The sequence below is a fragment of the Nicotiana tabacum genome, chromosome 21 (genome assembly GCF_000715075.1).
Source record: "Nicotiana tabacum cultivar K326 chromosome 21, ASM71507v2, whole genome shotgun sequence".
Taxonomy (NCBI): Eukaryota; Viridiplantae; Streptophyta; class Magnoliopsida; order Solanales; family Solanaceae; genus Nicotiana; species Nicotiana tabacum.
In genome coordinates, this window is record NC_134100.1 from 89832670 (window position 1) to 89976848 (window position 144179).

The 144179-nt window shown below is 37.9% G+C and overlaps 6 protein-coding genes and 1 pseudogene across 10 annotated transcripts in view; 4 read left to right on the forward strand and 3 right to left on the reverse strand.

Annotated features, from left to right (window-relative positions):
* The first annotated feature begins 10449 nt into the window (after positions 1-10449).
* LOC107789689 (putative inactive receptor kinase At2g26730) lies at positions 10450-15358 on the forward strand. The gene is made up of 2 exons (XM_016611543.2): positions 10450-11979; positions 14393-15358. The coding sequence occupies exons 1-2, from the start codon at positions 10674-10676 to the stop codon at positions 15064-15066; spliced, it is 1980 nt and encodes a 659-aa protein (XP_016467029.1). The 5' UTR covers positions 10450-10673; the 3' UTR covers positions 15067-15358.
* A 3964-nt stretch (positions 15359-19322) lies between these two features.
* On the reverse strand, positions 19323-25400 carry LOC107789690 (U-box domain-containing protein 34-like). 4 transcript variants are annotated; one of them, XM_016611546.2, is made up of 10 exons: positions 24975-25400; positions 23901-24022; positions 23715-23830; positions 23293-23414; positions 22933-23171; positions 22677-22778; positions 21977-22405; positions 20479-21225; positions 20200-20373; positions 19323-19719 (listed from the first exon to the last, which is right to left on the reverse strand). In XM_016611546.2, exons 1-10 carry the CDS (start codon positions 25300-25302, stop codon positions 19714-19716), a joined length of 2385 nt encoding a protein of 794 aa, XP_016467032.1. In that variant the 5' UTR covers positions 25303-25400; the 3' UTR covers positions 19323-19713. The 4 variants fall into 4 exon arrangements, with proteins under 4 accessions (XP_016467032.1, XP_075098351.1, XP_016467030.1 ...); XM_075242250.1 differs by having other exon boundaries at positions 23901-24019; positions 24975-25263; XM_016611544.2 differs by lacking the exon at positions 19323-19719 and having other exon boundaries at positions 19808-20373; positions 24975-25398.
* A 6264-nt stretch (positions 25401-31664) lies between these two features.
* Positions 31665-37203, reverse strand: LOC107789691 (lycopene epsilon cyclase, chloroplastic; the record flags this gene model as incomplete). Its single annotated transcript, NM_001325477.1, is given in 12 exon segments — positions 31665-31813; positions 31871-32041; positions 32728-32860; positions 32950-33075; positions 33157-33253; positions 33531-33638; positions 33711-33854; positions 34218-34320; positions 34411-34521; positions 34634-34769; positions 35288-35462; positions 36760-37203. Coding segments are annotated over 11 exon segments (1575 nt in total). The 5' UTR covers positions 37036-37203.
* Positions 37204-39756: 2553 nt separating this feature from the next.
* Positions 39757-48928, forward strand: LOC107789688 (eukaryotic initiation factor 4A-9-like; annotated as a pseudogene).
* Positions 48929-50528: 1600 nt separating this feature from the next.
* Positions 50529-58784, forward strand: LOC107789692 (diacylglycerol O-acyltransferase 1). 2 transcript variants are annotated; one of them, XM_016611549.2, is made up of 16 exons: positions 50529-51151; positions 51571-51651; positions 51854-51927; positions 52013-52088; positions 52321-52388; positions 53132-53255; positions 53427-53513; positions 54293-54394; positions 54478-54614; positions 55592-55673; positions 55781-55801; positions 57143-57205; positions 57761-57808; positions 57908-57970; positions 58118-58171; positions 58294-58784. In XM_016611549.2, the coding sequence occupies exons 1-16, from the start codon at positions 50804-50806 to the stop codon at positions 58396-58398; spliced, it is 1533 nt and encodes a 510-aa protein (XP_016467035.1). In that variant the 5' UTR covers positions 50529-50803; the 3' UTR covers positions 58399-58784. The 2 variants fall into 2 exon arrangements, with proteins under 2 accessions (XP_016467035.1, XP_016467036.1); XM_016611550.2 differs by lacking the exon at positions 55781-55801.
* Positions 58785-61604: 2820 nt separating this feature from the next.
* LOC107789694 (IQ domain-containing protein IQM1) lies at positions 61605-65595 on the reverse strand. Its single transcript, XM_016611551.2, has 8 exons — positions 65457-65595; positions 64317-64702; positions 63849-64029; positions 63645-63733; positions 63433-63520; positions 62910-63140; positions 62525-62626; positions 61605-62412 (listed from the first exon to the last, which is right to left on the reverse strand). Exons 2-8 carry the CDS (start codon positions 64664-64666, stop codon positions 61957-61959), a joined length of 1497 nt encoding a protein of 498 aa, XP_016467037.1. The 5' UTR covers positions 64667-64702; positions 65457-65595; the 3' UTR covers positions 61605-61956.
* Positions 65596-144033: 78438 nt separating this feature from the next.
* The window catches only part of LOC107801713 (uncharacterized), a 4610-nt gene continuing 4464 nt past the window's right edge, over positions 144034-144179 (forward strand). Inside the window, exon 1 of the mRNA XM_016625085.2 lies at positions 144034-144179. This exon is cut by the window's right edge and continues 33 nt beyond it. Coding sequence (XP_016480571.1) covers positions 144170-144179 — 10 coding nt within the window. The 5' untranslated portion in view covers positions 144034-144169.

Sequence of the window (144179 nt, forward strand, 5' to 3'; positions counted from 1 at the left end):
AGGACCCAAATCATAAAATACTTGTCATGTTTGCACTCTACTTGTTAATTAAATTGCCTAAAACATATTGGAACTCGATAAAAGGATTGCAAAAGACCAAATTTCACTTACTTGAGTTTTGGCAGGTTACTAGACCGTTAATAGAAATTGTGCTTCTTTGTGTATTAGCCTCATAATAACTTTTAAACCGGATGTTCATAAAGTATTCTCTCTTCTTGTGGAGCGGTCCGAACACCTCAGCAGTAGATAGATGTATTTGTGGATCGTGTCGTACGCCCCGCGACAGTGTACACATTATTCTGGATCGGGTCGTACGACCCTGGCATAATCGTGCGTGATAATACTTGTATTTTACATTTTTATATTTGATGTTATTTTGTGGTTTGAGAGGTTGAAATAATATCAGACAGAAAGTTATTTGAGATTTATCATGTGTAAAAGAATTATTTATTTCCTGGTTGTTATTGAATTGTTGTACTTGTATGCATAAACCATGCTTATTTAGAGCTTATTTATTTATTTATTTATTATTGTTGACCCATAGCAAGTGTCGATGTCGACCTCTCGTCACTACTTCTTCGAGGTTAGACTTGATACTTACTGGGTACATGTTATTTATGTACTCACGCTACACTTCTGCACTGACCATGCAGGATCTGAAGAAGGTGCATCTGGCGACCATACCGGCGTGCATCCCCGTTATCCGGAGGCCTAGTGGTGAGCTGCTTCCTGAGCTGTTCTGCAGCACCTAGAGTCTCTCCTTTGCATTTATTTATGTCTATTCTCATTTCGCATGGTATCTAGAGTTTTGTATAATCTATTAGTGCTCATACACTTGTGACACCAGGTCTTGGCACACACACTAGCAGACATATGGTTTTGGATTATCCTATTGTTATGATTGCCCTCAGCTGCTTTTGTTTATTTATTTAGAATTTGATGTTTCTTAACCCTTTAGTTAATGGAATTTAATTACTTGAAAACTTATTAAAAAGAGTAATCACGTGGTTAGTTCGCGGTTGGCTTGCCTAGCGGAGGAGCTGGGCGCCATCATGGCCTATAAGGGAATATGGTCGTGATATTTTTCACGAATGAGGTTGCAGATCACGCGATTAATGTGTGATACGTGTTTTATATCTTTTGTCATAGGTATAATTGTCATATTATTACGGTTTTTTTATCAGCTGGCTATCAAATTAATAATTTTTAAAAATAAAGTACAGGTTAAAAGGTGGCACAAATATAGGGTACGACTGCAAATCCCAAAAAAACAAATAGGGACACAAGCCTTATTATCTATAAGCCTACAACAGCAGAGTCGACCTTTTATACTTCTCTCACGATTTGTGCCAAATTTTACTCTCCCAAGATTTTAATTTGAGCACGGCTGGCGCTATTGCCTTAAACGTCCAGAGTGCAAGATGGGGTTTAATTTCGGCAAAATTACTAATTTAAGGAAATTATTGAAAAATTAAACATATAGTAACTTTTTGGCACGCCTACACCCATGTGAAAATAGTACGGGCTAGCCAGTTTTCGAACTGCTAATTGAAAAAAAAACCAGCGTTTATAAAGTCATTAAAAAATAGTCATTATTTTGTTGTAACACGAAAAGTTCCAACATAATATACTGAAGATTGGTGCACCTGTGTATGAACGTCCAGCATATTATGCTAGAACTCCAGCATACGGAAAGTTCCAGCATAATATACTGGAGATTGGAGCACCTGTGTGTGAACTTCCAGCATATTATGCTGAAACTCCAGTATATTATGCTGGAACTCCAATATATTATGCTAGAATTTCACATGTAAAAAATTCAAACTTCAGTATATTATGCTGGAATATTTTTTGGATTTTGAATAGTATTTTCGTTCAGATTTATCTTTACATGAAAAGTGGCTAAATTTCGATTATTTTTGAAATTATGGCTATTTTTCAAAAACTACTTGTAAATGTGGATATTTTTTAATTTTGCCCTAAAATAGCACTGGCTAGCCAGTTTTCGGACTGATAATTAAAAAATAGCCAGGGTTTACAAAGTCATTGAAAAATAGCCACTATTTTGCTGCAACACGGAAAGTTCCAGCATAATATACTGGAAATTGGTGCACTTGTGTAAGAACTTCTAGCATATTATGCTGGAACTCCAACATACGGAAAGTTCCAGCATAATATACTAGAGATTGGAGCACCTGCATATGAACTTCCAGTATATTATGTTGGACCAGTATATTATACTGGAACTCAAGTATATTATGTTGGAACTTCAGTATATTATGCTGGAAGTTCAGTATATTATATTGGAACTCCAGTATTGTCACGACCCAAAACTCACATGTCGTGATGGCGCCTATCGCAATACTAGACAAACCGACAATCACAATAAATAACGCATCTTTAATCTTGGAAAACATAGTAATATAAGTTCAAGAGAAAAATCTCATAAATATTTATAAGAAAATACCATGACTCAATATTATTTTTTCTAAAATCCGAGTGTCACTGAGTACATGAGCATATATACAATAACATGGTCTGACTGCTGAAAACATTATCTAGGAAGGTAGAACAGTTTAAATAAACTAAAATAAAAATGAGGAGAGTCAAGGTCTGCGGACGCCAAAGCAGCTACCTCGATAACCTCTGAACTGGTAAAGCTCCAAAAATCAGCAATCACCGTACCCGAAAATACCTGGATCTGCACACGAAGTGCAAAGTATATTATGAGTACAACCGACTAATGTACTCAATAAGTAACAAGACTAACCTTGAGTTGAAAGCAGTAACGAGCTCAACCAATACAGTACATATATAGAGTCTTTTAAACAATACAAATAAGATGGGAAATATGACAATAATATCTCAGAGAAACTCAGAATCTATTGGTACACAGTACAAAAATGTAGACATACTTTCAGCTTTAACAGTTAATCTCAATACATATAAAATATGCCAAGTATGACTCATATGAGGAATGTTACATCTCTATATCTACATGTCAATGTGCCTGTCACATGTGATGCAACACAATGAAACCTCACGTACTCACACTCTCAAAGTACTCAATCTGACTGTCTCAATTCTCGCTCATCACATTCAATCACTCAGAATTGTACGTTACATGTGCTCACTACTGGTATGTCAGACTCCGGAGGGCCGGATCCTGCCCAAGTGCTAATAATAAGCCAATCTGGACTGATGCGACGTGCAATCCGATCCCATAATAATAAAGCCTAAAAGACCTGCTGCGGCGTGTAGCCCGATCAATACAATAATATATATAAAGCCATAAGGCATGCTGCGGCGTGCAACCCAATCCACAAATCTCACTCACAACACGATTCTCAGGCCCCAAATCAGTCGTCAATCTCTCCAGTCTCTCGGACTCACAAATCTCAAGCCAATCAGCCCGAACAATGATACATAACACAATAATAAATGGTAACAGAGACTGAGATATGATATGCAAATGATGGATGTGACTGAGTACAAAATTACCATCTAAGCAAATAATTCAACAGTAGAGATGACCCCAGTGGGTCACAACCGGATAAGCATATAGTCTAACATGATTTCTAATATGAATTGCAGTACTCTAACACGTAGAGATCACATGAATAGCAACAAGGTTTGATGACTACACTGTACCATGGAATCGACCGAATCATAATTACTACAGTGCAAGCCCACACGCCCGTCACCTAGCATGTGCGTCATCTCAACACCAATCACATAACACGTAATTCAGGGATTCATACCCTTAAAACTAAGTTTAGAAGTGTTACTTACCTCAAACCGTGCAAATCTCTACTCCAATAAACCCTTGCCTCGTGAATCGGCCTGCGAAAGCCTCGAATCTAGCCACAAACAACTCGATAAAATTAACTCAAGCTATAGGAATCAATTCCATATGAAAAAGCTAAGTTCTTTAACAAAAGGCAAAAAGTCAACCCCGGGCCCACGTCTTGAAATCCAACAAAAGTTATAAAATCCAAACATCCATTCAACCACGAGTCCAGCTATACCAAATTTATCAAATTCCGACACCGAATCGTCACTCAAATATCCAAATCTTACTCTCCAATCATGGGTCAAAATTCCCCAAATTCCAACTTAGATTCATGATAAATAGGTGAAATAATCAATGGGTAATCAAAATGCATGGATAAAAATGATAAAAATTCACTTACCTTTCAATCTAGGTGAAGATCTCTCCAAAGATCGCCTAAGTCCGCACCCCAAAACTCTCAAAATGAAAAGAAGACTCAAACCCTCGATTTTTAAATCTCTCCCCAACCCTTTTCTCTCATGCGGACTCACCTGCCGCACCTGCAGAGAAAAGCCTGCTTCTGCGGAAATCACTTAAGCACCGACCTGCCGCACCTGCGGCCCAAACTTCGCACATGCAGAACTGCTTCTGCGGTTCTAGCTCCGCTTCTACGACCTTAGCTTTTTCTACCAAAATCCGCATATGTGGAAATCCTTCTGCACCCCCCCCCCCCCCTCCAGACTTCGCACATGTGCCTCTACTCTCCACATCTGCGATCTCACAGGTGAGGCCAATACCTCGCACCTGCACTTCCTCACATCCCCAGCTAAAATCGCTTTTGCGGTCGCTCACCTGCGACCAAATCCTTCGCAGTTGCGATCACACCAGACCAGAACTCCTCAGCTATTTCCTAAGTTCAATTTTGATCCGTTAACCATCTGAAATCTACCCGAGGCCCCCGGGACCTCAACCAAATATACCAACAAGTTCTAAAATACGATACAAACTTAGTCGAGGCCTCAAATTACATCTAAAACGTGAATCGCTCCCCAATTCAAGACTATTGAAATTAATGAATTTCCAACTTTTATAATTGATGCCGAAACCTATCCAACCAACTGCGATTGACCTCAAATTTTGCACACAAGTCATAAATGACACAACACACCTATTCCAACTTCCGAATCCAAAATCTGAGCCGAGTAACCACAAAGTCAACTCTCGGTCAAACTTCACAACTCTCCAAACTTCTATTTTTTCAACTTTCGCCAATTCAAACCAAAATCATCTACGGGCCTCCAAATCAATATCTGAATACACTCCTAAGTACAAAATTACCCCACGGAGCTATCAGAACCATTAAAATTCCATTCCGGAGCCATTTACATACAAGTCAATATTCGGTTAACTCTTTCAACTTAGGCTTCTAACTTTTGGACTAAGTATCCTAACTCACTCCAAAACATCCCCGGAATCAAACCAACCACCCTGGCAAGTCACATAATAATAAATGAGCACAATATAAGCAATAAATGGGGTAACAGGGCTACAACGATCAAACGACTGGCCGGGTTGTTACAAGTATATTATGCTGGGCTCCAGTATATTATGCTAGAAGTCTTGTATATTATACTGGAACTGCAATATATTATGCTGGAATATTTTTCGAATTTTGAATAGTATTTTCGTTCAGATTTATCTTTACATGAAAAGTGGCTAAATTTCGATAACTTTTGAAATTGTGACTATTTTTCAATTACTTGTAAGTTTGGCTATTTTTGAATTTCACACTAGAAAATATTTAGATAAGACTATCACTTGGCCCGTAGATCTTGACATAGGGCTTGAATTCAGGAAAAAATAAAAAATTGCCAGATTTACAACTCGTAATTGAAAAATAATCACAGTTTCAAAAGTAATCGAAATTTAACTATTTTTTCATGTAAAGATAAAATCTGAAAAAAAAAAAACACCCTTAAAAATCTAGAAATGTTCCAACATAATATTTTGGAGTTCGAATTTTTTACATATGAGCTTCCAGCATAATGTGCTGGAATTTCATAATGTGCTAGAGTTCCAACATAATATGCGGAAAATTTGTATGCACGAGCTCCATAATCAAGCATATTATGCTGGTACTTTTCATGTGCTGGAGTTCCAACATAATATGCTGGAACTTTTCGTGTGTTGGAGTTCCAACATAATATGCTGGAAGTTTATAAGCAGGAGCTCCATAATCCCGCATATTATATTGGAACTTTCCGTGTTTCAGCAAATTAGTGATTATTTTTCAATGACTTTACAAATACTGGCTATTTTTTAATTACCAATCATAAAACTGGCTCGTACTGTTTTCACCAAAAGCAGGGGTAGAGCTATAAGTCCGTATGCGGGTTCGATCGAACCTAATAACTTTTGCTCAAATATTGTATTTGTGTGCAGGAATTCATTAAGTATGTACACATATTGAATTTAATTAGAACATTGTTATTAGCACTTGAAGTTATCGTTTTAACATTTATAACTCATAAAGTTAAAATTCTGACTCCTTCAACCAAAAGCCAACTAGAGTATAGTGAAGTTTCTTTGGGTCTTTCTGTCCATATGCAGATACTCATTTTTCCCGCGACTTTCGTTCCCATCAAATTTTCGACCATTTTCATGAAGCGCACCACTAAGTTCAGCTAAAAATGGTGTGCATCTAATGCATCAAGATCAATTAGTATGGCAATGTCAATGTGTCCTTAGGAGTAACTCCTTTTTTCAGTTATTCTCAGTTGTTTAGATGGACAAATTAAATTTAGCTACATATACACAAGTTGCTACTTTCTGCTTAACCTTACTGAAACCCAGGATATATTTCAGACTCGTCACGTATGTTACATTTTCTATAGATTTTCCTACCACCATGTCCAGGAGCTACACAATGCTTAAAAAGACTGCAGTTGCTAATGTACACTTGGGCAATGTACATATGCAGAAGATGGGTGCACTATTGTAAAGAGGTGGATCTAGAATTTATACTTGACGAGTTTAACTTTAGTCTCTTACCATGAACCCACTACACTTTTGAAATTACAGGTTCAAAATTATATTTTTTTTAAAATTTTACTCCATATGTTCTAATTTATGTGAACATGTTTGACTGGGCACAAAGCTTAATAAAAAATGAAGACTTTTGGAATTTGTGATCCTAAACAAGTCAAAAAGAGGCCAGAGTATTTGTGTGGTTATAAAAACTTCTCATTAAGGGTAGAATTGTAAGTTTAAGCTAAATTGTTTCCAAATTTAGAAAGGGATCATTCTTTTTGGAACGGACCAAAAAGGAAATAGGCTCACATAAACTGGAACGGAGGGAGTAAGAAGTTTCACATATATATATCTATACTCCGTACCGAAAACAAGACCGTTTGGAGTGGGATTTGAATTGTCAATGTCACTTGTAGAGGTGCACCCAATAATAATTGCATCATATGAGTCTTTGAGCATGGGTGCATACACATATATTTAAATAATTTTGAAGAAATATGACATTGTTATACATGGTTAAAGGAGAGGAGTATGAGTTTACGTGAACCAATACCCCTTAACCTAGATACGCATGTGTATATCCGAACATAACGCACTTGACTTTGTTCTAAATGCATTTGTACTTTTATAAAAGAGTCCTAGGTATTACAATCCCGACCACGAATAGTGCACTTACATGTCTTCGCCGACGTTATTTTTTTTACCGAAAGGCCGAGAGCTAACTCTCGGGAAGTTGGACTATCCGGACACATACTTCATGATGTCATCCAACCCAAAGAGAAAGATATTATCTTAGACTATTGGATGTCGCTACACCTTTGTTATGATTATAAATAGTGACGGAGGCAAGATCTTCGTGAAGGGGTTCAAAAAAAAATAAAAATAAAAAAGGATTATAACTAGTGGGAATTGAACATATGACCTTACAAAGGTTTTGAACCTTCTTAATCACTAAGCTACACATTTGGGCTATATCAAGGGGATTCAAAACTTAAAATATAGAGGTAAAAATATATTTTATTTTATATACAATGTAATTTTTCGGCGAAGGGAATTCGGGTGAACCCTTTCGCCCCTAAATCCGCCCCTGATTATAAATTATAATTATAGTAATCCATATATTGAATAGGTACAATATATAGGACTGAAAGACTAAGAATACTAGCTACCCATCTATGGAATAGTAGTATAATTTAACCGAGTCCAATGTGGAGCCCAAGTTTATAATAATATTATCTCTTTGTTATCATAATATATTACTATCAATACCAAATATTGCAGTAAAGAGGCTAAGAATGCTAGCATCCCCAACTGTAGTCCAATCATTTGTGGTCCATCAAAGTTATGGGTCTTTATTAAACAATAAGCTCGTAAACGGATTCAGAATTTAGAGTTTATGTATTTTAGATTTTAAAAAAGGTAATTTGTTGGTTTTTGGATAAATTATTTATATATATTTAATAAATTTTTTAATATAAATATAAAATTTAGACCAAAATTACTGATTTTGCCCAACCAATAGCTATAACTCTAGCTCCGTCTCTGAATTAACTTGAATTAATTGGCTCTTCCTGTGGAGAGTGGAAGGAGTCAATATATTCTTTGAGCATATGTGCCAAAAGGATTCTTTTCCCATGTCATTATCGTACTAAACTCATAATATCTCAAGTTGAAATGTGTTCCTAAAGCAAACTATTAATTAACTGTAAGAAACTAAGTTCTGATATATGTTCTACACCAAAAGGAGAAAATAGAAGTAATTGACACTATATTGACATAATAAATTCATTTAGTTTGTTACTCATCATGGAGTTCAACTTAAGAAATTTTAGTGCTGTAGTTTTCTTTCCTTCTAAGCTCAGTATCTATGAAAATGAGGACCAATTTGAATTACCTGCGGCATCCGAAAACGAATGAAAACTTTTTATATTTAATGATAGTTTAACTTTAAAATATTCATTTACCTTTAATAAGATAATTTATAAACTCCACAAATATTTATGACCTATTTTAGATGACAAACTTCAAAAATGTTTCTTACTTTCTTAAACTTTTAGCCTAATCAAATATCGTTACATAAATTGGGAGAGGGAGGGTACTAACCTTTTTTGGTGCTTTGTTTGGGGAAAGAAAGTATTGTTGTAAAAATATTCAGTCTCTTGAGTTTGTCGTATGTTTTTGTAAACGGCAAGGGCCAAATATACCCCTCTACTTTCAAAAATGGTCTAAGAATACCTCTCGTTATACTATTGGGTTATCTATACCCTTGCAGTCATACTTTGGGTTCAAATATACCCCTCATTTAAATGGAGGAACACGTGTCATCGTCCTATTGGTCAATTCTAAATATCTCCTAATTAATTAAAAAGACTCATTATCCATACCCGAAAAATAATTTTTTTTTTTATAAAAACTGGAAAAAGCTAAAAAAAAATTACTAAAAACTGAAAAAAAACGAAAATATTTTTTTCCCCAGTTTTTACAAAAAACTGCTATAAAAAAACTGAAAAATATTTTCTAAAACAATATTTTTGCAAAAACTAAAAAATAAAAACTGAAAAGCAATTTTCTAAAGCAATTAAAAACTGAAAAAAAATATTTGTTTTTTCAGTTTTTACAAAAACACTGCTTTAGAAATTTGTTTTTAGTTTTTTTTTCAGTTTTTACAAAAATATTGTATTAGAAAATTAATTTTCAGCTCTTTTTTTCAATTTTTTCAAAAAAATTATTTTAGAAAATATTTTTCAGTTTTTTCTAAAGCAGTTTTTTTGTAAAAACTGAAAAAATAATTATTTTTTTTTCAGTTTTTAGTAAAAATAATTTCAGTTTTTTCCAGTTTTTACAAAAAAAAAAAGTTGCTTTAAAAAATTATTTTTCGGGTATGATTAATGTGTCTTTTTAATTAATTAGAAGATATTTAGAATTGACCAACAGGACGATGACACGTGTCCCTCCATTTAAATGAGGGGTATATTTGAACCCAAAGTATGATTGCAGGGGTATAGATAACCCAATAATATAACGAAGAATATTCTTAGATCATTTTCGAAAGTAGAGGAATATATTTGGTCCTTTGCCGTTTTGTAAATGCATATGAGATTATTACAGTTTCTTTTTGGCTTTCGTGTGGGTAGAGATAGAGAAATTATATTGGGACCAAAAAGAATAGCATTGGAGTGATAAGTACTCCATTATATATCTAGGTTCGAACTTTGGGTATAAAGTTGGATTGATTTATCCCTAATATGAAATTTCTGACAAATTTAAATTTAATCTGATCCAAATGTGGACCCTTGAGGCAACGGTAAAGCTGTCTTTATGTGACCTATAGATCAGGAGTTCAAGTCGTGAAAGAAACCGATATTACTTGCATTAAGTTAGAAGGTCTATATAATACTCTTAACGTGCTACCCTTCCTCGAACCCGCGTAAAATCCACAAAAAAATAAATTAAAAATACGTATATTGAATTGACGACAAGAAGCATCTTCCCACTCATAAAGGTGCATTATGTGGTCCTTTGCTGGTATACCCAATCCGTCCTCCTCAAGCCAATTGAGAAAGGAAAAAGTCGAAAAGGAAAGAAAAATAAAACAAAAACATATTTAACAAAAAAATAACAAAAAGAAAAATGCCAAATATTGGGTTAATACAGAAAAAGTGAAAGGACTGTAAATTTAAAAGATGTTCACATGTCTTACTAATAACTCCCTTACATAAAGCGTTTCCTTTTGCCCTTTTTCACACTCTCTTCCTCTTCTGTTTTTTCTCTCTCTACATTTTCAATATGCCTTCTTCTCACCGGAAACCACCACTATTTACAAAGCAGTACTGATTATATTCAATTGGATTACATTCTTGTTTCTATTTCAATGGCGGTGTTTTCAAATTCAAGGTTTGTTTTTTGTGCTTTGTTTTTTGCTTCAATTTTGAGTCAATACCAAGTAGTATCGGAACCTAAAGAGGAAAAGCAAGCTCTCCTTGCTTTCCTTTCTCAAATCCCACACGCTAATCGTGTTCAATGGAACTCTTCATCTTCTGCTTGCAATTGGTTCGGTGTTGAATGCGATCCTACAAATTCTTCTGTTTATTCACTCCGGCTTCCTGCTGTTGGTCTTGTTGGTCAAATTCCTGCTAATACTTTAGGTCGACTGAGTCAACTACGAGTTCTTAGTCTTCACGCTAATCGTCTATCTGGTTCTATCCCTTCGGATTTTTCTAATCTCGAGCTTCTTCGCAGTCTGTATCTGCAAAATAATCGGTTTTCTGGTGGGTTTCCGGAGAGCCTAATCGGGTTAACCCGGTTGAACAGGTTGGACATTTCATCGAATAACTTTACCGGCAATATCCCCTTCTCCATTAACAATCTCACCCATTTAACGGGTCTTTTGTTGAATAACAATGGCTTCAGTGGGAATCTTCCTAGTATTAATCCAACCGGCCTTGTGAATTTCAACGTGTCGAATAATCAACTCAATGGGTCAGTTCCGACGACTCTCTCTAAATTCCCAGCTTCTTCTTTCTCTGGTAACATTGATTTGTGTGGTGGCCCATTGCCGCCTTGTACTCCATTCTTTCCTTCTCCGTCATCTTCTCCGTCACCTTCTTCTGTGGAACCAAAATTCAAGAGATCGAAGAAGCTGTCAACCGCTGCCATTGTTGGAATAGCTGTCGGTTCAGGACTTGGGCTTTTACTACTATTGCTATTCCTTTTCCTATGTTTGCGTCGAAAACTAACAAGTAAAGAGTCAACAATAAAGACACAGAAGCCGCCAACGACGACAGCAGCAGCATTCACAGGAGCGGGAGAGGCAGGAACATCATCGTCAAAAGACGATTTAACAGTTGAAGGGGAGAGGAATAAACTTGTTTTTTTCAATGGGAGAGGAGGCTATAGTTTTGATCTTGAAGATTTGTTGAGAGCTTCAGCTGAAGTGTTAGGAAAAGGAAGTGTTGGTACAAGTTACAAAGCTGTTCTAGAGGAAGGTACTACAGTTGTTGTGAAAAGGCTTAAGGATGTTGTGGTTACCAGAAAAGAGTTTGAGCAACAAATGGATGTTTTGGGGAAGATGAAACATGAGAATGTGCTTCCCTTAAGAGCATTTTACTACTCTAAAGATGAGAAATTGTTGGTCTCTGATTATATTCCTGCTGGAAGTTTGTCTTCTCTTCTTCACGGTATGCTTCTCTTCCTTAGCTTCAATTATGTTACGGATTTGGTCCAACTCGGTACCGTAAAAACAGCAGGTCGTGCAATGCTGCGTAGAATCTCTTTGTGGTCCGACTCATTCCGATTCCCGTGCATTGCGGGAGATTAATGCATGAACGTAACCTTTTTATTTGGTTGAACTCTCTTCAAATCCTGGCTCAATCTATAATTCCTCGGTTCTTTTTTTTTTTTTCCTTTTGTGAATTCAATTTTGCCCTTTTCAAAGTGTTTTCCTATATATTTCTGCATTCTTGCTGCTGTTTTCTGAATTTTTTTGTTAAAGATGAAGATTCAGCATTTCAAATTTAGTATAGCGTTTTGTTGGTTTTGCTCTGATTTTCGTTACAAATCATTCTGGTATTTTTGGAAAGTAACAGCTTAAAGAAATGAATTTACGACCCCTTTGTCTATAGTTTTATTTCCGGATTTTTTTTATAAAAAAAAAATATTTTTGTCCATGAATTTTGCAAGTTTTTTGAGATTTTTTAAAAATGAGTTTTTCAAAAAATCACATTTTCGCTCACTATATTTCAATATTTTTTCAAATGAAATGCAGGTGCAAACATAATTTTAAATTTCAAATATTATTTTCTAACTTAACTCTAACTATTACTAAGTCAAATATTAAATTTTAACAACATTTATTTCATATGTTACTCCCTCTTTTCTAATTTACGTGTATTTATTTATTTTTTTGGTCCGTTCCAAAAAGAATAATCCCTTTCTAAATTTGGAAACAATTTACCCTAAACTTACAATTCTACCCTTAACGACAAATTTTTATAACCACACAAATTCTCTAAACCCCTTTTTGACTTATTTAAGATTATAAATTCTAAAAAAATTTATTTTTTCTTAAACTTCGTGTCCAATCAAACACTTTTAAGATAAGTGTTAACGAAATGAGTATATTCAAAATCCTTGCTAGATTTTAGGGACTTCTTATTCTTGAAAAATGTTTGTCTCAGCTTTGGGTGGGTTACAGCTATGAAAAAGATTAAATTTTTTATTTGTTTTTTTAAAGAATATTATGTGCCTTAAATCTATACACGTGCAGATCTTGTACACATTCACATCGTAACCATAGTTTAAAGCGCTTCTGAACTGGAATTGCTCTTCTTTTTTGTTTCTCTCAATTATTTAAGTTTGGTGCCTACTTATTTTAGTATTTTGCTAGTTGTTAACCAATAATTGTAGAATAAACTATTCACCTTTTTATAGTTCCGCATTTTGTTCAGATATTCCTTAACCTATAGTTACATTCTTTGAGAATAATTGTACAGTGGCATTTCGTATTGGTTACGTTTTGTACAATTATTTTTTTTATGAAACCAACGTTACATACCAACAGACCTCCATGATTCTCTACCGACATACCGTCCCTTATAAAATGATACCCTAATTTATAGGTTACCCGGAAACAACTTTACCGTTGCTCCAATTTTTCCTTCATATAAAATAATGAAATTAATAAAAATATTAGAAAATAAGACTCCTTTCTTGTCAAAGATTTACTTTTTACTTTGCTACATTGCTAGTGCCTATGCTCCAAAATATATGTTTTTCCCTAATTGCCCAAATTTATATTACTCAGACTCTCCAAAAGATGTCGGATTTTACAAAAGTAGTATTTTTTTCAACTATTCTGAGCAATTTTGTTCAACAAACTCTTTCTTCTAAAATCCAATGATTATTTAAAATCAACCACAAAGCATTTGGTTTTCAAACCCCACAAATTTCAAGTCATAATGTTAGTAGTAATTGCTTTAGTGAAAACATTACTTGTAGACTTAAAAGGCTTACATTACTTTGGCTTTAAGCAATTTGGTGGTTATATTATTCCATTGCTTTTCTTTATTGTCCATTGATTCTTGTTGTCCCCCATTTCTCCTTTTGGTGAAAATATAAAGTAGAAAAGAAAAGCTAATTATAGACTCTGTTTTCTTGATTAACTCAACTTATTTGACTGAAAAGTCCAAGAAGACAATTAAATTGCATTGGCACTGCAAATTTGTTTTTAGTTTATGTCTTTTTTATAAGAATTTTAATTTTTTTAGACAACAGATATCTGAAAATAATACAAAAATAACACAACAGAAATCTGAAAAGGTCAATATTTTTTATTTACATTGTAAGTGATCATAAGAGACTATTTCTGTTCGTTGAGCCGGGGTCTATCGGAAACAACATTTTTACCTTCACAAGGTAAGGATAAGATCTGCGTCCACTCTACCCTCCCCGAATCTCATTACGTGGGATTACACTGTATTTGTTGTTGTTGCTTCATAAGAGACCATTTCTGCATTGGCATTGTTTCTACATTTCTACATTGGCATTGTTGTTGCTGCATAATTAAAGTGTTTACTTTGGTTATTTTTGTAGGTAGTAGAGGATCAGGGCGTACACCACTTGATTGGGATAGTAGAATGAGAATAGTGTTAAGTGCAGCAAGAGGCATTTCATACCTTCATATTTCAGGAAAAATTGTACATGGAAACATCAAGGCTTCAAATGTTCTCCTCAAACAAGAAAATAACCAAGATTATGCTTGTGTATCCGATTATGGATTGAACCCTCTTTTCTCCACCACCGCGACACCAGTCAACAACCACCGTGTTGCAGGATATCGTGCACCGGAGGTTCTTGAAACACGAAAGGTCACGTTTAAATCCGATGTGTATAGCTTCGGAGTATTGATTTTGGAGCTCTTAACGGGGAAAGCTCCGAACCAAGCTTCGCTTGGTGAAGAGGGAATTGATTTGCCTAGATGGGTTCAGAGCGTCGTAAGGGAAGAATGGACCGCAGAAGTGTTCGACGTTGAGCTAATGCGGTACCATAATGTGGAAGAAGAGATGGTACAACTACTTCAGATCGGAATGGCTTGTGTTGCTATTGTGCCTGATCAACGACCTTCAATGGCGGAGGTGGTAAGGATGATTGAAGAAATGAATAGAGATGATGGTCTTCGACAATCTTCCGATGATCCATCCAAAGGTTCCGAAGGACAAACACCACCTCAGGAGTCTAGAGACTCGCCTCGTGGTGTTACACCATAGAAGTGTTAGGATCGAGATAATCAGACTGTAAACATACAAAAATGGATGGCGTGATTTAATTTGTCAAAAATTCTCAGTAAACGTAAGTAAATTGTATTAAATGATACTTAGGGGGTTGGAGCAGGCAGTATTTGGAGGTTTGGGATTGGGGACCCGTTATGTTTCTTTTTTTTATTTTTTTCTTGAAATTATTTTAAGAAAATTTGTGCAATGATTTTTATAGGATGGTAGTTGAGAAATTTGAATATTTCCATGAAGCGATTTGGGAAACTGGAATTGACCGTTTGTATTATCTCATTCTTTTTCGTTGGGTAGCCTAGTGGTGAAGTATATAAAGTTGTTTAGCACTTGGCCTTTTTATTAACTCTTGATTTAAACGTCCATTAATTAAATATTTGTTCTTTAATTTATAGAAGATTGGGTGGATTTGGTCTAACTCCAGGGTGTTAAATTACATGGGATTGGACTTTATATTAGTAAAAAAAATTATTTTTTTGCGATGGACTGTCAATTGTCATTGTTCCATTTTTAGTAGTCTTTAGTGTTAATATCAACGAGGTCAGGTTGATAAATCATAAAAGTGCTTACAAAGAGAAGAATAATTAAATTGGGTGAGAGTTAAGTTTGGGGATCCACCATTGGGAGCTGCATGTGAGAGTCTTTTTTCAATTGGTTTTGTTGGGGCCTTCTCTTTTTGGTTTTTCCTTCGGTCTTCGGTAGGGTTGCTTATCGCGCGAATAATACGTCTAACGATTCAACTTATCGATTATCAGTTTTTAAATGTTCTAATCCGTTAGTCAACTAATAAGATAGCAGGCAATTTGATATCGGATTAACAATTATCGGTTAAATCTAAAACTAAGTGACAATGAAAATTAAAATTACATGTAGTCCAACTTCAACGGTCGAAATTAAAATAACAGCTTCTAGTATGAAAGTCATGCTCGTATCTGTACCGTAAGACATCATTCTTATTTAAAATTACCTGTTTTTGAATTTAATAGGATAATCATTTTGCGAGACCATCTTATTTCATTTTTTTTTAATTGTATTGTTTGAAATTTGGACATATCTAAAACTAAAAATTGTACCATACATTGTCAGCTAAAATAAAATATATTTGGAGAATCAAAAGAGGCTAATGTTAGCCTCGTTTCGGATCATAATGCATATCCTTTGGTGGGTAAAATATATGCAAGATTCATTATTATGCTTTGAATTGCAATTATATAGACCTTACTTGTTTTTCAAAGGCATTTTTCAATGAGGTTAAATCTTGTAACGTAGAAAAAAATTTAATTACTTTTCACAATATGCTGTAAAACTTTATTTAATAAGAATCAAGAATAAGTGGGAAATAGTATAGCGAGAAATACCCTCCACAAATGCACGACAAGACACACTAGGCTGATGTGTTAACACATGTATACAAAAAAATTAAATGATTCTTAATGGGTTAACGGTTTATTATCCGATAAGAAAATTAAGTAATCCGCCTCCAAACCGTTAAGCCGTTAATTATAAAATCTCAATCTGATCACTATCCATTACCCCGATACCAATAAGCTGATAAGTCATCGATTCGGTTTGGTTAATGGTTACGGTTCGATTTTGAACACCACTGGTCTTCGGTACTCATATTGAAGCCGAACTAAATTCAAATTTATGTCGGAAAGTCTTATATCGAAGACAAAGTGATCGTTAACAAAAATAATTTCATATTCAGAGTTCGAACCGGAGGTACGGATTAAAGATAAATGAATACTTATTACTTTAACGAATTTTTTATTGTTAAGGTAGAGAGTGAGAATAATTGGGCATGGGAAGGTGTGGGGACAGTGATTGGTAGGAAACAGGCTGGCCAGCTCTTTGGGGCTTTGAATTTTGGGGGAAATGAGTGATATTATCTCTCTCCTTTTTCTAATTTGACAAGTGGAGCACAGTGTTTGACCTGTGCCATGTCAATGCCGCTTGGAATATTCCTAGCCGTTTATGTTGTTCGGACTTTTCAACAATATTGTTTTATTCATATCAAAATTTTCAAATATACAATATTATTGGGGAATTCAAGACTCATTCGACTATATTTTTAAAGAATTCAAGCAACATAACTGTCGCTTGTCGGAGCAGGGGATGCACCAGCTTTGCTAATGTTGCCTATAGATAAGCATTTTAATTGGATGATGATGAGAATTGAAGTAATACCTTGTCAAACATTAGAAGAACAGATGAATTGATTATGGATAACAGGATAAGTTAGAGTGATATCCATCTTCTTCTTTTCCTTTTATTTTATTTTATCTTTAATTAAGTGATCCAACACTATAGGACAAACCTATTTCAAGATGATTGCCATATAGCTTATATTCAAACTTTAACTAATCTGTCAAATAACTTGCAAAAAAGTCAAGATAATCTTGCTAAAAAAAAAAAAAGAACTGGAGCAAAATAGTTCAAGAAAAATGTTTATTTAAAATTTGGATTATGAAAGCAGTGAGTGATGTAGCTGAAATTAGGAGCTAGACATCAACACTTAGGACTCATTTGGCCATAGATTTTGTTAATTTTTTGTCAAATTATTTTTGGCAAATACATGTTTGTTCATAATTTTTATCCATATTTTGGCAAATTTCCAAAACCCAAAACCCAAATCCCTTTTGGCCCAAAATATTACTATTATATTTTTTAAAAATTTCTCCAAACTTTTGTATTTTATAAAAGAGCCCACCATTTATTATTTTGTAACGATGATGCTTCGTTTCTCGGTCATCTGATAGTGTATTATGTAGTTCATTATAAAAATGATAATTTTGTACTAAATTTATTTATGTTCAGGGCTATGATTTGTGATAATGATAATGAATGTTATTGATGAAGGTACTGTTGGGTATTTGTGATAGTTTTTAGAACTTATAGGTATAAGTCATGTTTCATGTTTTTTCAAAAAAAAAGTGAAATATGTTTTGAAAACTGATGTCCAAACACATTACACATTTTAATCTTCAAACCTAACTTCACCCAAATCAATTTTTTCAAAACAAATTTGAGAATATATGACCAAACGCTAGCTTAGTCATATCTTTAGACAAATTTAGAAGAATATTAGAATCCTAATATTAAAATTCCTACGAGCAAAGTTGCCACTTTAGAAATACTGCATGCATTAATTTGCAGTTATAGTTAGAATCTTGTTATTGGATTGTTTAGTGTTAACCATACATTAAGGACCCGTTTGGTCATGAGTTTTGCCAAAATAAATTTAGGATTTATTTGGCAAACACATGTTTGGCCATAGATTTTGCTCATATTTTGGTAAAATTCCAAATCCAAAATCCCAAAATCACCTCAATTGCTGATTTTGGGCCAAAACATGACCGTTACATTTTTAATTTTTTTTAAATATTACTCCAAACCTTTATAATTTGTAAAAGAGCCCACATTTATTACAACCAACTAAATATTTGATGAATATGCTCCCTTATCAGCTCAATCCTTTGTGCATCTTACTTTTGCTTCTGATTTGTAGGCTAAATGGCTTTCTGAACACTCATATCAGTTAACTTTTTCTTCTTAATTAGGAGCCGTAATTCTCTAATGGGATTTCACTGTAATTAATGATTTATATAGTTCATTATAAAAATGATAATTTTGTATCAAACTTATTTATGTTCAGGGCTATGGTTTGTGATAATGATACTATTGGGTATTTGTTATAGTTTTTAGAACTTGTGGGTATAAGTCATATTTCATGTTTTTTCAAATAAAAAGTAAAATATGTTTTGAAAAATCATGTCCAAACACATTTTTATCTCCAAACCAAATTTCACCCAAATCAGATTTTTCAAAATAAATTTGGGAATTTATGGCCAAACGCTAACTAAATTTCAAGTTTATTCTGGTGGTTAATTTATTTTTCGTTTTTCAAATGTGAGCATGAGATGTACGACCCTGCTTGGAGGGGGTAGGGAGACAGTCTGACAGACAGCAAGATTGATTGACTATAAAGGTGGATCCCAAAGTTCAGAGGCTAGGCCACGATTTAAAGGTTATGGATATGGATTCTAATCCTTTAAATTATGGGTTCCAAATTAATAGTTATACATATTAATAAAAAATTTAAGACAAATACAAGATTTAAGTTACTGGGTTCAGCGGAATTCTTAGCCAACACTCTAGCTCCGCACCTGCTTCAAGTGATTCACCATTTATAAGAAGCCACGACTACAATATTCCCAACCCTTTGTGAGAGAAAATGACAAGAACATCCTCAGACTGAAGTGCTTTTTTGTTGTTGTTGTTATTTTGAATTTGTACGGTATCATGCATGGTTTGCTATTCAACAACTTTAGAATGTAAATGTTGGGGGCCATATCCATATACTAGTCCTAATCATAGAAATTGTGAGTTGAGGATCTCCTACTCTAAAATACATCAAGTCTAGAAGTTTGTCATCCTATTCTGCATTGTAATAACCTCCTTGGACATCTCAGCGGCGGGATTTGATACCTGCATCCGATCGAAGTTGCATTTTAGTGCTCCCCTAACATAAAGGGGAGATTTTTCTAAGTGGGTCGCTTCGCGCAAGACATTGCTTAGGACCAACGGGTCACACGACAGGTGCACGATCTACTTTGCACGTTCCATCCTTCAGCCCTGCATTAATGTCAAATTCATATTCACTTTCTTCAACAATCTAGTGCTTCAAAATCAATAAGTATGGTAATGTCAAATTGCCAATATGTCCCCAAGACTAATTTTTTCCCTTGCTTCCAAATGAACAATACAGTATGTTGAGAAAAACAAATTTAGCTACATACAACTTTCAGCTACTCCTTGTTGAAAGCAAGGATATAATTCAGACTCTTCCACTGGAAGAAAATCAATCAAAATGTATTATGTTACATTTTCTATAGGTTTTCCCTACCATCAGGAGCTATACAATACTTTAAAAAACTACAGTTGATAATGTACACTAGAATGATGTATATGAACATAACACACTTGACTTTGTTCTAAAGTCACTTGTGAATAAAAGAGACCTATTAATAATCTTTTCTTTTCCCAATTCTCCTTTTGGCTTGATATCATGCACTTTGTGACCCTGTTTCATGGTCTGGTTCTGAACGACGTTACCTGTGATCGCCACTCTTGTATAGCTAGTCGCAATGTGCGATTTGGTGTGACCAGCTGGTGCTGCAGTAACTGTTTTGTCACTGGTGATACACTATGTCTGGTGAGCCATAACTTTATTGCTCTATGCTCATATGTAAAACCATCAGCTGCTATCTGTGGATCTTCCATTACTTCCTGCAAAGATGTTGCATGATACAAGAGCAGAAAGCAGAATGAGATGCATGCACAAAAACTACACTAGAAATGACTATGTCATCCTCTGGAATTTCCAGTTCTCACCTGAACGATTGGGCATAAGTACGGACTAGGTGCCTGTATAAGGTTCTTCTCCACCTTGGTAAGCATGTCAGCAAATTCAGAAAGTCTCTTCAAAAGTGGAAGAACTTCAGTCTCGAGGTCTGGTCTATCTCGACATCTAAGGTTACAGCATTTTAGCGCCATCCTAGCAAGCTCCTCTGCTTCAATTAATGGCCAGTCAGGAACTGACTTATCAAGTATATCAACCAATGAATTACTATTTATAGCATCTTCAAACATCATTATAAGGCCATTAGGACGACAAGCAGCCAGTAATTGGAGTGTTATTATTCCAAAAGCATAAAGATCAGACTTTGGCCTGAGTGTGCCAGTTCTTTGATACTCTGGATCCATGTAACCAAGGGTGCCAGCGAGAACAGAGTTCCTATATTCTGTAACACTTTCTGGGACAATATCTGATATAATTTTTGCTAGACCTACATCTCCTATTTTGCTCACGAAATTTTTGTCCAGCAATATATTTCCTGGTTTTAGATCTCGATGAACAATAGGCTCAGGCTTTGAGTTGTGCAAGAATGCAAGAGCGCATGCCACTTCAAAAAGTATCCTGAATCGAAAAAACCAAGGAAATAGTTTGCTGTTCCGTTCCAAAATGCAATCTTCCAGGCTTCCGTTCTCCATATACTCATAAACAAGACAACCATTTTCAGGACAGGCTCCAAGCAGTAAAACAATGTGTGGATGATGTAACTGGCTAAGAACCTCCACCTACAAATGATCTACTATTATATCAACAGAAGTTGAAAGAATCTGCTATAAGTGACTACAATTAGACTTGGGACCAACTATATCTAGTAAACAGTCCATATATTCATGAAACAAATAATTGTGCACAAGACAAAATACATGATGAATTGCTGTGTAATGTTTCTAAGAATGCTTGTCAATAAACATATTATTTAACGTGAAGAGAATTAGCAGGACAAATGGTATAACATGCCCCAATGTGATGGTACGGCATCAAAAAGTAAGATCGAAAACCATGTCTAATGTTAATGGAATTTTGAGCTTATCTGATTTTTATTTATAACCGGGAAAAAACAATTAGTGGGGTGACGTTGATATGCATTGTGAACAACTCCCGTTGCCAGAGCAGGGAATATAGATACTTAAAAGGGTCTTGGATTGGTGATTTCTCAGGAAAAGGGCAAGGAATGTAAGGTGTGAAGTTGGAACTCTTGTTCTGTGCTGATAATAGTACTATAAAAGGTGTTTCAGACTATAAACTAAGGCACTTACAAATGCAAGCAAGGATTGTGCCTTTCTTTTTAATTGATATGGTAAACCCCAACCCCACCCAAGAGTCAATAGTGGCTCTTTTTTCACTTTAACTCCAATCTCTTGGTTGAAGGTGGGGGGTATTTTCCCTATGTTACGTGTAACTTTTCAGCGCAAGGAGGCATGCTTAAGATTGCGTAACTCAAAATGAAAGAGAAAACAGAAAAGCTTGAAGAAACACCTCTCTTAGAAATTCCTCTTTCTTTTCGGATGCGTCAGAACAAAGAACTTTGATGGCAACAGGAGTATGATCAAGATCGCCTTTGTAAACTTTCCCATATGCCCCTTCACCAATTATCTTGGACTCGGAAAAGTTATCAGTTGCAACCGCAATTTCTTCCCTAGTCAACCTTCTGTACCGGTCATCAGATGATAATAGTGCATCGACAGTTTTCTTTTTCTCTAAGGACTGTTGCAGTGCCTTCAACTCTGCTATCTGCCTCTCATAAGTCTCTTCTGAAAGCAATTTTCTTGCTGTCTCAACCTCCTTCTCAGCTTCAATATGCTTCTCCTTCTCTTCAGCAGCAATTTTCCTTAGGTTTTCTTCTCTTTTCTTGGCGGCATTCACTTTTCCAGACTCTTCAAGGTATTGCGAAGAAAATAACTGGACCTGAAAGACAGTGTGCAATGTAATGTCAGAGCTTGCTGGTAGAAGTGCACAAGTCTATGGTGGGGACATCAGTATCTTGCCTAGTCAATTTACCAACTTATCCTGTACCTCATGAATGTTGTAAAGCCATCAACTAAAATGGATCTCAACTAGATTATGGAGAGCATGATTCTGGATCAGCAGCAAAAATAATTGTTGTTTCCGGTATGAAAGATGAGCACTTCAAGATTACCAAATGAGTTTAGGTAAAGTAAACTGATAAAAAGCTTACTTTGTTTCGGGTATGGATCAGGTCTTCGCATGTTTGATTGTACATTGCTAAAGTAGTCTGTAATTCTAGGCGCACCCTCTCCACTTCCTCTTGAATGTCCAACTGTAAATAGACAGAAATGTCATAATAAAAGTACCACATCAATCTATATAGATGTTATTGTACTAAATAACATTAATACTATAAAATGACATTTGGAATATAAAAAGCATGCACGTTTTAAGAGGAATTCTTGGAGAAAAGCTGTCAAAGTTACCTGCTCTGAGTAAGTGGAAGAATGACATCCCTTCACTGCCTCCAGACCTGTGGTCACATTTTCCAGATTTCGATTAGGTCTGTGTTGAGGAGTGACATAATTAGAAGAGTTCCCATCGACAAATGCTGGAAAATTCAGATGGCTCGATGCAAGGGATGATGATCTACTGTGAGAGACACCATCTATAGAGGCAGAAGATGCACTGGATTTTTGTTTATTGATTGTAGGAAGATCACCTTCTGTTTCACAGTATACAAGCACTTTTATTAGAAGTCAGAAACTGCTATTCCTGAATGGCAGAAAAGAGAGAACTTCAGAGAGCAAGATAAAAGATTGAGAGTCCAAAAGATCTCCACGTACCAGTAGCCAATAAGGGATTTAACGAATTTGTCATTAGCTTATTTGAGGACACCACATAAACATCACAACATTCTGGAGCATGCTTGAGGATAATTGAAGGCACGCTTGATCCCTTCAGCTTCCTAGTAAAAATTGATCAGATTTAGCACAAGCAGCGATTGGGAATCAAACATCTCCACTAAAAATCATCACGGGAAAAGGTCGTGTTGCAGCATTAGAGAAGCTAGTATTGTCAAAAGAAAACAAGATTTCTAAACCACCATTAAGCTACATTAAGACAATGGACTATAATTTGGGTAATTCATGAAGGAAATTTAATATTAGATTAATAAGCCATTGATATTATTACCAGTGTTAAACTCCACCAGCAAATATAATGAGTGATAAACCCAAACCCAAGACATCTTGACCCTATGCCATACCTGGAAAAGTAATTGGGAGAGTAAGAGCCCAAGACTAAACTTTTAATCCCAGAGTCATTTACATATTTTAGTAGCACAGTCGCAGGATTATTCCCTTCCAGCACCAAAGTCTCAACCTACAGGAAGTTCAGTCACAAAATACTACACAAAGGAGGAGAACTTGGTACTAAAAAGAAAGAAGCTTACATTTTTTCTTTTGCACAAAATCTTAAATGGGATAAAGATTTCTTCACATTGAGCCCTCTTATCCTCCATATACAGTTTCACGACATTGGCCTCAAGCTCATTAACAAGAGTGCTCTCTCCTGCTATAATATTGATCAGCCATAGACATTACCAAACAGATAATACTCAAAACTAAAAAGATAGCAACTTGCCAATAGCTATCAGATATGATACCACCTTTAAATAAATTTAGAAATTGTTCATTCAAACATAAAGTAGTAACGGTAAAGAGGAAATCAACCTCAACTACCTCATTCAAATTCAATCAGCCAGCAAACTTTCCATGAAAATAAAGCAATTCAAAGGTAACATCTTTCATCCTGAAGAATTAAGCATTTCCAACATAAAATAATCAATTAACCAAACAATCAACTAACCCTCAATCCACATCTAGTTACGGTCGGCTACATGAATACTACTCCATCCATCTCATTTTATGTGGCGTTTTTTGACTAAGACTTTTGAAACTTGTGGTCTAAAACACATAGACATTTGTGCGGCTATAAATCAACTCACTAAGGATAAAGTTAGAATTTTAAAGTTAAATTTTTCTAAATAACAGTGCTTGTAGTCTAAAAAAAAGCCATGGACATTTGTGCAACTATAAAATCTAAAGGTAAAATGAGAATTTTAAAGTTAAATTATTTCTTAATATAGAAAAATGAACTAATAAGGAAAGGATGCCACATAAATTGCGCGAGAGTGAGTATATTTATTCTGCTCTTTTCGAGCCAATGCCCCATACTAATATGGATAAGAGTTTAAGTTCTATGCACAGATGGCGTAAAACATTATTTACACAATCAGGTTAATTAAAATCTAATTGCAAGTAACTCCATTTAACAGCATTGGTCGGTAACCTAGAACAAATAGTAAGTCAGGTTAATTAAAATCACTCCATTTAACAGCATTGGTCGGTAACCTAGAACAAATAGTAAATAACATGCTATAACGGGTTAAATTTCACTGATGCCGCAAAATAATTATATAACGTCAGTGTATATAACTTAAATCCTACTGATAAAGAAAATTTACATGGAGTTGGAATTGTGGTGATTGTGGGCATAACATGAATGAGTACAAATCGATGAGCTTTAGCCAACAGCTTCTCCACTGCCCATTTCACCGCGCGTTGACTACTTTTCCCTTCCGCACTCTTAACTGCCACCGCCACGGTGACCGTCTCCGTCGTTGACGACGGAGAACCACCAGTATCTCCGTCAACGTTCACTTTCATTTTCGAAACAGAGAAGGAATATGCCACTACGTGATCAACCAAAAGAGAGAAGAAAATATTATGGAGAATATTGTACATTTGACGTGTAATTTGGGGGTCAATTTGCAGTTTTTTAAAAGTTGACATTGGGCCATAAGAGGACCGGGTCAGTTTGACGGCCCAGACGTGCAATGGGCGTTTAGATAAATTATTCTGGGCCGGGCCCACTTGGTCCAGATTCGACGTGGTTTAGTAGTTCCTTTCTATTTCTTTATTACTTTTTTAAGTTTTGACTTCAACTTTAGAGGAGTGTTAGCATAAAAAATTGGGAGGAAAATCAAGGGAGATCTGCTCATTTCACACTCAACCAATAAAAAAAAATGTATAAATCCATAAAGTTGGAATAAATATTATAGTAGAAACCATCTGATATTTGTATTAGTTGAAGAATGAAGTGCTCGATGAATAATTAATGTTCGTATGAATTAGCTGGACCTCCACTGTTTTAAAAAGGAAAAAATACAAAATTGATCGTTCAGCCTAAACTAATTACATTCGCTAGCCAAAAAATATATAAAACATATATATATTATATGTATAAAGGAGAGCCTTGGCGTAACTAGCAAAATTGTTGTCATGTGATCAAGGGGTCACAGTGTTCGAGCCTTGGAAACACCTCTTGCAGAAATGCAGGGTAAGGCCGCGTACAATAGACCCTTATGGTCTGACCCTTTCCTGGATCCCGCGCATAATGGGAGCTTAGTGCACCGGGCTGTCAATGTATATTATATGTATATAATAAATATATATACAAAAAATATATATTTTATCGGCTATTATTTTTGGGAGCGGTTAAAACTATGCATTGTTCTTTTAAAAAATATATTGTTCTAACTCAAGTAGTTGTTTGATGGGTATGATGTATTAGGGAAAATAATATATGTATTAGTTGGTATTATTAATTCTTATTGGGTAGTATTTTTCAACCTATGTATACATGTATTAGTTATACACTCTATTAAGTACTATTCTTATACATATACCATAATTTTTAATATATGGATAAGCATGTATAAAGATAGAATTGCACTTTCAAAATCTTTTTCAAAGATATGGAGGGTATTTTTGTAAATAAATAATTTTAAAAAAATTATGCAATGCATATTATTTTTAATGCACCAAACCAAGCAATTGATAGAAAATAACTCAACATAACTAATACCAACATAAACATACTATTTTTATATGCCCTAGTAAACGACCCTAAGAGTAACTCCTAATATATATATCCACCACACAAATACAAGATAATGAACTGACAAGTTAAGACATATAAAAAAAAATAGTAAAAAGTAAAATGTTTTTCCCTTATATTTCTCATTATTGAAACATAACTTTTCTTGAAACTAATACTTTTCCAAAAGATAGATAGTTTCATAGTTGATCCTTAGTTGACAATACGCATATCCGTTTGTTTACAATTAACAAATATTTTTCTTTTCCTAAAGATAGATAATGTCCAAGTTGATTCTTAGGGTGTGTCTTGTATATGGAGAAAAATATTTTCTGACTAATATTTTCTCTTCTTTTTAAAAAAAAAAAAAACTTGGTTGGTCAAAAACATTTCTCTAAGAAAAGTTTCAGGGTAGGAGGGAAGATCAAAAGAATGATTCATTCGGATCCACGAACTTTTTCGACCCAAAAATTAAGAATCAATGAAATATCTATCTATCCATGAACATTTATTCTATCTGTATATCTAAGGAATCTCTATATTCCTTAAAAATCACACAATAATTTGTTGCTTCACACCTTAGCAACTGGAAGATGAGCACGTTTTGCTATTCTTCACCCAAAAAAAAAAAAATGTCCCCCCTAAATCACATATACGTTTGGAATAATTCAATTACACTAAATCAAAGTCAAGAAAAGATCTCAGAGTACTCTAGCATATTCTTACACTGAACTATTATATTTTGGAAGACTAATTCATGCCATGTATATATCTCTCTATTCGTTGCACATGTGAAGATGAGAGTACTCTGATGTAATGTAATGAATAAGTCTGTATTTATGTCTTCACTTGGTATAATCAGAGGCGGAGCTAAGATTTTAAGTTTATGGGTTCGGAATTCTAATTGGTTTATATAAATTACTGGTTTCTAAATTAATAATTTATATACATATTCAATGAATTTTTTAAGACAAATATATGACTCGAACCAAAGCTATTGAGTTCGACCAAACCTGCTCCTGATACTCTAGCTCTAACCCTATGTATAATCATGGATAACGGAATATATGATAGTTCAGATGCATTAATGCTTAAGTCACACTGCCGATCATTCATTGTTCATACGTTTGCTAAATTAAATAAGATCTATAATTATAAAGCACTAAAATAAGTTTATACTACTAGCTGGTTACACAAAAACTAATTACAGGTATGAGGTATGAAAATAGTAACACTAAATATAAGTTAGATAAACTGCTACAGGTTAAAATACCTATAGTGGACTTAGGGAGGAGGGGTTGAAGTGTGACGGATAGAGAGCGAGCACGCAGATCTTCAAGCGTGGAATTTCGCAAGAACCATGTGTGCTCACTCTCTTCTGTCACTCTTCCTAACTTGTCGCGTTACCTGTAAACAAAACTGTAACTTGTTGTGAGACATGATACATCCAGCAGATAGTTATCTCTACAATTTAGTAACGGATAACCCAATGCACTAAATTCCCCTTATACATAAGGTTCGAAAAAAATTACACCATAATAGGTTTGTCTTATACAGTCTTACCTCCAATTTCTTCTAGAAGTTGTTTCACGAGTTGAACCTATGACCCTAATCACAATCGCATGAACTCTATTACCATTGTGCCAAAATTCTCTTCTTTCTTTGCAACCTATTAGGGCAACAAAATAAGAGGATATTTACTAGAACACTAAGCTCTTTCTTGCTTCTATAATAAATGATGTGGTCGTCCATCTAATTGGATTTTTATAGAAGGCTAAAAGTGGTTCTTCCTCTTCTTTTCATATTCTTTTCCCTCCTTTATCCATTTGTTGATTAATTAAATATTAGAATGTATTAAAACAGCCAATTAGGATTATGCATTGGTTTAGTTATCCGACATGTGTATGTTTAGCTTTTGTTTTATCTTTTTAACACTCCAATCATACTAATCTAGAATCAAGGAAGCAGTAGTGACGAACTAGAATTAATACTTCAGTATTCTTTAATCACTTTCTCTAATGCAATTAAAACTTCCTATGATTTTTTAATCCTTTTATCCCTTCTCCTTTTAACAGCATTAGCGACTTTGGAATCACTTGATGTTTCCGCTTCAAAAGCTTCAAATTAATGCGGCTGCTGGCCAATCTAATTACGTGGTATTAATTTATGATGATTAATTTAGATGTTTTCATCTATTCGGTCTCCTAAATATATCTGCTCTAAAATAATTGTCGTTTTAGAAAATCAAAGTATAATTAATGTATTGTTTTTCATTTTACCTTTAGTATTAAATGTTCTTGAAAGTAAAAACATTGATTATATAGCACACAAAACTTAATGGTGAAGAGTATTATTAAATAAGGGCATAGTTAGTTAAAAAACACTCTTATTAATAGTTTCTTAAGGACGGTATAAAAGAGAAATACGACAACTAATATGGACCGGAAGGAGTAATAACTACATGATGTAACCGTCTATAAAAGGTGTAATTAGTGAAAATAAGGCAAATTACATTCTATAACATTAAAAATTAATACACTAGTCGTCAATATATATAAGTTAAGTCCTTTTAAGAATTTAAATTTCCTCGACTTCATCAAGGTTGGCCTAGAAATAAAAATGTAGTAAGAACTAACTCAAAAAAAGAAAACTTTTTTTTATAGGATTAATATATCTTGTTCAATATTATTCTCTTCCAGTGTACGTTTATCACTATGAGATGACTGAAAGTACAAGAGGGGGAGGGGGAGGGTTAATTGTCGATTTTTCTTTTTATATCCTAAATAGTTGACTAGTTTACCAAATAGTTGACTGAAAGTAAAGGCAGAATAAAAAGACAGAAGTAAATACCCAGAATCTTTATATTGGTTCGGATTCAATGTGAATCCTACTCTAGTCCCTTTAGGTTGCAAGGGTGTTCTCTCTTCAAAGCTCCTTGAAAACTTCGTACAATTGTGTTGATGTTATCTCCGAACACCAACTCACTCTTGGTTCTAAGTACACTCATAATAATTGATACAATGTCTCACCAAAGTTTTTCTTCTCTCTATTAATTACACAGTAAACTACACTTAGATTACAATGCTTATTTAGAGTAGAACAAAGAGCATAGAGTTGGTTTGATCAAAGTATATGATTCTTCCTTGATAATCTGCAATATTTACTCGAACTTTGGCTTGACTAATTTCAGCAGATCGTTGAGAGATTTGCGATCCCAAGGGAATTGATCCTTGGAGTTGAATATGTTATGATTCATTATAAGAATAAGTGTAGAGCTTCCTTAGTTTGGTTCTTGATTGCCGGTCATTTTTTTTTTTGAAATAGAATCTCCTTGTGTGAATGGTCCTTAGATTGTTCCTTGATCTAAGGGATTGATAGCTTTCCTTTGCAACGCATATCTTTAGTAATCTGAGCAGATGTAATTTCGGCAACCTAGATCTCCTCAAATCTTGGTCCTTCCTTCTTTATACTCTATCATCCGGGTTGTCGTATCTTTTACAAATCTCTTTATTCTTGGACTTTCCTTTCTTGTTTCTATTGACAGATCTTTGCATTCTTCCTTTCTTGTCTTCTTTCGCACATTATTGGCAGACTTGCTCGCATCTTCCTTTGCGTTTTGAATGATCCTGCAAACAAAGATATGTTATTTTTTATCATTAAAATCTAGATATAACAATGACCAATTACACATTTTTCATTTGTGTTCACTATCAACAACTTACAATGGAGTTTAAAGAACAACTGATAACTAAGAGTAAGTTCTTCTCCTTAATATATGGAAGATACAAGATTTCAACTTTATGGGTGATTGAGTTGTAGATTTTAGAACGACGATTTCAAGTGCTTATAATTGAGTTCTAAATTTAATATGTGTACATATTTAATTAATTTCTTAAGAAAAATACACTATTTGAGCAAAAACTACTTGAATTTTGAGCTTCTAGCTTTGGCCCCGGAAGACAATTCAACCAATAGAAGTTCGACAGACATATATGAAAAACAACCAATAAAAGATCGACAGACATTCAACGGTATTATGTTCCAAAACTCAAAGACTTTCACTAATTAATTAGCACTTATGCTAGCTTTTGCGTTAAACAAAACTACTTTTACAAGAACCATTAATTCTGAGAATATTAACCTACTGGAGAGCATTATCATTATGACCTCATGCCTTTACAACATCTCTGATCCTATAATATAGCACTACTGTATTTTGCCACTGTGTTTGTGTTGCTAGATCGTAGATCGTATTCTTGGGAATGTTATTCGGCTCAAAATTAGGCTTATCCAAAAAGGAAAAAGCCATATCCAAGAATGCAAGCGTCCCATAATATAACATTCAATCATTGGTACTTTAATTTCATGCAAACATCAATTGGCTCAGTAAGTGTGATTCTTTCATGTTGCCATAACTTTTAGCTAGCATTTGGATATAGATTTGATTGAAATTTGAAAAATAAGTTTTTGAAGTTGTCTTTAAAAGTAATTTTTGGAAGTTGAAATTGTATTTGGACATGCATTTTATTTGAAAAAAAAGTTGTGATGTTGTGTGTTGGAAGAAAATTTTCACCCAAACACTGCCGAAAACCAGCTTTTGAGAATTTAAAAAAAAAATTCTCAAAAACTGATCATATTCTATGAACAAATATTGTTTTCAATTGTTTTTCATAACCACCTACCAAATCTATAGCCAAACGGGGGCTTAAACTTTCTTTTGATTGTCTCTGTCTTTGGATTATATCGTGAGACAAGTACTCGAGTTGCTAGATATGTTTGGGTACTAGTCAAAGTAGGGACGTTATAGTTATAGGCAAAAGCTCTTCTATATTAAATAATAATAATATGAAACGTCTCATCTGAAAAAGACAAAAAGGGCATCCTAGTGCACAAAGCATCCCGCGTTCATGCATGATCCGGGAAAGAGCTGTATCCCGAAGGGTGTGATGTAGACAGCCTACCCCAACACAAACATTTGAGCCTTATCTCAAAGATTGATTTATTTCATTATAAGTCTATAACGCGTCTTTCTCGTATACATGTTAAATATATAATTAAGCAAAAAAAAATATGCTAACAGTTTAAGCTTTTAAATGATATGGTCACATACTTCAACATGGTATCAGAGCAGGCAAAGGTCCTGGGTTCGAATCTCACCGCCAACCAATATCAGAAACAATTTCCACGTACTTGGCTCATCAAAAAGATCAAACCCACACATAGGGGGGTGTTGAAGGCATAATTAAGTAAATAGAAGTGTGTTCTCTCTAACAGCCATTTATTGAAGCTAATAGAGTGCAATGAATCATTACATCTGGACAAAGAAGCAGATACAAAATGAAATTGGCTAATTTATTTAACCATATTAACCTAGTCAAGATGTTATATACAAAGCCTCGAGAGGCGGCGGATTCTATTATGAATCTGAAATGATGAGGCATCTGTTCTAGAGAACAGATTCAAGAACTAATGTAGAAGGAACTACTCTAAAATGTAAGATAAGTTCTTATCATGGTTGCACCAGTTGGATCAGATAACAAATGTCTGATTAGGCCTTTTCTCATGTCATTTGGTGCAATAATAAACATGTAGAAGGCAAATAACATGAGGTCTGCTGATGAAAGACTAGAGCCAAGAAATCCTTGCCACATCCTGCAATAAGTACACTCCTCATTAGTACTGTTGAAACTAGAAGTTTCTTTTTGTATTCGGGAAGGACTTAACTTATATACACTGACAGTTTAAGAAATTTACGCTTTTGGGATTCTTATGTCAGTTGGAAACATAGAAAACTTGTACGTACTTTTCGTTTTGATTTTTGTTTCGTATAATGTTGACTTGAGAAGAATTTAAATAGGGAATATGGTCATTGAGGATTCATATAGCTGCCAGAGGCGGAGCCAAGATTTCAAGTTTATGGGTTCGGAATTCTACTCGTTTTAAGGTATTAGGTTGTAAATTAATAATTTATATATATTCAATGAATTTTTTAAGACAAATAGAGGGTTCGAACCAAAACTATTGGGTTCGGCAGAACCTGCTCGGGGCACTCTAGCTCCGCCCCTGATAGCCGCTCCAACTTGTTTGGTACTGAGGGCATAGTTGTTGTTGTTGTTGTTGGTATTAATGTTCTTAACCTGTTGTATCATGTTGAACTGCCTTATTTTGTGCATTATTAATTTCACTTATTATAAACAGTTACATGTACTTATTTGTTTTTTGATCATCTTGTAGTATAAATATTATTTATATTGTAAGTGTATAGAAGTTAAATTGATTTGGAATACGATGCTACATCATCGAAGATAACGGGGTGATGGAGCAAGATCAAACCATACCATTTTGGCACACGGAAGAATGCGCGGAAAAATGACCTAATCCCCTCAATATCCAACTGCAATATGAGTGCCAATCCAAATAGGAAAAACGATCGTTGCCTTTTTCGTTCTTGTGGCCAAAGGGTGTTCCAAGCTGAAGAAAATATGAGCAACTTGCTGAGTCTATAAAGGTCAGGACACTACAAATGCAGTCAAAAACTAGTATAATTGGATAACAAGTACCTTGAGTTGAGATACTTGTGGTACTTGAACTGGTTAGCATGTTCTTGACATGATTTTGTCGTAAAATATTAGCAAGTACGGAGGCGCATTTTGGTGCCTCGGACAGTGATCTGACAACTGAATAACCTGTTAATGCAGTAGAGGAAGTTTCAGAAGCATTGCATTTAAAGAACACAGTAATAGTAATGTATTTTCTTCTCTTATTACCTGTAGCTGGATGAACCATGCTAGCAGCAGCACCAAATGCAAGTGTTTTTTGCTCGGTATTTGGTAAAGATCCACCAACTGGTATGTATGACCATTCCTGCGTAAAATTTTGTTATCGTCATTTTTCAGTCATTCTCTAGTGTGTTCACGGGGAGTCTTGGCATAACTGGTAAAGTTGTTGCCATGCGACCAGGAAGTCACGGGGTTCGAGCCGTGGAAATAGTCTCTTGCAGAAATGCAGGGTAAGGTTGCGTGCAATAGACCCTTGTGATCTGGCCCTTCCCCACACCCCGCGCATAGCGGGTGCTTAATACACTGGGCATCCCTTTTTTCTCTAGCAAAAATTGCACGTAACTAAAGGCAGAGTGGATTACCTCCTCGTAGATTTGCTTAATTCTTACACCCAGTGTGTTCAATCGTAACATCAGTTTTTTCTTTAACAAATCAAATGGCATTGCATCTTTTGAAGCCAAACAAGTTTCCTACAGATAGATACTTTTATCTGTCACATATAGCCAAGTCGTAAAGTGTGAGGCATAATATCAAAAACTAACCTCGAAAAAGACTCTTGTTTTAGTCATGGGCATGGCATAAAGAAATGTTGGATATTTAGCTTCTAAAGATTGAGCGTCGTGTCTGACATAGTCTCTATAATCCATGAAAACCATCAGGCTTGGATCATACGGATTGTTATCGACCTAATATATAGGGAAAAAAGAAGAAGAATGATCATATAATTGCAGAATTAGCCAAGTTAGGTGCCATAACTGATAATTGGGAAATGCAGATAGCAGTTTCTTGAATGTGCATAACATTATAGTAGTTTCCTTTTATCTGATGAATAGGAAGTCCCATTCTACGTTTACAATAGAAACAGAATCGTCAAATTGAATACATATTCTCCGAGACGAGCAGTGTAAGGATAAGCCAAAAAAAGGAATAATGCAACAATTTGTTCATATAAGCTCGTAAACGATAGCTAGAGATAACAGTTTAATGTTCTTCGAGTGTATAACATGAAAAAACTTCAGAGTTACTTATGTTTGATGATCTTTCTCTACCTCAACTTCCACTCCATAAGCTGTTTGAACAGAAACCCGAGGACCTCCCAACTCATACTGCAAGAATTTCCCTGAGGCAGCACCAGATGCAACAGTGACAAACCTGTTATCATAAGTTAGAAGCGTCAGAACAAGGATGCAGTTAAGTTTCTAACGTGAACAGCGACAATTTGAAGTAGCGGTCCAACTATACCTGCAAGGAATGACAATGTCGCCCTCGCACTCTACAAGACTGTGGCCACTTGTGGACTCAACGATCCTATCCACTTTCGAGTTAAGATATAAAACACCTGCCTCCACACACCTAAGAAGATTAATGTGAATTGCAACTTTTAAGGAAAATAAAATGATGAAACAATTGAAAAGAATAAATTAACAACTTGTATTACATAAGGAACAAGTTCAGTGAATTTAACCTTTTGAGTAACTCCTCGTGCAGTAAATGGCGACTAACTCTTCCATAAGCACGACCGATAAGAATTGGATCGGCATCGTCAAGATATACTATGGTATCCCTCCAAACATGTTCAATGCACGCTTGAAGCCCAAGATCTGAAAAAAGAAAGTATTAAGCATATGAAGTTTGGAGAGTAATTTTAGCCTGGAATATCATATCCTAAACATCAATTTTGCAGTGAAAAACCAAGTTGAGTATCAAAAACCTCAAAACCAATAATGACAGATCCAGTGCTCATGCATATATCTATCGGAAACAGTCTATTTACCTGCACAATGTAGGAGTAAGGTTACGTACTCACTACCTTCCCCAGAACCCACTTATGAGATTACACGATGTTGTTGTTGTTGCCGGTGCTCATGCATATAACTAAAGTAAAGTGATTACTTCAAGTATCAGTTTATGTCTGTGAAATTAACTATCTCTTGGATCTCAAGTTGACAAATTGCTAAAAGGGTGAATGTAACAAGTCCTATGAATCTAGCATTTGATAAAAGGAAATACAATGTGCTTTTTAGCTAATTGTTTCAAGAAAGTAAAACAAAGTGTCCTGTTTCTTGAAAGGATAGGGAGACAAACTAGTTCTTGATAAAAGCCAAATAAAGATTACGACCTTTGAACTCATCCTCCCAAACACCATAGTTATTTGTGAAAGGAAGATCAGGACCAACGAGCCCAACGTTCAATCCGAGTTTAGCAGACTCCGCAGCAAGAGCAAGACCAGCAGGACCACAGCCTATGACCACCAAATCCAGTATAGTTTGTCCAGCTGATGATATTTGTCGCAACTGCAAGCTGAGATAGTATGATGAACAAAGCAATATAGTTGCTAGATATGAGAACTAATAGTTGCTACAGTATTAGAGACCAAAGCAATGTAGTTGCTACCATATTACAGAATTTACACTAACATTGTAAATATTTTCCCAAGCTAACTACATATTGCTTTCAATACTATGTGGGAGATGGTAATATAGGTAAGTAACATATTACAACCGGTTAAATAGTATTAAGAGCCCGTTTGGACATAAGAAAATTTTTCCTTTTTTCCAAAAACATTTCACTTTTTTTTTGAAATGAGCGTTTGTTCATAAAATTTCCAATTTTCACTCGAAGATGCATTTTGAAAATTTTCAAAAATTTGAAAAACTCCAAAAAGTTATTTTTCAAAATTTTCACACAAATCATTCACAAAACTTCAAAAACAACCCAAAATTATATTCATGTCCAAATACAACTCTAAATTTCAAATACCATTTTCGCTTGAAAAAATTTTCCCCCTATTTTGGAATTTTACAATTCTTATGTCCAAACGCCGACTAAAACTACAAAAAGATTCCTACACTATAAGCTTATTAAACTACACAATAGTCTAAACATTTTTTACTACAACAACAAACCCGGTGTAATCCCACAAATAGGGTCTAGGGAGGGAAGTGTGTACGCAGACCTTACCCCTACCTGGTGAAGGTAGAGAGGCTACTTTCGATAGATCATTGGTTCAAGAAAGGTGAAAGGAAGCATTAGCAACAAACAATAATAACAAGAGGATCTAAACATTTTTTACACAGTCAGTATATATGTTAATCCCTTTTTAAAGAGTTTAACTTATATAAACACTGATAGGCTAAAAGAATCTCTATACTATCAACTCGTGCCTAAGAGATAACTATAGTAACCATCCATAATAAGTGGAATTAGCGACCTGGAAAATAAGACACGTAACGTGCTACAACAATTTTAAAATCCACTAAAAATGTAAAATTTGTTACCTTGTCAATGCATACTTACACAATCAGGTTACTTATAAATTAATTACATGCAAATATGTATGATAAACATTAATTTATAACCTAGTAAAGAGTTTACCTACTATCACATCTTAAACTAGGGGCGGAGCTAGGTGGGCGGGAGGGGTTCAGCCGAACCCATTTCGCGAAGAATTACATTATCAGTGTGTATATATATTCTTTTTCTATTTCTTGAAACTTTTCGGTGAAAATACTGCTTCCGTCACTGTATTAAACTACACTGATAATGTAAAATATCTTTTATACTTATTAAAAATGGGATCAAGAAAATCACCTTATCAGAAAGCTTAGACTGCAGATCCATGTCTTTATTCTGCTGCATTTGAACAAAAACAAGTTCTGAACCACCAGCTTTTATATAATCCTCTTCATCGGCAAAATCTTCTTTAACTACTACACAACTCTCATTTCCACTACACTTCACTTGCATATGTATAGGCCAAATTGGTTGCTTTTTTCTTGGCATAATTCTCCTTCTTCCTAATGATTTGAATCTCGGACACGTAAAAACCGCCATTGTAGCAAAATTTCGAGCTCCAATACAATCCATTTTTGAGTATATATTATCTCAATGTAAATATATATTCTTTATCTGACTTCTCTGTTTTTATTTTTCTTTTCTCGAGATTTTTCAAAATATGAGATTTTCATTCATTCTTTTGGTTTAATGGGGTTTTGAAAATTGAAAATGCATGAAAAATTAGCAAGAATTGAAGCTGAAATCAGAATGGAGTTTTGTGAGTCTTTGCTGGTTTTTTGGATGGACAGAGAGCGAAGTTATGGATAGGAAGGAGGGAAGCTTTTTGCTGATGTGTTATTGTCATTTCTCAAAAATGACACGTGGATAGATTTGATTTGCTGGAGTTATTTCGTTCTGAAAATGTTGAGAAGCTTTTTTTGAAGGTCAGTCCATAAATAATTTTCACCAACTAGTCCAAAATAATTTATCTATCAAAATAGCCCAAATATCATTTTGTAACACATCTAGTAGGCGTTTGGACAAAAAAAAAAAAAAAAAAAAATAGTATTTGGAGTTAGAAATTATGTTTAGACATGCATTTCACTTGAAAAAATATTGCAATTTTGTTAGTGGAAAATAATTTTATGAAAATTATGAAAAAGTGGTCAAAATCACTTTTTGATTTTTGAAAAACTCATTTTCAAAAAATTTTCAAAAACTTGCAAAATTTCATGAATACCTTAACTCGATTTAGAAACCACTATTAAACATTAGTTTGTTGGATTGGGTGAAGGATTAAACTGAAAACGTCATGGACAACTATTGAAGCTTGCTTAAGCTTGAATTCAAAATGTTGAGTTTTCGAAATTGGAATTTATTTCGAGTGAGTGTTGTTGGAATAGATTGGGTACATCTTAATGAGTGTGAATCTCAATTTTGAGTCGATTTGTTGGAGACTTTAGGCGGTTTAAATTGAAATTTGAGTCAAATTCGAAGTACACAAGATGGACATGGAATAAGATCACGTGTATCACACTATGTATCATTTATGTATCATATATGTATCATATGTGTATCAAATATGTATCATATGTATATCCATGTATACTTGTGTGTGAGATACATGCATGATACATATTTGATATATCCGTCGCAAAAGAATTTTTTAAACTCAATTTTAACTACGAATTTTGATACCAAACCAGTCCAAATCACCTCCAATCTTGCTCAAATTTTGTATATTGCCTCATCTATATATTTTTCAACGAATTCCAACCATACCCATTTAAAAAAAATCTTTTTTTGCATAATCTTTTTTATACTGTTTATCATTGGTAATGAATTTTGACTCCAAACTAGTCTAACTCATCTTCAAAGTTTGTCAAATTTTGTACCCTCGTCTATGTATTTTCAATGAATCGTAATAATACCCGCTGAAAAAAAAAATCCTTTTTTGCCTATGTTTTTTGAATGTTGTATATCATTGATAATTTTTTTTATTCTTGGTAACATGATTAAAATGGCTAGTTGTTGGTAATTAGTATTTTTTTTTTTTGGTACATCCCTATAAGATTCTTTTTTCTAATAGCACTCTCTATCTTTTGTATTTGATTTCTTTTAAGTTCTCTAGAAAATTGGTCAACATTGGCGTTGTTTTCAAACATGTGAATAAAATTTCTGATTTTTTCTTTTTCAGGTTTTAGATTTTTAAAACCAAATATTATTAAATAAGCCTTTCTCATTTTTATGGAAAAAGGAAAGTTTGAAAGAAACTTCGAAAAAATAGGAGGCATATTTTCTTGCATTATATAAAGGGTTCACTTGCTGATGAAGAGGATTATATAAAGTTTGAAAACAAGTTCGGAGCCATAAAGCCTCATACATGTACACGTGAATTCATAGTCTCTCCGTCAAATTAAGTAAGGAATTGTTATACAAATAGCCGGCCAGATTAGTTATACATATACTATTATACATAAATTATATTTATATTATATATTCCGCCGGCTATTTTTTGTTTAAGAAATTAGGTGGGTAACTATTTGGGTTAATTCTTCTTTGTATAATCCATGAACCCTTGGAATATATAAATTACCTAATTTGGCGGAAAGACAATAGGTTTCCGTGCCCATATATATTAGTCTGACCACTTACATTACTGATCCTTACTGTGTAATTCTTGTATTATTAATCCTTAAGTATAATTCTTGTATTATTAATCCTTATATTATGATCTGTGCATAATTATAGCATGTTTGGCCAAGTTTATTTTTGGGCCAAAAGTGCTTTTTTTAGCCAAAAGTACTTCTGGCCAAAAATTGATATGTTTGGCTAAGCTTTTGGAAGGAAAAAAAGTGTTTTTGAGGAGAAGCAGAAGCAGTATTTGAGAAGCAGAAGAAAGTAGCTTCTCTCCAAAAGCATTTTTCTGAGAAACACTTTTGAGAAAATACACTTAGAAGCAATTTTCAAAAGCTTGGTCAAATACTAATTACTGCTCAAAAGTATTTTTCAAATTAATTAGCCAAACACAAATTGCTTCTCACCAAAAAATACTTTTTTAAAAAGTATTTTTGAGAAAAGCATTTCTCAAAATAAGTTGATTTTAGATACTTGCCAAACGGGCTATTAGTCTTCCAACCAAACGACCCCTGTGTTGTTTTGTGTTTGGACGAACGTTTCCTTTTAGGACCGAGAAATAAAACCGACTTTACACAGTTGGAAATAAAATTCTAATTAATATTGGAAGGATAATAAGGAAATCTTAATTAGTGTTTCTTGGGCACCAATCTTTCCTTCCTTTAGCCGCCTAATAGTAAGGATTTCGCAGGCCACTTAACCGCCTCTCCTCTCTATAAATAGTTATTTTTCTCATTATTTGAGATCTTATTGTTGAATAATAATATTGTTGAGAAATCGTTACAACTTTGCTTTCCATTCATGCCAAGTGCAGTTACAGAAGGGTCACAGTTTGATGCTCGTCAGTTCGATGCAAAAATCACTGAATTGTAAGAATAATTGCCTCTATAATTACTTTGTTGCTTTTCAGTTATGATTTTCTTAGAACACGATCCCAAATAAGTTACAGTCGACTATCTGAATTCTCACTTTTTCGTTTAAACTCAACTCATGTCAAACAATATACCCTGTATATATATTCTTACAAGTAGGGTCTGGAGAGGGTAGTGTGTACCCATATCTTATCCTTGCGTCGTAAAGAAAAGTTGTTTCCGATCATAGGCGGACCCAGGATTTGAAGGTTGGGGGTGTATTTTTGCTTTCAACCAAAAATTACGTTGTATATAGGGTACCACTATTAATATATCAATATTTTTTTAAAATATATACATGTATTCATGGAAATTTTGTCGAACTTTTCTAGTGTCAGTGACCCTTCACTTGATAACATAGGTTTCACTTGATAACATAGGTCCGTCTCTGTTTCCGATGGATTCTCGGTTCAAGAAAAGCACATCAACTCATGTCATCATAGCAAATAATAACAATTAATGATAATATTAGAAGTTGTTTAACAAGATTAAACTAGAATTTTTTGTTTTGGCTATACGTAGCGCGGATATTAAATTTTCTTGGTTTTGTGACTTCAGGCTTTCAGGTGATGGGCAAGAGTTCTTTACGTCGTGCGATGAGGTCTATGATAGTTTTGATGACATGGGATTGAAGGAGAATCTTCTGAGAGGAATTTATGCATATGGTTGGCTGCAAATCTTTTCTACTATATATATTGTTGTGCTTTACTAATGTGTATACACGTTACTCTATAGGTACGGTTAGTGGTGGAGCCAGGAATTTGAGTAACGAAATTCAAAATTAGTGTAATGCCTAATATATGAACAGATATTTGAAATAGGCAAAAACGATTTTTTTTTTTATATATAAATTTTTGAATCCCTTTACACGAGGGGAAAATTCTAGTAAAGTGACAAAAGGGGTTTCAAAAGCTTCATTATATCATAGATTCAAATTCCGGATGTGATTGTCTAGTAATTTTGAATCCCTTTGTATCTGTTCCTGGTTCTGCCACTGGTCAAGGGAATTCAATAGTTTATATATATTACCCTTTTTGCATAGAGTAACTATCCGGCAAGTTTGAACCTTTTGAATCCCCTTGTTCAAAATTTCTGACTCTTGCCACTAATTTCGATATGTATAGGTTTTGAGAAACCCTCTGCAATCCAGCAAAGAGGAATTGTTCCCTTTTGCAAAGGTCTTGATGTGATACAACAGGCTCAGTCTGGAACAGGGAAGACTGCTACTTTTTGTTCTGGAGTTCTTAACCAACTTGACTATGAACTGCTGGAATGTCAACCTTTGGTTTTGGCTCCTACGCGCGAGCTTGCACAACAAATTGAGAAGGTGATGCGAGCACTCGGAGATTATCTTGGTGTGAAGGCACATGCTTGTGTGGGAGGAACCAGTGTCCGCTAGGACCAACTCGTCCTTTCAAACGGGGTTCATGTCGTTGTTGGGACGCCTGGCCGTGTATTTGACATGTTGAGAAGACAATCGCTCCGCCCTGATTACATAAAGATGTTTGTATTGGATGAGGCTGATGAAATGCTTTCAAGAGGTGATCACGCCCAACTATGCCTTATAAAAAGGACTAAGCGGTCGTTGCAAATATAATCCGGTTTACAAATTCGGAGTCGAATCCCACAAAGAACTAAGGCTTAGCTACAGCTGTTCAATATTGCAAAGAAACACAAGTTCAAGTAATTTCCTAATTATAAAGATTATAATGTTTATTTTTATCTAATTAACTAACAAATACTAGAAAGTACTAAAACTATCAATTAACATGGATGAAATTATAGACAAGACTAAGGAGGTCTAGAGTTATGATTTCCCCAATCGTCGGAATCCTTTCCGCTACGTTTCCTATAAATTTGCCTAAGTCTTCTCTATCGACCATGAGCACTCTAACTGTCGTAACTCTCTCCCGAGTAATTACCACAATTTACTAGGCATATTCACCCGAATTACGCTAGATGGCATTAAGTACAGCTCACTCAGATCGCACCAAGGTTTCGTTATCCCTAATCCCACCTTTAAACCTCCGTATTGATCCCTCATATACGTTTATGAGTGATGTTGTTCAACAACTACCTAAATATGTACTCTCTCCCGAGTAATACATACTAAATAGGCACAGCTAATTAAGGGCCCTTCAATCAACCACAAGAATAATATAGTTGAACAAATAGAGAAAATACTACGGCAAATCTATATTAACGTAATAAGAAAATCATCCTTCAATAGGTTCCATCAAAACCCTAGATTAGGAAGTTAGCTACTCATACTCATAGTAACAATATCCCAAATATTTTGCATAATTAAAATACAGAGTAAAGATGAAAAGATGTAGAAATAGATGATTCTAACTCCCAAGAGGTGATTCCACCAGCTCTCCTTGCCTCTAGCTGCCCAAAAACGTGGCTGCTAATAAAACCCCCCTTCCAAGTGGTGTTTTAGGTCTATTTATATGTGTAGAAGAAATCCTAAACGTGTGGGGCGGGTCCTAGTCAAACCCGGAACGAATTAAGTCTTCAAAACTCAGATTGGACCTGGCGTTAGGCCTGGTGTCGCCAGCCTAACGCCTGGAATTTGGCTGGCCTCGCCAGGCTAAAGCCTGGTTCAGCCTGGCCTTAGGCTGGCCTCGCCAGGCTAAAGCTTGGTCCAGCCTGGCCTTAGGCTGGCCTCGCCAGGCTATTTCACTGTTCTCGAGCACACTTTCAACGTTTAATTATCCCTTTTGCTCTACTTTCATCTCTAATTCACCTACACATAAAATAGACTTCATTATGCATAAATAAAGTGTAATTTATCATTAAAGCATGTAAAATGCAAGGTACATAATGTACGAATCTATGAAATTATAGCCACACATCAATACCACACACTTAAACATTGCTCGTCCTCGAGCAATCAAACTACACTTATAGATACGACATTTTTAAGCAATTCTCCTAACTCATTACACTAATAATTTTTAAAATAGTTTAAGTACACAAGTGTGACATCCTCGCCTCAAGATTCGACTCACAAATACCATGCCTTATTCACAATTCACTTACTTATTCTAACATGGATGTCAACAACATTACCTTTTCTTTATGAATCATGTGCCCTCACCCAATCAAAGAGATTAGTTCCACACACAATGAATTTTAAGACCGTAGGAACTCAATATAGGAAGAATTCACTCGCTCTCGGAAATAACATTCATATGCTACAAAAGATGTACCATAGGCTTGCCCGTAGTGTAATACTCTACTAATCGAGTTCATTCAGTCTAAGATCAAGTAGGACTTTCATTGGTTGTAATGTAGGCTGCGGGTCTGGTAGGATATATTTGGATATGAGTGACTACACCTCCCTTAAGCACTTTAATACATATACTTTAACACACATCCCATACTTATGTCAAACCATAACTCCACCTTCACCTCAATATATATTAACTCCATATTTCTTTATGCACAATTACATCAAGAGTCACCACTATCAAGGAATATTTTTCACAACAATACAACTAATTTTTCTTTTCTTTCTTTTTTCAATTCAAGTGGCTCTTACTTTTTTAAAACAATGCACCTTTCTCCTTATTTCATTAGTTCCACGCCAAAGCCGAATCAACCACCCCACACTTTAACTTTTACAAAGTTCATAACAATTCAAGTGCTCATGAGAAGTGAAAAGGTTCAAATATATGGTTGATTAAAACAAAGGGGTACGACTTGTAATGTGGTTACCAAAGAAATAAGATTATAGGCTCAACGGGGTTAACTACGGTACATAACATTTAGGTGGGTAAACTTTATATATCTGGCTTAACAAAAAAACGCCTATATCACTTCCTAGACTGAACAATACTACTATTTCGCTTTGCAAACACACGGGGCAAGTTCTAGACATCAAATGCAATGCATAGAATACATACAAAACCTCACACAGACATGGCACATAACTCACTCAGAATTGGTTTCATCACGACGCTTCAGTCAAAGCAGTTAAGCAAAATTAAGAATCTACGATTTAAGGTACTTATGGGAGAGTCAAAACCCGAGCCTAAGTATCACAACCATAGTACTAACTATTCTCAAGGCATAACAAAGCTAAGCGATATTGCTTCAATTCAATTCATGGCACAATGGTTCCTATTCCTAAAAACAAATAAAACTAACTACACCCGGTTCAAACAAAACCCTTGGAAAAGAACCGTGGTACAAAGAAAAATCAAGGGGGGATTGCTACACTACCTAACAAAAGAAAATCTTTTTGTCTTTTTCCTTTTGACTTAAATCCCTCAAGAAAATTGTCTAATAGATCCATCATCAGGAAAAGTCCAATCTTTTCTATTTCTGTTCTCTAAAAAAAAAAAAATTCAATTAAACTAACATAATTAAAATAGCATAGAAAGTCACCTAGACAATCTCCTCACCCCACACTTAAAATTGTGCATTGTCTCCAATGCACGCCATAACTAATAAGAGGGTAAAAGAGATTCTCTGGTAGGCTAAAGGCCGAAGCACTAGCAACTCATGGGTACTCAGACTTCTCCCAGGCTTGGTCCTTCGTACGGGTACCTCACACTTAGTTCCAACCATCTGGTTTGCTGTTGCATCCTTCTAATAGCTTTGCTTTCCATGCTTCTAGAAAAGCAAAAATCGACACTACAAAAATAAAAAATAAAAATAAAAAATAAAATAAAGCAGTAAAGCTGGGTTTCCTCCCAACAAGCGTTTGATTTAACGTCGCGGCATGACACGAATCACTTTCTGCCTCCACTTTGAACATATGAATTGGACCCCAAGTTTTGATTCTGCTCTATGATCATGCTCCTGGGGTGGTGGAATGAATCTGACTGGCCCAATAAAACAATGTAGTATTCTGCACTTCTTGGCCTTTAGATGAGATGTGTATTCCCGACTTTCTGGCAAGAAACATTTCAGAATGTAGGCGCCTTGTTCCTCATTCCTTGACTCCTCAAGTAGCTCGAATGACTCTATTTCTATATCATCATCCAAACACAATGTGGAAAAATGCTTGGAGTGTGGACCAATGCGTTCAACTACATGAGCATTGGGACTATCTACATCCTCAACACTAATGACACTAGAGTCAACTAAATATGTATCTTCAATGTCCTTGCTTGACTCTAGTATCTCTTCTACAATATCGGCATCATCAAATTCTAGTTGGTTGATTTGGTCAAATTCTACTCTCAACTCCTCCATTATAATGGCAATTTCTGCAGCCCATTCGTGCTCTTCTTGGCTATTATCCACAATGTAAGCTTGTTGCACTTTACAAGGTTCAATTAGTTTATTAGCTTGAGCCTCCAAATTGTGAATAGTTGCCTCTTGCCTTTGTATCTGCAGTAATTTCTCATCATATTGTTCCATGAGGAACTTTAACATATCTTTGATCTCCTTCAGGTCAGCTTCCCAAGATTCTTTGTTCTTATTCACTTCACATAAAAATGTAGAACCATCAAAGTAAGGGGTTGGGCGAGGATAAGACATATAAGCACAATCATGAAAGTGATCATATTGACCACCACACATATCACACACATTCCACACATAAGATTGAGTTGGTGCACATAACTCGCTCTCAGGAATATTTTGATAATTTTGCCATGGGTGGTTTCCTCCACAATATGCATAAGGAGGATCAAAAGTAGAATTACCAACATCAAAACTGTCATAATTCCAAGATGCCATGTTACTAAAATCAACAAGTAAAACAAAAATTAAAAAAATCAAATACAAGAAAACAAAATAGAAGTTCAAACTTGCAACCTAGCAATATGTACACCTACATCTATGCCGTTAGTTCCCCGGCAACATCGCCAAAATTTGATCACGCCCAACTATGCCTTATAAAAAGGACTAAGCGGTCGTTGCAAATATAATCTGGTTTACAAGTCCGGAGTCGAATCCCACAGAGAACTAAGGCTTAGCGATAGCTGTTCAATATTGCAAAGAAATACAAGTTCAAGTAATTTCCTAATTATAAAGATTATAATGTTTATTTTTATCTAATTAACTAACAAATACTAGAAAGCACTAAAACTATCAATTAACATGGATGAAATTATAGACAAGACTAAGGAGGTATAGAGTTATGATTTCCCCAATTGTCGGAATCCTTTCCGCTATGTTTCCTATAAATTTGCCTAAGTCTTCTCTATCGACCATGAGCACTCTAACTGTCGTAACTCTCTCCCGAGTAATTACCACAATTTACTAGGCATATTCTCCCGAATTACGCTAGCTAGCATTAAGTACAGCTCACTCGGATCGCACCAAGGTTTCGTTATCCCTACTCCCACCTTTAAACCTCCGTATTGATCCCTCATATACGTTTAGGAGTGATGTTGTTCAACAACTACCTAAATATGTACTCTCTCCCGAGTAATACATACTAAATAGGCACAGCTAATTGAGGGCCCTTCAATCAACCACAAGAATAATATAGTTGAACAAATAGAAAAAATACTACGGCAAATCTATATTAACGTAACAAGAAAATCATCCTTCAATAGGTTCCATCAAAACCCTAGATTAGGAAGTTAGCTACTCATACTCATAGTAACAATATCTCAAATATTTTGCATAACTAAAATACAGAGTAAAAATGAAAAGATGTAGAAATAGATGATTCTAACTCCCAAGAGGTGATTCCACCAGCTCTCCTTGCCTCTAGCTGCCCAAAAACGTTGCTGCTAATAAAAAACCCCTTCCAAGTGGTGTTTTAGGTCTATTTATATGTGTAGAAGAAATCCTAAACGTGTGGACCGGGTCCTAGTCAAATCCGGAACGAATTAAGTCTTCAAAACTCGGATTGGACCTGGCGTTTGGCCTGGCGTCGCCAGCCTAACGCCTGGAATTTGGCTGGCCTCGCCACGCTAAAGCCTGGTTCAGCCTGGCCTTAGGCTGGCCTCGCCAGGCTAAAGCCTGGTCTCTCCTTTTCACTGTTCTCGAGCACACTTTCAACGTTTAAGTATCCCTTTTGCTCTACTTTCATCTCCAATTCACCTACACATAAAATAGACTCCATTATCCACAAATAAAGTGTAATTTATCATTAAAGCATGTAAAATGCAAGGCAAATAATGTACGAAACTATGGAATTATAGCCACACATCAAGAGGCTTCAAAGATCAGGTCTGTTTTCTTTTTTCATGAGTTATCTGTGACATCACATGTCCTGTCTGTCCATATACATGTTAGTACAATATATCTATGCACACACAACTTAAAGAATTCGTTTTTGCCTTATTTGCATAGCCAATTTGCCCAAGATATTCTAGTGTAGTGGGTAGGGGCCGGATTCATAAATTGATTTAAGAGTCTCAGGTTCAAATACTAGCTAGGTAATGATGCTACATTATTTTAACTTCTCAAGTTCATATATTTTGCATGTATGTATCAGGCTATGTATGACTCTCAAACTGCATTTTTGAAGATTTAATAAGATAACCACCTAGGTACTCTGCCGGGGAGTATGTTAGCTTTAAAAAAAACGATACTAGCTAGGGCCTAGGTGTGGCATTCTATTATTTTCTTTTGAATCCCCTTATATAAATTTCTGACTCCGCCACTGCACACAAGGATGTCTATATGCTCACGGCTACAGCTTTGTATTTGTATATGTGTGTTTCATTACAACCTGAACTGCTAGTTACGCTGGCATCTTCTTGAAGTTTGTGTAAATATCATTTGATAAGTTATTATTTTGTACTAGTAAAAGGTTTGCATTTAATGAGATTAATTATATGATACACTGTGCAGAGCGATCCTCGACTGTCCTCGGGGAGGGGAGGGGAGAGGGGGTGGATGAATTAATGAGAAACAATGTGTTCTTGTCCATGGTGCACTTGTACTAATCAGCATGCTTAATTCATGAACTTGTGTATTTCAAAGTTGGCGTTCGACGATTTGTAATATGGGAACTGGTTTTTAAGTTTAGCTTAGCACTGGTGTTCAATTTATCCATGATTTTCTCACTTTTTATTTCATTTTGCGTTGGAGGTCTTTTAATGCTCTACTCTGAAATATGAGTTGAACTATCTTCTTATATTTGCTTTTGTGTGGTGGTTTCCATTTTATATACATTCACTGGATTTCTTAGGATGTCTTATTAGTCCAAATTATTCTCTGATAGCTTAAGATGAATTTTTTCTGCGGTGATTCTCTAATATATATACCCCTTTTTTGTATCCAGATTTATGATATTTTCCAGCTCTTGCCTACTAAGATTCAAGTTGGTATTTTCTCCGCTACAATGCCCCCTGAGGCCCTTGAGATCACAAGAAAATTCATGAACAATCCTGTGAGGATTCTTGTGAAGCGCGACGAGCTAACTTTAGAAGGGATCAAGCAGTTTTATGTAAACGTGGGAGAGGAAAAAGATAAGCTTGAAACACTTTGCGATCTATACGAATCATTAGCTATTACACAAAGTGTGATCTTTGTGAATACTCGTCGCAAAGTTGATCGGTTGACAGAGCAGATGAGCGAAAGAGATCACACCGTCTCAGCCACTCACGGTGACATGGACCAAAACACGAGGGACATAATAATGCGCGAGTTTCGTTCTGGTTCTTCTCGTGTTCTTATCAGCACGGATCTTTTGGCGCGAGGAATTGATGTTCAACAAGTCTCGCTTGTCATGAATTACGATCTTCCTACTCAGCCTGAGAATTATCTGCATCGTATCGGACGTAGTGGAAGATTTGGTAGAAAGGGTGTGGCCATCAATTTTGTAACAAGGGATGATGAAAAGATGCTGTCTGATATTCAGAAATTTTACAATGTGGTGATTGAGGAGTTGCCTGCAACTGTTGCTGATCTCCTGTAAACAAGATTTTTCTTGTTCATTATTTTCTTGCTTTTGTTGTTTTACCTTTTTCTTCTAGTTTGCATTAGAATTGTGTAGTCCATTATTATCTTATGTAGTAATGACTTAAGCTAGTTTTGTTTTTACATCAAGGGTTGTATCTGAAATACATTGTCTCATAGCATTCGTTTATTATTAGTACTCCCTCCGTTCACTTTTACTTGTCATGTTTTGACTTTTCACGCCTCTTAAGAAATAATAAATAAAGTGCATAATTTACCATGATACCCATATTAATTGATGCATATTTTTAATAGTTTTGAGAAAATAATTTGAAATGAGTAATATAATTAATGTTGTGGGTATAACAGAAAAAAAGAAATTGTCTTCTCTTGATATGCTAAAAGTGACAAGTAAAAGTAAAAATCTATTTTTAGAATACTGGAAAAGTGAAAGTTAACGGAGGGAGTATTTTTCATATACATGCTTTAAACGGAACTTCTACTGGTTATCAACGAAACAAGGAGCACTTAGTTAATGGTATAAGGACTTGGTTCTATGGTATAAGGATAGTCCGGTGCACAAAGTATCTCGCCTTCAAATTATATAATATTGTCCTCTGATAAACTTCTAGTCTATTATTGATCCGCTATTACGGAAACAAAAATCTCATTTTTACCCTTGACGCCCGAAAAAGGTCCAACCTTAGTATGACTTTAGATCATAGTTAAACGTTGAGTAATAAATTTGAACCTTTTTTCAAAGAATTTGGACATCCACCCATTATTATTTTATATTCTATTACGCATAAAATTTTGCATAACCTAATGTCAATATCTTAATACGACCAACTAGGGATATTCATAAAAACTCGAAAAATCGAACCGAACCAAACCGACTAAAAAAATCGATACTTTTTCGGTTTGGTTTGGTTTTGGTTTTGAATTTTAAAACCGACCAAATTTAGTTTGATTTTGATTTAATTAAAAAAATAACCGAAAAAAATCGAACCAAACAGAATATAGAAGTAGCTATTTAAAATTTATTATTATACCTATATATTTCTATACAAAGTTTCTAAAATTTTATGTTACATTTCAATAATTTGCACTTTTAGTCTAGTTCTTTGGTATTATAATAATCTAGTTCTTTGCCTTTACATTCTAGTTTGATTAGTCGCTTTCTTTTGCTAAGTACAAGAATTTATTTCATGTTAAAAATAATTTATTTTTAATTGAGTCCTAAAATTATTCATCACTATTTTGTTCAATTATCACCAATATATCTTGGTAAATGATAGATTTCTCAAAGATAACTTGGTCTCATAATGCTATGTTGAAAATGTAGTCGTCGGAATATGTGTTTGATAGTGTATATCTCATATTTAAGGAAAAAACGATAAATAATCGAAAAAACCGAAAAATCGACAAAAACTGATAATCGATAAAAAATTGACTTAATTGGTTTAGTTTGGTTCCAATATTTAAAAAATCGACTTATTTAGTTTGGTTTATTTTTAGGAAAAAATAGATCGAAATCGAATCATAAATAGTGGCCAACCAAAATTTTCAGTAATTACATGTTCCAAAAATTTCTGGTGTCGCCAACCAAACACAATGTAAACGCGGGTATTTGTTCTGGAATTCCCTATAAGAAACTTCCTAGCCGCTCTAGTCTGACTATATTATATTACAACAGATTGTCGTCACGTTCTTCTCGAATTCATGGCTCCACACACCTTCCCCTACGTATATTCCTTAACAATATACTATATAACGAAAAACAGTTCTTTTACATCTAAAGTTAAAAACCCGCCTTTTTTAGCACACGCTTATCTCCATCCCTTGACTATTATTCATCTTCTTTCTACAGTATCCTTTTCAATTTCTAGTCAAATTCCATTCTCTTGTACAGTTTTTCCCCCGAAAATTCGCTATTTCTGTCGAAATTTCCATCACTTTTCTGGTGATTTGTAGAAGTAATAAAGCGATCGATGACGATCACGGAGTCGCCGGAGAGTCTTACGTCATCGAGCGACGACAACAGCAACCTTCGAAGGCGACGTGGCGGCGGTGCTAAAGCTGTGGAGGATGTGACGGAGTCGGATTCGAGCTCCGCGATGGAAGCTTCTAGTAGCTCGGATGACGTAACAGGTGACGGTGGAGATGGCAGGTTCAGCGATGGAAATGAAATTCAGGAGGAGCAGAACGATAAAGTTGAGAATGAGGAGCAGAGAAAAGCAACCCAAACGACGCCGTTGAAGTATGTTTATAGAGCGTCGGCGCCGGCTCACCGGCGAATCAAGGAAAGTCCTCTCAGCTCCGCCGCCATTTTCAAACAAGTATGCTCTTCTTCTTAACTCTTTTGACTTTGTTTTTTTAAAAGAGTTTAAGTTGTGTAAAGATTCTTTTACTGTCTCTTAAAAGGAAATAACAATTAATTTTATTTAATTAAAGCTACAATTGTTAACCTATAATAAACGGTTCGCAACATAATATAGCAGGTTAAATTGCACGAATGGTCAGTGTATATAATGATTGGCTGATGTAATTTTTGGTTGAATTCAACTGATGAAAGACTGTTAAAAGGTAGAATCTCAAATTGGTGTTATTTGGAGTTGCATTTCAGATGTCTGACGAGTAATTTCTAACGATTTTATCACCCAACTACATGCTCCTTACATAAAACGTTAGTCTGAATTCCCCATAATTAAGCGGTTGTGGAGCTCTTTTCTAATTTAGTTCGTGCATCTTGTTGTAGAGCCATGCAGGGCTACTCAATCTCTGTGTAGTGGTGCTTATTGCCGTAAACAGCAGGCTGATTATCGAAAATTTGATGAAGGTACATTTCTTTCTCTAATGTCAGTCCTCTGTTCCATTTGGCTAGTCAGCGGGAACCTTCCCGATGTATGATGCATCTTTCTCAATTGCCGTCTCTAATCCCTGTAAGGTTTTAGTAGCAATAGGTTTATAAGTTATGACTATATTTCAGAGGGTTCTTAGTATTCATGTTGCACATGACAAACTCTTGACTACTATTGCAGTATGGCTTGTTAATTGGGTCTGGCTTCTGGATTAGTTCAACATCATTAAGAGATTGGCCAATTCTGCTGTGCTGGTAGTGTTCTTAAGCCCTTTTGTAATCTGGTTTTTATGCTGACATTATTTAAGATAAAATATTAAATTTGTTAATGTGCTTGCAGTCTTAGTCTCCCAATTTTCCCTTTTGCTGCTTTTCTTGTCGAGAAGCTGGCACAGAAGAAGTATATGACTGAACGTGTAAGTCAGAGTAACCTCCTCTTTTCTTCCCTTCATCTTATGTTAATCTTCAATATCAATGAAAAGAGTCTGCTCAGACATGGATGAGTCACACTTCAAGAAGGTTTACATTGGACTAATTCTGGCTCTTGTGACCTGTCCTTCTTGGTGTTTTCACTCTTTCAACTCATGTTACCTTTTATTGTATTTTGACTTTAAGTTTAGCAAGTGAATCTTCTAACTGAACTTGCAGGTAGTTGTCGCTCTTCACATAGTTATAACAACAGCTGCCATTTTGTATCCAGTATTGGTTATCCTCAGGTTTGTTCTCATTCTGTGGTCATGAAACTTTGATAGATACATCCTCTTAAGAAGGCGCTCAGCCAGCCTTCACTGGCGTGTGTGTGTGTGTGTGTGTGTTTTAAAATTGAGACATTGTTATGGTAGATTTGGTGAATGTTAAAAAAATGCGGTATTATCTGGGTTTTAGAAGTTGTTGCTTATGAGTTAATTTTGATTTCAAAGTTGGATTTTCGGTTTAGAGCTCGTCTTTAAACATTAAGCTATTGCATATGTGGATTATTAAGGAAGCTTTATAGATGAATTAGGTTGGAAAATAGAAAGTTAGTAAAAGAAAATTAATCATGGATCTGAATTAGAAATTTGCTGCATGGACAAGGGGACAAGTGAATAATTGCTAATTCAGAGATTTAAAACAATTTGTGAACTTAAATTGACATCATTTTTACTTCATATATATCAACAAATTGCAGCTACTTAATTTTTTGGTCCATATAGGGACTGTTTATGTAGAATTATCATTTCTGTGTTACATATACTTTTTTTTCTTCATTGCGCTTTTCTTCACTATAGCTAGTGGTTGCCTAAAGTCTGACAGACTTGGTGCTTTTCTACACTTTTTGCCTTTGATTACACTGGCTCAGATAGCCGCCCGTTGAAACTCAGTTGAAATTTAAATTGTGAGAGAATCTTCAATTATGTTCCGTACTCTATTTTATTGCTAATATACATTGTAGTGAGTCAAAATGTTTTAAATTTCACAGGTGTGATTCTGCTTTCCTAGCGGGTGTCACATTGATGCTTTTTGCTTGCGTTGTGTGGATGAAACTGGTTTCTTATGCACATACAAGTTATGATATGAGACAGCTTGCGAAATCTGTGGATAAGGTATGACTAGTTTATTCTTTGTCGTGGGTCCCGAAAATCTGATCTTGATTAAGGCTTCATTTCTCGTGAAAATGTTCAAGACAACCAACTTTTCTATTTAAACTATGGTATCCTTGCTGCAATTCTGTTGCAAATATGAAGTCTCTCATATTAAGTTTTAAACGTTTTCAGGGTGAACATTCAGATGTCAACTACTCATACGATGTTAATTTCAAGAGTTTGGCTTACTTCATGGTTGCTCCAACTTTGTGCTATCAGGTAGGATTAGCTGACCCTTCCAGAGTAGTTGTCACTGATTTCATCCCCCGGCAGAGTGCTTACTACATGTGCATTATAGATCAGCATTTTTTGTTTCTCTAGATTCACCAAGATTTATTTACATGACTATGTCGAGCAATTTAGTTCGATGTTTAAAATTGTTCTGTTTTCTGCCGAGTCTGCATGGATTTGAAGAAATTGTGGGTCTTTTGATAGTACTACCTTCCATGTGATTTTATTGCATAGCATGTGGACATTTTTTCCAGAATTGTGTCTGTGCTAAAAATAGGGGGACTATGCTTTGAACCCGTTATTTTCTCTTCAAGTTTGTACTCTGAAGCATGTCCTGGCCTGAATTATTCATATGCATGTTAAATGGTGAAGCAAATTGGATGTGCTTAAATTATGCTAAAAGGATCAAATTGCAATATCAAACATTGCTATGGCCCTTGGACACATTTTTCCAGTCACGTGCATATATTCTTATGGAGCTGTAGTTAGTATGCCCATCTGCTTTTGTTCGCAAGTACTTGTATTTCATACTGTATAATACTTGAATGTGGTCTGCGCAGATGCAATGGGCTACAGTTAGCGAATACTACAATTGAGGCCCCTCTGGTCCTTTTCCCGTGGATTATAGACCCATTTCTTTCATAGTAATAGGAAATCAATTATCATCAGTAATATAACAATGAAAATTCCCTTTTGATCAACTTTCTCTTACTGTTTGTTTCATCAACTCATTATTTTTTGGATTATGTATGTTATCTTATCTGAAGCTTAGTTATCCTCGCACTGCATGCATTCGAAAGGGTTGGCTGGCACGCCAACTCATCAAGCTGGTAATTTTTACAGGATTTATGGGATTTATCATTGAACAGGTAACTTCTCTTTAGCTTGACAACCCAATGTGCCTTCTCTCCTGGCAAAGCAAAATATATTAACCTTTGCATCTTAATGCCAGTATATTAACCCAATTGTGCAAAACTCACAACATCCATTGAAAGGAGACCTTTTATACGCCATCGAGAGGGTATTGAGGCTTTCACTTCCAAATTTATATGTCTGGCTCTGTATGTTCTACTGCCTCTTTCATCTTTGGTATGTTCTCTGAATTTGATGTATAAATTTAGTTTGCTTATGAATTTTATTTGTAGATCATTGTCTTTCTTGCCATATTTTTTGGTGTCGCAATCTTATTTGCAAGGTATTTATACTTTATAGTAAAACAAGTGTGTGTTAGGAACATTCTTGCTGTGTATTTGTCATCACGCTTTCCTGTATTTTCATTTCAAGTATGTTTAACTAAACTGTTCCATGTCACTTATTAACCATTTAAAGCGCACATCACATTGTACTTGATCTGGAGTGTCTAAATGTTGTGAGTGCTGAGTAGAGGGAGAGAAAAACTGAAGGATCAGAAGGTGCAAAATGGGATGGTAGGTGCTTAGTAAGCCTGAATGGTTTTAATCCAGTAATGTTCTTTTCCTCCTTTATATCTATCCAAACCAACGCATGGGTAGCTGCCTGTTAAATGCCGGAACTGAAACTTGAATGGGTGTACTGCAAGATGAGATAAAGTTCCTAGGAAAGAGGAGTGTGCATTTAAGTTCTCAATAACCTAATTCTAACTATTAAGACAATTGGTTCACATTAGACCTCATATCACAATTGGGTTTTAGAATAATGTTTTCTTCATCAAAGGCCAAAATCTGCACCTGATGTTTGCATTAAACTTGTGTGTGTTTTTGTTAGTGACATAATCGCTTTTATGAGATTCTATGTTATTATTTCATGCTTCATAGTGAAATAAAAAAATTATGTCCATCCAGCCCAGTTCATGATGTCACCATGGTGAATCTGTGAAAGTCCATAGACTTCATTTTGGTTATAGTTTATCTGTTTGCTATACTCCTAGTAATGGATCTCGTGTAAGATTATGAGAAGCTTCACATTTCAGGATAGAACACCAGAACTTGTTCTGTTATATCTGAATAACTACTAAAATAAATATATGGATTATGTGTTCTTGCACTGCAACAGAATGAATTCTATTTACATAGTCCATTTCTTTGTAGGCTAAATATACTTGCGGAACTTCTGCTATTTGGGGATCGTGAGTTCTACAAAGATTGGTGGAATGCAAAAACTATTGATGAGGTAAATTAAAATATCACATTACCTTGTTCTTTTTGGTTCTGCATCCCAACAATTCAGAGCTTGCTGGGATTTCTCATTTATTTCTTTTGTGTGGTTGCTGTTATCAGTATTGGAGACTCTGGAATATGGTATGTAATTCTTCCTTCTTTTTATGTCATTGCCTGATTTTTATGCATGCAGAAAAGATTTGTTTGTCTCGTTACCTAGAACTGGAAATTTCAGAAGACCATTGATGTTTCAGTCTTGTGATAAATGGCGTTACAAATCCTAATTGGTCATGTTTGGACTGCTCAGCTTTGCATTGGGGTAAATTTTGCAGTAACACAAGCGGATGTTATAGTGTCTAGCTTGATCTTGGACATATGTGAACCTATTATAACAGAAGTCTTACCTGTTTCCGGTTGTCTGGCTAGCTCTTGAGAAGAATTGAAATGTCTGACATTCAATGAGTCTCTGAAGGATGAAAGTGGAAGCCTGGAGGGGGGGGGGGGGGTTTCTTGCTTGAGAGTGTTTTTTCAATGAATCTGATGCCCGCAAAATCTTTGCTTTTCCAGCTGTGTAAGCCTTTTTCTCGCCTCTAATTTTTCCTGATAAAATGTGATTCCTTATAAGCCTCGGGCAAAGGGAGACTCATCAAAGGGTTTCATATCTATGTTTGTGTTCTGTTTGTTAATATGACGGTGGTATCAGCTCACCAACCACCATTGGTATTCAGCATTAGAGAAAGTTAAATAAGCGGTATTGCCATCTATTACTTGATACTTATTTAGTTGTTGCAAACATTTTTGTGGTCTCCCTTTGCTGTTCTTTAGTCCTAATGGAGAAGAAAAAGGAATTACTCTTACGACCGTATTGATTTACTGTAATATAAACTTTAGCGGATGATCTGACACTGCAACTATGAAATTGACATGAATTTGTAAAAGTTGTTGAAAATTGGTCCGAACATATATTAAATAAATAAATGTAGAATACATGAAAAAGATAGTAGGGCAACGATCATTGTCACAAGGAGAAGTGAGGTATTTGTTTAGATACCATTTACTATAAATTGAAGAGTATTAAGGAAAAAGGTCTAGATTTTGTCAATTAAACGGCTGCTGCAAGTCTAGAATTTTCTATGATTTTCTAAACTAATGTAAACGGTTTCAAAAGTGAACTTAAGATTATATCTAATGCTGAAAAGTAAACCAAAAACTTAAGAAGCACCAGATCAAGTGGGACAGAAAGATTGTTCAGATCTTCAGATAAGTGAATAATCCTACCCTTGTATTTTCTGGACACAATTTTATTATGTCTAGATGCTGCACAGTATCTCCTTTAGTGGGTAGATGCAATTCATATCTAGGGGAAACTGGTAAAGAGGGACAACTTGTCTTTGTACGCACTTGTTCGGTTTTGGTTTAGTCTTTGATGATTGTCAAACATTTTTTTGACAATAGTAACCCAAGTATTGGTGACAACTGCAGCCTGTACATAAGTGGATGGTTCGTCACATTTATTTCCCATGCTTAAGGAATGGCATACCTAAGGTACTATCAGACTTCTCTTGTTCTAGATACTAATTTGTTTTTAATTATCTTTTTTCTGCTTAATTTGTAATCTTTTATGTGCTATTAGTTTCTTGATATATACAATATACTTGACATGAAAGGTGTCACCTTAATTGTCATTATCTTGGCGTGCAGCCATCTATATGCACTTACTTGATCTTGTACTTACACTGCTCTTCTCAAAGAACTAAAATAATCATAGCACTTTAACCTTGCATCCCAGAATGATTTTGAATTACCAAGTTTCGAGTTTATAAAGGTTATAAACTCGTAAGATTACATTTAACATTAGACCTTCATGAAGTACTTTTTTGGGTTGACATTATGCTTGATATTTTTCATGTCGTTATTTTTATTTGTCAGATACTCAGTTTTTTGGTAAGTGTATGCCTGGTGTAAAGCATCAGCGTTTGCTGCTTCACATGATTTTTCCACTTTCTACTTTGACAGAAGTTTGGTTCTTACAATTTGTATCCTATTCCTTATTTCATGATCTATTGTGTTAACTTAATTGCCAATGAATTCTTGGTGCAGGGGGGTGCAATGTTGATTTCTTTCTTTGTATCTGCTGTTTTCCACGAGGTACTTCCATCTTTTATTTTTAGAGCAGAAGCAAATAGTACAGCTTATGACAACTCAAAATGACTGGCTTTGAATGACATGTGATGCTGTTATCTTCAGCTGTGTATTGCTGTTCCTTGTCGACTTTTCAAGTTCTGGGCCTTCTTTGGAATCATGTTTCAGGTAATGGTGTTTAACACACGCACATGCGTGTATGTGTATATATTGGTATAACAAGGGAGCTCTAATTAGTAAATACTTGATCGGAAGACTTGTATCTTCATTGATCTGTATGAGTTACTGACATGTAGTGGTGTTTTCTCTGATCAGATTCCCTTGGTCATACTCACGAACTTCTTGCAAAACAAGTTCAAAAGCTCGAATGTATGTCTTCCTGCGCTGTTATTCTCATGAGCTTAAGATAATTTATTCTCTTTTTACTGGTAACTTTATGTTGAGAAGCCAATTAAAGAAGTATGATATTCATAATGCGGCAACTGTTTCAGGTGGGCAACATGACATTCTGGTGCTTTTTCTGCATTCTTGGTCAACCAATGTGTGCGCTTCTGTATTACCACGATGTGATGAACAGAAAAGGTAGTGCTAGTTAAGCTTCATCAGAACGCTTTGAACTGTCCAAGTGCTAAGCTAGTCCCCCGGGAGGGAGATCGGTAAAAAACTGCATCAATTGCTATTGCCACGAGTAAGTTCCTGATAAGGAATACCTGCTGTTTTACTTGTCTGCTGAAATGGATCGCATCACGTTAAAATCCTTTTGTAAATGTGATACTAGGGAATAGAGCAGAGTTGTTGCTTTGTACTATATCACTCTGTTAACATTGAAAAAATGTATATCATTCTTGATTAATGTAAGTGTAATAGTTTAGTTTAGAAAGTATCACAAAAGTAAACCAAGTTGGGAGACTTTGAAATTTCCCTATTTAATATGTCACATTCATAATGGTCAATATATAGTAAACACATTCACTTATTGTCATACATGTTTATTATTTGCGTACTTGTTATTGCTACTACTTTTATCCATCCTATATATAGGGGAACCTTGGAGTAACAGTAAAGTTGTCTCCGTGTGACCTATAGGTCACGGGTTCGGGCGGTGAAATCAACTATTAACCCTTGCGTTAGTGTAAGCTGTCTATATCACACCCCCTTAGGGTGCGACCTTTCCCGAACCCTGCGTGAATGTAGGATGCTTTGTGCATCGAGCTGCCTTTTTACTTTTATCCATCATATAAATTAATGAACATGCTGAACTTATGAAGGCTTGTAAAACGACTGAGGAAGAAAGAACATGACGGAATTCAAATTTAATATGTTTTGCTGTGGTTCAGCTCAGGGAACAGTATACAACTTTGTTTTAAGAAATGTTTTTACGACTTAAATTCAGAAAAGATAATGTATATTATAACTTAAGATTATAGTCTATAGACTCTGCTTAGCCGGTTAGTAACCTCCTCCTACACCTTGTAAGTACCACCACTACCATCGACATAACCAAAAGGTGACAAAACCAATAGTAATCGGCAGCTTCACATGAATAATATGCTCCTAAATAATTCAAATAAATTCTACATTTGGACATTAAAAACGATAGGTCGAACAAATTAAGAAATTTATGCTTCTGTAATGGAAGACTTCAAATCCAATTCATCTAACGAGTGGTCAAGAACTCAACTAGAAAATTTCGCTTATGTTGCTAGTGGAGCTCATGTTAACCCCACCTCAAACCCAAGTAAAAATCACGACCTCAGATGCTACAGTAGTAAAAACTTATCCGTACCAAGTGTTAACACCAAACCAACCTCAAACCCAAGTGGAATTCACGATCTCAGATACTACAGTAGTAAAAACTTATCTGTACCGAGTGTTAACACCAAACCAACCTTAAACCCAAGTGGAATTCACGACCTTAGATGCTACAGTACTTCATATGTGTCTTCATCATCTTGGAATAACAACACTCAGATGGAGATGGTCAAAGAAGTAAAATTCAAGAAAGCAAAGTCAACAAATGGGTCAACTTCAAAGAACAGGAATTTCGTTGACCCAGAGTTGCAGAGGAAAAAAAGAGTAGCTAGTTATAAGGTTTACACAGTTGAGGGGAATGTGAAAGGGTCGATTAAAAAGAGCTTTCTTTGGATTAAAGAGAAGTGTTCAAAAGTAATATATCGTTGGAGGTGAAGTAATCCTGTCCAGCCACCAAAGGCATGTCCAAAAATTATGTGTTCGGGCATTATTTGAGTTAAAAGTTCGCTAGCGTTTGGACATAGATTTGGTTGTTACTTAAAAATAGAATTTTTGAAGTTGTGTTGAAAAATAAATTTTGGAAGTTGAAATTGTATTTGGAAATTGGATATGCATTTTATTTGAAAAAAAGTTGAAGTTTTGTGAGTGGAAGAAAAAATTTCACCCGAAAACTATCCTAAACCAGTTTTTGGAAACTTGGAACTGATCATATTCCATGAACAAATATTGTTTTTAAAAAAAAATGGAAAAAAATTGTCAAAATCTATGACCAAACGGGAGCATCTTTTCCTGGAAAAAAAAATATTTGAAGTTGAACTTGAAAAAGAATGAGTGAAAGTTGAAAAAATAATTTGTAAAAAATTGAAGTTGAGTTTGGATATGAACTTTGTGTAGAAAAGTTTGTTTGTGAATATGGAATATTTGTGAGTAACAACCAACAACTTCCCTTGAAATACACCTTCAAATCAACATATTCAATATTTCACTCGAAATTCAAATATTCAAATTCAATTAGTTGCAAATGTTCATGGTCAAACAGGGGCGGACGTAGTTAAGGGCTTACTGATTCGCTGAACTTAGTAACTTTGGCTGTGTAAGAATTTCACTAAGTAGCTACAAATTAATATTAAAGTTATGGGTCATTGAGTTGTGGTGGGATTCCTAACACGAACCCACAATGTTCAAACCCACAAGTTGGCTATATAAGTCCTCACTGGTCATGCTTTTATTTACGTCCTTCCCAGTTCAATATTATAGTACTAGTTTCTACGGTACCAGAAATTCTTTACAGTTTCAACAAGCCTGTGAATCTTTAAGAAGACTAAAGATTAAATGAAACATACTAACATGACTAAAACTTAACCCCAACTAATTGGAAGACAGACAGTAAAATGATGGACGCCTAATTCCAATATAATAGGGGTCTATCATTGCAAGCTAGTTAAACACATTGATTGACGAGTGGGTCGATGGGTTATCGCCTATAATAAATAATTGTTTCTTCTATTGTGCCCTATTTTAACACAAAAAAGGTTATAAAAAACTCAATCATGGTTATTATCCAAGATTCAATGAAGAGTAAGGAAGATAAATACAGATTAAATTCCTCCGTTTCTTGTACAACAGTTTGAGGAAAATTTGATTCAAAGTCATGAAGTCAAAATAGCATGCATAACAAATGAATGAGATCCTGACTATATTGGTCCACCTTTTGACTGGACTGGTCCTAAGAAGAAAATATAAAAAATTGTCCAAGGTAGGCAAGGAGTAAAGAATTTTGAATGCAGAATTGACTGGGAATATAGGAGAGACAATTCAACAGATTTTGAAAAGGATATAGAGGACTCGTATAGCCGACTTCAACTAGTTCGAAATTTTGACTTGTATGTTTGAAAAAAAATAAGACTTTGAGTTATGGTACATTTAATTTAAATGGAGCAACTAAATGGATTTCTTGTAAGATTTGAGGAAGAGAATTGCAAGATTGGACATAGAAACTTTGCTATGTATAAAGAGCTATCAACTCAACTACATTGGAGCAAAAAAAATATGAAAGAATTTGACATGTTAATAAAAGCCAGCCTTCAATTACAAAAGAGGCAAAACTTTGAAAAAAGACGATTAGGCTCAATGAAAGCCATGCATCTTGTACAAATAAAGCAACATGAATGAACGAATAAATAACGATTTTCGTTAGTTTGTTACATCTGTTGTGTTGTCTTCTTTAGCCGAGGGTATACCTTCCAAGGTAGGGGTAAGGTTGCGTATATCGTACCTTCCCCAGACCCCACTTGTGGGAATTTACTGACTTTGTTGTTGTTGTTGTTGTGTTGTCTATAGTCAAAGGTGAGGACACTAAAAAACCAGAAGTTTATCAGCTGGTGCAAATGCAAAAATGTTGCTTAGTTAGCTGCTGAAATAGGTGTCCTTGGACTAGGTAGTCCCATATGTGCAATCCTAGGAGAGAGACGAATCTTCGGGCTTGGCCTTGGTGAGGGGATCGGACCATATATGTTGTAACCTCCATTAGCCACCCGAGGTGACAAGTTAACTTGTTCAAGTGCTCGGAATTGTAGTTCTGTTGGGTAGTCCCTAACGCAGCCAATGCGAGGTCCATTTCCTGTTGACCATTTGCGAGATAAACGTTTAGCAAAGCTAAACGATGATTGTGTCTTGTTATTGATGATGTCTTCACGATCATCGTCTGTTGTGACTGCTTTCGCCTCAGTTTGATCATTTACAGCAGAAGTGCTTCTCTTCGGTGATTCTTTTGCAACAGAATGATGGACAGGTGGTTGGCGATTTGAGCCTTCGTTATTAGCTTTAAACGAAAGATCATCATCATCAACTGAACATCTCTGAAAACACAAAATAGAAAATTGTTGTTAGCAATGTATTTCTCTATCACTATAACATTTTAAGCAATGCGGAACATGTTCAACAGTTCAAGACACAAATTCGAACAATTACCTTAACATTTGTAAGATCAACGTTGTGCTCCTCGAGGAAGCCAATGAATTCCCTGAAGTTCTCTTCCGTGGGGTGATAGTGCCCGCTGTATGGCCAAATAGCCTGCAGATAACATGGAAAAGATAAGTAAATTCATTTTGTATGTATCGATAAAGATTAAAAGGACAGCCCGGTGCACTAAGCTCCCGCTATGCGCTGGGTCCGGGGAAGAGCCGGACCACAAGGGTCTATTGTACGCAACTTTATCTTGTATTTTCGCAAAAGGCTGTTTCAACGGCTCGAACCCGTGACCTCCTCTGGTCACATGGCCTTCTGTATCGATATCGATAAAGATTGCAGAGATATATTTATTGTGCATTTATATAGAAGATCGATCGATAATTACCTCCAAAATACCACCATGAGAAACCAGTCTTCCAGCTGCTGTGATGGCACCACCGGATAGAAAACTCGAATGTTGAAACACACCTTTCTTCTTTTTTCCTACATATAATGTTCTTGTTGTGCTAAGAACAAAAATCCACTTTGAACCTTCTACTGTCTCCACAAAGGCACCACTTTGTTTATAGACAAGTTTCCCATCTTGAATAACTACTTCATACGATTCGCGCTCTTTCTGAAATAATAAAAGGAGAAGCAATTAAATTACCAAGAATCATCGTAAGATTCATTAAAGGGGAGAGCAACGGTAAAGTTGTCTCCGTGTGACCTATAGGTCACGGGTTCGAGACGTGGAATCAGCCATTGATGCTTGCATCAGGGTAGGCTACCTACATCACACCCCCTCAGGGTGCGACCCTTCCCCGGACCCTGCGTAAACGCGGGATGCTTCAGCACCGGGCTGCTCTTTTTTATCATAAGATTCATTATGTTGTAAAAAAAAAACCTTAGACAGAATCTGGACTTACCGGCCCGAGATATTTGATGCATTGATGCTGCAGATTGGTTCTTGGACACTTCTCAAGATTGATTTCTTTCCCATCTCCAACATCCAACCTTCAAAGAACAAGATTGATAATGTAAGACGACATCCGCTCTGAGATAATTCAACTCATCGATACATTTGTTAAGCATTTCTATTCATATAGTAAAGGTGCAAATTCCCCAACAGATAACTCACCAGTAGAAGAAAGGTTGAGAGCTTTCACTTTCAAACCATACATCATAGTAGAAGTGTAAGTTGTGCCCATACCGATGCCGTGGATCAATCTACACATAGGATTGAGGAAAGAAAGAATCAGTATCATAATTTATAGAACTTTCTTTATTAACATGAATTATATGCCATATAACTCAAGATGTCAAAAACATTTCAAGAACTTACAGCTTCTAACCAATGCTGCAAAGCAAGTTTTTGAGCTTTCTCATCTTTTGACAATCCTTTTCCTACTTTAGCAGCTCTTGTACGCGCTCTAGCCCACCGCGATACAGCAGTTTCTGGTTTCTCCCCGTTAAAGAAAGAAACAGAACTCCTTTTAAGAGCAGCAAAATCCAAAGCTTTCCACCTACACACATATATCACACACAACCACTTCAATAAACCGGACGATATAACAGAAACATTAAATCAACAACCACAAGAAAGGAAAACTACACTGCATAGCTGCTCTAAAAAATAATAGCCGGCAAAATGTATATCTTCTGTATATTAATGTATAATATACATATTTTATATAATCAGTGTATATTTTTTTATATTTGGCTAGCAAATGAAATTATTTTTGGCCGTCCAGCCAAATGTGCAACTTGCCCAATCAAGAATCAATTTTTACAAAAACTTAAGGCCACATACCATAGTTCTTCAACCACAACAGCACAATCCGCGAGATTTCTTCTTGTCCTATAACTCTTGTATACTTTTTGTAGCTTAACAGCAGCAGCATCGAGCTCGCTAACAGGACGCGGAGAAAACAGAATCGAAGGCTCGGGTAATGAAACTGCTCTTGTCTTAGTTTCATTCCATTCTGATATATTTATGTCTTGAATCAGATTCTTGAATGATAGAGTCATTTCAAGCATCAGTTTCTTTGGTTCACAGTTCCTTAAATTTATCGAATTCTTTCGCGTCATCTTATCGACACCATTTGATTGGATTATTGTTTCCAAATGTGTTCCTTTAAAACTATTTGATCGTACTGTCATCTCCAAGTTTTTTTAAATACTAAAGAGCCTTTTAACCTGCAAATTTGATTGACAAACTCCATTAATACCAAAGTTATCAAAGAGAGAACTAAAAATTAAAAAATATTACTAGCAAATTTAACTATTCAGAAACAGATTTTCTGTTAACTCTACTTAGAATGCAGAAACTTCCATTATTTCAGGTTAATAAAAGGGTAGCCCGATGCACTAAGCACCCGCTATGCGCGGAATCCAGGGAAGAGCCGAACCACAAGGGTTTATTGTACACGGTTTTACCCGGCATTTTTGCAGAGGTTGTTTCCACGGCTCGAACACGTGACTTCCTGGTCACGTCTTGAGCTAAATTATCAAACTTTTGGTAAAAACAACAATTAAAAAAAATATATAGCCTTCATACAAAATTGAACTAAAGCCCATCCAAACAGAGGCGGATGCAGAACCAGTATTTTCGACGCAAAACATAGATATATATGAAAAACCACTAAAATTTTCTCTTTCTAACTCTACTTAGAAGAAGAAACTTCCACTATTTCAATTTCTTGAGCTAAATTATCAAACTTTTGATCAAAATTGAACTAAAGCCTATCCAAAAAGAGGGCAAAACTCAGTATTTTCGACACGAAACATAGATATATCTGTGTGAAAAAATCACTTATTTTCCGATAATTTCAAAAACATAATGCATTCAATGCTAAAAACGTTAAAGATTGAATAGAAAGCCTAAAACACAAGACCCCATGTCCCAAAATAAGATCAAATAAACAAAATAAGACTGGGAAAAAACAATTACCTGAATATTAGAAGAACCAAAAAATATCTCAAAGTTGTAAAGAGAAAAATCCCAAGTTTTTTTTTTTCCAACTGAACCCAAAGATATCTATGAATATGACTACCATTTGTATACTTATATATAAGCAGAAGCTAAAAGCGTGGAAATGTAGAAAAAAGAATTTAATATTTTGAGTCAAAGAGTTCGTCTAACTAAGGAATAGCACGTGGAAATGGAAAACTGACAAACTATACAGTGAATTGCAGACAGCTAGCTTAGTTTACTGAGAATTTTCTTGAATAAATGTGAATGGAAAAAATGGAAAAGAATTGGAATTGTGGGTTGATTTTTATAACTTTCGTAACTTTCAAGTTTGAACCCCACGAGCTAATATTTGATCAAGTCAAATATTGGAAAATTTGAAACTACACTTTTTGGTTTGGAAAGAAAAACAAGAAAGCTTTTTGTGTCCTCCTTTTGTAATACAAGAAAATGAGAATATATTGGTTGGAATTTTAGATGGTCAAAGAAAGTAAGCTTTTCTATGAGAGGCTTCTTCCATGATTTTCTTGTTTAACCTTTTTTTTTGGGGGGTTTTCCAATCTTGAATTTTACTTCTAAATTAAACTTTTTTTTAGTTTCTCACCCGGTGTTCGGTACCCACATTGGGGTCCGACTAAATCAGGATTCGCGTCAAGAATTCCCACATTGGAGAGTAAAGCGCTCCCTAACAAAGACGACTCCATTTCCAGGGACTCAAACCCGAGACCTCTGGTTAAGGATGAAGGAGTATTTACCACTCCACCACAAGCCTTGTTGGTCTTCTAATTAGAAGTTAAAAGTCGACTAATATAGCTTAGGGTGGTAATGGAATGGTCGGAACTCGGAATATATTCATTTTTAATCAGAAATCACGAGTTTAGGCTGAATTAGCCAAGCCGGTAAGTTATCTTAAAGAATTTATCCAAATAGTCGTTCACTTAATCTCTTAAACTATAAATAGCTGACATATATACTGAATTTGACCGACTATTGCATAAATGACCCTTTTTTAGGCTTTCGTTTAATTTTTGTCCCTCGATAGTCCAGTTAGCTCAATTTTTCTGCAAAGAGAAATTTAAAGGCAAAATTTAGCCCACCGAGCTAACTAAGACAGAATTAAATCGAAAAAAATGAAAAGGAAAAAAAAAAAAAAAAAAAAGGTCAACTACTTCTGTCTTGGGTCATGTAAACGCGCCAACACGTTATGGAGTATGCTGATGATGTTGGGATTGTTAGCTGCAATTTGTCTTCTACAAAATAATTTTTTTACATCGACAATGTAGAATGACAGATTTACCCTTGCTATATTTGACTTATGTTCTTTATAACACGTAGTAGTTGATGAATTTAAAGAAACAAAAAAAATATCTTTCTTTTAGTGTTCATTAAATGTGCAATTGGGATTTGGGGGTTAGTTAGTTGCAAAATAATAAATGAAGTGGAAACAAATACGTTTAGTACGGTTTGGTGGAAACACGTCAACACGTCATCAAGTATGCTCATGATATTGGGATTGCTAGTTGCATTTGTAAGGCCAACCTCGCACGCAAAATATCACGTATTCACACATAGTCCGAGGAAGGATCGCATTCAAAGACGAACTTAGAATTTGAAGGTGACAGGGCACATGAGCGAACTACTCAATCAGTGTCCCTATATAGCTTTTAAGCTTAAGGGTTCAAAGTAAAATATATGACCGTTTTCAACATATATAAACATATATATCTAGAATTTTTGCCGAAGTTAACAAGGTCTGGTGACCCCTATATTCCTAACATAGGTCCGCCTCTCGCCGCACCCCAAGGGTGTGATATGGGCTATGACGTGCAATATAGACAGTCTGCCCTAATGCAAGCATTACTGGCTGCTTCCGTGGCTCGAACTTGTAACATATAAGTCGGACAGAGATAACTTTATCATTGCTCCCCTTCTTTAGCTCTGCATTTGTTTTCTAACTATTTCCCTCGGTCCTTTTAATTGTCGTAGTTATTTAAAAAAATTGACTTAAAATAGTTATTATTTTATGAACTAAAAAAAGAATTATTAATTTTTTTCACCTTCACCCCTAATAAATGTGGATAGAGACTAATTTAGTGAAAACAAGAGCAATAAATAATCAATTAAGATTAAAAAATAAAATAAAATAATTTAGTCACATTATATTTTTAATTAATATTTTTAAGGATCGTGAAAAGGTCAAAAATGACAAGTAAAAGAAATTAGGCAGTATATATTTTTCCATCGACGAGGTCAAATATACCCATCTACTTTGGTATATTATTCACACCTACCATCTGTTATACTATTGGGTCACGTCTACCCTTACGGTTAGTCAAAATTTTTAAAAATACCCCCACCTAATGAAAAGCCATCAAATTAAAAAAAAACTTTAATTTTTTTAAACACATTAATAACTCGTTAAACCCCTTTTATTTGCTGCAATTTTTCTCAAAGATTAGTCATCTCCTTCGTAGTAACTTGTCGAACTGAAGAAGTGAAAGACATAAAAATACCGACAACCATATATTCATTTATATATTTAGTCACAATTCTTTTAATATCCTTATTGTATATTTATTATATTCTACCTTTTCCAATTTCTTTTTTCCTCTTCTAGCTTTTCTCTTTGTTTTTTTTTTCGTCATGTCGAATTGTACCGAGTATTCACCATGATTTTCTTTCCACCATGACTTGAATATTTATAGTATCTTATTAGGTTGACAGTTTTGAAGGCTTAAGGCAACTAACGAGGTATTTCTTCCTCCAATTGTGAGTCTTTATTGATGAGTATTTAAGCACTATAATTTTTTAATTCTATTTTAAGCATTTGAGCTACGAGTATTATCGCCAAATCAAGCTTTAAGAACCAAAGTTAGAGTCCAAACTCTGGGGTGTGATACTCATAATTCTTAATAACAACTGAACTTATAATGAACAAAAATTATAAAATAATTAGAGGAGATTCAATTTAATATCAAACTACAGTCTAAGAAATTCATCAAGAATAAAAGAAAGTACACAACCAAGTTGGAAAGTAACTTAACAGCATAAGCACACTAACTTCATGTATTAACCAAACACAAGTATTGTTAAAGTATATATAGTTGTTACCAACATACAAACCAACTATCAAGTGTGCATTACATTAGACAAAGGGATGTCATATTATAACCACACAAAAATACAATTGAAAGTGATAACATGACATAATGTCACCATGAACAACTAAGAACCAAAATATAAGTTTTTACTAATCCTACCGCCACCATCATTCTCACTCTCTCAAAATAAATAAAATATGTTAAGACATCTTAGAAATCTAGGTTTCGTATTTTTATATGATGGGTTTAACGGGTTGTGGATTAATTTATTTTTTTTAAATAATTTTTTTTAATTTGATGATTTTCCGTTAGGTGGAGGGTATTTTTAAAAAGTTTAACTAACGGTAAGGGTATATGTGACCTAATAGTATAACTGATAATAGATGTGAATAATATACCAAAGTAGAGGGGTATATTCGACGGTTTTCCCTTCTTTTAGTGTTCATTAAATGTGCAATTGCCAATAGGGGGTTGGTTGCAAATAATTGAAGCGGAAACAAGTACGTGTAGTACGGTTTGTTGGGAAATTCAAGTTGCTCTTGACCGACAAATGTGAATAAGATTTATTATACGTATTCTTATATATGACAAGAGTGGTTGCTATAGTGGTGAATATCCTCAACTTTCAACCAAGAGTTTGTGAGTTCGAGTCACCATAAGAGTAATGTGTAGAGTTCTTGAAGGGTGGGAGCCGAGGGTCTATTGAAAACAGCTTCTACCCTCCCCAAACTCCACTAGTGAGATTATACTGGGTTATTGTTGTCTAAGCAATATCCATCTTGAATGAGAGATTTCAGATTCGAACTCTCGAAATAAATAATAAACCTTATGCGATACAAATTCGAATTACAAAATCTCTATGCAGATATCGAATATCGGGTCATGAGAAACAAAAAAGGTGATATCCCTTCTTGCTTAACAACAAAAAAACAAGATTAGCTTTAATCGCAATTCATATTGTTATATAAATACATATAATGTATAATATCTGCATATATATATATATATATATATATATATATATATATATATATAATATGTGTATAATTCTGTATAATGAATATATAATTTATGATAATGAAATTTCATGTACCTCCTTTGATTAATCCAACCTTTTCTCCGCTTCGATAGGGAAATAAAAAGAATTGTATGTGCTTACTTCGTCCTTTTATGAATTGTATGTGCTTACTTCGTCCTTTTATGAATTGTATGTTGTAGAAGACATTGGAAGGATAGGTTCTGCAAAAATAAATTCTACGCTTGGAATGCAGTAATATAATTATTATCTGTTAAAATCCGATGTAATGATGTTTAGAGTAATTTAGTCTATTTTTAATTATTTATGAATACTTAGCAAAAAAAAACCAATGAACTTGTCATTCGATGAAAAATTTATGTCGATGTGAGCAGAATTATCTATTTAAATTATTAAAAAAATGACGCTCCATTCCTATTTCGAGGAGTAGATTATTGAAGTGCTTTATCTCTTTTTCTATTGTTTTTTCCGTCCCGTCTCGTTCCGTCCTGCTTCATATTAATGTCCAGTACAAAGTTAATTTTACACATGCAAGAATGATGGCTGGTGACAAGTTTATATAACGTCTGAATTTTTTTTTAAATGTAAAAAGAGTTGTTTAATAACGTAATTGAACGCTAATCACGTTATTAAACTCTTATCCTACGCCAGAAACGTAATGAAAATTATATTTAAAAAAATAAAAATGGATAGGGTGCCAAACCTAAAATATAGACTTTGAAAATTAATGGTCAAAATCAACAGAGATTGGTCAAGAATGAGGACAAATGCCATTCTGGATTTTGGAATATATTTGGATCAAATTGACCACTTGAAAGTTGAAACAGTTATTTTTCTAATAAATCATGTCAGGTCAGACTGTTAACCTTTAAGCCGTTTTCATCAACTTGGTTTCTCTATACATTTTTATATTATTTAACTATTATTTTTACAATTATTATATAACTAGGAAAACTTTTATTTCAAAAAAAATTGAAAGAAATGTTTTTCTTACACTAAAATTAAATACATGGATCCTTGCATTCAAGCTCCATGCACGGATTACCAGACCAAGAAGTGTGGCGCGACAGTTGCAATCTCTCCATCCTTGATAAGAAACTTCCAGTTTGAATGTTATTATTAAAAAAACTGGAATTAGGTACAAATTTCGTTGCTAAATCGTTCGTAGCTAACAAATTTTTTTTATAATTCGTCGCTAAATAGAATTAGCAACGAATTTTGATGTTTAGCTACAAAATTTGTAAGTCGCTAATTCCTGTTTTTTTAGTAGTACGGAGAGTTTGTACTCCCACGACGGGTGAATCTGGATTAGTAGGACTAATGAACTTAGAATATGGGATGATTAAACCAAAAATAAAGAAACATTATTTTGTTGGACAAAGAGAATCCATGCATGTTAGCCACCTCTTTAAAGCTTATAGCAATGGCCCTGTGGATATAATATTCCTCATTCCTCATTGCTATTCTAACCCTCTATATAGATGTATACCTCCTTTTATATTTAAAAGTAATAAATATTTGTTCTTTATATGTAAGCCACCATTTGGTTAGAACTATTATAATCTAAAATCCTATTATCTCCAAACAAGACCATTAGGGGTTGTTTGATTAAAATTAAGGCTAGAATTTTAACACCTGAATTGCCATGTGTTGAGTACTACTGAGTACTAATATTATACATATACTAGTGAAATCACTAGCGCTTCGCGCTATACATAAACGTATTTACAAAGAGATCAGCAGACTAACAATGAACTTATATCATCCCTTTTCTTTCTGTGAGAAAGAAAACACTTTTAAACAATACATATTTGGGTTAATTCACTTGTTAGTTCATAAATTTATTTATTTAGAGCAAATACTTATATGCAATGCTATATATAGTTTATAATACATTACCAAGAAAATTATTTATATAATTAACAAAGATTTAAGGAGATTCAAAAAATTTAAAAATCAAATTATAATTAAAATTACATAAAATTCATTTTAAAGATACTAATTACACAAATAAAAACATTTAAATTTATTAGTTATATATTAGAAGATCATATAAATGAAATACAAAGCTTTTTGTTAGCATCAAATAATCATTAGGAAAGACTACCGCATCTTGTCATTGCAACATTATTTGAAAACCTTTGTGTTGTATTCATGTTCTTGGAGGGTACATAGATTTCTAGTATATAAGATAACTATAAAATTGAGATCATAAAATGTTATGATTGAGAAAATCAAGAGGCCAAACTCTTATATTCTCTCTTGTAAACGATATTGTACAAATAACTATAATTGTAAATGAAATTAAAATTTGAATCAAATCATCAATATATTTATTGAGGGACAAAAAATGCAGGAGTGGTCAAATATTCTCTCTCTCCTTATTTTTCTTCTTTTTGAACGTGAAAGTAAACCTTTAATTTTGTTATATACTAATAGTCTAATTTTCATATTATCGATAAATTTTCTTTCAATCAGAAATTAGAAAATAATACTGAATTATTTTCAAATATACATATTAATTATTTGTTAATTGAACCTTTGTTTATAAACTCAAATTAAAGTTAAAGAATAAATACTGTATTATTCTAAACATGCATTCATTGAGATGCTTATCTTATTGAATAACTACAATATTATATTAAAGAAAACGACACACACATTAGGGAATAATTAAAAAACCAGAAAGTATTTACATACCACTCAAGTTGATAAAAAATTAGTTACAAACTTAAAAAAAGAAAAAGAATCAAAACTAATCTTGTGTATATACTATAATTAAAAAAATGATTGTTGCCTCACAGTAGTTACTCATGCATTTCACTAATTCTCAAAGCAGAACATTATAAAGGAAAAATTAAACAAAAAATCAGTTAACAAAATATACTTTAAGAAAAGAAGGAAACAAAACTAATTGTATTAAATCCTAAAATTTAAAATAATTAAATACTATTACAGTAAACTGTTATATTTTCTCTCTTTTCCTCATACGAAGATGAGACTTGTATTCAAAATTCAAAGTACATCTGAACTCTATAAAATGACCGATTTCAATTATTTACAACACAAACAAAACTCTAGTGCATAAATTATAATTGTCAATGAATGGAATAAAATATTGTTAATTACCTTCAAAATGAATTGGGTTGATGCTTGACTTTCTTGGGAGCATCTTCAGAATGATGGCGGCAAGTTTACAATTTAATCAGCGGATAGAGGAAGTAAAATGAAGAATTGGCACTGGAAAAGGAAGATAAAGCCAAGTTAGGTTCACATTTGGTAGTCTTCAATTTATTAAGAGACACTTGAATGGACACATTCTTTCACTTCCCTAGAGGCAACTGCTCTTAATTAAAATGTATGTAGATTATTTAACTTTGAAAGGACACACTCTTTCATTTTCCGGAAGGCATATAGCACCTAAACTTAAACAACGAAAATATGAAAGAAAGTCAAAAATTTGAGAAATTAGAAAAATATTTATTATGGTTAAAGAGGCTGCCACATCACCGAGTCAATGGCCCTCAATTATATATATATATATATAGAGAGAGAGAGAGAGATTATTAGGCTAAGGAATAACAATATATATAGAGGGAGATTAATAAGCAAAAGTTACTATACCAATGTATGTGTATCCTAGTATTGTTATATATACACGTATTTTTTCCACATTTCTAAAAAAACTACTTCACCTTTTTCCTTGTAAGAATGTTTATGTTTTTTCTTTTTTATATTTAACAATATTCTTCGCCAACCCTCAATAAAGGTAATGAAAAGAAAAATAGAAAAAATGTTGAACAATCACTACAAGAAAAAAAGAAAAATTGAAATTAACTACGAATTTCGTCGCTAATCTGTCGCTCGTTCGGTGCTAACATAATTTTTTGATAATTTGTTAATCCGTCACTAAATCGGATTAACAGCGAATTTTTCTATTTAGCAACAAAATTAATCCTTAAATTCTTGTTGTTTTAGTAGTGAATCGTTGGAGTTTCATTCATGGTATGTGGAATTAATATAGACAAATGGTAGATTTTGGTAGATAAAGTTGAAAGCTACATAGCCATTAACAAAGTAGAAAGAAATTTTAAAAATAGAGAAGATAAATTAAGAACTACATTCAATGTTATAACACGACTTTAGAAGGTTACTGGAACTGTGTTAGATATGTTGATAGGCTAACAAATCCTTTTGATTTAATTATAATTTGGTAAAATATGAAGAAGAAACAAGCTTATATAATTGGAATATTAACGTAGATGGTGAAGTGGTTGATAGGATGACGTTGTTGTGAACAAAAGCAGTTGATTTAAATGATACTTTATGTAATTTTAAATACGTAATATTAGATACACTGACTTTCATACTTTAAACTTTACTATTATTTTTTGGAACGAATATTTTTCACTTAAAGAAAAGCTAAGTTTGAAACATACCATTTTCTCCGCGTCCAACACACGTCTAATGTTGTATTATCGACAGTTACGTCGTTCAGGATTTAAATTTTATGGGTTCAATTTTTAAGGTTTTAGCATTGAACTCGTTATATTTTTAAAACTTATGGGTTCATATCTACTATTTTTATAATTTTAACGAATTTTTACATATAAATTTTTACTCCGCTTGAAAAGTTATGGGTTCAATTGAACCCGTCGTCAACACTTTACATCCGCCTCTGTCTATAAGGGGTGTTATTCAAATACTGCTTCATGAAAAAATACAAATATCATATCATTCATATCATACGATATTATAAGTGTGAAGCCCAAAGTTAATAATTAAATTACCAAAATAACCTTATGAAGTTGAGTGACTATAATACCCTTTAACATAATACTTTTTCAAATATAATTTTGTATAAATATGTAAATATACATTCTACGAAAATTAACTAAAAAGATAATATTTAATTGAAACAAAGACAAAGTTGGCAACCCTTTGATCTTCATCATTAAAAAATAACCTCTTATTAAATATTAAATAATTCTCCACTAACATGAATGTGATTAATTGAAAATCCTATTAAATGATGACTTATAACAACACGTTAATTTATTGTAAACCATAAAGTTTAGGCGTTAATTACCTTAGCTTGTATTTTCCATTTATTTTTGCTGCTAAATAATGAGCTAATAAGAATTATTTTTGTCATTTGTGATATATTGGTTAACTTTTATTTTTCAAAAATTAAATTCTTCTAACCTTCTATGCATGTATCACTATTTAAGAGCTAGCCTTTATAATTTCATAACCGGTTTACCAAAAACATATTAACAAACTTAATTACATTAACTAATGTTCTCTTCATTTTTGTAAAATATTTGGAGAATTTGAGGAGTCACTTTGAATATTTTGTTTGCCTAATTTCATCCAACAACTTATCCCGTTACTATTCTCTTTTTTCTCTTCCTCTTATTTCTATTTTCAAACTTTAAACACTCAAAATATATTTTTTCAATAAATTGCAAAAGATTTAACTATTTGTGAGCAATCCATACTACTCTGTAAAAATTAAAAATGAATTACATATTTTGAGATGCAAATCCAATTCCTATAGTGCATTACAAGTTATCTTTTTATATTGATTTGTTCATTAAATTTTTCAAGATATAATACTGAAAGTATCTCAATGAATTGCTAGAATCATTTTGAAGTAAGATAAGTTAACATGTCCTTATGAATGCTTATTTTACCAGTAAAATATTGAAAATTATTTATCTTTTCATTTTTAATTTATCAAAATCACTACGCGCCTCCCTAAAAGGAAGCATTATGAATGCGAATTGGGTATTTGAGAAAATGCAAAGGCATTTTGGTCCCTCTTCAATGTTCAAAATGACGATGTGGACTTGAGGAATCTAACACACTTCCTCACTCTCGATTGGAACTCGAATACAAAAAATACTTCTCTCTTTATATATATATATATATATATATATATATATATATATATATATATATATATATATATATATATATATATATTACTTTTAGTTTTATAACTCAAATACATTTTTAGTAATATAATTTTTTTTTAAATTTTGTCATTCATATGGGTTATACGGGATTACGGGCATCGCGTGTGTCAAAAAACTAGTATATATATTGTTTGCCCTCAAAATCAGATAACAATTAAATTTGTAAGTGGTTTTAAGGATGCGTGGATTAATTTGATACAAAGCAATGATTAAGTCAAATTAAACAAACAAAGATAAAATGGATACAAACCACACAAGGAGGATAGTTTCAGCCTTAATGAAGTATTTGCCCTCGATCCGGGCTCACTATGGCCAGCACTGATGAACAAGAGAAAGAGCTAATAACAGATAAAATTATAATATATTACTTTGAAATACGTGTTACAGTGTCCCCTTTGAATAAAAATCATCTCTTTTATATAGCAGGAGAGTTTCATCCCTAGTACAATTCTAAAAAAGTAAAAATCTTCTTTTTCGTTAATCACTGATCTGTTGCCGATACAGGCCAAGATCCACACCGTAATATCCGGTCGAGTACAGATATCACGGCCCTTCGTTAGTCGTGTGCAACCGTTTGGTAAGGCTTTTCGAGGTCTTGGAGCTTGAACCGAATCCAGGGGCGTAGTCTCGATGGCTCCGGTGGTAAGCGATCTGTTCGAGCCTTAGCACGAGAGGTATATCCGGTCGGTCCAGGACATAACGGCCCTCCGTTGTTCGTGCTTAATTGTCCGACAAGTTCTTCGAAGTCGTTCAAGGCTAGGACCTATTGCGAAACATGACTCGATGAGACTCTTGCCTCGATTTCGGTCCTCTATCATCATGTCTCGAGCTTGGCTTATTTTGTCGGAGGTCGGGGTGTACCATGAGCTCAATTTTAACTGTATACAGATAGTCTCCTCGTTTCTCGGAGAGTAAATAACGAGAAACGACATGAGCTCCCGATTCTTACTTCGACACATCGCGGCAGAAACGACAAAACATCTAAAGCATCTCGTCAGTCATGTCATAATGGTATTGAATGCATGTCAGCCGCCAATCATTCATCCCTGGAAATGAAACGTCGCTGAACTCCTATAAATACCCTCTCTTATCCATTTTTCACTTTACACCAAACCTTATACTTTCGCACCTTCAGGACTTCAAGATTCTCTAGCGTTTTTACCCCTGTTATCTAAGATTCTTCAGTACTTTGCGAAAACTTTTACTCATCTCCTACTTAAGCCAACAAGTTTGATCTTTCAACTTTCACTTTTTCTCCATCTTTTCCAAGCTTTTTCTTCTATAACAATGGCAAAAACCTCAAAATCTGTTCCTCAGAAGGATACTCATTCTTCCTCGTGACCAACCACTGAGGTCGAGGAGACCGTCCCCGATACGATTATTGATGAACCGGTGGAAAAGCCCCCCTTAAAGATGTTCATTCCTGGTGGTTGTTTGGTCACCGACGACTTTAAGGTTGAGAAGCCTTCTTTTGTACTGGGTCGGTGTCACGCCCCAAAACCGAGGAGCGTGACCGACGCTCAGCCGAGTAAACCTGGTCGAGCAAGCCTATTAGATTCTTCCTACCCAATTCACCCATGATCAAGAAAAGACATGATTTCATAAATTATATAGCAGGAAGTTCATGCATACGATGCTAAATCATTTGATTAGCCATTGCGCCTTTAAGTCTCAAAATACATATTTCTTATAGTTCGAATGGAACAAGTGATCCAACACAACATAACTGGTTTAACATTCCCAACACCCATATATAACCCACATAGTATCTACGGAGCCTATAAAGATACAAAAGAGAGTAAAGATGGTGCCGGGAGCAAGGCCCCAGCTATACCTCAAAAAATGACCACAATATAAACAAAAGGTACAATACATGATCCCGGAATGAAATGGGGCTCACCAAATCAATATTGTCTGCTATGTAACCACCTGCATCCATTTAAAGATGCAGCGTCCCCAGCAAAAGGGACGTTAGTACCGTCGAATAGTACTAGTATATAAAGCTAAAATACCATCCCAATAGAATGGACAATAATACAAGGGGGAAATAGTCATGAGTTCAATAAGAGCTTCAAAACAATACTAAAACATCAAGTAAGGATCACATAATTCTCAAGTCAATTTCCATCTTATTAGGTTGGGTAATATTTAGTGCCATATGCCACAATCCACAATACCACCGTGTTCTTACACGGAGTCCGATCTCGACCCGATCGGCTAGGTCATCTCATTTGAGACATCAACCATATCCACAATTTCAATTATCATTTCCAGCACAGTTACCACCATGTGTGCGGTATGGCGTCCGATCGCGGCCCAATCGGCTAGGCCATATCACTTGAGACATCGACCATAACCCAATTTCAATTACAATACCACCGTGTTCTTACACGGAGTCCGATATCGGCCCGATCGACTAGGCCATCTCATTTGAGACATCAGCCATTTTCACAATTTAATCCACAATACCACCATGTTCTTACACAGAGTCCTATCTCAGTCCGATCGGCTAGGCCATCTCACTTGAGACATCAACCATTTTCTGTCAATCATTTCACATAGTACTTCTTTCATATACTTTCAATTCATTGGCACTAATGATTTCAATTACAAAGTCATTCTTGGCACTTGGCCGTATTTCATAGTTCCAGTCCCCTTTTTCTACATTCAAATATCATTATCTTTATCCTCAACAATAAGCCTTCTCATTCAAGACATTAGATTCACATATGAGCAAGTTTGAGAATCTTAGGCACATAGAGGCTTTTCATACAATTTGGCACATACCTCAATGAAGCTTCCTTAAACTCTAAAATGATCCTGAATTCTTAGCAACTTCGATCTATTTTAGAAATATAACAAGTTGGACCAAGATTAGGAAGATGAAAATGGTTTTAGCTCATTTGAGCATATTATCAAACACTAGATGTGCATCAATATTTTTATGCCCCCTTTTTGAAGGGTTACATCTTTCCCAGACCCATTTACTACCATTTTCAGCTCACAACCTCCCCACATACTTCAAAGATACATGCATGCAAGACAGCAACCCTCACACCCAATAATTATCTTGTTAATTACCCATTTCTAGACAAAATTCAAAATTGAGGGTTAGGGTGCATAATCCACCTCTTAGGAAGAAGACCTAGGTGCCTCTCTTGATAATCTTCAAGGTTTTAAGTGAGAGTTGAAGGAAAATTTTGATGAATATTCACTTCTCCCTCCAGGACTCTCTCACTCTCTCTCACTCTCAAACTATCGGAAAATATGTTCAAAATGGTCCAATGTAGGTGTTTTAATGGAATAGGGTCGGGTTTAAAACATAGGAAAACGGATACTCCGAAATTCTGGATCTCGCTACAGACCTGGCCTCGCCAGGCTAAAGCCTGGTCTTAGCATGCTACAGGCCTGGCCTCGCCAGACTAAAGTCTGGTCTTAGCGTGCTACAGGCCTGGCGTCTCCAGGCTAAAGCCTGGTCTTAGCGCACTACAGGCCTGGCCTCGCTAGGCTAAAACCTGGTCTTACACTTGGCCTCGCCAGGTCGAAAAATTTCAACTCCCCAATGCACTGTTCAACCCAAAAACTCTGAAAATACAATATATTAGCTTACCTTGGCACCACAAAACCTTAAATTATTTAGTACAATTTTTTGGGGTCTTACATTCTCCCCCGTTTAGGATCATTCGTCCTCGAATGAGAAGTAAAGTGCGCCCCAAACACTTAACATAAATTATCTCTTTTCTTACACACCTCAAACTCCCAAATTTTGACTAACTCCCAAACTTTTCAGAAATTTCGGCAGAGTTTCCTTTGTAATTCGACCTACCTGCCAGAGAATCATCAAAAACCAATTCTAACAACATATACATAAACCAATAAAGCAACATAATATGAAACAACACCAACCGTGGCCTTATAAGCAATACATTATCGGAAGGAATACCCTTAGCATAAATTATACAGGTGGCACACAATTCATAGGGAAAAATTTCATAGAAACGATTACATAGCTATTCAAACAAATGAGGGTACTTCTTATTTATTTCTTCTTCGACCTCCCAAGTGGCCTCTTCAACCTGTCGGTTTCGCCATAACACTTTCAAAGAGACAATATCTTTATTTCTTAGATTTCGTACTTGCCTATCAAGAATAGAAACTGGAATTTCTTCATAAGTCAATTCTTCATTAATCTCAATAGTTTCAACTGAAACAATGAGTGTCGGATCTCCAACTACTTTCTTCAACATAGACACATGAAACACCGGGTGTACTAATGACATCTCAGGTGGTAGCTCGAGCTTGTACGCCACCTCACTGATCCTCTGAATGATTTTGTACGGTCCGACATACCTCGGACTCAATTTCCCTTTCTTACCAAATCGCATTACGCCCTTCATGGGGAAAACTTTCAAGAATACCCAATCATCTTCTTTGAACTCCAAATCCCTACGACGAACATCCAAATAGGATTTCTGACGACTCTGAGCAGTCTTCAACTGCTCCTTAATGATTTTAACTTTTTCCATAACCTGATGCACGAGGTCTGGCCCTATCAACTTTGCTTCCCTAATTTTGAACCACCCAATGGGAGATCTACATCTCCTATTATATAGAGCCTCGAACGGTTCCATCTGAATGCTAGCATGATAGCTATTGTTGTATGTAAATTCTATGAGTGGTAAATGATCATCACAGCTACCTTTGAAGTCTAGAACGTAGGCACGTAACATATCCTTAAGCGTCTGAATAGTCCGCTCTGCCTACCCGTCAGTCTGCGGGTGAAAGGCTGTACTAAGATTCACATGAGTACCCAAACTTTGCTGAAATTTCTTCCAAAAATTAGTAGTGAATTGTGCTCCCCAATCAGAAATGATAGAAACTGGGGTGTCATGCAACATGACTATTTCTTTGATATACAACTGAGCATATTTCTCCGCTGTGTCGGTAGACTTAATCGGCAAAAAGTGTGCTAATTTCGTGAGTTGATCCACAATCACCCAAATTGAGCCAAACTTGTACGGATTGCGCGGTAATCCTACCACAAAGTCCATATTAATTATTTCCCACTTTCATATTGGAATTTCTATGTTCTGTGCCAACCCACTGGGCCACTGGTGTTCGGCCTTCACTTGCTCACAATTTGGACACTTCGCCACAAACTCCGTTACATTCCTCTTCATATCGTTCCACCAATAGACTTCCTTAAGATCATGATACATTTTCGTAGAACCTGGGTGTACGAAATACCTAGAAGTGTGATCTTCAGTCATAATTCTTTCCCAGAGACCATCCACATTTGGAACACATAGACGCCCTTGGTACCTTAGTGTACCATCATCCATGCCAAGAGAAAAGCCATGATCTTATGTTTATAAATCCCCTCCTTCATTAGAGTCCGCAAGACGAACTCCCAAACTAGCCAATCGATGAACTTCCTTGGCCAACGACCTTTGACATGCCTCCAAGTGAGCCAAACTACCCATAGATTTACGGCTAAGAGCATCCGCCACAACATTGGCTTCCCCGAATGATATAGAATATCAATTTCGTAATCCTTACGTAATTCAAGCCATCTTCTCTACCTTAGATTTAATTTCTTCTATTTGAAAATATATGGAAGGCTTTTTTGGTCAGTGAATATGTCCACCTGGACCCCATACAAATAATGATGCCAAATCTTTAATTGTCAAAATCACAACCGCAAGTTCTAAGTCATGTGTTGGATTGTTTTTCTCATGATTCTTGAGTTGCCTTGAAGTATAAATGATCGTCTTGCCATATTGCATCATTAGTGGAACATCTATATCACATTTCTCTTTCATATGACCTCCTAGGAATTGAGTTCTACAAAAATTTCCTCGATACGGTTACAGTCTTATTAGTACTTGTAACTTGCTTTTCCAAAATTTCTCAAAAAAAGATATTACTAGGTCAGTTTTCTTATAAGACCATCTGCTTCAAATGAATAATATCTACTAGCTTACGCGCACACCCTGATGACATCAACATGCATGGCATTGCCTCGAATGTGAAGTAACATCGTGCTCATACCTTTCTTAGCCACCATCTTTTCTCATTATAAGTCTTATAGGATTTTAAGAAACCACTCTACTTCCCTTGTGAACATTCTCACGATTCCTCTTTACTGCTAAACACTTCCCAAAACACATATCGACACCCTTCATGTATATTCCTAACTTCTTCAACGATGACTTATTTTTTTTCCTTATGAGTGTAGGACTTAGTCCACCTGATTCCATCCTCGATGAGTAACTCACCTTATTTCCAGTATCGTAGTCACCAATAGTGTTTCCTTGTGTTACAGGCTAAGAGCTATCATGTTAAACATGTTTGGTTCGTAACAAGTGTTCATCCTCTCTCAATCTGTTTCAAATATTTCCCTTTTGGTATAGATTCCATTTTGCCCTTAATTCATAGTTGACAACCTTATTGTGCCACATACTTATCTGCCTCCCATGAACTCGTAGTATCATTGTGCCTGGTTTGTTGAGTTTATCACACCACTACTTCATCACTAGTAGTCTCACTTTCCAAAGTAATATATAGACATGAACTCCCTCTAAATCTTTTAGTTGATATTCGGCGTCACTCAAGTCGGCTGCATTACAGTTGATCCTTTATATCTTCTATTAACACTAGTGCTCTAGGCGAGTCCACCATTCTGATACGAACTATTTTGCGATAACCATGACCATCTCAATTTATAAATTTTTCTTCCAATTCTTCTCGACTCATTCCTCCTAGTTAGTGAATAACTATGTGTTTTTCCATATGTTACATGGTCTTTTCCCTTAGTTGGGAATTCATCTTGCTCGCTTCTCGACACTTGTTGGGATATCTGTGGGAAAGTGTGTTCATCCATGTATCACATAACACTTCCTTGCTTGTAAGATTCTTAAGAGACTCTCCATCAAGTCCAGATGCACTCTTGGGTTATTATCACATCACATTTATCTCTCCCACTCGTTCTGTCTTTCTTAAGGCCTTGGAACTTTAGCTAAATTGCAAATCCGTGATTAACGCATTCTAAGAACTCGCAAGCCTTTCACATTTGATCTATAGTACTTCCTTGGGTTCCATTGTCCCTGACTCTCTAACAAGTATAAAACCCTTTTGCAAACCTTACTCTTAGTTTCTAGTTTCGTTGACCTTGTCATGTATATTGCCACGTACAAAGAATTTACATTTCTTAACCTTCCCCATTATTTTTGTACTAGTGGTTTATCTTTTGCAATTTCCTTTCAGAGAATCACGTTATCCTTTACCACTTTTCTGGACTACACATGTCTTCAACAAAATATCCAAACATCATAGCTACATGGACCTACTCTCGTTTTATTGCACTTAAGTAACCTCACCATGGTCCTTCCCTCCCTACTTGGGGTGAATGTTTCACATTTCGACACAAATCTTGAATTTAGCAATTTGAGGGACATATGTTTCACATCTCTAGTCCTCTTGTATATGATTGACTATTAGGGAGATTTAAGTCCCCATGGTATTAACCTCATAAGTTCTCTACTTTTATTCAGCCACATAGGCTTGGGATCCAAATCCCTCGTGTCAATATCCTTTTTGGAGTGTAACACAACTTCGTACATTCCTGGGATTTTTTATAACATTGATAATGCTAGGGTCTTTTCATTGTGGGTTAAATTGACTCTTCTTTCATACTTTTTTGTCTCCTGTGAGAGACCTACACATTTATCATTACTCTCCAGGCCATGCCTTTCATATATCACGTGCCTATGTAACAAATTTACATCTTAGAATCAAACACATAGTTCCCACACTATCCGTTTGTACTAGTTAAGCTTAGGTCTCATTTATCATGCCAATGCCTCTTTGGAGGTGGGTAATCACTTCTAGCACTCTTCTCATATAAAGTATGCTCATGGTACTATATACTTGTCTCATATGGCCATACCATCCATTAAACATGATACATGTGCCATCTGTTTAATATTCAGGCGTTTACCCATTTGTTATGTCACACGACAACATTGCTTGGAATAAACCAAAAGAGCATTTAAACTTACTTTGAACCTCAACGCACGAGTTAGAGGAAGAACAATTTTACCATCATCTTTATCGCATGATTGACAACATGAAAGAAGAGTATTATTCCTAAATGCCCATGTAGCATCCTAATTATAGATGTGGTCGACAATATACCGATAATAAGGACTCTACTAGACACGGCTCCGAGACATCCTAGGTCATTTTAAAACCATAGGCTCTAATACCAAGTTTGTCACGCCCCAAACCGAGGAGCGCGACAGACGCTTAGCTGAGTAAACCCAGTCGAGCAGGCCTATTAGATTCCTCCTACCCAATTCACCCATGATCAAGAAAAGACATGATTTCATAAATTATACAACAGGAAGTTCATACATACGATGCTAAATCATTTGATTAGCCATTGCGCCTTTAAGTCTCAAAATACATATTTCTTATAGTTTGAATGGAACAAGTTATCCAACACAACATATCTAGTTTAACATTCCCAACACCCATATATAACCCACATAGTGTCTACGGAGCCTCTAAAGATACAAAAGAGAGTAAAGATGGTGTCGGCAATAAGGCCCCGGCTATACCTCAAAACAATGACCACAATATAAACAAAAGGTACAATACATGACCCCAGAATGAAATGGGGCTCACCGAGTCTGCTGGGAAGATGATGATGTACCACTAACTGCGATCAACATTGTTTGCTATGTAACCACCTGCATCCATTTAAAGATGCAGCGCCCCCGGTAAAAGGGACGTTAGTACCGTCGAATAGTGCTAGTGTGTAAAGCTAAAATACCATCTCAATAGAATGGACAATAATACAAGGGGAAAACAGTCATGTGTTCAATAAGAGCTTCAAAACAATACTAAAACATCAAGTAAGGACACATAAGTTCTCAAGTCAATGTCCATCTTATTAGGTTGGGTAATCTTTAGTGCCATAAGCCACAATCCACAATACCACTGTGTTCTTACATGGAGTCTGATCTCGACCCGATCGGCTAGGTCATCTCATTTGAGACATCAACCATATCCACAATTTTAATTATAATTTCCAGCACAGTTACCACCATGTGTGCGGCATGGCGTCCGATCGTGGCCCTATCGGCTAGGCCATATCACTTGAGACATCGATCATAACCCAATTTCAATTACAATACCACAGTGTTCTTACACGGAGTTCGATCTCGGCCCGATCGACTAGGCCATCTCATTTGAGACATCAGCCATTTTCACAATTTAATCCACAATACCACCGTGTTCTTACACAGAGTCCTATCTCGGTCCAATCGGCTAGGCCATCTCACTTGAGACATCAACTATTTTCTGTCAATCATTTCACATAGTACTTCTTTCATATACTTTCAATTCATTGGCACTAATGATTACAATTACAAAGTTATTCTTGGCACTTGGCCGTATTTCATAGTTCCAATCCCCTTTTTTCTATATTCAAATATCATTATCTTTATCCTCAACAATAAGCCTTCCCATTCAATACATTAGATTCACATATGAGCAAGTTTGAGAATCTTAGGCACATAGAGGCTTTTCATACAATTTGGCACAACAACCTTTATTTCGATCTTGACATGAAGTCTTAACATTCCTAACAAATATTCCACGTTTTGAACGATTTCTCAAATGGCAAGATGACATGATGGAGCATTTAGAATGAACATTGAACAAACATCCTTCAACACAACCACATTAGGAATAGCCAATTCAATAATGATCAAGGACTTACTCCAATTACATGAACATAGTGGGATTTGATTCTAAGAAGAAGGGGGTTTAGCCAACATACCTCAATGGAGCTTCCTTAAACTCTAAAATGATCCTGAATTCTTAGCAACTTCAATCTATTTTAGAAATATAACAAGTTGGACCAAGATTAGGAAAATGATCATGATTTTAGCTCATTTGAGCATATTATCAAACATTAGATGTGCATCAATATTTTTATGCCCCCTTTTTGAAGGGCTATACAGGATTACGGGCATCGCGTGTGTCAAAAAACTAGTATATATATTGTTTGCCCTCAAAATTGGATAATAATTAAATTTATAAGTGGTTTTATGGATACGCGGATTAATTTGATACAAAGCGATGATTAAGTCAAATTGAACAAACAAAGATAAAATGGATACAAACCACACAAGGAGGATAGTTTCAGCCTTAATGAAGTATTTGCCCTCGATCCGGGCTCACTATGGCCAGCACTGATGAACAAGAGAAAGACCTAATAATAGATAAAATAATAATATATTACTTTGAAATGCGTGTTACAGTGTCCCCTTTGAATAAAAATCATCTCTTTTATATAGTAGGAGAGTTTCATCCCTAGTACAATTCTAAAAAAGATAAAAATCTTCTTTTTCGTTAATCACTGATCTGTTGCCGATACAGGCCAAGATCCACACCGTAATATCCGGTGGGGTGCAGATATCACGGCCCTTCGTTAGTCGTGTGCAACCGTTTGGTAAGGCTTTTCAAGGTCTTGGAGCTTGAACTGAATCCGGGGGCGTAGTCTCGATGGCTCCGGTGGTAAGCGATCTGTTCGAGCCTTAGCACGAGAGGTATATCCGGTCGGTCCAGGACCTAACGGCCCTCCGTTGTTCATACTTGATTGAACGACACATTATTCGAAGTCGTTCAAGGCTAGGACTGATTGCGAAACATGACTCGATGAGACTCTTGCCTCGATTTCGGTCCTCTGTCATCATGTCTCGAGCTTCGCTTATTTTATCGGAGGTCGGGGTGTACCATGAGCCCAATTTTAACCGTATACAGATAGTCTCCTCATTTATCGGAGAGTAAATAACGAGAAACGATGCTTCCAATTTTACTTCGATACATCGCGGCAGAAACGGAAAAATTCTTAAGCATCTCGTCAGTCATGTCATAATGGCATGAAATGAATGTCAGCCGCCAATCATTCGTCCCTGGAAATGAAACGTCGCTGAACTCCTATATCTCTTATCCATTTTTCACTTTACACCAAACCTTCTACCTTCGTACCTTTAGGACTTCAAAATTTTCTAGCGTTTTTACCCCCGTTACCCAAGATTCTTCAGTACTTTGCAAAAACTTTTACTCATCTCCTACTCAAGCCAACAAGTTTGATCTTTTAACTTTCACTTTTTCTCCATCTTTTCCAAGCTTTTACTTCCATAATAATGGCAAAAACCTCAAAATTTGTTCCTCAGAAGGATGCTCCTTCTTCCTCGTGACCAACCACTGAGGTCGAGGAGACCGTCCCCGATACGATTATTGATGAACCGGCTGAAAAGCCCTCCTTAAAGATGTTCATTCCCGGTGGTTGTTTGGTCACCGACGACTTTAAGGTTGAGAAGCCTTCTTTTTACTTGGTCGATGTCACGCCCCAAAACCGAGGAGCGTGACCGATGCTCAGCCGAGTAAACCTGGTCGAGCAAGCCTATTAGATTCTTCCTACCCAATTCACCGATGATCAAGAAAAGATATGATTTCATAAATTATACAGCAGGAAGTTCATACATACGATGCTAAATCATTTGATTAGCCATTGCGCCTTTAAGTCTCAAAATACATATTTCTTATAGTTCGAATAGAACAAGTGATCCAACACAACATAACTAGTTTAACATTCCCAACACCCATATATAACCCACATAGTATCTACGGAGCCTCTAAAGATACAAAAGAGAGTAAAGATGGTGCGGGCAGCAAGGCCCCGGCGATACCTAAAAAAATGACCACAATATAAACAAAAGGTACAATACATGACCCCGGAATAAAATGGGGCTCACCAAGTCTGCTGGGAAGATGATGATGTACCACTAATTGCGATCAACATTGTCTGCTATATAACCACTTGCATCCATTTAAAGATGCAGCGCCCCCGGTAAAAGGGACGTTAGTACCATCGAATAGTGCTAGTGTGTAAAGCTAAAACACCATCTCAATAGAATGGACAATAATACAAGGGGAAAACAGTCATGTGTTCAATAAGAGCTTCAAAACAATACTAAAACATCAAGTAAGGATCACATAAGTTCTCAAGTCAATTTCCATCTTATTAGGTTGGGTAATCTTTAGTGCAATAAGCCACAATCCACAATACCATCGTGTTCTTATACGGAGTCTGATCTCGACCCGATCGGCTAGGTCATCTCATTTGAGACATCAACCATATCCACAATTTCAATTATCATTTCCAACACAGTTACCACCATGTGTACGGCATGACGTCCGATCACGGCCCGATCGGCTAGGCCATATCACTTGAGACATCGACCATAACCCAATTTCAATTACAATACCACCGTATTCTTACACGGAGTCCGATCTCGGCCCGATCGGCTAGGCCATCTCATTTGAGACATCAGCCATTTTCACAATTTAATCCACAATACCACCGTGTTCTTACACAGAGTCCTATCTCGGTCCAATTGGCTAGGCCATCTCACTTGAGACATCAACCATTTTCTGTCAATCATTTCACATAGTACTTCTTTCATATACTTTCAATTCATTGGCACTAATGATTTCAATTACAAAGTCATTCTTGGCACTTGGCCGTATTTCATAGTTCCAGTCCCCTTTTTCTATATTTAAATAGCATTATCTTTATCCTCAATAATAAGCCTTCCCATTCAAGATATTATATTCACATATGAGAAAGTTTGAGAATCTTAGGCACATAGAGGCTTTTCATACAATTTGGCACAACAACCTTTATTTTGATCTTGACATGAAGTCTTAACATTCCTAACACATATTCCATGTTTTGAACAATTTCTCAAATGGCAAGATGACATGATGGAGCATTTAGAATGAACATTGAACAAACATCCTTCAACACAGCCACATTAGGAATAGCCAATTCAATAATGGTCAAGGACTTACTCCAATTACATGAACATAGTGGGATTTGATTCTAAGAATAAGGGGGTTTAGACAACATACCTCAATGGAGCTTCCTTAAACTCTAAAATGATCCTGAATTCTTAGCAACTTCAATCTATTTTAGAAATATAACAAGTTGGACCAAGATTAGGAAGATGAGCATGGTTTTAGCTCATTTGAGCATATTATCAAACACTAGATGTGCATCAATATTTTTGTGCCCCCTTTTTGAAGGGTTACATCTTTCCCAGACCCATTCTCTACCATTTTTAGCTCACAACCTCCCTACATACTTCAAAGATACATGCATGAAAGACAACAACCCTCACACCCAATAATTATCTTGATAATTACCTATTTCTAGACAAAATTCAAAATTGAGGGTTAGGGTGTAGAATCTTACCTCTTAGGAAGAAGACCTAGGTGCCTCTCTTGATAATCTTCAAGGTTTTAAGTGAGAGTTGAAGGGCAATTTTGATGAATATTCACTTCTCCCTCTAGGACTCTCTCTCTCTCTCTCTCTCACTCTCAAAATATCGAAAAATATATTCAAAATGGAAAGACTGCAACAGAGCCGACAAAGACATATTGGTCCCCGACCCCGAAGAAGCCATACCACCCATGTCGAGGGATATCTAAGTTTTTACACTTATCTCTTTACATTGGGCCAGTAGACCCGATCATTTTAGACTTATGCAAGAGGTAAAACGTGTGCCTAGGCCAAATTCATCCATCACTGTGGAGGATCGTGATCCATCTCCGATTTTTTGTGAACAAAATCGATAGGTGCTCGTTCACCATCGATCATCTACTCCGCTTATGCAATCCTGAATCTTCCGGGGGGACTGATAATGCTAGTACGCTGGGCCAGCAAAGCCCTATTCTCGAGCATCGACGAGGACCGGGATCGGGGTTGGCAAGGACATTTTGTTCGAGTGAGAACCGTTGACCTGATACTTGCCGAGTGGAGGCCGTTCCCCGAAAGGTGGAATGCATCACATAAGTATTCCCTTTAAACGTTGATTTTATGACTTATCTTCCCTTTTCTTATCGGTGTTCGTTATGTTGTAGCCCTTGCTCGGGTTCCGAATGTTATCCCTCGACTCAAGAAGTGGGTCGAGGGCATTGTGTCACAGATGCCCTACTCTGAGGGCTCATGGTGCAAACTTTCAAAAGGCCATTGGGAGGCCCGCTCCCATGGTAAGGTTCTTTTCCCGAACAAGTCATAGTGAACTTTTTCTTCTAACATCGCATCCTTATCTCCTTTACTTTCCTTTGCAAGTTTGCTTAAGAATGTCGAGCTTAGGCCTTCGGTTCGGGGAAGAGGAATTGCCCGTTGAGTCTGATAAAATGAAAACAAGGAGAAGGTTGGTGCGCAAGCCAAAGGAAACCACCAACTCCCGAGTACAAACTTCGGACATACTCTATCGGCTTAGGGACGAGCCCGAGGAAGAAGAGCCTTTTATTTTATTGGCCCGCGAGGCGTCGCCCTTCGAAGAGCAGGGGGACGTCAAAACAGAGACCCGTGAGGCTGATCTACCTCAGGCCAGGGAGGTCGATGAGGAGGCCGGGGCTGAGGCTTCCCGAGATATGGGCAGTGCCCCGAAGGAGGCACTTGGTGTAATAGACATCACCTAGTTGCCCTCGTTTACCGAGTCGAGGTACAACGAGGCCCAAACGGTGAAAGAACGACCCAACGAGGGGGCCCACGGAGCGGACGACCCCCTCCGCTACTTTTTTGACGGCATGGATTCCACCGCCATGGAGGACGCCACCGGGTTAGGTGACTTAGAGGTACCGAGGAAAGGTTCGTCCTCAGGGGCAGGTGGACCTAACTCGAGCCCGAGACTGGTCAAACGGTGCCTTGCTCCAAGTACGGATCCTGGTTAGAAGCGGTCAAATATCATCACCGTTCTGGAGGATGCTCGGGTTCTTTCCGCCCCCGTAGGGATAGCCAGTTACCTCCGGTTCCTGGTGATTGAGGAAGACCACGCCAAAATGAATGAGGTAGACTCGCCATGCCTGTTCAACAAAGCACAACAAGCGTTGAACCGGGTAACTCTTGATAACCCGTGATGATTCTAATTTTTCTTCTAATATTTGAACTAATTTTTTGATAATTCTAATATCTTTCCTCGTATTTGCAGGCCTCGGTACTCCAACATGAGACCTTCCTCCAGTATCGAGACGAGTTGAGACAACTCGAGGCCGAAGCCAAAGAGCTTGCTAAGAAAAGAAACATGTATAATCATCTCAGCGAGCAACGCGAGGGTGAAATCAAGAGAATCTGAGCCTAGTTGGATGTTGCTCAGAAGGAACATGCCGACCTGTTGGAACAGGTAAAAATTTTTGAAGTTAGTGATGATGAGCTAGACACGGTGTCTAACAGTTAGAATCCACAGGTTTTAGCTGAAGGTAGATCGGGTTGACCAGCTCCAGGCCGAGATGGACGAAGTCAAGGCCCGGGCCGAGGAGTGGAAGGGCAATATGGACCGGTTGGATTCTAAAAAGGAAACAGCCCAGGAGAAATTAGCCTCGGCATAGGCCCAACTTCGATTGATGAGGGAGAAGGCAGAGGCACGGTCCCAAAAAATTAAGGATCTCCAATTTCAACTCAGCTCATTTATTGCCGATCAAGAAACCCTCACCAAGGATCTTGAAGCAGCCAAAACAGTGGCTGAAATAGCCAAGGCCGTTGCCGATGAGATGGTGGCCCAGTGCAAAGCTAATATTGAGGCTGTTCAGGAGTGCCTAAAGGCCATAGTCAATCATGCAAAGTGGCAGTCCCGTAGGGAGGCTCTCGAAGAGGTTCATGCTCGGGAGTTCTATTTATCGGTCGAGCTTGAAAATGTTAAGAAGCTCGAGGCCAAGAAGTTGGCGTACCCCGAGGATGAGGAAGATTTCGAGGGTTCGGACGGGTCCAAGGACGGGGAGGATTCCGACGGCCCCGGTGATGAGGCGGGCTCCGGTGAGGATTAGGCTTCTTAGGTGCCTTGTAATTTTTTCGTTTTGCTCCTTTGTATTTTATTGAGGTCGTTTGGCCTTTCTAAATATTTGCATATATATATATATATATGAACAAGAGAAAGAGCTAATAGCATAGAAAATAATAATATATTGCTTCGTCAATTTTTTAAGCTTGATTCTTTTTCCTTTTTCTTTATGATTGCCAAGATTTTGGATGCCTTAGCATGTAATAATTAGGTCTTATTCGGAGGTTCGAACATTGTTCATTTTCGATACTATTTTGCTTAAGGCTGGTGGGGGGCTTGGTATGACCGGAAGCTTTCCCAAAAATGTTCACTTAGGATTTTTTATAATTTTGCCGAGGGTAGCCTTCGAACCGGTTTAGAAATTTTGAAGACCTTATGTTTTGGTTACGGATCTCGAACATCTCTGAATAGTTCTAGAACGACCGTAGACTTTTAAGTTCGGGTATTGCCCAATGGGATCGTTACCCCGAGTTATTCGAGCTTGCCCAGGACGATGTTTTGAATGAGGATAGACGTGGTCTTTAGAGTTCGGGCACTGCCTAATAAGCTTTGTGCTTACGGGCTTTGATACCCTGGGTCGCCCGAGCTTGCCTAGGACGATAGTCCCCGAGTAAGGGTGACCTCTTGGATCCGGACAGAGATTTCCCTTGGGTTTGATATCTTTAGGGGACCGAATGTAGAAATTCTTAAGGGATAAAATATTTAACCGCAAGGAGAAACTTTCTTTCATTTCTATACAAGGTTACAAATGTGTACATGATTCGTGTCGGAGCTTGGGTGATCTATGTGGGCATAGTTCATTTGACCGTTTGGCCCTTACAATAAATCCTATCCACCGAGCCTAGGTAGTTAGAGCATAAAGTCTCTCTCCTTGCCAAAATTATTATTTGAGGGTGATGGCCCCTAGTATCGGAGGCTCATTATAGAGAGGCCTCGGATACTGCTGATGTGGTCCTTGACTCCGGTCTTCGATTCTAAGTTATCACGATCCACTATTGCCTCGTTAAAAACCTTTCCGGAAAACCCATTAGGGACAAAATCGGTCTAAGGAAAAAAGAGTGCAACGAGTGATTTCAGGCCTAATAGTCGTATCGTCTCTTGATCATTACCTACAAGTGTTATTCTAATATGTAAAGAAAACAGATGAATGGTGTCTTACCTCAACAGTAGTATCTTTTTAAGTGGGACACGTTCCAGTTGTCCTGTAGTCGTTCACCGTTCATTTCTTCGAGTTTGTATGATCCTTTGCCTGTGATCTCGATAATTCGATATGGACCTTCCTAATTCAACCCCAACTTCCCCTCGTTCGGGTTTTGGGTGATCAACGTTACCTTCCTTAACACTAAGTCCCTGATACCGAAGTGTCGAAGGTTGGCTCTTAGATTGTAATACCTTTCAATTTGTTACTTTTGGGTGGCCATCCGGACGAGAGCGGCCTCGCGTCTTTCATCTAGCAGTTCCATGCTCGTATTCATAGCCTCATCTTTTGACTCTTCGGTCGCATATCAGAACCTAAGACTCGGTTCCCCTACTTAGACCGATATTAGATCTTTGGCACCGTAAACCAATGAGAACGGGGTGGCCCCGGTACTAGACTTCGAGGTTGTATTGTATGCCCATAGGCCTTCGGGCATAATTTCTTTCCATTTTCCTTTGGCGTACCTCAATCTCTTTTTGTGGTTTTGGAGTATGGTTTTGTTGGTGGACTTTGCTTGCCCGTTCCCACTAGGGTGGTTGGGTGTTAATAGGATCCTTTTGATCATATGGTCTTCGAGGAACTTGCTTACTTTACTGTCGATGAACTATTTTCCATTGTCGCACACGATCTCGGCCGGCATTCCGAACCGACATATTATGTGGTCCCAAATGAAATCGATGACTTCATTCTCCCTGACTTTCTCATACGCCTGAGCTTCCACTCACTTAGAGAAATAGTCAATCATAAATAATATAAATTGAGCCTTACCGTGTGCCCATGGAAGGGGGCCGAGAATGTCCATCCCCCATTTCATGAACGGCCAGGGTGACAAGACCGAATGCAACAGCTCATCGGGCTGTTGAATCATCAGAGCATGCCTTTGACATTCGTCTCATTTTCGTATGAACTCCTTCGCGTCCCTTTCTATGTCGATCTAGTAGTATCCAGCTCTGATTATTTTCCAAACTAATGATTCAGTGCCCGAATGATTTCCGCATGTGCCTTCGTAGACCTCCCTCAGAACATACTCGGTATCTCCCGATCCTAGACATATTGCGAGTGGGCCATCGAATGTTTTTTTGAACAGTGTACCATCTCCGAACAAGCTGAATCGGGCCGCCTTCGTACGCTTAGCCCTCGATTCTTTAGGATCCGAGGGCAGTTTTCCGGTCTTTAGATACTCTATATATTTATTTCTCCAGTCCCAAGTTAGGCTTGTTGAATTTATCTCGGCGTGACCTTCTTCCACTACCGATCTCATGAGTTGCACGATCGCCCCCGAGTTTAACTCATCGTCATCGGTCGACGATCCCAAATTAGCAAGGGCATCGACCTCACTGTTTTGATCCCGAGGTACATGTTGTAGAGTCCACTCCTTGAACCGATGTAATGTTACATGCAGCTTATCCATGTATCTTTGCATTCGTTCCTCTCTGACCTCGAACGTCCCATTAATTTGGTTCACCAAAATGAGGGAGCCGCACTTAGCTTCGATCACTCTGCCCCCAATCTTTTGGCCAGATCGAGACCTGCGATCATGACCTCACATTCGGCCTCGTTGTTAGTCAATTTTACAGTCCTACTAGATTGTCTAACTACATTGCATGTTGGTGGCTTCAATACGATGCTAAGTCCGGACCCGTTTGCGTTCGAGGCATCGTCCGTAAAGATGGTCCAAATTTCCGAAGAGGTCCCCGAGTTTAACAACAACTCTCTTTCACCTCGGGTATAAGGGCCGGCATAAAGTCGGCCACAAAGTCTGCCAAAATTTGAGATTTAATGGCGGTTCGAGGCCGATATTCAATATCATACGTGCTGATCTCTACGGCCCATTTGGCCAATAATCCCAAGAGCTCAGGTTTATGCATTACATTCCTCAATGGGTAAGTGATAAATAGGGATTTTGACTACTTATTAGAGACTTTTAGCTTTCATTTTTGTCCAAAAGCGCTTAATTGTGTTCCCGAAAACTGATGAAATGTACTTAATTGCAAGAATATTGGAAGATGAGTTCCCGAGATGAATTCCAACTCAGGAAGGAGTAATCTGAACTCAAGGACAAAAACAGGCACAAAAGCTCAAAGTGCGGACCGCAGAATATCATCTGCGGCTGCAGGCCGTGAAGAAATTCCATCAGAGAATGTTGCAAGATGCGGACCGTTAGAGCAAAAGTTCAGAGAACCTGCATCTCAAAGTGCGGACCGCACAATTATTATGCGGCCGCAGAAGAAGAGCCACGTGGCCGCACTCAGAATTGTGCGGACCGCAGAAGAGCAAGGTGCGGCCGCACTCAAAATTGTGCGGACCGCGGAAAGAAAGCAGTGCGGCCGCAGATTTTCACTCCTGTCAAGCTGAAGAAAAGTGCGGCCGCAGAACCTCTGTAAGGGCATTTTTGTCCAAAAATTTCAACTTTGTATAAATAGAATAGTTTCATTTTTTTAGGTTAACTTTTGACATCAACTGCTACAGTAGACGGTTTCTTTTACTCTTTTTAGTATTTGTTTTTGCTATTTTGAGCTTTTTGAATATTGATTTCATCATTTTATTTAATTATCAATATGAGCTTAATTATCCATTCTTCTCCCGTTTCTTCAAGTTTAAGAATGAGTAGCTAAATTTTCAATAGGGTTGTGACTCAACCCTAGTGTGTAAACTTAATGGTGTATGATTTATTGCTTGTTTATGGTTGGGTGTTTATTATCTAGTCTTGTTCTTGTTTTTTTTTGAAGAATTAATGGTTGCAAACATTAATAATTAATTCATGCCTATTTGACTTAGCCTCTACCTGAGAAAGAGAGACATAGTCTAGAAAAACTTGGCTAGCAAGAAATTGGGTCAATCGAGAGATTGATGAGCCCAATTAAAGGGTTGAACCTAGAGATAGTAAAACCTGACTTGAGCTTCTTATCAACTATTTTGTTCAATACCCATTTGGACTTAAGAAAGCCAAATTGGACAAAATCACTCTCTGACCGAGAGGTATTGAGTGGGTACTTGAATGTTGATAGCTATAATACACCCCGACCAATAAAACAAGCTTTAAAGTTTACAACTCATTAGGCAAACACCTAGGTAAAGGTCATAGCCATAGGCCTTTTATATCATTTGGAAAACAACAAAAATAATTTTCTAGTTTCATTCTTTGAATCGCAATCGTAGTTTAGTTTAGATTTTTAAACAAAACCAAATATTGTGAAAGTGCAAATTTAGATATACAAACTCACGTGCCAAGATATATACTACTAACACCCATTCATATAACTCCCTGTGGAATTCGACGCGGACTCTTATTGGGTATTACTATTGCATCGACAGTTTTCATAACCTCAAAGAGAGGAGATAAATTGGATGAGATCAATTTTTGGCGTTGTTGGCGGGGAGCTAAAAACGGTGTTAGCTATATAGTTAGGTGTGTGTTTGGGATATCTTCTTTTACTTCCTTGTTATTAATGTGTGAGTGTTATAAGTGCAATCATGGCAAACAACGATCTTGGAAACATAGCCGTGGGGGATGTGGATGTTGAGGATGATCAAATGGATGAGGTCCCTCTTGAACCTCAGGCCAATAGACGAGGCCGACCGCCTCAAGACAATGTACTCGCTCCACCCTCACATCCATCATGAGCGGATCCATACCTGGTGTTGCCAAATGAAAGGTATGCAAGTGCTATAGTCTCTCCCCGTATTAGGACGGGCAACTTCCAAATAACCAACGTGATGCTCACTTTGCTCGAGCAACGAGGGTTCTTCACCGGTGCACCAAGTTAAAATGCATATAAACTTTTGAAGGGGTTCGCAGATATGTGTTGGGGGAGAAAACAAACAAATGTCTCCGAGGATGCTTTAAGGCTAAGGCTTTTTCCCTTCTTTCTACAGGGAAAAGCTTTAGATTGGTTAGAACGTTTTCCAAATCATTCCATTCATAATTGGGATGAACTAGCAGAGAAAGTTATTTCAAAGTACTTCTCTCCCGGGCATATGGCTATTCTTCGGGATGAAATTCTAGCATTCAAGCAAGAGCCCAATGAACCACTGCACGAGATATGGGAAAGGTATAGAACAATGGTGAAAGAGTGCCCCAACAATGATATGACGGAGAACATGATTCAACAAACTTTCTATCGGGGGATCAATACCACCAACCAATGTGTAGTGAACCAACTTGCCGGTGGGAACTTCATGACTACGCCCTATACGGAGGAGTGTGATATTTTGGATGAGATGGAGGATACTTCATCGGCGTGGCAATCTAGAGCCAATGTTCCACAAGGTGATCAAAATGTGATTCTTATTCATAAAGAGTTGCATGACCATGGTCAAGCCATAGCCGAGTTGACAAACACCATGAACCAATTGGCAAAGGCTCAACTTCAACAAATACAAAACCCGAGGCAAGTCAATGCTATGGAGGGATTCAATATGATGGTAAACAAGAGAAGAACAAGAAGTCCACAAGTGCAACAAAGAGTGGACAATCTTGTGCAAGATGATAGTGGATTTGATCAAGGTGATTCTTACAATGATCAAGAGGAAGAGGTCCAATATGTGAACAACTTTCAAGGGTAAAGAAACAACTTCCAGGGCCCTAGTCAACAACAATGGAGACCTTCAAAGCTTCAACTAATCAAGGCAATTGGAATTCTAACAACCAAGGTAATTGGAATAGTGGAAACAATCAAGGCAATTGGAGTGGAAGCTATAAACCAAGGAAATTGGCAAAACAATAACAATCAAGGCAATTGAGGAGGCAACAACCAAGGAGGGTGGAACAACAACCAAGGAAATCGGGGGTCGGGTTTTCAAAGGCCCTCGATGAATCAATAACCGAGCAACCCACCTCCTTATCCTTCTCATGGTCCTAGTTCCTCCAACAATGAAATGAGTCGTATTGAGAACATGTTCAAGCAAATGATGGATAAGAATACCGATTCCGATACCCAACTTGCTTCAGACAATACGTCAATCCGAAATTTAGAAGTGCAAATGGGTCAAATCTCTCAAGATTTAAATTCTTATCCTAAGGGGGCACTACCAAGTGACACGGTAGTAAACCCAAAGAGTGGAAACAGCGCGGGGCATGCCATGGACGTTTCTACAAGAAGTGGAAGAGGTGAGAATGCACCTACCTCAAGTCAAAGGCAACTTGTGGATGATGAGCATATAGTAGAGGAAGGGGAGATCCCAAACAATGTTGTGCACACAAATGAAAAAGTGCGGATTGATATTAATGACATGGTGGAAGAGACTCAAGAGGATGCGAACCCGTCTAGGGATCATGTGATTGACATACCGGAACCGGTAGTGCAAAAAGCTAAGGCACTATTGCCTAACCCACCTCCTCCTTATCCTCAAAGGCTTGCCAAGAAAAACAGCGATAATAAATTCAAAAAGTTTATTGATATGATAAAGAGTCTCTCGATAAATGTGCCATTAGTTGAAGCCTTGGAGCAAATGCCCGGATATGCAAAATTTATGAAGGATTTAGTGACAAAGAAGCGGTCGATCAATTTTGAAACTATCAAAGTCACTCACTAAGTGAGTGCAATTATGCATTCGATGGCTCCTAAGTTGGAAGATCCCACTGCGTTCATAATCCCTTGTACCATTGGAAGTGTCGAGTTTGCAAAGGCTCTTTGTGATCTTGGGGCGAGTATCAATTTGATGCCCTATTCGATTTTCAAGACATTGGGAATTGGTAAACCAAGACCCACATCTATGAGATTATAAATGGCCGATCGTATAATGAAGAGGCCGTTGGGGGTGATTGAGTATGTATTGGTTCGGGTTGACAAGTTAATTCTCCTAACGGATTTTGTTATTCTTGATTGTGAAGTGGACTATGAGGTCCTATTATTCTTGGTAGACCTTTACTTGCTACGGGGAAGGCTCTTGTTGATGTGGAAGCCGGTAACCTCACTTTCCGGGTGGGTGATGAAAAGGTAGTGTTCCACGTGTGCAAATCTATGAGGCAACCGAATAGCAATGAAGTGTGCTCGTTCATGGAGTTGGTGACCGATGTGATTATTCATGATACAAGTGCCGCGATTAATGTGGGTGACATGTTGGAGGCCGTCATGCTAAATTTTGATGATGACGAGGTGTATGGCTTCATGGAATGTGTTAATTCTTTACAAGGAATGGGGTCGTACAACTATGCACCCCGGAAGCTTTCCTTGGATCTTGAGAATAGGAAAACTCCTCCTACAAAGCCTTCAATTGAAGAACCCCCTATCTTGGAGTTGAATCAATTTCCTCCACTTCTCAGGTATGAATTCCTTGGCCCTTGTTCTACTTTTCGAGTTATTCTTTCCTCTTGTTTGACTAACGTGCAAGTTGACTCTACATTAGCGGTGCTCCACAAGAGGAAGAAAGCTATTGGGTGGACTTTGGCGGATATTCGGAGAATAAACCCCGCATTTTGCATGAACAAGATTAACTTGGAGGAAGATGGCAAACCCTCCATTTAACATCAAAGGAGACTCAATGAAGCCATGCAAGACGTGGTCAAAAGGGAGATCATAAAGTGGTTAGATGTCGGGGTTGTCTACCCCATTTCTGACTATTCGTGGACTTCTCCAGTGCAATGTGTTCTGAAGAAGGGGGGCATAAATGTAGTCACCAATGATAAGAACGAGTTGATTCTAACAAGAACGGTGACCAGGTGGAGAGCGTGTATGGACTATCGGAAGCTAAACAAAGTCACAAGAAAAGATCATTTTCCACTACCCTTTCTTGACCAAATGCTTGATAGGTTAGCCAGCCGGGTGTTCTAGTGCTTTCTAGATGGATATATTCAGGCTACAATAAAATCCTTATTGCCCTGGAAGATCAACAGAAAATAACTTTCACTTGTCCCTATGGCACTTTCGCTTTCAAGCGGATGCTATTTGGCTTGTGCAATGCACCGGCCATTTTTCAACGGTGTATGATGGCAATCTTTACGGATATGGTAGAGGACTACCTTGAAATCTTCATGTATGACTTTTCGATAGTCGGGGATTCCTTTGATGATTGTTTGGCAAATTTGGATAAAGTATTGGTAAGGTGTGAAGAAACGAACTTGGTGTTGAATTGGGAGAAATGCCATTTCATGGTCGAGGAGGGCATTGTCCTTGGCCACAAAATTTCAAAGAAGGGCATTGAGGCCGACAAGGCAAAAGTAGAGGTGATTTCTAAACTTCCACCTCCAACATCCGTGAAAGGAGTGAGAAGTTTCTTGGGTCACGCAGGGTTCTACCGGCGCTTCATAAAAGATTTTTCCAAAGTGGTGAACCCCTTGTGCAAGCTTTTGGAGAAAGATGCTAAATTTCACTTCAATGATGATTGCATGAGAGCCTTTGAATTGCTCAAGTTCAAGTTGATAACAACTCATGTCATCACCGTTCCTAATTAGAGTATTCGTTTTGAGCTCATGTGTGATGCTAATGGTGTAGCGGTTGGAGCAGTTTTAGGGCAACGTATCAACAAGAGTTTTAATCTGGTCTACTATGCTAGTAAGTGTCACGGCCCAAAATCACACCTGTCGTGATGGTGCCTATCTCAGTACTAGGCAAGCCGACAACATCAATAACCCACATTTTTCTTTTACATTTGAAAACATAATAATTTGAATTTAATAAAAGACCTCGTAATTATAGATACAAATATACTCCCAAAACCTGGTGTCACTGAGTACATGAGCATCTATACATTACAAGTCTGAAAAACACGGTCTATAATAGTTTGAGACCAAATACAATAAACAAGGAGATAGGAAAGGAGAGACAAGGTCTGCAAAACACGGCAGCTACCTCTGAATCTCCGAAAAATCAACTGTGCGAAAGAATCAACACCCAATGTGTCCGGGATCAACTGGATCTGCACACGAAGTGCAGGGTGTAGTATGAGTGCAACCAACTCAATAAGTAACAATAATAAATAAGAACTGAAAGTAGTGACGAGCTTCACAGCTAAGTCCAAATACAATATTTTTCAACATAAAAGGGTAGGCATTCTCTCATGTTCAACATTTAAAATTTCACAGCAATTTCATATCAACTTCGACTGAAACAGAGAATAATGTCTTTCAGAAATTTCCAAAACAGTGATATATGACAGCTGAAATGCAGCAATAATGAAATCAATGCATCCTCTCAGAGTAACAGTCACTCAGTCCTCCCATTCACTCCAATCTCACAGCCACTCATTCCTCAAAATCACTCAGCACTCGGCACTGGCAGTCGCACTCAGTAGGTACATGCGCTCACTGGAGGTGTGTACAGACTCTGGAGAGGCTCCTTTCACCCAAGCGCTATAACAAGCCAATCATGGTATAAATCAATGAAACATGTTGTGGCATGTAGCCCGACACCATAAATATCCTTAAAATTAGGCCCTCGGCCTCACTCAGTCATCAACCTCTCCAGTCTCTCGGGCTCTCAGAATCATGAAAAGCAGCCCAACAACAATGATATGATGCATCAATAATGAATAAGAGAGACTAGATGTAATATGCGAGTAAAAATCGTGACTGAGTATGAAACAACAATTTAGCAGATAATTCAACATGTACACGACCTCTATGGATCCCAACAATGTCAACACATAGTTTAAACATGATTTATAGATTAATTTCTCTAAATACGTGGAAAAATATACGGATATCAACAGATTATTCAACTACACAGTTCCATGGAATTGACCAAGTTATAATTCCTACGGTGCACGCCCACATGCCCGTCACCTAGCATATGCGTGACCTCAAAACCAGTTACATAACACATAATCTAGGGTTTCATACCCTCTGGACCAAATTTAAAACTATTGCTTACCTCAAACCATGTAATTCTTTATTCTGCAATGTCTTTGCCTCGCGAATCGGCCTCCAAACACCTCGAATCTAGCCACAAATAATTCGATTCAATCAATAAAAATAATAGAAATTAATTCCATATGAAAATATAAATTTTCCATCAAAATCCGAAAATTCACCCAAACATCGCCCGTGCGGCCCACGTCTCGGAACCCGACAAAAGTTACAAAATCCAAAAGCTCATTAAACCACGAGTCTAACCATACCAATTTTACCTAATTCCGGCATCAACTCGACCCTCAAATCTTCAAATTAAACAGAAGAGGGTTTTCTAAACTTTCCAACTTAATTCACCCATTAAATATTAAAAACAATTATGGATTCGAGTAATTTGACGAATAATGAGTTAAAAACACTTACCCCATTTTTTTCCTTGAAAATATCCCAAAAACCGCCTCTCCCCGAGCTTCAATCCGTCAAAAATGAAAAATAGGATTCGCGAATGCGACAGGTCCCTCGCGTTCGCGGAGCACAAAATTGTGCTGACCAAACATTGCCCTTCGCGAACGTGAGACAGCTCGCGAACGTGAGACAGCTCGCGAACGTGATGCTTTACCGGGCGAACCTTCGCTAACGCGAAGGCAAAAATCCACAACCGTTATTTTCCCTTTCGCGAACGCGATACCCAATCGCGAACGCGATGAACAACCTCGTCTGCCCCAACTCCTCTTCGCGAACGCGATACCCCTCTCGCGAACACGAAGAGCAAAAATTACCTGCCTCAAGTTCCCCTTCGCGAACCCGAGAACCCATTCACGAACACGAAGAAGGAAACCAGACACGGGCATCAGAAAATTCCAGCCAAGTTTCAAGTTCAAAGTTTATTCTGTTAACCATCTGAAACTCACCCGAGGCCCCCAGGACCTCAACCAAACATACCATAAAGTCCCAAAACATCATACGAACTTAGTCAAACCCTCAAATCATCTCAAACAATGCTAAAACTATGAATCATACCCCACTTAAAGCTTAATGAAACAAAAATAAATTTCCAACTAGGGGTGGGCATCGGTCGGTTCGGTTTTGTAAAATTTCGGTTCGGTTTTCGGTTTGTGATTTTAATAACCAAACCCGAACCATAATAACTTCGGTTAGGTTTGGTTTATTCATGTTCGGTTCGGTTTTTCGGTTTCAAGCCATAGCAAAAATAGTACGAAACAACGAAAATAGATTACTACTGAAGAAAAAGACAAAAATCCTACTAAGTTACTCTGGCTACTGATACATAATGTGACGGGAACTTCAAAAAAGATTGACACAAAATACCCTACTTACTATGTAGAGGTAGAACAAAAATAGAGAAGTTTAGACAACACGAAGAATCAAGTTATTAGCTATCTGAAACTGATTTTAGAATTCAGTAAGTTGTGCACTGCTCAACCCTATTTCTCGACTTAAAACTCAACTGTGAGACAAAAATGCTATACAACGTTTTTTCCAACCACCTAGCTAATTATGTCGTCTTATGGACAGGATAATCACAAGTGTTAAGCTAATATCTCACGACAACTCTAATATCTTGGACAGGATAATCATAAATTAAGCTAATAAACAATTTTCCTCACCAAATAATTTAAACTTTCAAATCAGTAGACACCCATGCAATTTGGTGAAAAGCAATCCGAGTAAATAGTAATTAAATCTAAATATCCTGGCTCAAAATTATTCTTTTCTCAATATATTAATACATGAACGGAAACTAAAGTTGTGTTTGTGTTAGAATATCCAATGAATTAGGCTTCTTTAGGTTGAGAATTAGTTTTGGGATTTAAGACAAAGAAAGAGTAATACGGTAAGGGACTAAGAGTAAAGAAATTGGTAAAAAAAATTGGTTTTTCGGTTTAACCCTAAAATCGAACCATTAAAACCGAACATCGAACTTTTTAAGACTATAAACCGCAAACCGACCAAATAAACCGAAACCGAATAAACCGAAATATTTGGTTCAGCCGATTTTTTCGGTTCGGTCGGTATTATGCCCACCCCTATTTCCAACTTTTACATTCAACGCCGAAACCTATCAAATCAAGTCCGATTGACCTCACATTTTGCACACAAGTCATAAATGACATAACGAAGGTATTCCAATTCTCAAAATCGGATTCCGACCCCGATATCAAAAAGTCAACTCCCTGGTCAAACTTCCAAACTTAAATTTTTATTTTAGCCATTTCAAGCCTAATTTAGCTACGGGCGTCCAAATAACTTTTTCGGACACGCTCCTAAGTCCAAAATCACCATACGGAGCTATTAGAATCATCAAAACTCTATTCCAGGGTCGTTTACACATAAGTCGATATCTTGTCACTATTTTAATCTAAGTTTTAAACCTTGGAACTAAGTGTTTTAATTCATTCCAAAACCTCACTAGACCCGAACCAATCACCCTGAAGAGTCACATAACAACTGTAAAATATAAATTGAGCAGTAAATAAAAAAATGGGATTGTAATACTCAAAACAATCGGCTAGGTCGTTACAGTAAGACCATGAATGATGCCCAGGTCAATTACACTATTATAAAAAAAGAGCTCATTTCCATTGTATTTGCTATTGTGAAGTTCAGCCCATACTTGATGGGTGCAAAAGTTATGGTTCATACATATCGTGCGGCACTTTTCTATCTTATGAGCAAGAAAGATTCAAAAGATCGGTTGATGAGATGGGTGCTATTGTTAAAAGAGTTTGATATTGACATCCATGATCGAAAAGGGAGTGAAAATCAAGTGGCGGGCCACTTGTCTCGTTTGGAGGAGGAGGGGAGGCCGCATGATGGCCTTGAAATCAATGACTCCTTCCCCGATGAGCAACTCTTGGCTATTTCAATGAAGGAGGTGCCATGGTTCACCGATCTAGCAAACTACCTTGTGTGTGGAATCATCCCGGATAAGTTCTCTTCAAATCAAAGGAAGTAGCTCAAACAGGATTGTCAAGATTATTATTGGGATAAGCCTTACCTCTTCCGGATTTGCACGGATGGGGTAATTAGAAGATATGTAACGGATGAAGAGAAAAATGGTATTCTTGAAGCTTGTCACTCTTTGCCTTATGGTGGTCACTATAGAGGAGCAAGAACGGCGGCTAAAGTGCTAAGTTGCGGTTTCTATTGGCCCACTTTCTACAAAGATGCAAGTGATATGGTAAAAAGATGTGCTGAATGTCAACGGGCCGGTGAAATCTCGAAGAAGAATGAAAATGCCTCTCACTACCATTTTAGAGATTGATATCTTTGATGTGTGGGGTATTGACTTCATGGGTCCCTTTGTGAGTTCTTGTAGAAACACCTACATCTTGGTCGTGGTTGATTATGTGTATAAATGGGTTGAGGTCGTTGCTCTACCCAACAATGAAGTGAGAAGTATGGTGGCATTTTTGAAGAAGAATACTTTCACAAGATTTGGTACTCCGCGAGCTATCATAAGCGATGGGAGTCGCATTTTTGCAACAAGGCTTTTGACACCTTTCTTAGCAAGTATGGTCTCACTCATAAAGTTATGACTCCGTATCATACTCAAGCTAGCGGTCAAGTGGAAGTCTCAACCCAGGAGATAAAGAGTATCTTGTCCAAAACAGTGAATGCTAACCGGACGGATTGGTCAAAGAAGCTTAATGATGCACTATAGGCTTATTCGACTGCTTTCAAAACTCCTATCGGGATGTCTCCATACCGGTTGGTGTTTGGAAAAGCTTGTCATCTTCTGGTGGAGCTCGAGCACAAAGCTATGTGGGCTTTAAAGAAGTTAAATCTTGATTGGGATGCGACCGCTAACTTGCGGGTTACACAATTGAATGAATTAGATGAGTTGAGGTACCATGCATATGCAAGTTCGTCCTTGTACAAAGAGAAAATGAAGTACATTCATGACAAATACATCTGAAACAAGGAGTTCAAGGTGGGCGATCTTGTTTTGTTGTTCAACTCACGATTGAAGATATTTCCCGAAAAACTTAAATCCAAATGGAGTGGTTTCTTTGAAATTGTGGGTGTGACACATTTTGGTGCATTGGACTTTAAGAACAAAAATGATGAGGTATTCCGAGTTATTGGTCATCGGGTAAAGCATTGTTGGGGACAAGATGATGATGCCACGTGGTGGCAGTGATTCATTTGAAGTGGTGGTAATCTGTCAACGTTAAATCAGGCGCTTCTTGGGAGGCAACCCATGTTTTATTTTTATTTTTATTTTTCTTTTCTTTTTTTGTAGATAGGTGTTATTTTGTGCAAACTGGATTTGAAGTGTGTTGCAGGAATGAGTGTGTTTTACAGGAACTATGCTAGAAAAAATTGGCTAAGTGTGGAGAAAGTGCGAACCGCACAATTTTGAATGCTACAGCAGAAGGCAACTGCGGCCGCACAATTCTTGTGCGGACCGCACAAATTGAGATGAAAAATGCAAACTCTCGGAAGTTTGTTTGTCAACGATACAGCCAAAGTGCGGCTGCACAACGAAATCCACGGTCCGCACCAAAATCTATGGCCGCACAGCTAAATCTATGGACCGCAAATGATCAAAGGCAATTAAGCTATCAGGTAGCAGAGTGCGGACCGCAGAAGTAATTCTGCGGCCGCACTCGATCTCTTGTTCCTTAAGTTTGGCCCTTCAGTATACATAGTACTTGTAGGGCTATTGTTCAACTTTTTCCCTCTCTGAGCTCAAATTCGTTGAAAATTAAGATTTCTTACTAAAGTAGTTGTTCTCAAGCCGAACATAGTGATCACTCATCTGCATTACTTCAAATTTGGTATGCTCAAATCACTTCTAAGATTCTTCAATTTGTTTTTAGTTAAATTTATAATTTTTTAGATAGTTTTAAGCCATTTGTCAATAGATTTTAATTTTACTACCATATGGGGGTTAATCGGTGTTGGGTCAATTCCTAATTGCTTTATGGGGACTGTGTAACTTGATTTGCATGCATAATTGTTAATACCATGTTGAAATTGTGCAAAAACATGAAAACCCTAGAGGTCTGATCGAATTGATTTTGAAATTTGTGGCCGCATAAGCAATTGTGCGGTCGGCAGAGTTAAGATCAAGGGTCATTGGTCAAGTAAGCTTCTGCGGCCGCACTTGAATTTGTGCGGACCACAAAAATTCCACCGCGGCCGCAGAAAAGTGTGTGCAGACGCAGATCAGGCCAATCTCTATCATAAGAGAGTTGGCACTTTTGGGAATTCTAGTGTGCGGCCGCAATGAGAAAAGTGTGGACCGCACTTTAATTCTGCGGTTGCACTCCAAATTGTGCGGACCGCAGTTCCATATCTGCGATCGCACTTCCAAATTATGCAGTCTGCACAACCCAGTCTGCGGCCGCACTTGCAATTGTGTAGACCGCACTTACCCACCCTGCACTCATGTTCTGCAGTGTGATATATTGTTTGTGTTCAACTGAATTACAACTGACTTATGTTGTTGCTTGTTACAGAAAATGGTCAGATCTCGAGATCGTGGTGATACTTCAAAGGGGAGGGGTGAGCCTTCCAGGGGCAAAGGCAAAAGCAATTTACCCCTCGCCCTCCAAAGGGTAATCAACAAAAAAGCTAGAATAGACCGAGGACAACAGCCTGAGCCCTCCGAATCTAGTTCATATGCCCCATCTCGGGAAGCATCGTAGGGCAATTCAATGCAATAGCAGCCTGTTGTTCAATCACAGCCACAAAAGCCACGGGGAAGGTACCAACTTAGAGATGAACCTTCCTCCTCACATAGCACTTCCGAGGGTTCGGAGAGTGCAAGTCAGGCTTCAGAGCCCTCTTCTACACATATTCTTGAAGCACCAGAAGTTGCTGTGGATGATATTCCGGACGATACTAGAGATGGTGATACCACAGTTGCCGGCCTTGAGAGGTCGAAGAAGAAAGAGGTATGGGAGGACCGGTTTGTGATTCTGGCTGCCTTCACTAGTTTGCATGAGTGGTGGCTGGTGAGATCTCTCACTCTTGAGCGATAATTCCAACGCAGAGATCTTGACAAGTACAATCCAGAAGTGTTGAGGCAGTTCTGAGAGAGAAAGGGTGGATGTGGTTCACCCAGTCAGTTGTGGATGCAAAGGAATACTTGGTCCGGGAGTTCTATGCCAATGTGGAACATATCAAGAAAGGGATCAAATTTACAAAAGTGAGAAATCTGAAGGTGTGGTTCGACCAGATCACACTGAACTCCTACTAGGGGTTTGAGGATGTGGAGCCAGTGCAGTACTTGGAGAAGCTGGTGATGGGTGATGCAACTCTCCCTTGGCTAGCTGAGCTGTCACGCCCCGAACTTAGGAGCGAGACAAGCACCCCGTGCCTCACCTAACCTGGCGTACCAAATTGCGACTAAGGGACTCTGAACACATAATGTCATACTTTGGCCATGGGGCCACCTTGCAAGACAATTTGCGAAGCAAAATATAAAACTGAATGGAAACTAGCACTAACTAAATATCAATATAAAGCTAGGCCGACAAGGCCGTCATAGCTACTACAGCTGACAAACCACCAATTTATACAAACCCAACATACTGCACTAACCAACAGGATATGCCTACAAGCCTCTACTGATAGATGTACTGTGATCGGAACAGGGCCCCGACCTACCCATAACATATATACAGATATACATAAGATGTACACAAAACTCTAGTCCTGGCAACTCCGAAAGACGTGGAGCTTACCGATCAGGCGGAACTCATAAAACACCTACTGAGGAGGTCTACCTGTCTGTCTGTCTGAACCTGCACGCATGAAATGCAGCGCCCCCAAAAAGGGACGTCAGTACGAAATAATGTACCGAGTATGTAAGGCAATAAAATAACTGAAATCTGAAACTGAACTGATAATATGATAACTGAAATTAACTGGGAGTCAAAGATGATCTGGAGATATACTTACCTACTGATACTGACTCAACTCCTTCAATATAGTAAGTAAAATAATTGTACGGCCTTATAAGGCTCGGTATATATATAACTGCTCTGCCATAGTAGGCTCGCTCATAGGCGCTCGGCCATACTAGGCTATGTATCTCGGCCATGCTGGGCTCGCTCATAGGCGCTCGGCCACAGTAGGCTCGGTATATAACTTTCCATCTGATCAGAGGTTGCCCAATAGGGGCCTGCCCATCGATTATAGCTCGATGGTAATGAAAATACTGTAATACTGTATATATAGGCTTGCTGCTCTCTTGACTGGAAGAAGACAATACTAAAATTGAATATAGAGTCTCGATAAGGAATAATATTGTAACTTATGAGACTAGAATAGTGTGAATAAATTCATGAATATGAACTTCTCTTTTGTCTCATTACTAACACATGTAGCTACGAGATCATGCCAAAATGAAGGAAGGCTTAGCCTTAACATACCTTATCACAATCTTTTCAATCACCAAGTTGAACTCACCTCTTCGCACCTTAATCTACAAGAATGATAATAATACTATCGTTAAGTTACGAAAGGTACAACTATCGCACAACGAACGACAAACCTATTTTGTATTAAAACGGGCAGCATCTCCCCTATAATATGCCCTTCCTCCAACTTCAAGATAACACCAACAATACAAGGACAGAACAATAACAACATATATACATCATTTTCCAGCTCTATATACACCATCAAATACTACAAAACAGCCCAACACACCCCAATCTCTTCGTACACAAAACGACCACTGTAGTAGTGTCAAACGACCCGAAAATGTTATGACGAACGACCAGCCAACCACCCTACATTTATATGGTGTTTATAAACCCCCTTCCTCCTCCAAAACTCCACAAAATAGTAATAAAACACGCAGCCCAACAGCAACACAAAACAGTCCACAAAACAGTCCGCTACAAGTGAATAACTCGAACTCACGGCTTCCGATCACCATCCCGTGAGTTCTTACAAGTATAGAACGACTTACCATGAATTTACAGAAGAAAAAAATGGATGAAAGAGAGCAGTAAAATCACCTTATTTGTTGGATAACTCAGCTCCTATCTTGGTTCTTCAAACTCTAAGTTTTACCTCCAATTGGAACTTGAAAGGGAGAGAAAATCAATTAGGGTTTGTGGGAAATTTTTGGGAGGATTCTTTGCAGAGCTTATGTCTGGTTATTATGCTCTATTTTGAGTCTAATATATGAAGAAAATAGGCCCTTAAAAGGCCTCTTTGGACGACCCGAAATGGCCCATTTTTGGGCTTTCATTTAAGCAAGTAGGTGACACACCTACTTGTCACCTAGCAGCTTGCGCAGTATCGCAAAAATGCACATATCTCTCTACTCCGATATCGTATTGACAAATGGTTTAATGCGTTGGAAAATAGACTCATAGATCTTTAATTTGATGGGTGGAACACACCATAACTCTAAGTATATTGGGAGAAAATTGCAGTTACAGTTGACCCAAAGTTTCAGTAAAACTTATGAATGTAACTTGTGATGACTTTCATCGACTTTTGTTCCACAACTCGCTTGACTTAAAAACATAACACACGGATGTAATACGACTAATATAAATCATAACATAATCTCTTTATCATGTTAATCACCCTAGTCTCACCCCAAAGGTACATGTTATAACATTCCCAACTTGTCGACTTTCGATGAAACATTGTTTTATTTAATTGCTTTAGCTTCTGAACTGTCCAACCCTCTTTGTACTTGTTGTTCATGATCTTCAATATTTGTAACCTCAGAGGTAACATGATTAACTTACTTTATATACTTTTAAATATTATCTCATTTTTTTGTCCTACATTAGTTTGCTTACGACGCATTTTTACATACGAAAATATAGGGTGTAACATCACTCCCCCTTGGGAACATTCGTCCTCGAATGTTTACTCTTGGAGACTTTGGAAACTTTTTCCAGAGTATCCTTCGTACACTAGGTTAAAACCAACCTGCACGTAGCCAGAAACATACTATGCATGCCACACATGGCCTATCTTTATAAATAGCAGCAATTTGCCTCACCGACCGTAAATCATAAATATTGAAAGTGAAAAATAAAAGCTTACCTGATGACCTGCTAGCCTACATAGAGCTATGTTGTAGCGTCCCATCTCGAACCATATCTTCATTTTGAAATAGGTGGGGGTATTTAGACTTCATTTCTTCCTCCGATTCCCACGTCATCTCTTCTACATTCTTGCTCCTCCATAAAACCTTTACGGAAGCTACCTCCTTATTTCGTAGATTGCGGATTTGTCGGTCTAGGATGGAAACTGGAATTTCCTCGTATGACAAGTCCTCTGTAATCTGTACATCATCCATGGGCACCACTCGGGTAGGATCGCCAATGCACTTCCGTAGCATAGATACGTGAAAAACCGGATGGACAGACTCCAATTCTGAGGGCAACTCTAACTCATAAGCTAGTTGGCCCACTCTCCGAATGATCCTATAAGGCCCAATATACCGTGGGCTAAGCTTTCCTTTCTTGCCAAACCTCATCACGCCCTTCATAGGTGATACCTTTAAGAATACCCAGTCATTAATCCTGAACTCTAAGTCTCGTCGCCGCACGTCAAAATATGACTTCTGGCGACTCTGAGCTGTCAACAGTCGCTCCCGGATAACCTTTACTTTCTCTACGGCCTGCTGAACCAGGTCTGGCCCATGTAACCCAGATTCTCCAACATCAAACCACCCTATAGGAGATCTGCACTTACGCCCATACAAAGCCTCGTACGGAGCCATCTGGATACTGGAGTGGTAACTGTTATTATATGCAAACTCGATAAGAGGTAGATGTTCATCCCAACTTCTTTTAAAATCCAACACACATACTCGTAACATATCCTCGAGCGTCTGAATTGTGCGCTCGGCTTGTCCATCAGTCTGTGGATGAAAAGCTGTGCTGAGATTCACGTGAGTCCCTAGACCTCTCTGAAATGACCTCCAAAAATGTGCTGTAAACTGAGCCCCACGGTCAGATATAATAGAAACTGGTACTCCGTGTAGCCGCACTATCTCCTTAATATATAACTTTGCATAATCTTCTGCTGTATATGTAGATCTGACCGGTAGGAAGTGAGCTGATTTCGTGAGCCTATCGACTATCACCCATATGGAATCGAACTTACGATTAGAACGAGGTAAACCCATGATAAAGTCCATGTTTATCGCCTCCCATTTCCATGTCGGGATCTCTATAGTCTGCATTAGCCCTCCGGGCTTCTGGTGTTCTACCTTCACTTGCTGGCAACTAGTACATTGGGCGACAAACTCAGCAATGTTCTTCTTCATATCATTCCACCAGTACATATCCTTAATGTCATGATACATCTTCGTCGATCCAGGGTGGATGGAATACCATGAATAATGTGCCTCTGACATAATCCTGTCTCGTAGCCCTGCTACATCTGGAACACACAAACGACCCTTGTATCTGAGAACCCCATCTCCCTTGAGCTCTAACAATGGCTTCTTCTGCTGCGGAACTCGCTCTCTCAACTCGACCAACTCTGGGTCCTCGTACTGCCTTTCCTTGACTTCAGCTATGAGGGATGATTTTGCAGTGTTTTGGATTACAACTCCACCATCCTCAGAATCTACTAACCGAACCCCCAACGAAGCCAATTGATGAATATCTCTAGCTAATTGTCTTTTCTCGGGCTCTACATGTGCTAAGCTACCCATAGATCGGCGACTTAAGGCATCTGCTACAACATTAGCTTTCCCTGGATGGTAGAGAATGTTAACATCGTAATCTTTCAATAACTCAAGCCATCGCCTCTGTCGCAAATTCAACTCTTTCTGCTTGAAAATATATTGTAGGCTTTTATGATCAGTAAATATATCAACATGAACACCATATAAATAATGCCGCCATATCTTAAGTGCATGGACAACCGCAGCTAACTCGAGGTCGTGGGTCGGATAATTCCTCTCGTGCTTCCTCAACTGCCTTGAAGCATATGCAATTACCTTCCCATGTTGCATCAGGACACATCCTAACCCGACACCTGATGCATCACAATACACGGCATAACCCTCTAGACCCTCTGGAAGTGTTAGAACTGGAGCTGAGGTCAACTTGTTCTTAAGCTCTTGGAAACTCCGCTCACAAGCCTCTGTCCATTGAAACTTAGTTTCTTTCTGTGTCAACTTCGTCAATGGTGCCGAAAGGGAAGAAAAACCCTCTACGAACCTCCGATAGTATCCTGCTAAGCCTAGAAAGCTACGAACCTCTGTCGGAGTGGTAGGTCTAGGCCAAGATTTCACGGCCTCAATCTTCTGAGTGTCCACCTTTATCCCTTCATCTGATACAATATGCCCCAAGAATGCTACAGACTTCAACCAGAACTCACATTTAGAAAACTTAGCATACAACTTACGATCACGGAGGGTTTGGAGTACCGCTCGTAGGTGGTCCGCATGCTCATCCTCTGAACGGGAATAAACCAGAATATCATCAATAAATACTATCACGAACAGATCTAAAAATGGCCGGAATAGGCTATTCATCAAGTCCATAAATACAGCGGGTGCATTAGTCAACCCGAAGGACATGACAAGGAACTCGAAGTGGCCATATCGGGTCCTGAAGACTGTCTTCGGAATATCTTTTTCCCGAACTCTGACCTGGTGGTACCCCGACCTCAAATCAATCTTGGAAAAGCATCTAGCTCCCTGCAACTGATCAAACAAGTCATCGATCCTTGGAAGTGGATACTTATTCTTAATAGTTACCTTGTTCAACTGCCTATAATCGATACACATCCTCAGCGAGCCGTCTTTCTTCCGCACAAATAGTACCGGTGCACCCCAAGGTGAGGTACTGGGTCTAATGTAACCTTTCTCCAGCAAATCTTTTAACTGCTCCTTCAACTCCTTCAATTCGGCAGGTGCCATTCTATACGGAGGGACGGATATTGGTTGAGTTCCTGGAAGCAAATCGATGCTAAAATCAATCTCTCGCTCTGGAGGAATACCTGGAAGCTCATCTGGAAACACATCTGCATACTCTTTGACTATGGGAATAGACTGAAGTGTAGGTATCTCAGCATCTGCATCTCTAACTCGCACAATATGATAAATGCACCCTTTTGCGATCATTTTCCTCGCCTTCAGATAGGAAATAAACCTACCTCTGGGTGTTGGTGTATTACCTACCCATTCAAGGACTGGCTCACCCGGAAAATGAAATTTGGCTACCTTTGCTCGGCAATCAATTGTGGCATAGCAAGCTGCCAACCAGTCCATGCCCATGATAGCATCAAAGTCCATCATCTCTAGCTCAACTAGGTCAGCTGAGGTCTGACGACTACAAATTGTCACCGTACAACCTCGGTAAACCCGTCTAGCAATAATCGATTCTCCGACCGGTGTAGATACCGCAAAAGGATCACTTAGTATTTCAGGCACTATACCAAACTTCCTCGCGACAAATGGGGTAATATACGATAAAGTAGATCCTGGGTCTATCAAAGCATAAGCATCGTGAGAGCAAATGGTTAATATACCTGTCACAACGTCTGGTGAAGACTCCTGGTCCTGTCGACCCGCTAAAGCATAGATACGGTTCTGATTACCACTTGAACTGGAACCTCTACCTCTGCCTCGACCTCTACCAGCCGAAGACTGAGACTCACGCCTTGAAGGATGCACGGACATAGACGATCCTGTTGCTGAACTCGCTGGTTGTGCCATTCCCCCAGAATCTCTATTTGGGCAATCTCGCATCATATGCCCCGGACGCCCACATGTATAACAAGCATCAGAACCTGCTCGGCATTGACCCAAGTGTCCTCTACCATAGATGTCACACCACGGAGGAAATGACCATGTCTGCGCAGAACCTCGTTGTCGCTGCAAACCCGACGCCCGTGAGCTCTCACCTGGTCCTGACTGAGTATAGCGTTCATACCCGTAACCCTGTAACTGAGGTGGCGGAGGCCTAGGTGGCCGTCCGAAGTACTGGGTCCTATAACTACCCTGAGATTGCTCCTGAGACCTGGGAAATCTCATCCTCTTACGTTGCCCTTGCTCAGCCCTCTCTGTACCCTGCTGCCGACGCCTACCCCTTTCTATATTCTGGGCGAATGCCTGAATCCGGGAGATATCCATACTATCCTGCAATGCAGCGGTGGCACATGCCTCGGTTAACTCTGGGGCTAACCCTGCTATAAACCTGTGAATCCTGTCCCGCATAGTAGAAACTATGGATGGTGCATATCTGGCCAATGAGTAAAAACGGAGACTATAATCTCGAACACTCATATTACCCTGCTTGAGGGCTAGAAACTGATCGACTCGAGCCTGTCGGATCTCCCGCGGTAAGTACTGGTCAAGGAAAGCATCTGAAAAATTCTCCCAAATAACTGGAGGTGTATCACGTCCCCTGGACCTCTCCCATCCCTCATACCAAAGGATGGCTATATCTCGGAGTCGAAAAGCTGCTAGCTCAACTGCCTCTTTCTTTGTGGCATGCATAACACGAAAGATCCTGTGAAGCTGATCTATGAAATCCTGCGGGTCCTCCCTCTGATCTGTCCCCGTGAACTCTGGGGGACTCAAAGCAATAAACTCTCGGACCCTTGAACTCCCAGACCCCTCAGAAGTTCTTGTACTAGCTGATGCCCTAGCATGTTGCTGGGTAGCTACCAACTGTGTCAACAAATGCACCGCACTCCTTAAGTCCTGATCTGATGGAAGTGGAGGGGGAACTGGATGTGCGGTTTCCCTAGGAATCTCCGTAGTTGGTGGAGGAGCCGGTAATGGCTGAGTAGGGGTCTCCCCTTGAGCCTCAGACTGGGCCCCATCTACTGGGGGTACCCTGTTGGTCCCCTCACCTACTACTGTATCTCTCCTCTGGCTAGCCGTAGTCTTCCTAGTCACCGTCATCTGTGCATGCAAACACCAACACATAAGTTTAATTCAAATTTCCTATAACTCAGTTCTATAGCACGATTTAGATTTCAAAGAAGTGTAACCAACTCCTAAATGCCCTGTAGTTCCTTGCTTATATAATGTGGTGCACAACACATCTATAAACAAGACCCTACTAGACACGGCTTGTAGACTCCCTAGGACAGAACTGCTCTGATACCAAGTTTGTCACGCCCCGAACTTAGGAGCGAGACAAGCACCCCGTGCCTCACCTAACCTGGCGTACCAAATTGCGACTAAGGGACTCTGAACACATAATGTCATACTTTGGCCATGGGGCCACCTTGCAAGACAATTTGCGAAGCAAAATATAAAACTGAATGGAAACTAGCACTAACTAAATATCAATATAAAGCTAGGCCGACAAGGCCGTCATAGCTACTACAGCTGACAAACCACCAATTTATACAAACCCAACATACTGCACTAACCAACAGGATATGCCTACAAGCCTCTACTGATAGATGTACTGTGATCGGAACAGGGCCCCGACCTACCCATAACATATATACAGATATACATAAGATGTACACAAAACTCTAGTCCTGGCAACTCCGAAAGACGTGGAGCTTACCGATCAGGCGGAACTCGTAAAACACCTACTGAGGAGGTCTACCTGTCTGTCTGTCTGAACCTACACGCATGAAATGCAGCGCCCCCAAAAAAGGGACGTTAGTACGAAATAATGTACCGAGTATGTAAGGCAATAAAATAACTGAAATCTGAAACTGAACTGATAATATGATAACTGAAATTAACTGGGAGTCAAAGATGATCTGGAGATATACTTACCTACTGATACTGACTCAACTCCTTCAATATAGTAAGTAAAATAATTGTACGGCCTTATAAGGCTCGGTATATATATAACTGCTCTGCCATAGTAGGCTCGCTCATAGGCGCTCGGCCATACTAGGCTATGTATCTCGGCCATGCTGGGCTCGCTCATAGGCGCTCGGCCACAGTAGGCTCGGTATATAACTTTCCATCTGATCAGAGGTTGCCCAATAGGGGCCTGCCCATCGATTATAGCTCGATGGTAATGAAAATACTGTAATACTGTATATATAGGCTTGCTGCTCTCTTGACTGGAAGAAGACAATACTAAAATTGAATATAGAGTCTCGATAAGGAATAATATTGTAACTTATGAGACTAGAATAGTGTGAATAAATTCATGAATATGAACTTCTCTTTTGTCTCATTACTAACACATGTAGCTACGAGATCATGCCAAAATGAAGGAAGGCTTAGCCTTAACATACCTTATCACAATCTTTTCAATCACCAAGTTGAACTCACCTCTTCGCACCTTAATCTACAAGAATGATAATAATACTATCGTTAAGTTACGAAAGGTACAACTATCGCACAACGAACGACAAACCTATTTTGTATTAAAACGGGCAGCATCTCCCCTATAATATGCCCTTCCTCCAACTTCAAGATAACACCAACAATACAAGGACAGAACAATAACAACATATATACATCATTTTCCAGCTCTATATACACCATCAAATACTACAAAACAGCCCAACACACCCCAATCTCTTCGTACACAAAACGACCACTGTAGTAGTGTCAAACGACCCGAAAATGTTATGACGAACGACCAGCCAACCACCCTACATTTATATGGTGTTTATAAACCCCCTTCCTCCTCCAAAACTCCACAAAATAGTAATAAAACACGCAGCCCAACAGCAACACAAAACAGTCCACAAAACAGTCCGCTACAAGTGAATAACTCGAACTCACGGCTTCCGATCACCATCCCGTGAGTTCTTACAAGTATAGAACGACTTACCATGAATTTACAGAAGAAAAAAATGGATGAAAGAGAGCAGTAAAATCACCTTATTTGTTGGATAACTCAGCTCCTATCTTGGTTCTTCAAACTCTAAGTTTTACCTCCAATTGGAACTTGAAAGGGAGAGAAAATCAATTAGGGTTTGTGGGAAATTTTTGGGAGGATTCTTTGCAGAGCTTATGTCTGGTTATTATGCTCTATTTTGAGTCTAATATATGAAGAAAATAGGCCCTTAAAAGGCCTCTTTGGACGACCCGAAATGGCCCATTTTTGGGCTTTCATTTAAGCAAGTAGGTGACACACCTACTTGTCACCTAGCAGCTTGCGCAGTATCGCAAAAATGCACATATCTCTCTACTCCGATATCGTATTGACAAATGGTTTAATGCGTTGGAAAATAGACTCATAGATCTTTAATTTGATGGGTGGAACACACCATAACTCTAAGTATATTGGGAGAAAATTGCAGTTACAGTTGACCCAAAGTTTCAGTAAAACTTATGAATGTAACTTGTGATGACTTTCATCGACTTTTGTTCCACAACTCGCTTGACTTAAAAACATAACACACGGATGTAATACGACTAATATAAATCATAACATAATCTCTTTATCATGTTAATCACCCTAGTCTCACCCCAAAGGTACATGTTATAACATTCCCAACTTGTCGACTTTCGATGAAACATTGTTTTATTTAATTGCTTTAGCTTCTGAACTGTCCAACCCTCTTTGTACTTGTTGTTCATGATCTTTAATATTTGTAACCTCAGAGGTAACATGATTAACTTACTTTATATACTTTTAAATATTATCTCATTTTTTTGTCCTACATTAGTTTGCTTACGACGCATTTTTACATACGAAAATATAGGGTGTAACATGAGCTTCTTGCAGCCCCGGGGCCACCACCACTATGGATCACTGTAGTGGTTCCTATTCAGCGGAACACCTTAAATTTCGAGGCGAAGGGATGGCAGACCTTCATATGCAGCAGACTAGACTTGTGCCAGAACGAGACAAACTTACCTATTCCACGAGCAGTTCTAGTCGCCTCTATTATGGCCGGGTACCCGATCAATGTGGATGTCGTGATGTCAGCCAACATGTCAGTGGTCGCCAGGCAGGCTGATACTTCCTATCCATATCCCAACACCATCACTAAGTACCTTACGGATGCACAGTAGAGCCCAGAAGCTATGACACGAAGGTTCGGGCAAAGAAGCCCTTCTCTTGGTACTCTCTGATGGATGCACACAACCCCAAGAGAAAGGGTCAGCCGACTACTATCGTAGGCCAGTCTGATGAACCTTCGGTGGTAGCTGCAGAGTCCACAGATGTGCCTTCTACTTCAGCAGTGCCATCTTTCAGTACAGCTGCCATTCCTCCACCTTCAGCCTCAATACCTCCCTCCTTAGCTTTGAAGTCGATGCCTATGCCTTTTGCTCTACTAGCTGCGTTGTGAGTCTCCCAGGCACTGGCGAGCCTCAACAACTGGATGCAGACAGCTACTGCAAAGCTCACTGATATATCCAGTCAGGTTGCAACATAGGCATCCTCTCCGGTACCCCAGATTCCTCCCACAGTCGAAGAAATATTAAAGAAGATCCTGTACAACCAGAACACTATCATGGCTACTCTGGTACAGTATGGGTCCGTGATTGAAGAATTGGGCAAAGAAGTAAAGAATATGCGGAACTCACAGGCTTCGAAGAAATCGGCGGATACACTCCGGCGACAGGTCACCAAGCTTGCAGTAGCCGGAGACATTCCATTCGACATGTCGATAGACCCGCACCACCCAGGCCCAGTTCCCACAGAGCCTACCCAGCAGTTGGCCAGTCTGAGGAGCTAGACCTTGCTGCTGAGGCAGTCCGTCAGATGTTCACCAACCTAGATACTCCCGAACTTGAGGATGATGAGATCCAATTGGAGACTGAGGTCGGTGCCACTACTGGGGACACAGAGATGGCCACAGAGCCATAGGGAGTTTTCTTCACTCTCACCCTTCTTATACTCTTATTTTGTTAAGCATTGGGGATAATGCTTATTTTTATTCAGGGGGTCGAGTTTCTTTGACATTTTGATGATTCTAATGACGTATTTTGATAACTATGAGACAAATTGGCCTGGAATTAACTAAGTACTATTTTCTCCTTACTTCTCGTTATGTATATATATTCTCTCTTATACCTCTTTATGTATATTTGTTTAGCTTTCAATAGCTTGTTATCCCTAGTCAACCCATTTGAGCCTAAAACCTTTCTCAATTGACAACCATGTCACAAGCCTTTACCCATTTTGTCGTGACCCTCTCTTGGCACCCGAGCTTTCCTTAACACTCTTGTGAAACAATTGGCTAAAAACGTAAGTGGGATGACCCAAAAGGTCATCTTCAAATTTAATAATTATTTCTATATTTTAAGACCTCAAAAAGTACTATTTATCATTTCTCGACTTGCGTGCGCAGTCCGTATAATTTTTTGAAAAGTTTTTATGTGAAAAATGGATTAAAATATGAATTAGAGCCTTAAAACTCAACTAAGCTGACTTTGATCAATATTTTGAGCAAACGGACCCGGATCAGTGTTTTGACAGTTCCGGTATGTCCGTATCATGATTTGGGACTTGGGAATATACCCGGAATTTAATTTGGAGGTCCCTAGCTAAAGTTATGACCATTTAACGGAAACTAGTAATTTAAAGGCTAAAGATTTCCAAAAGTTTGACCACGGATTTGACTTTTTGATATCAGGGACGAAATTCGATTCTGAAAACTGAAATAGCTATGTTATGTCATTTATGACTTGTGTGCCAAATTTGAAGTCATTCCGGATACATTTAACATGCTTCGGCACAAGTTTTGTAAATTGAAAAGTTTGAAAGTCAAAAGTTCGAATCGAGGTGTGAATTATAATTTTGATGTTATTTGATGTGATTTGAGACCCCGAGTAAGTCTGTGTTATGTTACGGTACTGATTGGTATAATTGGATGAGGTCCCGAGGGGCTCGGGTTAGTTTCGGACGCGTTTCGGACCATTTTTGTAAAAATTGCAGGTCTGGTTCTTGTGTGTCGCACCTGCACAATTTTGGCCGCAGGTGCGAGCCCGCTTCTGCGAAGGAAATGTCGCTTCTGCGACGTTGAGGCTGGGAAGGAAGCTTCGCTTCTGCGAAGCTTTGATAACAGGTGTGATACCGCTTTTGCGGCCAGCCGACCGCAAATGCGCACCTCGTCGCTTCTACGGCTCCTTCTTGTGCTTTTGCGCAGGTGCAAATGCGGCCCATTTTCCGCAGATGCGGAACTTGGCAGAACATTAAGGGGTCGAAAATGGCCATTTTTTATCATTTTGTTTGGGTTTTAAAACCTCGGTTTTGGGGCGATTTGAAGGAGTTTTACGACTTCGAACTGGGTAAGTGTTCCTTATCATATATTGATGATCTTTCATAAATCCATGTCTATATTCATATTGTAAAACTTTCCAAAAATGAAAATTTAAGATTTGAAGGTCCATTTGACATTGGAATTTGATAATTTTTGTATGGTTGGACTCGTATCAGAATGGGTGTTTGAATATCGTAAGTTTTTTCGAGATTCAAAATGTGGGCCCCACTGTTGATTTTTTAGATGAATTTCGGATTTTAATCCAGAAAATTAGTAAATTCATATGGAATTAATTGCTACGATTTGTATTGAATATATTGAATTGTTTATGACAAGAATTGAGGATTTCAGACACAAATTCGCGAGGCAAGGGTGTATTGAAAACATGAAATTTGGTTGCAAAGCGAGGTAAGTGTCGTGGTTAACCTTGACTTGAGGGAATAGAACCCTTAAATTATTTGTTATGTGAGATACATGTGTATAATGTATAGGCAAGGTGACGAGTGTCTATACGTCGTCAAATTAATTGTTGCATAATTACTTGAAAAATCATAAATCATTTTAAATCATGAATTAATTATTATATTAATTTCTTCACTAATATTCCTTGTCAAATATTAATTCTTGAATTTCTCCAATAATTGTCATATGCGTATTTGATCATTATTCGTGAAATTATTATTAATTTAATTATTGATGAATATTTTGGAAGGTGACGTCGGTATTTTGGTATTGAATTGATTGATAAGTGTATATCCCCGCACTTAAATGCTCTTCCGAATTTATATTATTATTTTCATGGTAAGGAAGAGTATAAAAGCACGAAGGGTGTTGCCGTGCCATTTGTGAGTGTAAAAGCACGAAGGGTGTTGTCGTGCCATTTGTGAGTGTAAAAGCACGAAGGGTATTGTCATGCCATTTATGAGTGTAAGAGCACGAAGGGTGTTGTTGTGCCATTTGTGAGTGTAAAAGCACGAAGGGTGATGCCGTGTCAAATGAGAGTAAAAGCACGAAGAGTGGTGCCGTACCATTTTCATATTATCATTTGCTCATTTTATTGTTGATAAATTAATTGGCTGCTAAGTGACACTCCTCTTGCTGAAATTATTATATCCTTCCCCTTCGCATGTTCCCTCCCAATTTATAAATTGTTGTTTGTTGTATTGTTGTTACTTTGTATTTGTATATACTTGTACATGTGGTTTACATGCGTGTCTTGTCATAGCCTCGTTACTACTTCGTCGAGGTTAGGCTCGGCACTTACGAATACATGGGGTCGGTTGTACTGATACTGCACTTTGCACTTCTTGTGCAGATTTCGGATTTGGTCTCAGCGGCGTACTTTAGATTTGCCCGGATACAGCTACCAGTGGAGACTTGAGGTATAACTGCACAGCGTTCGCAGTTCTGAAGTCCCCTTCTATATTATCTCAGTTGTGTATTATATTTCAAACAACTTAAATTTTATTCAGACCTTTATTTGTATTATTCTAGAAGCTCGTGCACTTGTAACTCCAGTTCTGGGATGGTATTTAGATATCGCTATTATTATGGATTATTTCAGACATTATTTCCGCATTTGTTTCCTTGGTATTAATTAATTTAAAATTTTATTAAAATAGCTAATCATATTCTAACGTTGGCTTGCCTAGCAAGTGAAATGTTAAGCGCCATCACGGTTCCGAAGGTGGGAATTTCGGGTCGTGACAGTAAGTTTGGGGGAGAGACGAGGAGTTTATCAAGGCACAAAAGAGAAAAGAAATAAGGAAAAGGAAAGGGAAGAAAAAGAAAGAACAAAAAGAAAAATGCAAAAAGAAAGTGAATAAGTTGAAAAGTTGAAGGGATTCAAAGAAAAGTAAAGATGCGAAGCATGAAAAAAGCAAAGAAGGAGAAAATGAATATCATGACCAAGAAAGAGTGATGTTAAGTCTCTCTAGTTCCCCTAAGGAAAAGAAAATGCCTCAAAGAGTTGGCAAAAGCATGAGCCGATAAAAAAAAATAGAGTGCTTAAGGAAAGGTGAACCCGTTCTATCATAGCTTATCCAACCTTAGTCCAAAAGCCTTCATTGCATCCCGAAAAAGCCCTACGTGATTTCAAGCCAAGTAAGCTTACATTAGTGGTGATTTACATGAGGGGCAAGCCTATGGTACTTAAAGCCGTACTTGTGACATTATTTTGAGAGAGATGAATAAACATTTCACAAAACGTTGAATTGAGTGCCATATTCTTAAGTGAGATAGGCAAACAGAGAGTAGAGAAGGAGGAGTTTGGGATCCACAATGACCTACATGAAAGAGCGAGCTTCTTTGATAAATAAAGTCAACTCTTGATGCTCAAGTGTCACATTAGAACCATTCGTGCTTAAACATTTAACTTGTTGCCTTGTTGATAATTCATAAGTGTCGTAGGTAATTGTTTGTCCCAATTGATGTGTGATTGATTCACCTTTGATTAGCGGGAATGGATCTTAACTTGTGTAAGAGGGAACTACTTTATTTGCTTGAGCACAAGCAAAAGCTTAAGTTTGGGGGAGTTGATAAGTGGGGATTTTGACTACTTATTAGAACCTTTTAGCTTTCGTTTTAGTCCAAAAGCGCTTAATTGTGTTTCCGAAAACTAATGAAATGTACTTAATTGCAGAAATATTGGAAGATGAGCTCCCAAGATGAAATCCAACTTAAGAATGAGTAATCTGAACTCAAGGACAAAAACAGGCACAAAAGCTCAAAGTGCGGACCGCAGAATATCATCTGCGGCCGCAGGTCATGAAGCAATTCCATCAGAGAATGTTGCAAGATGCGGACCGCACACAAATTGTGCGGCCGCAGAAGCTGGATTAGAGCAAAAGTTCAGAGAACCTGCATCTTAAAGTGCGGACCGCACAATTATTGTGCGGCCGCACTCAGAATTGTGCGGACCGCAGAAGAGCAAGGTGCGGCCGCACTCAAATTGTGTGGACCGCAGAAAAAAAAAAGGAGTGTGGCCGCAGATTTCCACTCCTGTCAAGCTGAAGAAAAGTGCGGACCGCATATGGAATTGTGCGGCCGCAAAACCTCCTAAAAGGCATTTTTGTCCAAAAATTTCAGCTTTATATAAATAGAAGAGTTTCACTTTTTAGGTTAACTTTTGACATCAGCTGCTACAGTAGACGGCTTCTTTTACTCTTTTTAGTATATTTTGCTATTTTGAGCTTTTTGAATATTGATTTCATCATTTTTTTAATTATCAATATGGGCTTAATTATCATTTTTCTCTCGTTTCTTCTAGTTGATGCATGAGTAGCTAAAGTTTCACTAGGGTTGTGACTCAACCCTAGTATATAAATTTAATGGGTGTTTGATTTATTGCTTGTTTATGGTTGGGTGTTTATTATCTAGCCTTGTTCTTATTTTTATTTGAAGAATTAATTGTTGCAAGCATTAATTCATGCCTATTTGACTTAGTCCCTACTTGAGAAAGAGAGACATAGTCTAGGAAAACTTGGCTAGTAAGAAATTGGGTCAATCGAGAGATTGATAAGCCCAATTAAAGGGTTGAACCTAGAGATAGTAAAATCTGACTTGAGCTTCTTATCAACTCTTTTGTTCAATACCCATTTGGACTTGAGAAAGCCAAATTGGGCAAAATCACTCTCTGACCTAGAGGTATTGAGTGGGTACTTGAGTGTTGATAGCTATAATACACTCCGACCAATAAAACAAGCTTTAAAGTTTATAACCCATTAGGCAAACACCTAGGTGAAGGTCATAACCCTAGGCCTTTTATATCATCTGGACAACAACAAAAACAATTTCCTAGTTTTATTCTTTGAATCGCAATCATAGTTTAGTTTAGATTTTTTTTTTAAAACCAAATATTGCGGAAAGGCAAATTTAGATATACAAACTCACGCGCCAAGATATATACTACTAACACCCATTCATATAGCTCCATGCGGAATTCGACCCCGACTATTATTGGGTATTACTATTGCATCGACCGTTTTCATAACCTCAAAGAGAGGAGTGAAATTGGACGAGATCAGAAAGTAGTTACAACACATATGGGATGACATTGAAAGTATGGTTTCAGCTTCCTAGAGGCGCTTAGCAAAGCGAGCGCTAGTTTTTCTAGGTGAGGGTATCTTGTTTCAGTCTCGCCTAGAGTCCTGCTAACATAATAGATTGGAAATTGCGTACCTTTCTCTTCCCGGACCAAGACTCCACTTAGCGCTATCTCGGATACTGCTAAGTACATGTATAGTTGTTCGTTTGTCTTTTAAGTATGAAGCAGAGGTGAGCTCGAGAGATACCGCTTGAGTTCCTCTAAGGTCGTTGGCACTCCGGGGTCCATGAGAAGTTATTATTTTTCTTCAACAGTGAGAAGAACCAGTGGCTCTTGTCCGAGAACCTCGAGATGAATCGCCCCAGGGCGACTATGCATCTGGTTAACCTTTGAACGGCCTTGACATTGTCCACAACGATGATATCTTCGATGGCCTTGATCTTATCGGGATTAATCTTGATTCCCCGATTAGATACCATGAACCTGACCCGACTCCAAATGCGCAATTCTCCGGGTTCAACTTCATATTGTACTTCTTCAATATGCTGAAGGTTTCCTACAAATGTTTGAAATGGTCATCTGCTCGTAGGGACTTAACCAACATATCGTCAATGTAAATCTCTATTGATTTTCCTATTTGTTCTTCGAACATCCGATTTACTAGGCATTGGTAATTGGCACCAGCAATTTTCAGTCATAATGGCATCACGTTATAGCAGTAGGTATCGTACTTAGTGATGAAGGAATTTTTTTCCTGATCACCCGGGTCCATCCGAATTTGATTGTACCCAGAATAAGAGTCAAGAAAACTGAGGATCTCATGGCCGGACGCTGCATCGATCATACAATTGATGTTAGGCAAAGGGAAAGAGTCCTTGGGACATGCTTTATTCAAGTCTTTATAATCTACACACATTCTTAATTTGTTTGCCTTTTTAGGGACTACTACGTTTGCTAACCAGTCCGGGTACTTAATCTCCCGGATGGACCCTATTTTAAGGAGTTTAGATACCCCATCCTTGATGAACGCATGCTTGACTTCGGACTGGGGTCTCCTCTTCTGCTTGACCGGGTGGAACTTCGGATCCAGGCTTAGCTTATGAATGGTTATTTCCATCGGTATCCATGTCATTTCAAGGTGGGACCAATCAAAACAATCTATGTTAGCTATAAGGAATTGAATGAGTTTTTTCCTGAGCTCGGGACTCAACCCCGTGCCCGGGTATACCTTTCGATCGGGCAAGTGCTCAATTAGTACGACTTGCTCCAGTTCCTCGATTGTCGATTTGGTAGAATCGGAATCGTCGGGGGCTATAAAAGACCTGGGAACCCCGTAATCCTCATCTTCATCGGTCCCCTACTTCTCCGGTTGGGTCGGGGACGGTGTAGGTAATTGCTATTTGGCTTCTTTCTTGGCAGCCAAACCCAGACCTTTTGTCGCTGTAAGTGCGGATACCGGGACCACCTCGTCGACTGCGAACATCTCCTTTGCAGTCGGTTGTTCTCCGTAAATTATTTTTATCCCTCCTGGCATTGGGAATTTCAACACTTGGTGCAGAGTCGAGGGTACCGCCCTCATGTTGTGGATCTATGGCCTCCCGAACAGAGCATTGTACCTCATGTCTCCTTCGATTACATAGAACTTGGCTTCTTGAATGATCCCGACGATGTTCACCGGTAATGTTATCTCCCCTTTAGTGGTCTCACATGACATGTTGAATCCGTTTAGAACTCGGACTGCAAGCACGATCTGATCTTGTAGACCGAGTTATTTCGTGACCCTCGATCTAATGATGTTGGCCGAGCTACCTAGATCAATTAACACAAGCTTAACTCGAGATTTATTTATGAGTACAGATATTACCAGTACATCGCTGTGGGGATGTACGATCCCTTCAGTGTCCTCGTCATTGAAAGACAAGGTTCCCTCTCTCACGTAATCCCGAGTCCATTTTTCCCTTGTGATGGATACTTTGGTGCGCTTCAGCATCGACCCCTGGGGACGTCGACCCTGTCGATAATCATGTTAATGACGTGCTGAGGTTCCTCCTGCTTGATCTGTTTATTAGAATCTTTATTCCTGAAATGATTCTTGGCTCGATCACTCAAGAACTATCGGAGATGTCCGTTGTTGAATAGTCGGGCTACTTCCTCTCTTAATTATCGTCAGTCCTCCGTTCTGTGCCCGTGAGTGCCATGATATTTGCACATTAGGTTACGATCCCTTTGGGCTGGATCAGACTGTAGAGGTCGAGGCAAATTGGTGTCTCTGATGCGTTCGATGGCAGTTACGATAGCAACAACATCGACGTTGAAGTTGTACTCAGATAACCTCAGTGCTTCCTTAGGCCCGATGGGCCTGTCAAAATTGTTTTTGCTCATGAGTCCCCGGTTATTTTGACTCCGATCGCTTCTCCTTTCATTTCTCATAGGGTTTCGTCCAGATACGTTACTCTTACGATCACCGATATACAACTGATATCGATCCCTACTTGGCTTTGGTTCACGATCAATGTCTCTTTTGGGTCTGTCACTGGCTCGGACAGGATAAACAGACCCGGAAGGGGCCCCGAGCTGATTATCTTCGACTCTATTTTTTTACTGATATCGGTTATGCACATCGGCCCAAGTTACGATCGAATACTCTACCAGATTTTGCTTTAACTGCTGCGAAGCCAACGAGCTTCGAGTGTTGATTCCTTGGGTGAAGGCCTGAACGACCCAATCGTCCGCGATCGGAGGCAGGTCCATTCGTTCCATCTGAAACTGGGATACGAATTCTCTGAGCATCTCATTATCCCTCTATTTAACTTTGAAAAGGTCCGACTTCCTGGTCTCGACCTTGATAGCCCCGGCGTGTGCTTTTACAAAGGAATATGCAAGCATAGCAAACGAGTCTATAGAATTAGGAGGTAGGTTGTGACTTGTGATACCATATCATTGCTCATTTTGACAAGGTCTCCCCGAATATTTTTACCAAGACAGATTCGATCTCATCATCTTCTAAGTCATTCCCCTTTATGGCACATATGTATGAGGTCACATGTTCATTTGGGTCAGTTGTCCCGTTGTACTTAGGAATTTCAGGCATGCGGAACTTTTTAGGGTTCGACTTCGGGGCTGCGCTCGGAGGGAAAGGTTTCTGAACAAACTTTTTGCAGTCTAGGCCTTTCAATATCTGTGGTGCTCCGGGGATTTGGTCAACCCTGGAGTTGTAAGTCTCCACCTTCTTGTTGTTGGCTTCGATTTTTTTTTCTCCTATTTCAACCCACTTTTTCAATTCCACGATCATCTTTATTATCTCGGGCTTGGTTCTGGGTTCAACTTCATTTGGCCTATCTCCGGCTGGTTCATTTCTGCGAGTGTTTCCCGGGATGATTCGGGCTCAACTCTACTGGGAGCGCGGCTTCAGTTCTGCAGTTGGGCTATCATTGACTGTTGAGCCTGCAGTATTTCTAAGATCACCCGTAAGCTGATCCCATCTCCTTCACCATCACGAGCATTTTGAGATACCGACCGGACTCCCCCATGGATGTTGTTCTCAGGATCGGTGGGAAACTTCGTGTTGATGGCCACATGTGAGCTGGCGTCGATCGAGTCCGCGACCAGAATTCTATTGGGATCGGCGGGGGGCACCTCGTTACCAGGCGCTATATTGTTGTTCTCGCCATGGTGTCCAGACTCAGCATCCGTGTTTAGAGGGGCAGATTGGGAGTTCGACATTTTAAACGCAGACCTGAAATCAAAGGCACTTCAAAGAACAAGTATGAAGCAGGGTGTGTTATGAAGTATCATATCGTTGCTATTATCCTTATCTCCACGGTGGGCGCCAAACTGTTAACCCTCAAAATCGGATAACAATGAAATTTGTAAGTGATTTTAAGGATACGCAAATTAATTTGATACAAAGTGATAGATTAAGTCAAATTGAACAAACAAAGAAAAAATGGATTCAAACCACACAAGGAGGACAATTTCAGCCTTAATGAAGTATTCGCCCTCGATCCGGGCTTACTATGGCCAGCACTGATGAACAAGAGAAAGAGCTAATAACAGAGAAAATAATAACATATTGCTTTGGAATGCGTGTTACAGTGTCCCCTTTGAATAAAAATTATCTCATTTATATAGTAGGAGAGTTTCATCCCTAGTACAATTCTAAAAAAGGTAAAAATCTTCTTTTTCGTTAATCACTCATTTGCTGCCGATACGGGACGAGATCCGCGCCATGATATTCGGTCGAGCGCGGATATCACAGCCCTTCGTTAGTCGTGTGCAACCGTTTGGTAAGGCTTTTCCGAGGTCTTGGAGCTTGAACTGAATCTGGGGGCGTGGTCTCGATGGCTCCAATGGTAACCGATCTGTTCGGGCCTTAGCACGGGAGGTATATCTGGCCGGTCCTAGACATAACGGCCCTCCGTTGGTCATGCTTGATTGCCCGACACGTTCTTCGAAGTTGTTCAAAGCTAGGACCGATTCCGAACCATGACTCGATAAAACTCTTGCCACGATTTCGGTCCCCTGTCATCATGTCTCGAGCTTGGCTTATTTTGTCGGAGGCCGGGGTGTACCATAAGCCCGATTTTAACCGTATACATATATATAATCGGGCCTTATTAATTAAGAGACTTTATCAATAATATAAGTGGACTTCTCAAAGGTATAAGTAGTCATTAGTCTTGCTGGTTCGGACGATAAGGCCCTAGGTAAGCTCGGGTTAGCGTGTCAAGGTGAACGTAGGTAGTGGATGTAACAATTCTTTTAAAGCATCTTAGTTAATAGCTACCGAAGTGTAGAATTGAGGTGAGGAGCGCACTAGCTAGGTGGAGTTTCCTTTCGAAACTACTTCTTTTCCTTTCTCTCTCTACGATCCCATCTATTGAACTGTCAGTGTCGACACAAGTTCAGAATGTTGGTTGAGCGTAGACTAGTCTGTTTAGGCAATCACAGACTGTCTAAAGCTAAAAACGAAACTTAGTTTCTCACTGACTACATCAAAAGCGAAATCCACAACTTCAAATACAATGTGAGCTGGAATGGGGGTTGCCTTAGCTACTGTGGTGTACATATGCCAGGAATCACACCATAGCCGGAGTCGATCGATGAGGATAAACCTAACTACCTTGGGGAAGGGCCAGATCTTGATGTAGAAGGAAGCTCTCACTGAGGCTCTCTCTCTCTCTCTCTCTCTCTCTCTCTCTCTCTCTCTCTCTCTCTCTCTCTCATATATATATATATATATATATATATATATATATATATAAACAATAAATAAATATCAATACACAATAAATATCAATTTGGAGAAGAGTCAATCCTTAGAACCTCTGCATCCTCATATCTAAAACCCCACAAGTTTACAAGTTGAGTTCTAATAAAGATGTGGTAGTGAGGCTAGACAATGCCCAAACTAATATGGCAGCCCAAAAAAGCCCACAATAAAAAAAAAAAAAAGAAGTAAACATAGTATTACAAGTTTGGGATATTATCACTTTTAGCCAGTGCAAGAAACTATTTATATTTGATAGCCAAAAAAGTATATAAAATTTGTATAATTTTTGTATATAACATACAGAATGTATATATATACAAAAAAATATATATTTCTTCCGCTATTATTTTCATAGCAGCTATACAATGTCATTTCCCAACAAGTTTTTGCCAGTATGCAATATATAATCAAGGTATAATCACTATATAATTAATAAATGAATCTGCTTTTAAGCAAAAAAATTTTAAAAGGTGTACATTTCATTTTGAGAAATTTTACACCGTTTATAATTTCTAAAGATTCGTTTATAGCTCCTACCCCTTTATACCACAAAAGTTTACCATCTAAGGGAACTGGTGGAATCTCTTGTACACAATAGATTTGGTTTTGGAATCTCTTGTACACAATAGATTTGGTTTAATCATCACCAATGGTATTCATGGTTCGGTTTGAGTCGATTTTTTCTAAAAAGAAACCAAATCAAGTAAGTCGGTTTTTCAAATATTGGAACCAAACCAAACCAATTAAGTCGATCTTTTATCGATTCGGTTTTTGTTGGGTTTTTGTTAGTTTTTCGGTTATTTATTAATTTTTTTCTTAAATATGAGATATACACTACCAAACGCATATTCCGAAAACTACGTTTTCAACGTAACACTATCAAATCAATTGCTCTTTGAGAAATCTATCATTTTCAAGATATATTGATGATAATTGAATCAAATGGTGATGAATAATTTAAATACTCAATTAAAAATCGATTATTTTTAACATGAAATAAATTCTTGTACTTAGTAAAAGAAAACAACCAATCAAACTAGAATATAAAGGCAAAGAATTAGATAATTATAATAGCAAAGAACTAGACTAAAAATACAAATGACTAATATGTACCATAAAATTTTAAAAATTTTATATAAAAATATACATATATAGGTGTAATAATAAATTTAAATAGCTACTTTTATAGTCGATTTGATTCAATTTTTTCAGTTATTTTTTTTATTAAAACTCAAATCAAATCAAATCTAAAAAGTATCGATTTTTTGGTCGGTTTGGTTCGATTTTCGGTTTGATTCGATTTTTCGAGTTTTTATGAACACCCCTAATCATCGCTACTCCTTCCCTTCCTTCTTTTTATTAGAAAAGTCATCCCTGTTCTGTTTTCCTTTTTTAAAAAAGTTCTATTACAGTAGGAAATCATATTTTCTTTTTAATAAAAAAGAATCAACCCTAATCTTTCTATTTTAATTCAATGGAATCAGGGGAGGGCCACATACCCCTAATAAATGGGTGATTGATACAAAAGGGATTTTTGGGGCTTGTCTTAGCATAATATTCTAAAAATTGGCGGTATTTAAAAAAATGGCTCCAGAATCGCATACTACTCTTCATGGGTTTTTTTATCGGATTAAATTATTCATCAAAGTTTATTGAATTGTCATATTTTTTATCTTTAGAATTTCTCTACCGAACTGGTAGAGTTGCTTAGGGCTGGGCATATATCGGGTAAAACCGATAGCCCCAACCGAAAAAAACTTATTGGATTATCGGTATCAAGTTATTGGGTTAACGGTTCGGTAACGGTTTAGTGTTATTTTACTATTGGGTTATCGGTTCGGGTCTCGATTTACCCAAATTTTTAACGGTTTTACCGATAACCCAATAAACTTTATAAAAATATGATTTTACCCTTAGATATATAAATTTTTCAATTCTCCCAATTCTTTATCTATTGTTCTAACCCTCCCAAATTTATCATTCAACACATAGAGAAACAATATTATAAGGTTTATTATATTCTTTGAGAGGGTTACAACAATCGAGAAAGTTTATCATATTGTTTATACAGTACACATTATCTTTCATTACTTCTTCTAATAGAATCGAGATTGAGTTATCTTATCGGGTAACCGATAACGATCGATAACCGATTAACCGATAATCGAAAACCGATATATTATCGGTTTGGTTATCGGTTTATCATATTTATAAACCGATAACCGATAACATTCACAGCCGAACCGAACCGACTGATGCCCGTCCCTAGAGTTGATGCTATTACTACTCTACCTATATGTTAAGTTGTTCATTGAAGTCTATCAGATTGTTATACTTCTGCTCTTCAGGTATTTTTCTACCTGGTTGGTAGAGTTGATGCTATATTTTCTCTACCTATCTGTTAAGTTGTTCATCGAAGTCTATCAGATTGGCATACTTTTTTTGGGTTGTTTTAACAAAATGTTCTTCGAATAGACAACTTCAATTTCGATCAAACCATCCCATATCTGCTCCAATTGATCTCAAATTTGAAACAAAGATTTCAAATACCAACACAAACAATCTCAAATCACCAATTTAGTCGAATAACACCAAATTAAAAAGACCCACTTTGTCTTCTCCAACACTTCTAAGGTCCAAAAATGGAGTTTTGGGATTTTTATAGTAAATCACCAAAATCTGTGTTTGAACTAAAAGTTAAGCATAAATTATCAACATTCAAACGATTTTAATAATAATTGATCATTAACTTTTATTTTTTTTACCACCAAACAAGAATTTCAAGCTTTAAAAATTGAAGAAGGTGTTCAAGTAAAAAAAGGAAATATTTTGCTAAGTCATAACCCTTTACGGGTCATGGCGTGCTAATTTTAACTAATAAACACTTGTAAATTTTAATATATTTGGTCGGGCGGCTGAAACTAATTATAACTGCTAGCTAAATATAAAAACAAATTATATAATTATGCATATATATATATATATATATATATATATATATATATATATATATATATATATATATAGTATACGGTTAAAACCGATCCTCGGTCATGAAGATCAATCGAGGATGGCATTTCAATCAAGGGGTATCTTCACGGAGACCCCGAACGAATTCCGAGACGGAGGCGTCGAGCTCGGCGTTCGAATCGACCGAGGTAACATCGACCGATACAGGTCCCGAACATCGATGCCCAAAAGTGATCACCTAGCTCGAAACCAAGGCCAAGGTTCCGATCCGATACCGAGCTCGAGTCGGTATCGAGCTCACAGACAAAAAGCTGTTACAACCGCACCAAAGGAGGAAATCTCTGCGGGAATTAAGGAGGAGACATACCATCATGGGTCCTCCACTAGTAATATTTATTCATCATGTTGCTATAGATAAAGTAGTGATCCTTGCCTATAAAAGGAGAGATAGTTTGTAATAGAAGGTATTTTTTCGCTGGGATTAAGAATTCATTATGTTTATCCTTCTAAAGCTCACTAAATATCTTTGTTCATCATCTTCTATTTTTGCACCATAAATATGTGTATTGTTATTTTCATATCAAAGGAATCTACTTGCCCTTAGAACCATACATAAATTCAACGTTATCCGATTTTTCGGGTAAACAGTTTGGTGCCCACCGTGGGGCTAAGGATAACAAGTGATTATTTGATACAAATATACAGTACACTCCAGCTTACAACTTCATACCAGCAATGGCTCCGCCAATCGACCTCGAAGCCGGCCTTCAGGATGAAACCAACAACTCGGTGCCCGTGGCCGAAAGGCTACCCAACAACGGCAACGAGGCTCGAATCGAGGAACCCAAAATTCGAGCCGAAGTACCAGTAGATATCAATTCACGAATAGCTCTAGAAGAGAATCAACTTTCCGAGCAGGAAAGAAGCGTTCAGGGTGGCGCTCGACCCATAGCCCGAGACACCCACAGCGCGGGGGAAATCGGGGTCAGCTTGCGTATGATTTTCGAAATGCTACAAGCCCAAGAAGTAGTGATAGCTCAGTTGCAGAGCCAAACTCATATGCAAAGTAATCCTAACTCCAATCCACTTCTTCGAGAAGTAACCCCCAGAATGGAGCCCGACACAGTGAAATCGAACGAGCGAAAATCAGGAACCGCTCCTGAAATTGCTAAACTACTCGAGGAACTCACAAAACGAGTCAAAGCCAACGACAAAAAATTAGAAACATATGATGCTAGGATCGATCAGATCCCGGGGGCTCCGCCCATGATAAAAGGGCTGGATTCGAAGAAATTCATACAAAAGCCTTTTCCATCGAGCGCGGCCCCGAAACCGATCCCAAAAAAGTTCTGTATGCCCGTAATTCCCAAATATAACGGTACGACCGATCCTAACGAACATCTCACCTCCTATACATGTGCCATCAAAGGCAACGATTTGGAAGACGATGAGATCGAGTCCGTATTATTGAAAAAGTTCGGAGAGACCCTCGCAAAAGGAGCAATGATCTGGTATCACAACTTGCCACCGAATTCTATCGATTCTTTTGCCATGTTAGCAGATTCGTTCGTAAAAGCACATGTTGGTGCCATAAAGGTCGCAACGAGGAAATCGGATCTATTCAAAGTAAAACAAAGGGGTGACGAAATACTGAGGGAATTCATATCCCGGTTTCAAATGGAACGAATGGATTTGCCACCAGTCACGGATGACTGGGCCGTACAAGCTTTCACCCAAGGGTTAAACGGACTGAGTTCGACAGCATCACGTCGGCTGAAACAAAGCTTGATCGAATACCCTGCAATAACTTGGGCGGATATACACAATCGGTATCAATCGAAAATTAGGGTCGAAGATGATCAATTAGGATTTTCGTATGAACCCACGCGTCAGAACCGCGCAACCACTAAAATTCTAAAGGAAACCAACAGAGAACAAAGGTCAAACAAAGACCGACATCAGCCGTACGTCATAGATCGGGTGAACCACGATTCGGCACATGAGACAGTTAGGAATAACCGCAGGTATGATCGGGGGCAAAATTCTCGGGGACTTATGAGCAAGAGAGGCTTTGATAAATATGCCGATCCTATAGAAGTTCCTCGATTATCGGAATATAACTTCAACATCGATGCATCCGCCATCGTATCGGCCATCGGACGCATCAAAGATAGCAGATGGTCTCGACCCATGCAGACCGATCCGGCCAAAAGGAATCCCAATCAGATATGCGAGTATCATGGCACCCATGGTCACAAAACGAAAGAATGCAGACAATTAAGAGAGGAAGTAGCCCGCCTGTTTAACAAAGGGCACCTTAGGGAATTTTTGAGTGATAGGGCGAAGAACCATTTTAAAAACAAGGACTTCGGCAAGCAAAACGAAGAAGAAGAACCACAGCACATCATTCACATGATCATCGGCGGCGTCGATACCCCTCAGGGACCTTTGCTCAAACGCACTAAAACGTCGATTGTGAGGGAAAAGCGATCTCGAATTCAAGATTACGCTCCCACAGGGACTTTATCGTTCAATAATGAAGATGCAGAGGGAATCATCCAACCCCATAATGATGCACTGGTAATATCCGTACTCATGAATAAAATTAAAATTAAGTGTGTGTTAATTGATCCAGGTAGCTCGGCCAATATCATCAAATTGAAGGTCATAAAACAGCTCGACTTACAAAACCGGGTCGTATCCACAACTTTGGTTTTAAACGGATTCAATATGGCATGCGAAACCACCAAAGGCGAGATAACCCTACCGATAAACGTCGCCAGAACAATTCAGGAAACAAAGTTTCACGTGATCGAAGGTGATATGAGATATAACGCCCTTTTCGGAAGGCCATGGATCCACAACATGAGAGCTGTACCTTCGACCCTACACCAGGTCCTCAAATTCCCAACACCGACAGGTGTCAAAATAGTATACGGAGAACAACCAGCCGCAAAGGAAATGTTCTCCGTCGAGGAAGCAAAACCAACATCTTCGTCTTCGCCAGTGAATGGATCGGGTTCAAAAGGAGGGACAGTCGAAGAATGGAACGCCAAATAGCAACCAAAGACATCGGCCCCGACCCAGCCAGATAAGCAGAGCATCGAAGAAGATAATGATCAGTGGATCCCTCGATCCTTCGTGACCCCCGATGACTCCGATGCCACCAAATCAACTATTGAGGAATTGGAGCAAATCATTTTGATCGATCACTGGCCCGAACGAAAGGTATACCTGGGAAGGGGTTTGAGACCCGAACTCAGGAAGAAAATCATTCAATTTCTTATCGATAACATCGATTGCTTTGCTTGGTCCCACTTAGATATAACAGGAATCCCGCCGGACATAACGACACATCGACTAAGTGTGTCCCCTGGATTCAGACCGGTGAAGCAAAAAAGAAGACCCCAATTGAAGGTGAAGCACGCATTCATAAAAGATGAGGTAACTAAACTGCTCAAAATAGGATCCATTAGAGAGGTAAAATACCCCGGATGGTTGTCCGATGTGGTCGTAGTGCCTAAAAAGGGAAACAAACTTAGAATGTGTATAGACTACAAGGACTTGAACAAAGCATGCCCTAAAGATTCTTATCCACTGCCCAACATCGATCACTTGATCGATGCCACGGCCGGCCACGAGATCCTTACTTTTCTCGATGCCTATTCCAGGTATAATCAAATCCAGATGAACCCGGAAGACCAGGAAAAGACTTCGTTTGTGACCAGATATGGAACATATTGTTATAACGTAATGCCTTTTGGGCTAAAAAATGCAGGAACCACTTATCAACGCCTAGTAAATAGAATGTTCAAAGAACAAACAGGTAAATCAATGGAAGTCTATATTGATGACATGCTAGTCAAGTCCCTGCGCGCAGAGGACCATTTGACCCATTTGCAGGAAACATTCGATATTCTAAGGGAATACAACATGAGGCTCAACCCCGAAAAATATGCTTTCGGAGTCGGCTCGGGTAAGTTCCTCGGCTTCATGGTGTCAAATCGGGGAATCGAGATTAACCCAGACAAAATCAAGGCCATTGAAGACATCACCATCGTGAACAGCGTGAAAGTTGTACAAAGGTTAACAGGAAGAATAGCAGCCTTAGGCCGATTCGTTTCGAGATCATCAGATCGAAGCCACAATTTTTTCTCTCTACTCAAAAAGAATAACGACTTCGCTTGGACACCGGAATGCCAACTAGCGTTACAAGAACTGAAACGATATCTATCGAACCCACCACTGCTGCACACTCCAAAAGCCGACAAAAAACTTTACTTGTACTTGGCAGTATCAGAAGTCGCCATAAGCAGCGTCCTGGTTCAAGAAGAGGAAGGTACGCAATTTCCTGTTTACTACGTAAGTCGGACCTTAGGGGAAGCGGAAACTAGATATCCGCACTTGAAAAAATTGGCGCTTGCGCTGGTTAGCGCCTCTAGGAAGTTACGACCGTACTTCCAATGCCACCCCATAAGCGTATTAACCACCTGCCCACTTCGTAATATTTTACATAGGCCTGAACTATCGGGCCGATTGGCCAAATGGGCCATCGAACTCAGCGGGTATGATATCGAATATCGACCTCGAACGGCCATCAAGTCTCAAATTTTAGCAGACTTCGTGGCCGATTTCACGCCGACCCTCATACCCGAAGTCGAAAAAGAACTATTGTTAAAATCAAATTTATCGACGGGGGCATGGATCCTCTTTACGGACGGAGCTTCGAACGTAAAGGGGTCCGGACTAGGCATAGTTTTAAAATCTCCCACGGGTAACATTATTAAGCAAGCTATCAGGTTAACTAACAACGAGGCCGAGTATGAAGCCATAATTGCAGGTCTCGAGCTAGCTAGAAATTTGGGAGCGGAGGTCGTTGAGGCCAATTGCGACTCTTTGCTAGTGGTGAGTCAAGTAAACAAAACCTTCGAAGTCCGAGAAGGCAGAATGCAAAGGTATTTGGAAAAACTGCTTATCACTTTGAACCTTTTCAAACAATGGAGTCTACGACATGTTCCACGAGAACAGAATAACGAGGCCGATGTGCTTGCTAATTTGGGATCATCGAGGTGAATGATTTGAACTCGGAAACTGTCGTTCAACTTTCAAGATCTGTAACCGAAGAAGGGCACGCCGAAATAAATTCTACTAGCTTAACCTGGGATTGGAGAAACAAGTATATTGAATACTTAAAAAACGGAAAGCTCCCTTCAGACCACAAAGAGTCCAGGACCCTTCGAACTAAAGCTGCTCGATTCACTTTGACTGCGGACGGAACGTTATATCGAAGAACATTCGATGGACTGATGGCGGTATGCATAGGTCCGGGAGATACCAATTACATCCTCCAGGAAGTACACGAGGGCACTTGTGGCAATCACTCCGGTGCCGACATGTTAGTTCGAAAAGTGATCAGAGCAGGGTATTATTGGATCGATATGGGCAAAGACGCAAAAGAATTTGTTCGTAAATGCGATAAATGTCAAAGGTTTGCTCCAATGATCCATCAGCCCGGAGAACAACTTCACTCGGTCCTATCGCCATGGCCATTCATGAAATGGGGAATGGACATCGTCGGCCCCCTACCATCGACCCCAGGTAAATCCAGATTTATTTTGTTTATGACTGACTATTTTTCTAAATGGGTTGAAGCGCAGGCGTTCGAGAAAGTAAGAGAAAAAGAGGTTATCGACTTTTTGTGGGATCATATCATATGCCGATTCGGGATACCATCCGAAATAGTATGTGATAATGGGAAGCAATTCATTGGCAACAAAATCACAAAATTCTTCGAAGACCACAAAATAAGAAGGATACTAGCAACCCCATACCACCCCAGTGGAAACGGACAAGCCGAATCAATAAACAAAACTATTCTTCAAAACCTGAAAAAGAGATTGAACGACGCTAAGGGAAAATGGAGAGAAATCCTGCCCGAAGTCCTTTGGGCATACCGAACAATATCGAAATCCAGTACAGGGGCGACCCCATTCTCCTTAGTATATGGCTCCGAAGCATTGATACCAGTCGAAGTCGGAGAGCCTAGTCCCAGATTTCGATTCATGACGGAAGAATCAAATAACGAGGCTATGAACACCAGCCTTGAATTATCAGACGAAGGACGAGAAGCTGCCCTCATCCGGTTGGCCACACAAAGGCAACGAATCGAAAGGTATTACAATCGAAGAACTAAACTTCGCCACTTCAAGCCAGTAGACTTGGTGTTAAGGAAAGTCGCCATCAATACTCGGAATCCAAACGAAGGAAAACTAGGAACAAATTGGGAAGGACCATACCAGGTGCTCGAGCACTTTGGGAAAGGATCGTACAGGCTCGACATCATAAACGGCAAACAGCTATCAAGCAGTTGGAATGTATCACATCTAAAACGGTACTACTGCTAAGGTCCGACCTTTCCTATATTTATTCAACTGTCCCGTACAGAAGTTCGAACAAAGAACATAAGTATTCTTCTACTCAAAAGCACGTGTTGCACTCTTTTTTCCTTAGACCGGTTTTTTCCCAAATGGATTTTTTGCGGCAAGGTTTTTAATGAGGCAACCATCGATCGTGCTGCGCTTTCGAAACAGTATCTGAAGCTTTCAATCCTTAGCCCGAACGACCTCGAATACCGGGGGCACCAGGGCCTCAAATACATCGAGTTCAGATGCAACAAAGTCTTCTCACAACAATAGAGGAAAAATTGTAAGAGCCAAAATGGTCAAAATAAACCATGCTCATATTAGATTGCCCCAAAACATATGTACAATGACTTGAGATTTATTATGCAACCAGAATTAACGATCACTCGAACATTAAGCCTACGGGCTAACACATTATCTCGAGTTCGAAATAAATAAGCCTACGGGCTACTTCTATATCGAGTTCGAAATACTCGGTCGACCATTGAGCCTATGGGTTACTTCAACATCGAGTTCGAAATAATCACTCGAATATTAAGCCTACGGGCTTCCACATTATCTCGAGTTCGAAATAATCACTCGAATATTAAGCCTACGGGCTTCCACATTATCTCGAGTTCGAAATAATCATTCGAATATTAAGCCTACGGGCTACCACGTTATCTCGAGTTCGAAATAAACACTCGAATATTAAGCCTACGGGCTACTTATATATCAAGTTCGAAATACTCAGTCGACCGTTGAGCCTACGGGCTGCCGAGTTCGAACAAGGACCCAATCGAATTTGAAACATTGAAAAAGCTACATTTACTCAGAGTTTACATTAACAACCACATTATCATCGACTCAACAAGCAAAATCGACCTTGTTATATATATAGAAAATTGCCTACGTAATTAATTTACAGATAATGAGAATTAGACTCTAAGCTTCTGGGTCGGGGTCTTCCCCACCCTCGGACCCACTTTTGCTACCATCATCGTTATCATCGTCATCATCATCAGAAGCCAAGGCTTCAGCTTTCGCTTCAAGCTCTTTTGCCTTTCTTACCTCTTCGGTAAGATCGAAACCTTGAACATGAATCTCCCCGAGGGTCTCCCTCCGAGATCTACACTTAACAAGTTCGGCAACCCAATGAGCTCGAGCATCGGCAATCTTTGCTGCTTCCCGGGCCTCCACCTGAGCGGCCTTAGCATCAGCTCGATACACAGCAATAGACTTATCTGCCAAAACTTTCGACGACTCAACCTCTGCCTTAGCCTCAGCAAGTCGTATCTCAAGCTCATCGATTTTCTTAGCCTGAACCGACACCTTTTGCTCGACGTTTCAAAGCTGAACGTCGGCTGATAATAACTTTGTTAAGATGGTTTCTTTCTCCGCTGCCAGGCGGTCAATAGTCTCCTTCCACTGGTTGCATTCGTCCCGAATTTGATCGACCTCCTCTCGAAGTAGCCCGATCCTCTCGATCTTTTGCTGCAACTGAGATAACGGATGGTTAACTTCCACAGTCGAGTCAAATCCATACTTTAACAGAACGAGGCTCACCTGTTGATCGAGTTCGACCCTTTCTTCACGAACCTTAGCCAAATCCGCTTGAAGATCCTTTATAGCCTCCTCCTTTTTGCTACAAAGAAGCCGAAGGTCATCTCTTTCACCTAGGAACTTCCGGAGTTCGGCCTCACACTGGCTAAGATCAACTCGAAACCTACCGATGGCCTGCATAGTTAGAAACGGTCATCAACACCAATAAAGCAAAAAAGGATCACCGATATCGGAACCGTCAAATATGGAAAAGAACAAAGAAGCCAAGTATGGAAGAATCATTACCCGAGTAATAAAACGCTGAGCTTCCTCTAACAAAAGAGAAGCATCACCGATATCGGAACTGTCATCAACACCAGTAAAACAATCCTTAAAAGGATCCGCTGCACCTGAGCCAACACCAATATCAGGAGTCTTCAGCTCTCGAGCCTCCTTCAACGCCTCCTCAGAAAAAGATGGAAGGGAAGGTGAATGACCCATTGCCATTGCCCCGAGCAAATCACTCGGAGTACTCCGATCGAGACTTAGGTCTTCGAAACCAACCCCGATGGGCACGGCCGCCATCGGCTCAACAGCTCTAACAACCTCGACTGCCTCCGTAGGTCGGACTACCAAAGGCGAGGAGCTATCTTCTTCTTCTTCCTCCCTCAGTCGATGGACCGAGTCAATCGAAAGGGCAATGATTTTTCTCCTCACCGTTCAAGTTTTGGGCTTAGGGTCCTCCAGCCGAGAGGAAGCCCTTCGTTTCTTTTCTTTTCCCTGTTCCAGGATCGGGGGCTTATTGCCTTCATCACCGCTCGAAGACCGCAAAACGGCATCCCTAGTTACACCTATATACAAGGAAAAAATCGATAACGAAATGAACGCAGAATATACCTCGAGGGAAACAGGAACCAAACCTCACCATGATTCTTGGCCTCCCATCTACCTTTAGCCAAATCACGTCAAGTGCGCTCGGCATAGGATGAAGTCGAGGCTAACTTTCGAACCCAATCCTCGAGATCAGGCACAACTTGTGGCATCCAAGGTGCAGCTGAACATCAGAAAATAATATTAACAAATACGGAAAAAGACACGAAAAACAAACACGGATCACATACGGTCGAAGTTCCATTTTTCAGGAAATGGCATCTTTTCCTCCGGGATAAGATCACTAGTCCTCACTCGAATATATCGACCCATCCAACCTCGATCCTTATCTTTATCGATGCTCGACATCAAAGCCTTTGATGCTCGATGATATAGCCTAATAAGTCCACGATAAATCTGAAGTTGATACAGTCGTATAAGGTGGCTCAGAGAAAAATCCAACCCTCCGGCTTTGATAGAGAAGAAACACAATAAGATGACTATACGCCATAAGGAAGGATGAATTTGGCCGAGGGTGACCTGATATCTCCTGCAGAAATCAAAAATCACGGGATCGACAGCTCCCAACGTAAAGGGATAGGTGTAAACACTTAAAAATCCCTCCACATAGGTAGTGACGCTCTCATCGGAGGAGGGGATTTGTAACACAACCTCAGAACCCCAGCCGCAGTCTTTTCTGACGGCCTCGAGGTGAACCTCCGCTATAGAGCACACATACATCGATACGTACTCACACCGACCCAGAACGGACGAAGGATTCTCCACCTTAAAATCAGTTTTTAAAATACACGGGCCGGGAATATAATCTTGAACGGACGGCTCGGTCGGCGCCTTATCGTCACACGGCCGTGAGGAAGAAGCTTTCTCCTTGTGAGGTACGATTTTTGAAGTTTTCGCCATTAATACGAGAAGAAAAAGTCGCAAAGAAAGGTGAAAGATGGGACAACACCGAAACTCTGGTATAAGCGGCACTAAAGCAACGAAATAAGAGAAACTAATCAAAGAGAATTTGGGAAAAGAGGAAGCACAAAAGTGGAAGACATTATATGTGAAAACTATTTATAAGGCATGGCGATTCGTTTCTAGCGGTGGCCGATCACCGACTGACACACATTAAATGCCTCGATAAAACCAAATCGATGGGACAGCTATCACGTACGTCATAGTCAAAGCCGATAGAAACGTCATTATCGATTCGGTCGAACCTTAGGGAAATCATATCGTTTCTCGTCATTTCCTTTCCAAGAAACGAGGGGGCTATCTGTATACGGTTAAAACCGATCCTCGGTCATGAAGATCGATCGAGGATGGCATTTCAATCAAGGGGTATCTTCATGGAGACCCCGAACGAATTCCGAGATGGGGGCGTCGAGCTCGGGCATTCGAATCGACCGAGGTAACATCGACCGATACAGGTCCCGAACATCGATGCCCAAAAGTGATCACCTAGCTCGAAACCAAGGCCGAGGTTCCGATCCGATACCGAGCTCGAGTCGGTATCGAGTTCACAGACAAAAAGCTATTACAACCGTACCAAAAGAGGGAATCTCTGCGGGAATTAAGGAGGAGACACACCATCATGGGTCCTCCACTAGTAATATTTATTCCATCATGTTGCTATAGATAAAGTAGTGATCCTTGGCTATAAAAGGAGAGATAGTTTGTAATAGAAGGTATTTTTTCGCTGGGATTAAGAATTTATTGTGTTTATCCTTCTAAAGCTCACTAAATATCTTTGTTCATCATCTTCTATTTTTGCACCATAAATACGTGTATTGTTATTTTCAGATCAAAGAAATCTACTTGCCCTTAGAACCATACATAAATTCAACGTTATCCCATTTTTCGGGTAAACAGTCACTAATATAAAATTGTAGGAATCGTATGTGAATATTTTGTAAATGGCTTGATGATTGCACTGCTATTTACGGTGTGATAAGAACACATACAAATGATAGATATATCACTTAAGAAAAATAAATATATCATCTAATAATATTATATACAAGAGTTATAATCATTTCATCCACTTTGGTTTTCTGCGGCATGACAATCTTTTATACTAAGACTCATATGTGATATAATCTGAAAATCCTGAAACAAAGCCCCTATATTTCCTAAACCCTTCTTTTTAGCATGACGGATATATTGAGTAAAGGGACGATAAAACAACGAAAGCAACTTTCCTGTCTTTACCTTTGCTTTTTACCAAGGAAAAAAAAAGGAAAATCTAGTTGGTCCCAAAAAACAATAAACCGACCAAGCATATGTTATTATGTCTGATTCTCTTATTCTCTCAACGTCGGACTTACATCAGAGACAACTACACTTCTGATCGAAAATCACTTATCTCAAATAATCTGATCAAGATTCACTGTAGAAATTTCCAGTTGATAATCAGTAGTCTCCTTCTTCACCAATGTCTGAAG

What these genes read in the sequence shown, in the direction of transcription:
- LOC107789689 (XM_016611543.2), top strand. Translation starts at nt 10,674, where the DNA reads ATGGCGGTGTTTTCAAATTCAAGGTTTGTTTTTTGTGCTTTGTTTTTT. An exon ending in TTTGTCTTCTCTTCTTCACG is followed by an intron (nt 11,980 to 14,392) that starts GTATGCTTCTCT and finishes TTATTTTTGTAG; the next exon opens with GTAGTAGAGGATCAGGGCGT.
- LOC107789690 (XM_016611544.2), bottom strand. Translation starts at nt 25,302, where the DNA reads ATGTCAACTTTTAAAAAACTGCAAATTGACCCCCAAATTACACGTCAA. An exon ending in CACCACAATTCCAACTCCAT is followed by an intron (nt 24,023 to 24,974) that starts GTAAATTTTCTT and finishes TCAATATTATAG; the next exon opens with CAGGAGAGAGCACTCTTGTT. An exon ending in ACTTATGCCCAATCGTTCAG is followed by an intron (nt 20,374 to 20,478) that starts GTGAGAACTGGA and finishes ACATCTTTGCAG; the next exon opens with GAAGTAATGGAAGATCCACA.
- LOC107789692 (XM_016611549.2), top strand. Translation starts at nt 50,804, where the DNA reads ATGACGATCACGGAGTCGCCGGAGAGTCTTACGTCATCGAGCGACGAC. An exon ending in TGGCCAATTCTGCTGTGCTG is followed by an intron (nt 51,928 to 52,012) that starts GTAGTGTTCTTA and finishes ATGTGCTTGCAG; the next exon opens with TCTTAGTCTCCCAATTTTCC. An exon ending in TGGGATTTATCATTGAACAG is followed by an intron (nt 54,395 to 54,477) that starts GTAACTTCTCTT and finishes TCTTAATGCCAG; the next exon opens with TATATTAACCCAATTGTGCA.
- LOC107789694 (XM_016611551.2), bottom strand. Translation starts at nt 64,666, where the DNA reads ATGACAGTACGATCAAATAGTTTTAAAGGAACACATTTGGAAACAATA. An exon ending in TGCAGCATTGGTTAGAAGCT is followed by an intron (nt 63,734 to 63,848) that starts GTAAGTTCTTGA and finishes TCCTATGTGTAG; the next exon opens with ATTGATCCACGGCATCGGTA. An exon ending in CTCATGGTGGTATTTTGGAG is followed by an intron (nt 62,627 to 62,909) that starts GTAATTATCGAT and finishes TGTTATCTGCAG; the next exon opens with GCTATTTGGCCATACAGCGG.